General features: G+C 39.0%; 1 protein-coding gene, 1 long non-coding RNA gene and 1 pseudogene across 2 annotated transcripts; 1 reads left to right on the top strand and 2 right to left on the bottom strand.

The window, feature by feature from the left end:
• The first annotated feature begins 43,734 nt into the window (after positions 1-43,734).
• LOC111915073 (5S ribosomal RNA) lies at positions 43,735-43,852 on the top strand (annotated as a pseudogene).
• An 8,736-nt stretch (positions 43,853-52,588) lies between these two features.
• Positions 52,589-103,590, bottom strand: LOC128129059 (uncharacterized). Its single transcript, XM_052767762.1, has 2 exons — positions 103,236-103,590; positions 52,589-52,620 (listed from the first exon to the last, which is right to left on the bottom strand). Exons 1-2 carry the CDS (start codon positions 103,588-103,590, stop codon positions 52,589-52,591), a joined length of 387 nt encoding a protein of 128 aa, XP_052623722.1.
• A 25,736-nt stretch (positions 103,591-129,326) lies between these two features.
• On the bottom strand, positions 129,327-132,076 carry LOC111915070 (uncharacterized). The gene is made up of 2 exons (XR_002858025.3): positions 130,779-132,076; positions 129,327-130,690 (listed from the first exon to the last, which is right to left on the bottom strand). It is a non-coding gene; the product is annotated as an uncharacterized LOC111915070 (long non-coding RNA).
• Positions 132,077-144,179: the final 12,103 nt, after the last annotated feature.

Raw genomic sequence — 144,179 nt, 5'->3', positions numbered from 1 at the left:
ATGTTTGAATCTTTTGCTGCTCCGATGTCCTGGTTGTCAAAAGCAGGTTCCACGGCATCATACAACAAGGAGACTGGATGTGTTGAATTCACAATGGTCACAGATACAAGAATTAGGGTCTCAAAGAGGTTGTTTTGCAAGATTTTGGGAATTCCAAATTCTTCCTCGTATGATGAACTTACTTCTTCGCAAGTGGTGTATATGTTCAATGAGATGGGTCACCAACCTCCATTGACACGTATTAGTGACTTCAAGAAGTCGGGGTTACCAACGATTTGGAATTTTTTGTTTGGCATCTTTCTTAGATGTCTCACTGGAAGAACTGTGGGGTTGGGTAAAGGAAGAATGGAGGTCTATGCAATGGTAGCTGGGCTGTACTACGATTTGAAGGTTGATTATTCTGAGCAGTTATGGACAGAGTTCATCACAAGTATTTCGAAGACCAGTGCTAAGCAGGGAATTTCTTGTGCAGGATATTGGAGTCTGATAGTCCAATATGTCTATCAGAAGGAGAAGATCGAAGTTCCGGATTACGAAGAGAAAGCCGTTTTTCATATGTATGGGAGTCCGAAGGAAGTCCATGATGATCCGGCTATTTTTACCACAGTTGCTCGCATTCCGGATGCTATGCTCAAGAAGGTGGATCCCACGAATAATGTGTTGGTGTCATACTTACAATCCATTGACACAACCGTTGTTACTGGGATGTTACAACAAGAAGGGAAGAAGAAGTCGAAGAAGTCAAAGAAGACAGAGGGTGACTCTTCGAAAAAAGGGGTGAAAGAAGAACAAAAGAATCAGCAGCTAATCGTTCCTTCTCAAACTATCGAGGAGGTGTCTCCGGTTTTAACCTCAGTGGCTGATACACCGGTTATCGAAGCCTCTCCATCTAAAGAAACAATTCCTTCGAAGACGGGGGTTTTTCGAAGAATCAAACTCAAGCGAAAATCTCAGTTGGTGAAGAAAATTCAGGTTACTCATCAAGGGGTTACCGTTCGAGAAATTCCAGCTCCGGTGTCTCCATCTTCTAAGAAGCGAAGGGCTGAAGATATGGCGAAATTTTTGAAGAACACCCAACGTATCAAAGAAGTGGAACATGTGCCTGAGACTCCCGAAGATGACATTCCAAAAGAAGTAGAAATCCTTCAGTCTACTGAGATTTCGAAGCCTGCTGATATAAAGATCCTTGAACCAACGTCTTTACCACAGGTTACTTCAACAACTGATTCTCCTACATTCCAATCTATTATGGATCAACCGATCCACCAAATCCATATTCAACGTCTTCACCACTATATTCTCTACACAATCAACCGATCCACCAAATCCATCATCACCTGTTGCTGAAACAATGGCGATTGATGAGGAAACTGACAACGAAGGGTTTGGAGGAACATTCGAAGCTCTTTCCTTTGATAAAGCTGAAGAAGATTTTCCTGACCATATGCTGATGACGATGAAGCAGTTCAAGATATTGAATTCAAAATTGAATTCTATATTGCAATCTCAAGCGGATGTAGGAAGTGTTGGAATCAATATCTTGGATGTTGATTCTCTTATGAAGGAAATGGAAAGCAGGGTGATTTCGAAGGCTTCAGGGTTAATACGTGATTATGAAAGCCGTATTCTTGAGAAGACTGATCAGACTGATAGTTCTACAGAGAATAGAATCAATTCTCTGAGATCTGATTTCCTGAAGGAAGTGAAGGATTTAAAGACGGTTACGAAGGAGCGACATGTGCTCTTCGTACAGGAAGTGAAGAAGGTTCGAGAAGATGTTAATATGCAGATTCGTGAACTTCGTGAAGAAATGACAAAGGAAGTTCAGCATATTCAACAGGGGTATGAATCAACACATCAGAAGATCGATATCATTTGTGATGCGGTTGTTCAGTGTGTTAAGATGTTCGAACAAGTAAATCCTCAGATGATCTCTCTTTAAACCACAGAAGTACAACATTTTGGAGAGTTGGTGAAGCTGCTGAAAGAACTCAAAGAAATATCTTCGAAATCATCTTCTCTGATTATCTCTCGAGAATTTCTTTCTCAGAAATTTCTTCATTTCGAAGCCATTCTTCAAAAACATCTTACTCCATTACTTCGAATCTCAAGCCTTTTGCCGAATGTATCAGATGCCCCACCTGCTGTCACAGGGGTGCAAGGCGGAGAAAAGGTTGGTCAAGCAAAGGCTGGGGAACATGAGAAGATATCTGAAGATTCGAAGGTGGTAGGAAAAGCTTATCCTTCGAAAGCTGTGGTTAAACCAACAATAGTTTCAGCTGCTCCAGTCATTTCGAACAACTATTCCAATTTCAAGACCTATTACAAAAGGTATTGTAATTGAGAATGTAGTTCCTTCGAATGTATCCTCGTCAAAGAATGCAACTCCTTCGAATGTTAAAGACAAAGGAAAAGGAGTCATGATTGAGAAGACTAACAAAGAGAGGAAAGCTGAGGTGGCAGCTGAAGTTGAAAGAATGAGGCATGTGGAAAGTATTATGCGACAAAGAGCTCTTGAAGGTTCGAATGTTGATAAGGAAGATCCTTCGAAATTGTTCAACTACGAAACTATTGAATCAAGGGTGATGTTCAATCATATGTATTCGTTTGAGAAGATTCCGAAGAAGAGTTTTGTGGTGACCAACACTGATTATGGTCAACTTGACTTTCCGATCAACGAGATGATGTTCGTCATGCCACAGTTTAAAGCAGAGACAAAGTCTATGGATGCTGAAGAGGGAAAGAAGATGAAGATAAGATTTCATGCTGTGTTAGCAAAGGCTCAAGAAGAAGTTTGGTACTTGGAGAAGATTAAGAAGGTGATATCCATAAAAAGGGATGTTATTTTCGAAGGAAAGTTTCAGAATTTGAAGTATGTTGTGATAAGAGCAAGTGGAAAGATACAAGAGTTCACTGTGGTGGACTTTCCATTGATGAACACTTACGATCTCATCAATGTTGCTCTGATTCTTAAAGACAAGTCCTTCTCTTTCCTCCAAGAAACAGAACCAGATGTCTTCAGTCTTGGGTGTAGGCACATAAAAATTTTCTTGGAGAATTATTTCGAATGCCTAGCTCAAACTGATATCGAGCTTGCTACTGTTAAAGGCACCGACATTACAGCACCAATGGATCCTACGAAGAAGCAGGTTGAGTTGAAAAAGTATGAAGACGGAGAAATATGTTTGAAGCCATTGGGGATAGTCTTCGCAGGAAAAGATAAAGCTGGAAGAGCCAAGATATTCTTGTTTCAAACCTCTGAAATGGAAAGATATACAAATTCGCAATATACGAACTTAATTGTTCATATGAATCGTTGCAAGAAGAATTCAGAAGGAGACAAGAAGGAGATAAAGAAAGTTATCTCTTGGTACATGGAAATCCGAAGAGTGCTGATGTCTGCCGTTCAACTACTAACTTCATGAAGACTTCGACCTTTATTCCAAAGGGGGAGATTGTTAGGGTTTATATGTTGTAATAAGTCAAAGTGTTAGTTGTATGGTTACGAAGGATCTCTAGTCTTCGTAAGTAGAGTCTTCGGATGTAATGTTATATTTACTAAGGCATTTTATTGAATAGTCTAAATGTCTAGTCCTTAGTATTTTGTTATGCTTTTGTACGCCTATAAATAGGAGACGGTCGTGAGTGAGAACTTAACTTTTCACATACTCTTTAGAATCGAAAGCATAATATTAGCTGAACAAATATTATATTTACTCTCGTGTTCATCATGTTTCTTCTTTCTTAATTGTTACGTGAATTGATCTTTAAACTCGTTTACAAATCTCATCATTATCCGATGAGTGTGAAATGTGGCCTCCTCTAACTGGGAGGATCACACCCACATTAACTAACTTTCTGGTGACATCAGTTTTGGGCGTCACCTAAGCTTCTTTTCACATCCTGATTGGTCGTGAATGAATGAGAAGATCACGGGGGATATTCATCCCTCATGGAGGGAGTCGAACTGTCACCCCGGTGTTAGACTGCCTTGGCCAAGACCAAGCCTTGGCCAAGGTCCTGACGAGATAACGTCTCGTTTATGCTTTTTGTTACATTTAGTGTGGCCATTCATGGTAACGTTAACAAGTCCCTTAGACCAATAGACCTCCACGTTCGTGACACAGTAGAGTTGTTCTGGGCTACTCACAGACACGTGGCAGTTTGCTATTGATAGCTTATGCAATTGGTAGGGCAAAATCGCCATTGTTCGGCGGTTTCATCATGAAGATGCTTCGATGCCGCTTGTGTGGCATTTAAACCTCTGTTCCTCCTGGTGTTTCCTCCTTACCTTCTAATTTTCTCTCTTCAACTTCTTGTTTCTAAGAAAACCCTTTCCACCCTTTCTTCATATTTTTGCATGGCTACCGCTCGCACATTCGGGAGAGATCTTGCCAACGAAGAATGGGAATATTTAGAGTTATGATTCCGTTTCGTTCCCAAACACGGGGTGCAAATACCCCTACCCGTGCATCGCTTTACAGCCCTCATGAAGGGAAAGTCGGCCTCCCAATCGCCTTGTTCAAGGTAGGTCTACGCTTGGCTACCACATATTTCTTCAACCTAATCATCCGGGAATACGGGTTTTCCGTGAGAGTGCTGACCCGTATCGTTATTAACAAGATAGTGGGTTTTGAACTCCTCTGTCGTGCCCTAGGCCGCCTGTCGACTGTTCCAACTTTCAAGCACTTCTTCAATGCCTTTACTCAGTCGGGGAATCGAACACTTTCTTCGGCAGGGAGTACCTACTCTTATCCATAATAAGAAGTCCAACAAGGACTGGCAGGAGAAGTTCTTTTGGGTGAACAACGATCTCATGGTGCTCAGTTACCCGAGGGCTAAGGTGTACGTCGACCATGCTCCGAAACTTTTTGGTGCGGACAAGGAACTTGCCGATGTCCAAGAGAAGATCAACAACAACGGTGAAGATTGGCTTGACTGCTTCTAGGCCAGCGACGGAATGAGCGTTGCTTGGAGGTCTCGTAGGAAGATGCCCGAGTTTTTCGTTGAGAAAGAGGGTATTTCTCTTGCTACTCTTCCCCCCTTATTTAAGAGAATCGGAAAATCATGTTTATATCGACATGTTGTTTAACCGTCGTTATCCTTTGCTTTGTTGCCAGGTGTGGAGGAGGTTGTTTCTTTAGAGAAAGCTCTCTAGGGTCTATTCGACGGTGAGCTTCAGTGCCATGACGTCCATTTTATGGAGGCTCTTCCACCCATTGTTTCTGGCCGAGGAATCGAGGCTACTGTCGGTTTTGACAGTCTTACCGATGCTGGCGATGATCCATATCTGCAGGAAATTGTTGTCACTGGTGTTTCTCAGAAGGATCCTACACCTTCCGGGTCCCCGAGGAGTCCTTTTCGTGTCAAGAGGCGTTTTGCTTTCTTGGAAGCCTCTTCTGGTGGTCAATCTGAGACGGCCAGCACCGAGCCCCCTATTCGTATGAAACGTAATATGAGTTTCTTGCTAGGGGGTATCAAGGATTTCAACCGTGCCCCCAATGAAATTCCTCCGAAACTGCTGGAGGGGGGAAAAATTAGGGCGAGTGAACTGCCCTATCATACAGGAGAAGAAAACACCGATAAGAACAACCCTATTCCCACGATTGAAGGGGCCGAGGTGAAGACTAGATCTTTACCTTCCCAAGGTCTCGTGTCAACCTCTTCTGGTAAAACTACAGCCACTCCCCTTCTTGTGGGTTCTCATTTTGATGCCTACAAGCCATCTTGGAGGATAACTTCCAAGACCTTGTCTCCGATCACGACACCGCTCTTGAGTGGTGTCGGCACGCTTTTCCTCCAACTGCTGCCATTGAGACCTTAACTATCCTGTCAGATGAGCACATGGCCGACGACTTGCACTACACCGCCGCCCAAGTCTCGTCTTACTTAGTTGCAACCGCTGAACGTATCTTCGATATGGAGACCCTCCACTCTGACTCTGACAGAAAGAGCATTGAATGTAAAGAACTGAAGGCCCAGGTGGCAAAGATAGAAGCCGATAAGAGCTGCTTGGTGGCCAAGCAGGATGAGGTACTGCTCGAGAAGGAAAGCTTGGCGGATCAAGTGGAAAAGCTGGAAGAAGAGGTGATGTGCATGAATGATCGCATGCGAGCCCTGAGTTTGGAGAACGCCGGTCTGAGCGAGCGGATGGCAGAACTGGAGGTTGATATGGTAAAAGACCCTAGGTTTAGCCAAGATCGATATCTTGAGGCTCACCCGATTATGCATTTCTCATTGGTGGAAGGTTATGACCCTTCTACACTCATGTCACATGTTCTTTTGTATGTTTGTTATGATGTGATTGATGAACATGTTTTGGGAGAAAGGTTATGAGCCTTTTTTATACAAACTCCCTGGCTACCTCCTTGTAACGATTTTGCTCGTGTGACATTGGATGATCAGTCCTTGTTTTCACATGGTAAATGTACACAGCCTCTTTGTTTTATTTTTCAAGCTTGAAAATAAGGAGCATATGAATAGCCCTTTTCTGTTTACTCTAGTTTTGTTTAGATTGTAATAAGACTGAAAGTAGTAAAGTAATTTTTGCTGATTGCATTTACATGTTAAAAATAATACAAAATTCCTTTTCTAGCATTGATTCTACCTTTTGCACTCGTTTTAAGAGTAAAAGTGACGCAGGATCTGCGCATTCCATGTTCTTGGAATGGCACCCCCGTCTTGAGCTTCTAGGACATAAGCACCATTCTTATCGGCTTCCACAATTTTGTGTGGTACTTCTCACATGACACTGAGTTTCCCCAATGGTTCAGCATGGCTAGACTCATTCTTTCTTAGCACCCAGTCTCCAACTTTGACGTTTTTTACCCAGACATGGCAGTTGTAATAGTTCATAGTTCGTGATTTGTATAGTGCCTGTGTAATAGTTCATATTCCTTGAGAACCTTGTCCCATGGATCATTAGCCCACTATACAATAATAGACGATTTACACAATCAACCCCATATATTTAATTAGTCTCTTTTTGATGACTTAATTAATTCCTAATTAATTCTTTGATCAATACTAATTAAATAATATTATTAATATATTAGAGCATATAATATATTAATAATCCTTAAGTGTCCTTTCTCTCATTTAGTCTATCCAAGTGTTGCAATGCCATGCAAACCAAATGGACCATGCTAATCGGGTCAAGTACATTCCAGAAATAGTTATGAACTTAGACACCTAATCCAATAGGAGTCTGCCACTATATCCCGGGGGAGGGCTGCTTTTGTCCCATAAGTAAGGCTAAATGGGGTTTCTTCTGTACTTGACCTTGTTGTGGTACGATATGACCACATCATGGTCGGGAGTTCATCCACCTAGGAGGAATTTGATCTAAGTAAACTTTATTCAAGCCATTGACTATGGTTTTGTTTGATATCTCAGTCTATCAGTTGGCCTGAGGATGTGCTACTGATGTTAACCGACGATGGATTCTCATGTCTATGCACCACTCCTTGAAGGGACTTCCTTCAAATTGCATGTCATTGTCACTTATGAGGTTCCTAGGAGTTCCAAAACAGGACAAGATGTTCTTGGTCATAAATTTTATCATCTGCTTGCCAGTGACGGTGGCCAATGGTTCCGCCTCTATCCATTTGGTAAAATAATCCACGTCTACCAGCAAGAACTTCACGCCCCCCAGTGTCGGTGGGAAAGTTCCCACTATGTCTATTCCCCATTGATGGAAGGGCCAGGGGCTTGTGATGCTAGTTAATGGCATGGCCGGTTGATTTTGGAAAGGAGCGAATGTTTGGCACTATTTGCATTTCTTGGTTAGGGTTGTGGTATCGTTGTACACGTTCGGCTAATATACCCCAAGGCAGAGTATTTTACCTTTGAGTGCGCTGGCGCCTTCGTGTGTTGTTGCGTCCCCGGAATAGCTTTCTTCGAGGAATGTCTGCCCCTCTATTTTAGAGATGCACTTGAGCCATAGGCTTAAATACCCTCTTCGGTACTGTTGGTTGTCCCTGATTACAAAATGCGGTGCTCGGATTTTTACTTTTCTCGCCTCCTCTGGGTCGTCCGGGAACACGCCATGGCGCAAGTAATCGACATAGGGTTTGGTTCATTCTGGAGGAGTCGATATTGTATTAACCTTTTGATTATCGATACTTCTCTCCGGGAGTACTTTAACTAACACTTTCTTTGTTTGGTGACCGTATGAAGTAGAGGCTAGTTTGCTGAGAGCGTCTGCCCTTGCATTTTTTCCCCGGGAGATTTGTTTTATTAAAAAACTTTTGAATGTGTTGGCTAGGCTACGAACTACATCTAGGTATTTCTGCATCATGGGGTCCTTTGACTCATATGTACCGTTTATTTGGTTTGTGACAAGTAACAAATCACTGAGGGCCGCTGGTTGTTTTGTATCAACTTCCTTTGGTAGTCTCAGACATGCTAAGAGTGCTTCATACTCTATCTAGTTGTTTGATACTTGGAAGTCGAATCACAGCACGTAAGTGATCTCTTCACCTTTGGGGCTTTCTAGGATCAGGCATGCGCATGTGCTTTCCTTGCTTATTGCATCATCGGTATATAGCTTCTAGAGTTCTTTGCCAGCTTCAGGCTCAAGTAGGTCGATGGAGATCGTCATCAACACTCCCTTAATGGTATCTGGAATTTCAACCAGCAAGTCTACCAGGGTCTGTGCCTTGACGCTAGTCCCGAGGTGGTAATGGATATCATGTTTACCTAATTCTATGGCTCACTTGGCTAGGCGTCCAGACTTTTCCGGCCTTAGCAACACTTTCTTTATTGGATAACTATTCAGAACATCCACCTTGCGGGCTTGAAAATACATCAGTAGCCATCTGACAGCATATTCTAGGGCGAGAACTAGCTTTTCTAAGACTGGGTAATTGACCTCTGGTCCTTGTAGGGCCCTACTAACAAAATGGATGTGAACCTGCTTGCCTTCTTCTCTACCGCTAACACAGAGTAGATAACTTCTTCGGAAGATGCTAGATACATCTATAGTGTTTCCCCTGGTAGCACGCAGGCAAGAACTGATAGTTGGTGTAGAGGGACTTTCAGATGTTGCAATGTCGCATCCGCTTTTTCTGTCCACTTGAACTGCTTTTTGTCTATGCACCCTTTAAGTGTTTGGTACAGGGGGAGCGCTTTTTCTATGGATTTGGCGATGAATATTCCCAATGTCGTCAACCTACCTTTGATCTCCTATACACCCTTGAGGTTGTTAGGAGTTTTTGACTCTAGGAACTCCTTTTTCGTGGGATTAGGCAGAATACCTTCCTTGGATATCTGATACCAAAGGAATTGCCCTTCCTCTAATCCGAAAGTGCACTTAGTTGGGTCTAACTTCATCTTCACTTTGAAAATCGTCTGGAAATTTTCTTTCAAATCGTGGAGTAATGCTTTTTCATTACGGTTCTTAATTACCATGTCATCGACATAGACTTCGATATTCCTACGAATTTGATCGGCGAATACTTTGTCCATGAGCCTTTGATAAGTACCACCCGCGTTTTTGAGTCCAAACGACATTTTCTGGTAGCAGAAGGTGCCCTTTTCAGTGTTGAAGGCAGTTTTAGCTTTGTCCTCTCATTTCATATGTACTTGATGGTAGCCCTTGTATGGGTCAAGGAAACATTTGAGCTGAAAGCCTTCGAGCGATTGAACCTTCTGATCAATCTTCGAGAGAGGATAACAATCCTTTGGCCAAGCGTTGTTAAGGTCCAAGTAATCAATGCACATTTTCCATGACCTATTGGCTTTCTTTACCATGATGGGATTTGTGATCCATGTTGGGAACATTACCTCCTTGAGGATGTCGGCGTTCACTAGATCAGCCACCTCTGCATTTATGGTCTTGCTCCGTTTTTCCGCCTGACCCCTCTTTTTTTGTTAAATCGGATTGCTTCCAGGCGTGATATTAAAGTTTTGTTCTATAACCTATCAATGAACGTCTGTCAGATATGTTGGTTTCCAGGTGAAATCGGTGGAGTACTGCTTCAGGAGTGCTACTAGTTGTGCCCTGGTCTCATCTGATTGCTGAGTGCCGATTCGTACAAGTTATTCTAGATATTCAATGTTTATATGCTGTTGTTTGATGGAACATCCATCCTTTGCCTTCTTTGGTGCGCGCACAAGCTTTGGGGCGGCTATGATCTGGTGGCAATGTTGTGCCTTGGTGTTTGTGGTGAGGACCGTCGCCGATCCCTGGCGTGTGCTAAATTTCACAATGATGTGGATCGTTGATGGTACGAGGTGCAGTAAGGAGATTGCCGATCGCCCGAGCAGAATACTGTGTTCTGTTGGGTATCAGATCACAGAGAATTCGATTATAATTGTGATTCGGTCTCTCTCGTCATGGCTGACCAACATTATGTTGGGTTTTGAGCATTCTAACACTCCTATGGTGTACATGCAACCCTAGAAACCTTGGATCTATGTTTTCTCTAAAATACATGCAAATTTGATTTCCAAGATTTAGAACCTAACTAGCATGCTATGGGGGTACTTGTAATATAAAACTTTAAGTATAATAACATACTTTTCTTTTGTGGTTGATTGCTTGGAGTTTTACAGCCTAGCACCAATAGTGTGGATGCCTCAAGTGGTGTCACAAATCACCCAAAACAGCTTGGAAATACTTGAGAGAATATGATGCTTGCTAAAATCGGCCCACCCTTGTTTCTCACACACACTAGTGCCAATTCTAGAACCAAGGACATCTTTATATAGTATGGAGGATTAGGGTTAAACCATAATACTCATGACTCTTCATTTACCTAGGATCCATGGGTTAAAAGCTCCATGGACTATCCATGGACTTCCATATACTCTTAGCCCATCCTAAATAAATCTTAGCCCAATCCATATATATTTAAGAGTCCATATTTAATTAGCCTCTTTTGATCACTAAATTAATTCCAAAATTAATTCTTGATCAACACTAATTAAATATTATGATTTCATATTAATATATTATAACTTATAATATATTAATAGATCATAAACATCTTATTCTCAAAAGTATATCCATACAAATTGTTAGGTAAAGTGCAACCTAAATGGACCATGACGGGTCGGGTCAAGTTCATACCAAATATAGTTACGGACTTAGACACCTTATCCAGCATGTTAAGGGCAGCCTAATAGTGCCCAATGGCCACAAGCTATGCCCGGTGAATCCTACCAATGGTCCAGTGGTTGGGGGCTGTAGCCCCTCCTTCCACGCATCTGGTAGTTGTCGGAAATAGTGCTCATAGAGTATATCAGAGCAACTACCATTGTCAATGTATATTCTATGGACTTTTATGTTACTAAAGAATCCAGAGATAAGGAGTGGGTCTCGTGGATCCCAATTTGATGGTCTAGGATGGCTGCTCGAGAAACTAATGTTGAGTATGTTTCTCGAGAGTGGCTCAATCTCGTCTTCTGCGTTTTGAGGTGTGCTGCTCTTAAGAGAGTTAGAGATGGTGAGTACCTTCTGCCGTTATATGGGTTTGTCTGCAACAGATCGAGATGTGATATCGCCGTTTGAGGCAGCGAAACATTCGACGACAGTTGTCGGAAACTGCTCTGGAGTATTGGCTCTACTATTTCTGCCGTAATCAACAAGACCTGTTCCATTAGCACATGGATTGGGGCCTGTGTTCTACATTCGCGATGATGGTTAGGTGAAGTGCAACCCAAATAGACCATGACGGGTCGGGTCAAGTTCATACCAAATATAGTTACGGACTTAGACACCTTATCCAACAGTCTCCCACTTGGATAAGTATGATAACTATATTTGCAAGTATAACTCCAGGAACCAACCAGCAATCATATCTCTTTAAAACTCTGTTGATCTATGAAGCGCCATTTTAGATAAGTGATCATATAATCCTCTGTTCTCAAGATATCATCCGGACAAATACATGGAACAATGTTGTACTTATTGTCCAACAGTTGTTTCTCGATCTCTGATTTGTTTGACATAGAACTAAATTAAACACATCAATCAGGTTCTGGCCGGGCCCGGGACACAAGTAAAAACCAAATCATTGAGGGGACCATATATCGCTTCTATTGTTAGAAGGAAAAGATAAACTTCGACTCATATGCTTGTACTAACTACTAGTTGAATTATGGACAAAAGCACGTTTTATGACATCAAGTTACTGATGCGCTTTCGTACAATCAATAGATAACCAACTCATAGTTAACAACTCACATCTCTAGGTTTGAAGATATATATGATATTACTGTCTCACGATCACTCGAGATAAATTCCATGAAGTGATACAAGTGAGCGTGGGTTTAATCCGATACTCAGAACTTATGAGCTCTCATGAATGTTGTAGCAACCATTGCAATGTCTAATGTACCTTTGACAAATCTTATAAGCTAAATTCATGACAGTCTTAATTCAATACTTACTTCCAACGTATGACCGACTGTGGAGAGTTTTGAATAAAATAATTGTTCTGGAAGTCAAAACATGAAAAGTTGAAACAATAGTAAATGATTAACATAAGATAGTAACACTTCACTTATAAATAAACATAACTTTTATTTAGTCATCAAATGTTAACTACATTTTACAAGTTTGAGTAATAGCTATCTAATTATAAAAACTAATAACATCTGTCAGCCCGATGCTCCTCGCATGCTGAAAATGCCTAACCCTAGTCAGTCCCTTCGTGAGGGGATCTGCTGGGTTTTCTTCTGACGATACCCTCTTTGCCATGAGGAGTCCTTCTTCCATTTTGTGTCTTATGAAGTGATATTTTCTGTCAATGTGTCTGGATCTACCATGATCTCTTGGCTCCTTAGCTAAGGCAACCGCACTATTGCTGTCACAAAAAATCTCCATAGGCTCCTGTATAGCTGGTACAACTCCAAGGTCTCCAATGAATTTCTTCAGCCATATCGCCTCCTTTGCCGCTTCACTTGCTGCTATGTACTCTGCTTCACAAGTAGAATCAGCTATTGTCTCCTGCTTGGAACTTTTCCAAGTAATTGCTCCTCCATTCAGGGTAAACACCCAGCCTGACTGAGAGCGGAAATTATCCCTATCAGTCTGAAAGCTAACATCGCTATACCCAACTACTCTCAAGTCATCACTCCCACCGAGGGTAAGAACCCAGTCCTTAGTCCTCCGCAGGTACTTGAGAATATTCTTTACCGCAGTCCAATGAGCCTTGCCATGGTTTATCTTATATCTTCTAACCATGCTCAAAGCAAAGGCCACATCAGGGCAAGTACAAGTCGTAGCATACATGATCGAGCCAACAGTGGAAGCATATGGTAATCAACTGTGACAACCGTCAATTTTCGGTCAAGTCAAAGTCAACTAAAGTCAACAAGTCAAACCGGTCAACTCAATTTGCCGTGAGTATTAGAGTTTACGTTATGTAATTTCTAAACAACTCTCTATTCTAATGAGAAATCATAAATTGAAAAGTGCGTACATCTAGATCTCCTTAACCTAAAACTGTGGTACGTGGCGAGCCAAACCGATAAAACAATGTTGCATACTCATCAGGAGTATGCAAGATCCTTAAACAAGGCTTAACGGGGCTTACGGACCCTGTATTGCGAAGCCGAACACTCAAAAAGGGTCACCAATGAAACCTCTCTCAATCGTGTTCACTCCATCTCTTCTTATCAGAAATCTCTCCCAAATCTCTCTAAGTATGTGAAATCTCTCCCAAATCTCTCTTTGTATGAGAAATCTCTACAAGAATGTCAAATCTCTCCCAAATCTCTCTAAGTATGTGAAATCTCTCCCAAATCTCTCTCTGAATGAGAAATCTCTCCAAGAATGTCAAATCTCTCCCGAATCTCTCTAAGTATATGAAATCTCTCCTAAATATCTCTTTGTATGTGAAATCTCTCCAAGAATGTCAAATCTCTCCCAAATCTCTCTAAGTATGTGAAATCTCTCCCAAATATCTCTCTGTATGTGAAATCTCTCCAAGTATGTCAAATCTCTCCCAAATCTCTCTAAGAATATGAAATCTCTCCCAAATATCTCTCTGTATGTGAAATCTCTCCAAGTATGTCAAATCTCTCCCACATATCTCTCTGTATGTGAAATCTCTCCAAGTATGTCCAATCTCTCCCAAATCTCTCTAAGAATATGAAATCTCTCCCAAATATCTCTTTGTATGTGAAATCTCTCCAAGAATGTCAAATCTCTCCCAAATCTCTATAAGAATATGAAATCTCTCCCAAATATCTCTTTGTATGTGAAATCTCTCCAAGTATGTCAAATCTCTCCCGAATCTCTCTAACTATGTGGAATCTCTCTCAAAATCTCTCTCAACTTTCTATAATCACTCGGGGCATCCCAACCCTCGAATTTGGCGAAAACAGCCCAAAAACGGAAGTCTAAGCGAAAAACGGACTTAAGGAACCGAAACCTCTCTTAGGAACCGAAAGTCCTCTTAGGAACCGAACCCTCCTGATGAAGAAGGCTGCCGAACCGAACCCTCCTGATGAAGAAGAACCGAACCGAACCCTCCTGATGAAGAAGGCTGCCGAACCGAACCCTCCTGATGAAGAAGAACCGAACCGAACCCTCCTGATGAAGAAGAACCGAACCGAACCCTCCTGATGAAGAAGGCTGCCGAACCGAACCCTCCTGATGAAGAAGAACCGAACCGAACCCTCCTGATGAAGAAGAACCGAACCGAACCTTCCCTTCTGACCACTCTCGCTTCTGACTTCGGACCGAGCTCCTCGCGCCTTCGTTTCCCTCTGTTCGTTTCCGGCTACAATCCTCAGCATGGACCGAACCTCGGCCTAGGACCGAGAGGTCTCGCTGGGAACTCATTTTCTCCCGGTTTTCGCGTAGTTTTGCGTTTAAGGCCTGTTTTTAATTATTTTAACGCGGGATTTTCACCCAAATCATATTTTAACATAATAAACCCTAAATATTCACAATTTAATCATATTTTCATAAAAATCTTTATTTAAATAATAAAAGCAAGTGGGTAAAATACAAAGAGGTGGAGTGTTGACTTTGCTTTACCTTATGACACGAGCAACCACTCCCACACCCACTCTATGACCAGCCACACCTCCCCACCTTACCTAGGTCACATCAATGTCCTTTCCACTCAATCATCACTCTTTCCCACGTTTTTGAGAGCTGAATATTCATCCTCTCTCCTCACTTCTCTCATTTGCTCTCAATTCACAAGAAGATCAAACTCTTTCCTCTCTCACTTTCTCTCTCTAGAAATTCGAGATTTCCAGGGCTAATCTTGAGTTTTTCCTCCACATTTGGTAAGCATAATCCATTCTCTTTATGATTATCTCAATTATTTCCACTCAAATCATGGGTATCTTACACAAACTCCATTATAATTGTGTTAGAGCTTCGAATCTTCAAGGGATTCTTCAAGTGTTCTTGGGTTAAACACTTCTCTTCTTCAACACTTATCTACTGAAATCACTCAAGGTGAGTTCATAACCCTACATTTTTATGTTTTCTTAAGTTTTTAGGGGGGGGGGGGGGGGGGGGGAATACAAGTTAAATCACCAAGAACATAACTAAATTTTTCTAACAGCTTTCATCAGAAAAGTTGGACTCCATTCACGGACTGTTTTGGACAACTTAAACATTTTTGTTTGAAAAACTGTTTTAGGTGTAAGTAGTTCCGGTTATTAGCTTTAAAATGACTACTTGCACATCTCCATACGATTTTTCTACAATTTATGGTGATTTTTACAAAACTGCCTATCATTTCAAACACCAATCCGGACCAGTCTGTGATTATGGACTTTTTCACCCAAGTTGGAGGTTATTAAAAATCATGATAAAAATTATCAGTAAAGTAGACACATTTTGGGAACTCTCAGAATTTACGGATTTAGTTTTCAACTTCGTATGATTTTTCTATGAATTTTCAAAAACAGTGTAGAAAGGTTGAAAATTTGTTAACAGCTTATAACTTTCATAACACTTTGTATTATGTTGAGCAAAGTGTATAACGATAAGTTCCAAATATTGAATGTGTTTCCTTGTTAGTTTATCATCATAAACTGAAATATAGTCATTCATGATAAGATTATTCATTCATTTAGAACACGTTATTAAGCTATAATGAGCATAGTTTATGGATTCATAGCATTAAAGCATTCATAAAAGAATTCTTATACATTACAAACATTTTGGATAAACTATAATAGGTATAGTTTATGTATCATTTACTTCTCAAACTTATTTACCAAAGGTTTTCCGTTTAGTTCACGTAAATCTGTTAATGAATAAATTTGTGAGTCATTCCCTTCGGGTTACTTCCAAAGTAACAAAGTCAAAAAGTCCTGTAAATTGTAAGCAGAGTCTCTTGTAGGGAGAACGTGATAGTTGTGTATAGATCTATATTGGGTTTGACAAACCCACACCAGAGCTGCTTGCAACAGCTAGACCGGCAGGTCTGTGGTGACAAGTGTCATTTAACGGCGACGCCTAAAGAACGTCGTATTACGAGGCCGTCTATGTCAAGTATGGTTATGATAGCTCACATGTGGTATTAACAATCCTAAGATTTACGGGTTCTAACTTTAAATTAGCGAGTTATGTCTATTTAGCTCACTGAAATTACTTTAAGTATGGAAAAATACTTATACGCCTTCATATCAAAAAGGGTTTTATGTCGATTTAAAATCACTTTTTACATCAACAATTACATACTTTATTATATACTTTCGGTCTTGGTAATTAAGACTACACATCATTCATTACGGGATTTTTCTCACATCAGAAAGGGTTTTATGCCGATTTAAAACCACTTTTATATCTTTAAGTATGACAAATAGTTGTTCATTTTCGGTCCTGGTATTTAGGACTACATAACTTTTGTAAGGAAAATATTGGATTTTTCTTGGTATCATACATCTCTTTACAAAGATCGATTTTCAAACTCTTACTGTCAAAAGCTTATGAACTCACCAACCTTTGTGTTGACACTTTTCAAAACTGCTTGTATTCTCAGGAATTCAGTGAAACAGGAAATCAACCACGTTTTGAGGATGGGACGATAAATCGTCGAACAGTTCACTTTGTATCATAATGTAATTGATTTGAATCATGTAAACATATACTTTGGTGTAACTTTTTCAATTATATTTATGATGGTTGTATTTACTTTGAGCACTACTATACTCTTTGTTGTGATACTCTACATGAAGTCCTCCACCCCCGGACGTTTCCGCCATCCTTGGTTTGGGGGTGTGACATCAACTCATCTCAACTATCTCAGCCTCTGTACTCGGACTCTAAGTTTTACTCAGTCTGGCATTGTGGTGGATCGGTAACTCCCCTTTCTTGGAATTCTCCATGTTGAACCTCTTTAACACTTTATCCAAGTAGGTACTCTGACTAAGTCCAATTAGTCTTTTACTCATGTCTCTCAGTATCCTTATCCCTAGGATATAGGCGGCTTCTCCAAGGTCCTTCATAACGAAACACTTCCTAAGCCAGGACTTAACCTCCTACAAAGTTAGGATGTGATTTGCTATGAGTAGTATGTCATCAACATACAGTACCAAAAAGCTAACTATACTCCCACTAGCCCTAAAGCATACACAGGACTCATCCTCGCTCCTCGAAAAGCCAAACTCTTTGACTTTCTCATCGAAGCAAAGATTCCATCTGCGAGATGCTTGTTTCAATCCATAAATGGATTTCTCAAGCTTACACACTCTATTAGGGTACTTTGCATCGACAAAAACCTCTGTCCGATTCATGTAAACATCCTCAGCCAACTTTCCATTAAGGAAAGCGATTTTGACATCCATTTGCCATATTTCATAATCATGAAATGCAGCTATGGCTAGCAAAACTCTAATAGACTTCATCTTCGCTATTGGTGAGAAGATCTCATCATAGGAAACTCCTGGAGTTTGAGTAAAGCTCTTCGCCACTAGTTGCGCTTTGTAAGTGTGCACCTTCGCATCCATGTTGTCCTTCTTCTTGAAGATCCATTTGCACCCAACTGTCTTACGACCTGGTACATTGTCAACCAAGTTCCAAAATTGATTGTCGTACATGGACTGAATCTCGTTGTCCATTTGTCTCCTTCCATTTAGCAGACTTGGGGCCTGCCATGGCTTCCTTGCAATTATTAGGTTGATCCAAATCTATCAGTGTACTATCACTGATAAATGTATCACCTTTAGTACTGATGTGATAACCATAATAAAAATTAGGTGTGTTCCTAACTCTAGTGGAACACCTCGGAGGTACAGACTCATTTATCGGCTCAACAAGAGTTTCCTCCTCAGGTTGGTCGCTAGTGTTTGAGGTTCCTTCACCACTTAACTCCTGAAGATCTTCAAGGCAATTTGCCTCCCACTGTCTCCTTGGCTTATAAATTCTCTCTCACGAAAGACTCCTCTCCTTGCCACAAAGACCACATTCTCACTAGGTCTATAGAAGAGGAAACCAAAGGATTTATGTGGGTAGCTGATGAAAATACACCTCTTGCTTCGAGGTTCAAGCTTGTCGTGAGACTCGCGCCTCACGAAAGCCTCGCAACCCAAAATCTTGATGTAATCCAGATTTGGAACTTTCCCAGTCCACATCTCGTGAGGTGTTTTGGCAACCTTTATGGTAGGGACTAGATTAAGGATATGGGCGACAGTCTCTAAGGCATACCCCCAGAATGAAATTGGTAACGAAGCTCGACTTATCATGGAACGAACCATGTCCAACAAGGTTCTATTGCGCCTCTCAGCAACACCATTCAGTTGTGGTGTCCTACGAGGTGTCCATTGTGAGACAATCCCACATTCCTTAAGATAGTCAAGAGTCTCAATACTAAGATACTCTCCTCCCCGATCGGATCGAAGCATCTTGATGTTCCTGCCCAGTTGATTCTCCACTTCCTGCTTAAACTCTTTGAATTTTTCAAAGGTTTCTAACTTATGCTTAATTAAGTAGATATATCCATATCTAATCAGTAAAAGTCACATAATAGCGATTATCATCCCTTGTGGCGTTTTTGAAGGGTCCACACACATCTGTGTGTATGGGGTCTAACAAACCTTCACCCCTCTCACAAGAACCAGTGAAGGGTGACTTTGTCATTTTTCCAAGCAAAGAAGACTCGCAACTATCATCTGATTTTAGGTCAAATGATTCAAAAACTCCAGCCTTTTGGAGTTGGCCTATGTGCTTCTTGTTGACAAGTCTAAGAAGACAATGCCACAAGGATGCTTTATCCAACGTAATCTAAGAATCAGTATGAAATACATTATTTCCTAAGTTTTCTACAATCGACACAGTTTCATATACACCATCACAAGGTAATGCTTTAAAATAAAAATGTCATTATAAAAAACATCAATAGCACCAATTTTATTATCAAATGAAAATGTGAATCCTTGCTTGTACAAACTATGAAAGGAAATAATATTTCTCACCATTTCTGACGAGTAACAACATTTATTCAAATCTAAAGTTAACCCATTATTAAGCAATAAAGAATAAACTCCAAACTTGGTCATATGTGATACTTTCGTATTGCCCATGATTAAGTTTATCTTCCCATGCTCCACTTCTTCACTACTTCTTAGGCCCTACAAATCAGTACAAATGTGAATACCACAACATGTATCAAGCACCCAAGACTTAGCATGCAATGAGTTTTTAGACAATATGGTATAAATACCTGCATGGGTGGGTTTAACTTTCCCATCCTTTACATCCTGCAAGTACTTAGGGCAGCTTCGCTTCCAGTGCCCCTTTTCGTGGCAGTAGAAGCATTGTGCTTCCTTTGGGTTTGAAGAAGGAGGAATGGGACCTTTATTGCTCCCACTTGAAGAGGATCCATCAAGATACTTTCCCTTGGTATCCTTCGTAGGGGTCTTCCTCTTCTTCCCCTTTCCCTGCCCAATCGCCTGAGCAGGGGCTGTTGTAGGAGTAGGAGTAGAAGTAACAACCGATTTACCTTTAAGGCCACTTTCAGCGGTTCTTAAAAGTGCTTGAAGTTTGCTAAGTGTGACTTCCTCGTTCATATGATAAGTCATACGAAACTGATCATAACTTAGAGGTAAGGAATGGAGAATGATATCAATCGCCATGTCCTCAGGTAAGTCCACATTAAGCTTCAGTAACCGGTCCACGAACCTTTGCATTTTCTACAAGTGACTAGTGATGGGTTCACCATCCTTCATCCTGGCTGTTATCATGGAGGAGATGATTTTATACCTCTCTTTACGCGTGCTTTGATGGTACATTTCTATCAGATCCAGATGCATCTCATAGGGGTAGAAATCTTCATACGATTTCTGGAGTTCGGGAGTGATAGTAGCCAACATAATGCAGGACACTTTAGTATCATCCCTCTCATGTGCAGCATACTCTGCAATCTCCTCAGGAGTAGCGGTGGACTCATTGATAACCATAAGCTCCCTGTCAAGTACATATTCCTTGTCCTCATAACGAGTAATCATTATGATGTTCCTAATCTATTCATTGAAATTAGAACCATCGAAAGTGACCTTCCAACACAAGTTCATGAGGGAAAAGGAGCCTGTAGGGTTTGAGCCAGCAACAATGTTGGAAGACATCTGAAAGAAAAGAAAGACATGTTTTAATTAAATAAGAAGTCCTTAATAAGTCACCCAAATGAAATATTAAGGATAGGATCCAACATACTATTTCATAACTTGGAAGAGGGATGCCGTAATCCAAGCTATAAAATATTTGAAGGTAGGTAAATGATGATTTACCAATTTCCACCATTATAAACAAAATAAATTATTAAGTTTTAATTGGATTTGAAACGCCTAGATATTTTGAGATACATTGAACTTTTAATGGCATGTTTAAATCTCGATTGTGCCCTCTCAAGTTTGTGACTGGGATGCCGAGGATTACAAACAAGGTGTGAATAACCATGCAAATTGACTCGGTACCCTTAATTTTATCACCCAATCGATGTGTCGTTTAACCACACGCGCTCCACCGATCTATGATAAAACATAAGTCACGCTTTACCACTCTTACTAGTCCTTGTTAGTGTGCCGGTTAACCATTACACCATCTAAAACAAGTTTTAAAACACCAAATCAGTTTAGGGTAATGTTTCTAGTCCATTTCCAGCAACAGTACTCGAAAATCTACATTTTGGGGCTCCTACTCGTCGAGTGCAAGAACCTACTCGACGAGTAAGATGAATTATCACATGGACTCGTCAAGTCCCCCCATGGACTCGGCGAGTTCATGCAGAAGATAGCAAATTTTTGAGCTTTTTCAACAAGTTTGCATCAAGTATCATGAAAACAAGCCAAGGCTCTGATACCACTGTTAGGTTTTGAGCATTCTAACACTCCTATGGTGTACATGCAACCCTAGAAACCTTGGATATATGTTTTCTCTAAAATACATGAAAATTTAATTTCCAAGGTTTAGAACCTAACTAGCATGCTATGGGGTACTTGTAATATAAAACTTTAAGTAGAATAACATACCTTTCTTTTGTGGTTGATTGCTTGGAGTTTTAAAGCCTAGCACCAATAGTGTGGATGCCTCAAGTGGTGTCACAAATCACCCAAAACAACTTGGAAATACTTGAGAGAATATGATGCTTGCTAAAATCGGCCCACCCTTGTTTCTCACACACACTAGTGCCAATTCTAGAACCAAGGACATCTTTATATAGTATGGAGGATTAGGGTTAAACCATAATACCCATGACTCTTCATTTACCTAGGATCCATGGGTTAAAAGCTCCATGGACTATCCATGGACTTCCAAATACTCTTAGCCCATCCTAAATAAATCTTAGCCCAATCCATATATATTTAAGAGTCCATATTTAATTAGCCTCTTTTGATCACTAAATTAATTCCAAAATTAATTCTTGATCAACACTAATTAAATAATATGATATCATATTAATATATTATAACTTATAATATATTAATAGATCATAAACATCTTATTCTCAAAAGTATATCCATACAAATTGTTAGGTGAAGTGCAACCTAAATGGACCATGTTGGGTCGGGTCAAGTTCGTACCAAATATAGTTATGGACTTAGACACCTTATCCAACACATTAAGGGCAGCCTAATAGTGCCCAGTGGCCACAAGCTATGCCCGGTGAATCCTACCAATGGTCCGGTGGTTGGGGGTTGTAGCCCCTCCTTCCACGCATCTGGTAGTTGCTGGAAATAGTGCTCATAGATTATATCAGAGCAACTACCATTGTCAATGTATATTCGATGGACTTTCAAGTTACAAACGAATCCAGATATAAGGAGTGGGTCTTGTGGATCCTAGTTTGATGGTCTAGGATGGCTGCTCGAGAAACTAATGTTGAGTAGGTTTCTCGAGAGTGGCTCAATCTCGTCTTCGGCGTATTGAGGGGTGCTGCTCTTAAGAGAGTTAGAGATGGTGAGTACCTTTTGCCATTATATGGATTTGTATGCAACAGATCGAGATGTGATATCGCCGTCTGAGGCAGTGAAACATTCGACGACAGTTGTCGGAAACTGCTCTGGAGTACTGGCTTTGTTATTTCTGTCGTAATCGACATGACCTGTGCCATTAGCACATGGATTGGGGCCTGTGTTCTACATTCGTGATGATGGTCGTTGTTTAACGTCACTAATATTTTTGAACAGATCTTCTACTGCCATCCCAGATGCTGTTGGGTTTAGATCCTCCTTTTGCAGAGAACCAGCTTCTTTTATTTGCTGTATCACTGTGAGGACACGTTCGGATGGCGCCAAATGTTGTGACATGCTCTACTGGGTTTTGGATGCAGAATGATGGATCTGATTTGGAAGCTTTCCTAAGAACACTTCACATAATAGTCGTTAAAGGACGTCCAGGTTTTCTCCCGGGACGTAACTCCGACGATCAACTTAGTTTTCTGAGAGAGGTAACTTTAGGGTAATATTCGTGAGAGAGAATATGGATCCCTTCCTTGAGGCGGAAGAGATCCTTTTATACCTGTTTCTAAAGGATCGTGGGCACCTCGTCCGATGAGTGTGAAACTTGGCCTCCTTTGACTGGGAGGTTCTGTAACACCCCAAGTTCAGAAGCAAGAGTTCAGGGGTGTAAAGTGTTATTTGAAGGATGAACTCGGCGAGTTGGAGCTAAGACTCGTCGAGTCGGAGCGTGTGAAGAGCACGTGATAAGTGGCCTGACTCACCGAATCGGCGGCTGGACTCGACGGTCAGTGTTGGAAGAGGAAAACCCTAATCTTAGGGTTTGCACCCTATTTAAAGGACTTAATGTCCTCACCTCATCCCCCTTACTACCCTTTGAGATCCAGAAACCCTAAAATTGTGAGTGAGAGTCCTTGGATGCAATTTGGAGCTTAGATAAGTGATTTTGTGAAGAGATCTTGAAGATCAAGGCGCTTGGATCAAGGGGTTTTGTGGAGATTCAGCTTATTCTTTAGTGGGAGGTCGTTTTAGAGGTAATGAAACGTTATCCTTGGCCTTCTCCTTTCTAGATCCATATTTCATGGAGTTATAGGGCTTGTTTGGAGATAATATGATGAGATCTTGGTGCATGAGTTACATCTGGAGCTGAAACTCTAGATTTGAGTTCTATTTGGATCAAATATGTAGAAAGCCCTTCTAATTGCTATGAAAAAGCCATTCCCCATGAGTTAAGCTCGTTTCTAGCTTGATTTTTGGAATTATGGGACATGAAGCACGTAAAGGTAGCAACTTTATGTTGCTAATGCACTCTAGGGACCCAGATTTATTGTTTGGAGCAAAGGAGTAGCTATGTATCTTTCGATTATGGGAATACGCGTATCAACTCGGCGAGTCTGGGAGATGACTCGGTGAGTTGGGCTAGGGCTTCAGGCATTGATTTGCGTAGTGACTCGGCGAGTCGCATGGGTGAACTCGGCGAGTCATATGATGATGAGCTTGGACTCGACGATTGGAAGAAAAACTTGGAGAGTCTAATGAAGATTGTCGTGGACTCGACGAGTCGGTTCTTGGACTCGGTGAGTAATGACGCAAAACCCCCAACCTCTTCTGGTTAGACTCAGAGCAGTGATTTGAGTGGTGATTCAGTGAGTTGGTTAAGATAGGACTCAGAGATTGTCGAACTCGACGAGTCATGGGGTGACTCGGCGAGTTGAGTCGTGATGTGAGAGTTTCTGAGTTTTAGAACTCAGCGAGTTAGTGGATTGACTTGTCAAGTAGAGTCAACCAGGAAGGTTGACTTTGTCTGAGGACTTTGACTTTGACCGATTTGACCTTCAGGCGTATTATGGTAATTTTGGATATTTATGTCATTGGAACATTGATGATTATAGGTGTTGGAGTTGGAGGTTGTGCTTCGGGTTTGTGCTTTCGTGATTCAGTTCGGTAGTTGCAAGGTGAGTTATCCTCACTATATCAACAGGGTCTATGGCACCAAGGCCAGCCCTTTATCGGATGGGAATCTAGGTATTTGTTTGATATGTTATTGAATTGGTATATCTATGTCCTGGTATATAAGGTAATATTATGTTAGTGACCTGGTTAAGGGCGGTATCCTAGTATATAGGGTAATGTTATGTTAGTGACCGATTAGGTCGGTATCCTGGTTAGGATGTTGTTATGTTGCATGATTTGATAGATTCGTTTGTTTGGCTGCGGATTGTTATGTGATTAATTGTTTTATGTGCAGATGGTTGTTTGACTGGGGTTGGGTTGAGGCGGGTCCTGCTTTGTGTTGTAGGCCAACATACCCAGGGCGGACCGGATAGATCGAAGGCCCATTGAGCGGTCCGGATAGGCTGAAGGCCCCAAGAGGGAGGTCCAGACGTGCCGAGGCTCGGAGAGTGGACCAGGCCAACTGAAGGCCCGGTGCGGGCGGACCAGTCATACTGTAGACTCAGAGAGTGGACTAGGTGGATTCAAGGCCCGGTGCGGGCGAACCAATCACACTGTAGACTCCATATACATGGCTAGACTCGGAGATTGGACCAGGTGGACTGAAGGCCCGGTACGGGTGGACTAGTCACACTGTAGACTCGATATGCATGGTTGTTCTGTATTGTGATATGATATGAGTATGGTTATATGTGGTTGGTATTTTTGGGGGTAACTCACTAAGCTTTCGGGCTTACAGTTTCAGTGTCTTGTTTCAGGTACTTCAGGAGATCGTGGCAAGGCGAAGGCGTGATCGTACCGCTCCTCATACTTCATGATTTTTGTGATTTGGTTCTTGGGATACTCTGATGTTTAAACTCTTTTGAAAACAAGTTGTAATAACTTAATGTCTTTTGAATGAATTAAAATGTTTTAAATTGGTGCAATTTTTATGAGTGTTACAAGATCACGCCCACGTTAACTAACTGCCTGGTGACGTCAGTTATGGACGTCACTAAGGTTGTTGTCATGTCCTGATTGGTCGCGAGTGAATGAGAAGATCACGAGGGATATTCGTCCCTCGTGGAGGGAAACAAACTACCACCCTGGTGCTGGACTACCTTGCCCAAGGTCCTGACGAGATAAGATCTCGTTTATGCTTTCCGTTACATTTAATTTGGCCGTTCATGGTAACGTTAACAAGTTCCCTTTGAGTATTATTGACTCTAGACCTTGTGGAGTGTATTTCCAGAGGTATTAAAAATTAAGTCATAAAAATGGTATCTTGGCCATTTCCAACCATTCATGCATGAGTTGAGATCCTTAGAATTTTTTATGAGATTAGGAATTGTTCTTGATCCTTGATTAGCCATGCAAGTGCATAAAGTTTGGAACTTTATCACTTAGGACACTTATTTGGACCAGATCTGAGATTTGGACATAATGTCTTTCTGTATTAAGCACTTAATAGGATTATTGGCTTTAACATGAGTACGCATGACGTACATATGGGTACGCAGTGAGTACCCCTTTATTGCCCCGTAAAAGACAAGCCACACTCTATATAGGGTGTTGAGTTGGATTACACAGGGCGTACTCGGTATGCATGATGACCTTTGAATTTTGACTATTGACCTTTGACTTTGACCAAGTTTAACCTTAGGTCATTTGAGGTGATTTGATTAGTAGATTGAGATTGGGTCTCCGTTTATTGTATAGGTGACCTATAGAGAGAGTATTTGGAGTAGTGATCAGTTCAACTACCTTTCAGTTTGTAAGGTGAGTTTTCCTCATTGTATTCGTGGGTGGAATGCACCAATGTCAGTCCATTAGGTTATGTATCTTGGTACATGTGACATCCCCATTTTCACGGCCAGAAAAGACCGATTTTGTTTATGCTTTGTTTTGAAAATCAGAGTAACATTTTAAATAAAAGTGTTGCGGAATTTGTCCCAAAACAAAATATGATAAAGATGTATTAAAAGCATTTCCAAGGAAATGTATTTTATTAAAAGACTTGGGATGTCATGTTTGACACAGATCAAAAGCATAAACAATACAATATAAGTCTTACTACATTATTTCGTATCTACAGGCCTATATCCGTAATCCCTCATCCAAAACATCACATCTATGCTCATGCGCCACTACCTGTAATACAAGAAACTGAGTGGGTTAGGTTGGGGAGCCTGGTGAGCATATAGGGTTTTCAACCCACAATAAATAAGTTTCTTAATTTCATCAATCAACAATAACCCGATTACCCGTTCCCGTTATCCTCACTTTACGTCCCTAAACACCTATCATAAGGGACCTAGCCTAAGGATCATCATCGGGATGGACACTACTGCTAAGGGGATTCCTTAGCAATAAATGTCCTAAAGGCAACCATGTGGGGGATGGAGTACATCGGTGAACACATCGTTCACAACACCTGCAGGTTGCGAGCCTGCTTGTGTTCCACTCGACTGTCTAGAAGAGTTTGTGGTCGCCATCCATACTCTGCTACATGACAGAATCAACAACATCAACATCGAGGCCTCTCATCATTTTATCACACATCACCTATTACATCTACCCATGTTTTACCCCAACATTTTCGTAGATATAAAATACATATACAATTTAAATCATTGAAAACATGTATAAAAACTTTCATCCAACACAGATAGCAAGTATTCAGATAATATGCACACATAGCATGTAATTTATATAAAATACTTCATATCTATGTGTAAGCTGAAAGTAACTATGCACTCACTTGAAAAAGGTGGTGATTCTGCCTTCGAGCAGCGCTTCGTTATCTCAAAACAATTATCCCTCGATAAAACCTACTATCAATACCACTAGGGTTTAGTCTAACGTTAACCGAGACTAATTAATAGTCTAGCTATTATTATTATTATTATTATATAAGCGTGAAACAACACTCTATATAACTCATAATATTAGCCCAAATAATTATTTTAAAGTCCTAATAATGTTACTATATTAAAACATAAGCTATACTAAAGATAGGTTAGGTACAACTCACTTACAGCGGGTTTCCTTGGAAACCGGGCTCCGCCGGAGCAGCGTTCCCGAGCCGAAAGGCTCTTTTCTTGGGACTTCGGGAGCCTCGGGGCTTCCTTCGGGTGCTAGGGGGTTTACCTAGGCTTTCAGGGGGGTTAGGGAGCTTAGAGAGAGAGAGTGTAGAGAGAGAAAGAAGGTTTGAGAGATGTGAAGAAGAGGCTAGACCCGACACCTCTATTTATAGTGAAAATATCTGATGGAATCACCAAGTAGGGGGACCTACTCGCCGAGTTTGTGCATGTGGTGGCCTTCTGGTGGTGCCACGTGTCCAATTCTGGTGGTGCCACGTCACCCCTATCGCGTATCGGCCTTCAAACTTAGAAAAATCATAACTCTCGCATACGAGCTCCGTTTTCGACGTTCGTTTTTTTAACGTGTAGGTAAAATCAAGATCTACAACTTTCATTTGGACTTCATCGGCTAATTCTCGACCGATCTCAAATTTAACAGTAGGAGGCGTTTAGACTGTTAAATGACCGCGAAGAATTCGTAACTCCTTCATACGGACTCCGTTTTCGTCTATCTTTTTACCGTTGAGTTCCTATTAATAAGATCTTAAACTCTCATTTAGGTCGCCTAAGCCAAAAAACGCTCGAACTAAAATTCGAGTTTCGGGTCGTGCATTGCTAAGCCGAATCTTAGAAAAATCATAACTTCTTCATACGAAGTCAGATTTGGGCGTTCTTTTTATGGATTTTCTCGGTTTAACATATTCTACGACTTTCGCTTAGATCACTAAGGCTAAAAAGTCATCCATTGTAAATTCACTATTTACGTCTCCCGGTGTCGTGCCGGTTTTGCCGTAAAACTTCGGCAGACCATAACTTCTTTGTTATAACTCGGATTTCGGCGCTCTTTATATCCCCAAAATCCTTGTTTCAACCACTACATCTTTATGTAAAGATATCAGACTTATCTTACACTTTAATTTTGATGCTTATTTTTATTCTTTATTAAATATATATTTATAAGAAAGTAATAAGCACACAAATACACATAATTCACATATAATTAAAATATTTCATCTTTATTACAACAAAAAGAGTTACAATAGTTGACCTAGACTATTACATCGTCTAAAAATGCTTAGCCCCGAAACCCGGGCGTTACAATTCTCTCCCCCTTAGGATGATTCCATCCCGGAATCATGCATCAGCAAACAGATGTGGATAGCGACTCATCATGTCACTCTCTGTTTCCCAAGTGAGATTTGGCCCATTCGAATGTTTCCATCGGAGTAGCACTAAGTCAACCATCTTGCGTCATAACTTCTTCGTCTTACGGTCAACAATTGCCTCGGGCTCTTCGATTAGCCTCTTATTCTCATCCATTCTTAACTCCGAGATTGGAATTATGTTGGGAACTTCTCCCGTGAAATTCCTTAAATAACACACATGGAAGGTGTTATGAATACCATCGAGTTCTTCAGGTAATTCTAGTTTGTAAGCTTGGTTCCCAACCTTCTGAAGAACTTTGAATGGTCCAATGAACCATGGACTCAGCTTTCTTCGTTTCCCAAATCGTATAAGTCCCTTCCACGGTGAGACTTTTAGCAAAACTGAATCCCCAACTTCGAAGGTCATCAGTCGTCTTTTCTTGTCAGCATAGCTCTTCTGACGATCCTGGGCTGCTAACATTCTTTCCCTAATCACCTTCAACTTTTCAGCATTCTCATGGACTATCTCGGGGGCTATAAACTGCCTCTCTCCGGCTTCAAGCCAACAAGACGGCGTACAACACTTCTGTCCATACAAGACTTGATAAGGTGTCATCTTGATGCTCGAGTAAAAATTGTTGTTGTAGGAGAATTCTACCAGAGGTAAGTGCTCGTCCCAGTTCCCTCGGAACTCGAGGGTACATGCTCTCAGCATATCTTCCAGTGTCTGAATCGTTCTTTCGCTCTGACCATCCGTTTGCGGATGGTAAGCAGTACTCAAACACAACTTTGTACCCAACTCCTCTTGTAGACTCCTCCAAAACCTCGACGTGAAATGACTATCACGATCTGATACAATCATAAGAGGAACACCGTGAAGTCTTACAATTTCCTTCACATAAGCATTTACGAACTTATCCGTAGACCACTTCTCGTTGGCTGCTATGAAGTGTGCACTCTTGGTGAAACGATCCACGACTACCCAATTCATGTCGTGTCCGTTCTTCGTCCTGGGCAGTTTAGTCACAAAATCCACGGTGATGTCTTCCCATTTACCAATGGGTACAGGTAAAGGTTCTAAACTCCCATACGGTTTCTGATGTTGTGCCTTAACCCTTGCACAAGTTACACACTCGGCCACATATTTCGCAACATCGAGCTTTATCGTCGGCCACCAGTAGTAGGGTTTTAGGTCCCTATACATTTTAGTGCTACCGGGATGAATCGAGTACATGGTCTTGTGTGCTTCTTCCATCAGAAGGTCTCTTATTCCTCCTGTTTTAGGTACCCAAATTCGATCTTGGAATACCTTTAGTCCCTGACTGTTTGTACCAAATGCTAATGTTTTGCCCAAACGTTCTTCCTTTCGGTCATTCTTCTCTAAAGCTTCTTCTTGAGCTTTCCTAATGCGTTCCACAATCGTCGAGACAACTTTAATTCTCAACACTCTTGGCCTTTTCCTTTCAAGGTTGACTTTCCGACTGAGAGCATCATCGACAACATTTGCTTTACTGGGGTGGTAAAGTATCTCATAGTCGTAGTCCTTGAGTAACTCTAGCCAGCGTTGTTGCCTCATGTTTAATTATTTCTGATTAAAGAGATACTGGAGACTCTTATGATCAGTGAAAAGCTTGCACTTCGTGCCGTAGAGGTAATGCCTCCATATCTTTAGAGCGAAAACTACTGCTGCCAACTCCAAATCGTGAGTGGGGTAGTTCTTTTCGTACTCTTTCAATTATCGAGATGCGTATGCTATCACCTTTTCTCTTTGGGTCAGAACACAACCCAACCCGACTCCAGATGCATCACTGTAAACCGCGATATCTTAAACTCCATCGGGCAGAGAAAGTATCGGTGCTTCACATAACTTCTTCTTTAGCTTCTTGAATGCCTCATCGTGTTTCTCACTCCTCGTATATGTAGCTCCTTTATGGGTCAAAGCTGTTAATGGAGCGGCTATTGAAGAAAATCCTTGGATAAATCGTCGGTAATATCCAGCTAATCCTAGAAAGCTCCGAATCTTCGTGGGACTTTTCGGACGTTCCCACTTCATCACAGCCTCGATCTTTGCGGGGTCAACCATTATCCCTTCTTGGTTAACCACGTAACCCAAAAACTGGACTTCTCGTATCCAAAAGTCGCATTTGGAGAACTTAGCGTAAAGCTTCTCCTTCTTCAATACTTCCAACACTTCTCGTAGATGCTTGCCATGCTCCTCCCGGCTTTTCGAGTAGATGAGAATGTTGTCGATGAACACTATCACGGATTTATCAAGGAATGGTTTACAAACCCTGTTCATCAAATCCATGAATGCTTTAGGAGCATTGGTTAGTCCAAATGACATAACCAAGAACTCGTAGTGTCCATATCGAGTTCTAAATGCAGTCTTCTCAATATCCTGCTCTCTCACCTTCAGCTGATGATATCCTTGTTGGGTTTTGAGCATTACAACACTTCCTAAGTGTACATGCAACCTTAATAACCTTGGATCTATGTTTGTCTAATTATCATGTAAAGTTGATTTCCAAGGCTATGATCCTATCTATCATGCATGGGGAACAATTTTAACTTGAATAATAGATAGAACTACATACCTTGTTGTTGTAAGTGTTCCTTGAAACCTTGTGAGCCTAGCACCTCAAGTGTGATGCCTCAAATGCTTCACACAACACCAAATGCAAAGAATAAACTTGAGAGAATACTCTAACACATGCAAAATCGGCCAAGCCCTCTTGTTTCTTTGTGTAGCCGATTTTGGGGAGAGTTACATTGCTTATATAGTGTGTTACATTAGGTAAACCCTAATGTTCCATGACTCTTCATTTCTTGATCCATGGGTTAACTCCATGGAGCATCCTATGGGTGGAACCCAACTTGACAATCCATGGAGCCTCCTAGCCCACTATATAAGATATGGAAGATTTATATAATCTACCCAAATATCTAATTAGATATCTTTTGATCACTTAATTAATTCTAAATTAATTCTTGATCAAAACTAATTAAATAATATTATTAATATATTAGAACTTATAATATATTAATAAACCATATGTGTTATTTCTCACATTTAGTTTATTCAATTGCATGGTGCCATGCAACCCAAATGGACCATGTCGGGTCGGGTCAAGTATTTACCAGAAATAGTTATGGACTTAGACACCTTATCCAACAGTCTCCCACTTGGATAAGTCTAATAACTATAACTGCAATACTTCAGGAACCGATCGGCAATTGTAGCACTTTCAAGGTCTCTCGGAACTGAGAAGATGTTGATACGCCATTTAAGATAAGTGATCATATAATCTTCTGTTCTAGATATCAGCCGGACAATTACATGGAACAAAGTCTTACTTATTGTCTAGCAGTTTGTTTCCCGATTTCCGATTTGTTTGACAAAGAACTTAATTGAACACATCAACTTAGTTCTGACCGGGCCCGGTACATAAGTCAAAAAAAAATCATCGAGGGGCCCAAATATCAGCTTCTAATCCAAGAAGGAACAGATAAACTTCGACTCATATGTTTGTTCTACTACTAGTTGAATTATACACAAAAGCACGTTTTATAACATCGAGTTACCAATGTGTTTTCGTACAATCAATGCATAATCAATTCATATGCAACAAATCATATCTCTAGGTTTGAAGACTTATATGATATTACCGTCTCACGATCACTCGAGATAAAATTCCATGAAGTGATTCCAGTGAGTGTGGGTTGATTCCAATACTCAGAACTTATGAGCACTCATGAAGTGTTGTCTTATATCCTGACACCTACAACCAACTTCATGACAATCTTACTTTATATCTACTTCTAACATATGACTGACTGTGGAAAGTTTGAATAATATGTGAAACCACAACATACTATTCTGGAAGTCAAAACATGCAAAAGAAATTATAGTAAACGATTGACAAAAGATAGTAACAGTTTACTCATAAATAAACACAACTTTTATTCATTATCAAATGTCAATTACACTTTACAAATTTCATAATTTATATAACTACTAAAACTTATATCATCCTTCAGCCCTATGCTCCGAGCATGCTGGAGATGCTTAACCCTACTCAGTCCCTTCGTGAGGGGATCTGCTGGGTTCTCATCCGATGATACCCTCTTTGCCATGAGGATTCCTTCTTCTATGCGATGTCTGATAAAATGATATTTTCTATCGATGTGTCTGATCTCCCGTGATACCTTGGTTCCTTGGCTAAGGCAACAGCACTTTCACTATCACCGAAAATTTCCATCGGCTCCTTTATAGCTGGTACAACTCCAAGGTCTCCAATGAAGTTCTTTAGCCATATTGCCTCCTTTGCTGCCTCGCTCGCTGCTATATACTCTGATTCACAAGTGGAATCAGCCACTATCTCCTGCTTGGAACTCTTCCAAGTGATTGCTCCTCCGTTTAAGGTAAAGACCCAGCCCGAATGAGAGCGGAAATTATCCCTATCAGTCTGGAAGCTAGCATCACTATACCCTACAACTCTCAAGTCATCACTCCTGCCGAGGGTAAGGACCCAGTCCTTAATCCTCTGTAGGTACTTGAGGATATTCTTTACCGCAGCCTAGTGTGCCTTGCCAGGATTCCCCTGATACCTGCTAACCATGCTCAAGGCAAAGGCTACATCAGGTCGAGTACACGTCATTGCATACATGATCGAGCCTATTGCTGAAGCATAAGGTACTTGACTCATTTCTGCTACCTCAGCCTCGGTACTTGGGCTTTGTGTCTTACTCAATCTGGCGTTACTCTGGATGGGTAACTCTCCTTTCGTGGAGTTCTGCATGCTGAATCTCTTCAACACCTTGTCCAAGTAGGTACTTTGACTAATTCCAATTAGTCTTTTACTCCGGTTTCTCAAAATCCTTATCCCTAGAATATAGGCAGCTTCTCCTAGGTCCTTCATAGAGAAACACTTCCCAAGCCAGGACTTAACTTCCTGCAGAGTTGGGATGTCATTTCCTATGAGTAGTATGTCATCCACATACAATACCAAAAAGCTAACAATACTCCCACTAGCCTTGACATACACACAAGATTCATCTTCACTTCTAGAAAAGCCAAATTCCTTGACTTTCTCATTAAAGCAAAGATTCCATCTGCGAGGTACTTGCTTTAATCCATAAATGGATTTCTCAAACTTACACACTCTATTAGGGTACTCGTTGCTGACAAAACCTTCTGGCTGACTCATGTAAACATCTTCAGTCAACTTTCCATTAAGGAAAGCGGTTTTGACATCCATTTGCCATATTTCATAGTCATGAAATGCAGTTATGGCTAACATAATCCTAATAGACTTAATCTTGGCTATTGGAGAAAAAGTCTCATCATAATCCACTCCAGGAGTTTGAGAGAAGCCCTTTGCAACCAGTCGAGCCTTATAAGTGTGTACATTACCATCCATGTCGGTCTTCTTCTTGAAGATCCATTTGCACCCTACAGTCTTACGACCTGGTACATTCTCAACCAAGTTCCAAACTTGATTGTCATACATGGATTGTATGTTGCTATCCATAGCCTCTTTCTATTTAGCAGACTCAGGGCCTGCCATGGCTTCCGTGTAGTTGTTAGGTTCATCCATACCTACTAGTTTCTCATCACTAATAAGTGTCTCACCTTCCGCAGTAATATGGAAACCATAGTAATGCTCAGGTGTATTCCTAACTCTCGTGGAACGCCTCAGAGGTACAGATTCATCAATTGGATCAACAGGAGTTTCCTCCTCAAGTTGAGGGCTAGGTTTTGAAGTTCCTTTACCACTTGACTCGTGAAGTTCTTCAAGGTCAATTTGCCTCCCACTGTCTCCTTGGCTTATAAATTCTCTCTCTCGAAAGACTCCTCTTCTTGCTACAAAGACCACATTATCACTAGGTCTGTAGAAGAGGTAACCAAAGGATCTTTGTGGGTAGCCGATGAAAATACACCTCTCGCTTCGGGGTTCTAGCTTATCATGAGACTCGCGCCTCACAAAAGCCTCGCAACCCCAAATCTCGATGTGGTCTAGTTTAGATACTTTACCAGTCCACATCTCGTGAGGAGTTTTGGCAACTTTCTTTGTAGGGACTAGATTAAGAATATGGACGACAGTCTCTAAGGCATACCCCCAGAATGAGATTGGTAGCGAAGCTCGACTCATCATGGAATGAACCATATCCAACAAGGTTCGATTACGCCTCTCAGACACACCATTCAACTGCAGTGTCCTGGGAGGTGTCAATTGTGAGCCAATCCCACATTCCCTAAGATAGTCGAGGAACTCTGAACTAAGATACTCACCACCTCGATCGGATCGAAGCATCTTAATGTTCCTGCCCAATTGATTCTCGAGTTCCTGTGTAAATTCCTTAAACCTTTCGAAAGTCTCTGACTTATGCTTTATTAAGTAGAAATATCCATACCTACTATAATCATCAGTAAAAGTCAAATAATAACGATTAGCATCCCTTGTGGCATGTTTGAATGGTCCACACACATCCGTGTGCACAAGATCTAACAAACCTTCACCCCTCTCACAAGAACCTGTGAAGGGTGACTTTGTCATTTTTCCAAGTAAGCATGATTCGCAACTATCATCAGACTTTAGGTCAAATGACTCCAAGACTCCATCCTTTTGGAATTGGCCTATGCGTTTCTTGCTTATATGTCCAAGACGACAATGCCATAGTGATGCTTTATCCAAGTTATTATTATTAACAGAATCAACACACAATACATTATTTCCTAAGTTATCAACCACAGAAACAGTTTCATATACGCCATCACTAGGTAGTGCTTTAAAATAAAGAACATTATTAAAGAAAGCATTAATTGAACCAACTTCATTATCAAATGAAAAGGTGAAACCTTGTTTATACAATGCATGAAAGGAAATAATATTTCTTGCCATTTATGGCAAATAACAACATTTATTCAAATCTAAACTAAACCCACTACTTAGCGATAAAGTATAAACTCCAATCTTGGTGACATGTGAAGCTTTCCTGTTTCCCATGATCAAGTTTATTCTTTCTTGCTCCACATTCTCACTTCTTCTTAGTCCCTACAAATCAGAACATATATGAATACCACAACCGGTATCAAGGACCCATGAGTTAGAATGGGGTGAGTTATTAGATAAGATAGTGTAAATACCTGCATGGTTGGGTTTAACTTTCCCATCCTTCATATCTTGCTGGTACTTTGGACAGTTACGCTTCCAATGTGCCTTTTCATGGCAATAGAAGCATTCAGCCTCTTTTGGGTCAGAAGAAGGAGTGATGAAACCTTTCTTGGTTCCATTTGAAGAAGAGCCATCAAGGTTCCTAACCTTGGTACCCTTCGAAGAACTCTTTCTCTTCTTCCCTCGTCCTTTCCCGATTGCCAAGACAGGGGCGGAGTTGGTCGAAGTAGGAGTAGTAACAACCGCCTTACTCTTAAGACCACTTTCCGCGGTCTTTAAGAGTCCTTGAAGTTTGCTGAGAGTGACCTCTTCCTTGTTCATGTGGTATGTCATGCGGAATTGATCATAACATGAAGGTAAGGAGTGCAAAATAATATCTATTACTAGCTCCTCGGGGAAGTTCACATTAATCTTCAGCAAGCGGTCCACAAATCTTTGCATTTTCTGCATGTGGCCCGTGATGGGTTCTACATCCTTCACTCGGGTTGTTATCATGGAGGAGATGATTTCATACCTCTCTTGTCGTGCACTTTGATGGTATCTTTCCATCAAATCTTGGTGCATTTCAAACGGGTAGTAGTCCTCGTAGGACTTTTGGAGGTCGGCTGTCATAGTGGCCGTCATGATGCATGCCACCTTGGTGGCATCCCTTTCATGTGCCCTAAAGTCAGTGATCTCTTGAGGAGTAGCAACTGTCTCATCAATCTCCTTAAGCTCCTTATCGAGGACATATTCTTTGTCCTCGTAGCGGGTAATCATTCGAATGTTTCTGATCCATTCATTAAAGTTGGATCCATCAAAAGTGACTTTCCCACACAAGTTCATTAGAGAAAAGGAGCCATTAGGATTAGAGCCAGAAGCAGCAGTGTTTGCAGACATCTGAAAAGAAGAAAAGTTTAGTTTAGAAATAGAGATAGTCCTTAATAAAACACCCAAATGTAGTATTAAGGCTAGGACCCAATCACAATATATTATACTTAGAAGAGGTATTCTGTAACCTAAGTAATAACATATTTGAAAGGTAGGTGAATGACGATTCACCAATTTCCACCAAAGTCGAAATATTAAAAATATTTAATTTGGTTCTTAGAAACTCCTAGATTCTTTTGAGATTCAATGAATTTTTTTTCAAAGGCATGTTTCAATCTCGAGTGTGCCCTCTAAGTTTGGTGACTGGGATGCCGAGGATCACAAAATGAGGTGTGAAGTAACCATGCAAATTACTTGGTACCCTTAATGTATTACCCCTCAATCGATGTGCCGATTAACCACACACGCTCCATCGATACTATGATAAATATTAAGTCACCCTTTACCTACCTTGTTAAGTCCAAGTTAATGTGTCGGTTAACCACACACGCTCCACTAACGACTTAGACAAAGTGTAAAGTGTAATTTCATGGATTAGCACCTTATTCACATTTTTCTTAAAGTAACTAATATTGGGAATTTAATAAAACATTTAGTTACTTTATAATATTCATCATACTTTTAATGAGAATTTATAAGTCCTTGTCTTACCCGTTCGGCTAACGACCCTCCACCAGTCAAACAAGCGGTGGGTGAGAGTGGACACCCATTAAGTTGCCATTTTATAGGCAACAAACTTATACCCACCTTATAGACCGGCTTCGTGAATGAGGCGTACTAGCAGTAAGACGACTTTGATCTTATACATATATATATATATATATATATATATATATATATATATATATATATATATATATATATTATTAACTTATAATATTATAAGTATAAGGGTTGAATTTTACCTTTTAAAATTCTAAGGGTTGGAACTAAAGTTTTAATCAAGGCTTTACTTGTTCCAAAACTTGAGGGCAACTTTTGTAAACTTTCAAAACTTTTCATTTCTTGTAACTTATGAGTTTATTAGGGTATTAAAAATGAAGACTCTTCATTTTTATAACCGATGTGTTCTTTTAATGGTTTTAAAGCAAAGTGACTTTTGGTTTTCCATAACTTGAGGACAAGTTATGGACTCCATTAAAACACATAATGATCAAGAATTAATCTACCACATAGGTTACAAACAATTCCTATGATCATCTAAACATCATAAGATCAAGAACATGAATATGAACACTATCATGAATCAAAACTTACACTTAAAACTTTGTAATTTTAATAAGTTGTTGTTGTAAATGGATTAGCAAAGACATTACACCATCTAAAACAAGTTTTCAAGTACCAAAACAGTTTAGGGTAATGTTTCTAGTCCATTTCCAGCAACTAAAGTCGAAAATCTGCATTCTGAGGCTCCTACTCGCCGAGTGCATGAACCTACTCGGCAAGTAGGTTAAAGATTCACATGAACTCGGCGAGTCCCCCCATGGACTCGGCGAGTTCATCAGGCAGATTGCACAAAATCGACTTTTTCAACTATTTAGCACAAATAACAAACAAACAAGCCTAGGCTCTGATACCACTATTAGGTTTTGAGCATTCTAACACTTCCTAAGTGTACATGCAACCCTAATAACCTTGGATCTATGTTTGTCTAATTATCATGCAAAGTTGATTTCCAAGGCTATGATCCTATCTAGCATACATGGGGAACAATTTTAACTTGAATAATAGATAGAACTACATACCTTTTTGTTGTAAGTGTTCCTTGAAACCTTGTGAGCCTAGCACCTCAAGTGTGATGCCTCAAATGCTTCACACAACACCAAATGCAAAGAATAAACTTGAGAGAATACTCTAACACATGCAAAATCGGCCAAGCCCTCTTGTTTCTTTATGTAGCCGATTTTGGGGAGAGTTACATTGCTTATATAGTGTGTTACATTAGGTAAACCCTAAAGTTCCATGACTCTTCATTTCTTGATCCATGGGTTAACTCCATGGAGCATCCTATGGGTGGAACCCAACTTGACAATCCATGGAGCCTCCTAGCCCACTATATAAGATATGGAAGATTTACATAATCTACCCATATATCTAATTAGTTATCTTTTGATCACTTAATTAATTCTAAATTAATTCTAGATCAAAACTAATTAAATAATATTATTAATATATTAGAACTTATAATATATTAATAAACCATATGTGTTATTTCTCTCATTTAGTTTATTCAATTGCATGGTGCCATGCAACCCAAATAGACCATGCCGGGTCGGGTCAAGTATTTACCAGAAATAGTTATGGACTTAGACACCTTATCCAATAATCCTGACCTAAGATCGATCTTTGAGAAGTAGCTCGAACCTTGCAGCTGATCGAATAGGTCATCGATCCTCGGCAATGGATACTTGTTCTTCACAGTTGCCTTATTCAGCTCTCGGTAGTCTATACACATTCTCATACTTCTATCCTTCTTCTTTACGAATAACACCGGTGCTCCCTAGGGTGATGAATTAGGTCGAATGAAACCGTTGTCCAACAGCTCCTGAAGTTGCGTCATAAGCTCCTTCATCTCCGTTGGTGCTAATCGGTATGGTGCTTTCGCTATCGGTGTTGTTCCTGGTAACAAGTCTACACGAAACTCCACTTGTCTATCAGGTGCTAATCCGGGAAGATCTTTGGGAAAGACTTCCAGATAATCACACACAACCGGTATATTTTGCACCTCTTTCTTCTCCTTCTTAGCATCGATTACGAATGCCAAGTATGATGCACATCCTTTGGACAAACATTTCATGGGTTTCATCAGGGAGATGATTCTAGAATTCACTCTGTGTTTGTCCCCGTACACCATAAATGGTTCTTTTTGCGGGTGGGTTTACCCTTACTATCTTCTTTCGGCATTGGATCTCAGCATCGTTGGCGCTAAGCCAATCCATACCCAAAACGATGTCGAAACCGTTTAGCTCTATGGGTAATAGCTCCTCGTGGAATTCGTTTCCGTTTAGGTCGATGACGATGTTCCTAATACGATTACTAATAGGTACGAATTTGCCACTGGCAACTTCTACAATCAGGGCATTATCAAGTTTTTCTACAGGCAATGCTAATTTCCCACCAAATTTATGCGACACAAAGGAGTAGTTGGCTCCGGAATCAAATAGTATATTTGCAGGCAAACCATTTACAAGAAAGGTACCTGAAGCGACGTCTGCTGCCTCCTTTGCAGCCTCGAGCGTCATCTGGAAGGCTCTTGCCTTCAGCTTCGGTGGTATGTTGGGTCGTCCTACCTCCTTCTTCTTCGAGCAAACCTTTGAAATGTGCCCCTCATCATTGCACTCATAACAAAACTTCTAGGTGAACGTGCATTCGTTGGCATAGTTCCCAGGCTTTCGCATTTGAAACAAGTGACTCCTCCATCACATTTCCCCTGGTGCTTCTTCTCGCATTTTTCGCACCATTTTGCTTCGGTTCCTCCTCCTTTTGAACCAGATTTTGAGAATTTACCCTTCTTACTAGACCTAGAGGATCCAATAAATTTCCTTTTCTCTCCCACCTCCGCATTCTCCAAACCCTTCTCTTGTATCTGGGTCTCCACATTCTTAGCAACCCAGATGGCGGCTTTCAGAGTGGTAGTTTGCTTGACCATATTGGACCGAAGTCCGCTGGTAATCTAAGTGCAAACTTGTTAACCTTGGAGAGTTCAGTTGGGACGAGGTGAGGAACAAGCTTCATTTTCTCAGTAAAGCTTGCAGCGTATTCAGTAACGCTCATTCTTCCCTTCTTCAGATTCTGGAATTCGTTGTTGATCTCCAGAAGATCCTGCTCAGAGCCGTTCAACTGTACCAGAAAATCCTCCCACGACATCTTGCTTGCTTCACTTTTGGGCATTGAATCAGCGAGTAGCTTCCCCCAGATTTCAATAGAAGAACCGCAAGAGCGGTCTTCTGCCTGTTGCTACACTCGCAACTCTCAAACATCGTCTCGATTTTAGAGATCCGGTTCATGACTTCCACCGGTGTCAGGCTTCCAGATAGACTCGGTGGCTTGGATTCCATGAGATCCTTGTATTTGCATCCACGTCCGTCATTTCCTCCATCCTGGTGGTTTTGCCTAACTATTGGTGGGTTGGCTTGACCAATAGTCCCACTATAGTTTCCTTCCTCAGTCTGCCCTTCGTTCAACTCGGGCTGTTCGATCTGAATAGTCGCTTCCTCTCGATTTTGTTGGAGCAAACGTCTGGTTTCCTCCATTTGACGATCCAACATCGCCTGGATCAACGCTTGTACCCCGGCCATCGTTATTGGCTCAACAGCGGCTTCCACAACCGGTATTTGCTCAATCACTAGGGGTTGGTTTCTGTTCCCATTTGCATTCACGTTTCCACTACGGGTCCTTGCCATCTTGATCTATACACCGAATAAGGTGAATTTAGATCTTTATTTAGGATAGACGTTTAAATCGTCCTTATCACTCCGAAACGTTTACATGCTAGTTCTAATATCGTAGTCGTACGTTTAGAATCCTAAACACATAAGGTTTCAGGATCCGGTCGACAACAGACCATAGATCCGAACAAATAATAGCATGTCAGGCACAAAGCATTTAGCACATAAAAGCATTTTAGGCATAATTCCTAAAATAATCTAGTGCTCACACCTCACAATCATCGCTTAGCATTCTAAGTTTAAGTCTAGAAATCCTACAACTTCCTAGTTCGCTTAAACTAATGCTCTGATACCAACTGTGACATCCTCATTTTCATGGCCAGAAAAGACCGATTTTGTTTATGCTTTCTTTTGAAGATCAGAGTAACATTTTAAATAAAAGTGTTGCGGAATTTGTCCCAAAACAAAATATGATAAAGATTTATCAAAAGCATTTCCAAGGAAATGTATTTCATTAAAAGACTTGGGATGTCATGTTTGATACAGATCAAAAGCATAAACAGTACTATATAAGCCTTACTACATTATTTGGTATCTACAGGCCTATATCCGTAATCCCTCATCCAAAACATCACATCTATGCTCATGCACCACTACCTGGTAATACAAGAAACTGAGTGGGTCAGGCTAGGGAGCCTGGTGAGCGCATAGGGTTTTCAACCCACAATAAATAAGTTTATTAATTTCATCAATCAACAATAACCCGATTACCCGTTCCCGTTATCCTCACTTTACGTCCCTAAAAACCTATCATAAGGGACCTAGCCTAAGGATCATCATCGGGATGGACACTACTGCTAAGGGGATTCCTTAGAAATAAATGTCCTAAAGGCAACCATGTGGGGGATGGAGTACACCGGTGAACACATCGTTCACAACACCTACAGGTTGCGAGCCTGCTAGTGTTCCACTGGACTGTCTAGAAGAGTCCGTGGTCGTCATCCATACTCTGCTAGATGACAGAATCAACAGCATCAACATCGAGGCCTCTCATCATTTTATCACACATCACCTATTACATCTACCCATGTTTTACCCTAACGTTTTCGTAGATATAAAATACATATACAGTTTAAATCATTGAAAACATGTATAAAAACTTTCATCCAGCATAGATAGCAAATATTCAGATAATATGCACACATAGCATGTAATTTATATAAAATACTTCATATCTATGTGTAAGCTGACAGTAACTATGCACTCACCTGAAAAAGGTGGTGATTCTGCCTTCGAGCAGCGCTTCGTTATCTCAAAACAATTATCCCTCGATAAAACCTAGTATCAATACCACTAGGGTTTAGTCTAACGTTAACCATGACTAATTAATAGTCTAGCTATTATTATTATTATATAAGCGTTAAACAACACTCTATATAACTCATAATAATAGCCAAAATAATTATTTTAAGGTCCTAATAATGTTACTATACTAAAACATAAGCTATACTAAAGATAGGTTAGGTACAACTCACTTACAGCGGGTTTCCTTGGAAACCGGGCTCGACCGGAGCAGCGTTCCCGGGCTGAAAGGATCTTTTCTCGGGACTCCAGGAGCCTCGGGGCTTCCTTCAAGTGCTAGGGGGTTTACCTAGGCTTTTAGGGGGGTTAGGGAGCTTAGAGAGAGTGTAGAGAGAGAAAGAAGGTTCGAGAGGTGTGAAGAAGAGGCTAGACCCGGAACCTCTATTTATAGTGAAAATATCTAATGGACTCGCCGAGTAGGGGGACCTACTCACCGATTTGGTGCATGTGGTGGCCTTCTGGTGGTGCCACGTGTCCAATTATGGTGGTGCCACGTCACCCCCTATCGTGTATCAGCCTTCAAACTTAGAGAAATCATAACTCTCACATACGAGCTCCGTTTTCGACGTTATTTTTTTTCAACGCGTAGGTAAAATCAGGATCTACAACTTTCATTTAGACTCCGTCGGCTAATTCTTGACCGATCTCAAATTTAACAGTAGGAGGCGTTTAGACTTTTAAATGACCACGAAGAATTCGTAACTCCTTCATACGGACTCCGTTTTCATCTATCTTTTTACCATTGAGTTCCTATTAATAAGATCTTCAACTCTCATTTATGTCGCGTAAGCCAATAACCGCTCAAACTAAAATTCGAGTTTCGGGTCGTGCATTGCTAAGCCGAATCTTAGAAAAATCATAACTTCTTCATACGAAGTCAGATTTGGGCGTTCTTTTTATGGATTTTCTCGGTTTAACATATTCTACGACTTTTTCTTAGATCACTAAGGCTAAAAAGTCCTCCATCGTAAATTCACTATTTACGTCTCCCGGTGTCGTGCCGGTTTTGCCATAAAACTTCGGCGGGCCATAACTTCTTCGTTATAACTTGGATTTCGGCGCTCTTTATATCCCCGGAATCCTTGTTTCGAACACTACAATTTTATGTAAAGATATCGGACTTATCTTACACTTTAATTTTGATGCTTATTTTTATTCTTTATTAAATATATATTTATAATAAAGTAATAAGCACACAAATACACATAATTCACATAGAATTAAAATATTTCATCTTTATTACATCAAAAAGAGTTACAATAGTTGACTTAGACTATTAGATCGTCTAAAAATGCTTAGCCCCGAAACCCGGACGTTACAATTATGTGGGTTAGATCTGATCCCACATCGGCTGGGAAGGAGAACTAAGCATTTCTTATAAGGGGTGTGGATACAATTCCTATCACAACGCGTTTTAAAGTCGTGAGGGCACCAGATCCCATAAGAACTCTGCAGTTAAGCATGCTCGGGCGGGAGTAGTACCAGGATGGGTGACCCCCTGAGAAGTCCTCGTGCCGAGTGGCCCAAAGCGGACAATATTGTGATACGTGTCAGAGGGAGATGTTACATTACATAGGATGATGTTATTTTGGTTATATGTTAGATTGGTAGATCTATATGACTACCTATACTTGCTGGTCATTGATTGTTATTGTATATGTCGACATGTTATTTTTTTGTTGGGTTGAGGTAGTCATGCTTTGTGCTTAAGGCCAAAATACTGGCGGCGGTCTGGATAGGCTATAGTCCTTGAGAGGCGGTCTAGTTAGGTCGAGGTCACGGAGAGTGGTACATATAGGTTGTAGGACTTGCGAGGCGGTCCAGTCAGGCTGAAGGATCATGTATGCATGTTGTTATCATTATGGTTATGTGGGGGTACTTTGGGGAAACTCACTAAGCTTTGGCTTACAATTTGATTTTATGGTTTCAGGTACTTCAGAGGATAGGGGCAGGGCTAAGCCTTGATTGTGCATATTATCCTGGATTTTTGTGTGACTTATGAGTTGGGATACTCTGATTCATGATTATGGTTTTTGGAAACTATTTTTTGTGTAATTTATGGATTTTGGAATGGTTTAAAAAATCAAAATTTTGCCTTGATTTTTGTGATGTTACAAAAACTTTAAAACATAAAAGACCATAAAATTCTTTTCCTCAATGTAACTTTCAGTTCACCTAAGGCTAAAATAATAATGTTGAATCAATATACGTTCAGATACACTCACATTATCACATACATACGTAAATGAATCTAACATTCTTGAATTTGCAAAACTCTCATGTTAATACATAATTTGTAGATAACCAATTTAAAATAGGACTCATTTATTCTCATTTGCATGTACCAAACTACCATTACAGGACAAAAGATTATCATAGGGATAAAATCGTCCACATAACATATGACCCAACAAAAAATGTTATTACAACGAGCCAACTTTATCCTGACATTATCCAAATGATTACAATTCCATATCATAACAAGACCATAATGATACATCTTATTAACAAGTTACCAGAGTAAGTACGATGCATACAATCAAAGCTTCTAAGTTTAATGTATAAAGTAAAAGATTTAAAAAAGAAAATGGTATTTTAATGTAAATGAAGTAACTCTTATCAACTTGATTATACAATCAAATTTTAGATAATATATGTTGAATTCGATTCTTATTTTATATTTCATATGCAAAATCATTTAACGTTAGAGAACTTTTGTTACATATTTATTATTATAATTATGCATTTAACTGATGCATAGTTTTTATGGATTAAATTTTCATTTCAATTATGCTCCTAATGATCTAATGCAAATTATACAACTATCATCAACTTGATTTACTTCAGCTTCATATTACATATGCCGAATTCCAAATGTAACATCTTCCGATTTCTATATAAACCAACAAGACACAGAACGATTGTAGTCCATATTCAAAGATTTTTCATCAAATTTAGTCAATTTGCACTAAATGTGAAACAAATAGAAAAAAGAGCAATGCATCAATCATATGCATAAGTTTTTTTTTTTAAGTTTACTTGAAATTAATACGGTTTCAATCTATATAATCAAAAAATGATTTCATAATGTTTGTTGATTTTTTCCTTTACTTGCAAGTAATCAGAACCTGAAACAACTTCTTAGTCTAACCTCAATTATTGATTTGGTCGATTTGCTGGTTCGCTCATTCAATGGAGTTCGTCATTGATCCCGCCTCTCTCTCTCTCTCTCTCTCTCTCTCTCTCTCTCTCTCTCCTTGTGTGTGTGTGTGTATATATATATATATATATATATATATATATATATATATATATATATATATATATATATATATATATATATATATATATATATATATATATATATTATGGTTTCTTTTTATTTTATCATAGATAAAAATTCTAAACTGACGTCACGAGAAGTAGAACTATAGAATATCCACCACAGTGAACACACCATGAAATTCGAATCAACTTGATTTTGTTTTCTTAGTTGTCCCTACTCTATCACTTTTATACAAAGCTACAAAGCCGTCATAATAAATATAAGTTTCCTCTATATTAATTATTGAATTATTATTTAATTTACACCAACTTTCATAATGGAATCCACTTTAAACTTCATTATTAGGATAAGAATGTTTTGTAGTTTTCTGTTCTGATTTCCATAGCTATCCATAAGTTCATGTAGAATTTAGCTTACAAAGCAATTAGGTAAAGTCTAAAAACATTATCCTTTTGCCTTTACGAATATAACCAAACACAATGGATATGATAATGACCGTAGGTGATTGAAGTTTGAATCTTTTAGGCGTATTTATATAATATTTTAAAGTTAAAATTTTGGAAAGCAATTGTTGAAAACATTTTATGGAGGCTAGCCGTCGGACAAGGATATAAGACATGTAAATTGGGTTATACAAAAGTACAATATAAATCAAATGTTATGGAAAAACACATCCTTATTTAAGTGGTTGTAGATTTGTTGTAATTTTAGATTTATATAACTGTATGTTGTGCGAAAATACAACTATATGATGATATTGAAATATGTAATATGTTGAAAATAATTAACTCATTAATTTATAAAATAATTTTTTTGAGATTTTATTAATCATGCATTCATGGAGGGTTTAGAGAGGGCAAAGTGGACAGCTGCATATGACCCAATTTTTTTTATTATATATTTTTATTTAAAAATACAAAATTATAATAAATATAAGGATCCTTTTTTTTCTTGTTCGTCCTGAGCCTTTAAGAATATTTCATTTTTCCAGACCGGCCCTGCATGTATTTTTATACTTAAAACATATTTTCTAATATAACTTGTAAAAGATAATCAAGTCAAATCATTTTTAAAAGACCAATTAAATTTTGAATTGAGTTGAGTTCTTTAAAGTATAAAGCTTGATTGCGAGTTTTATAAAAACATATGATATTTTGGAACAGCATCTCTAATTGTAATTTAAAGTTTTAAATTACCAATAGCTATGACTCTATTTACTTTATTTTTTTTATTTTTGAGTAAATAATTAAAGTGACTGGAAAAAGACTTATTGTTTTCCTTTTTTCTAAGTCTTGTTACATCATTCGTTTCTAGAGATATCTAGAAATAATGGAAAAATCTAACTCTAAAAGAAACTTCTTCCCACACTACAAGATTAAAAAAAAAAAAAAAAAAAATCAATAGCTCTTTTTTATAAATTCAAAGAAACCTTCTGAACATATTAAAAAAACAATTTATTAGGTTTGTATTTAACTAAATATTAGTTTAAATCTAGAGTAAATTACACCAATGGTCTTTTTATGGTTTGTTGTAATTTGTATATTTGATCCCTAATTTATTTATTTTTTAACTCGGAAGGTCCCTACTATTTATTTTTGTTACGCGCTTGGTACTTACTGTTTTTTTTTGTTACGCATTTGGTCCATGTCTTACCTAAAAATACTATTATTTAAATTGACAAAAATGGTTGGATAGGTAAGGTAAGGTAAGGTGAGGGGTAGGGTTGGGGGTGTGTTTATTTAAATAAATTAAAAAATGAAGGGCAAAATAGTCTTTTTAGGTAAGACAGAGACCAAACGCGTAACAAAAACAAATAGTAGGGACCTTCCGAGTAAAAAAAAACAAGTTAGAGACCAAATGTCCAAATTATCCTAAACTATAAGGATCATTCGTGTAATTTACTCTAAAATCTAATTAATAAGTACTCTATAAACACTTCTAAAATCCAAAAAATTAGGATCAACATTCTAATAACCGTTTGTTTTGATTTTGAGACTGATTTTATGAATTTTGATTATATATCCGTTGGAACACACTCTTTATTAGTACAATTTATTCAAATTAATAAAGTAAAAGATAAATAATTATCCAAAACCATATTAGTTTAACCATTTACATTATAATTGATACTAGATGAATGGATGTATATTGTGAAGAATAAAAACTAGCACTTAAATATCGACAAATATATGCATATTCGGAGTTGACCGACTATATTTAAGTCTGTTCTCGGTAGTTTGGGAAGTTGTTTTATGTTAATATTTCCAGTTCTAATGACAATTTTAGAAGTCTGGAGTCATTACGGTCTCGTTTTTTCTAGGGTGGAAATCTCGAGGATAGGAAGATGCATTGTATTAGGTGGGATAAGGTGTTAGTGAATGGGGGTGTAGGTTTTTTTTGTTTTTTTTTCTATAAATGGCAAACGAATTAAGTGGAAGCCTACTCGCAATATTTCAACGAACATCCTGGGTTCGAGCTCCTTTAAAGGGCAAACCCAACCCCCATAAGGATTTTTTAGGGAAAAATTATCCACATATGACACCACAAGAGGTATTTAAGGGAATCGAACGCGCCACATGAGTATAAAACTTGGTGTGGGGGTATAGGTGACCCTGTTGGTACCCCTTTTCATGTTAATGCAATTATGCTTTTTAAATGGAGGTGGATATTTTTTTCATAGTTCGAATACATTGTGAGTTAGGATTTTGAAGGATATTGGGTTCCTATAAAGGTCCTTGGAATGGTGTTATTCTTCCTTTGGGTCCATACGAGGTAGAGGTTTAAATTTACACTTTTGCCCCATTCGAGGTTGGCAATTGGGTGTTTATAGATTTTTCACAGGATGCCTGGGTTGGAGGTTGACCACTCTCTTCAACCTTTCATGGGGTTTTGTTGTTTCACCTATAAAAGAAGGTCTCGGTTAAAGACTAATACCCTTAGGCGTTACCATAAGCAAGGTTCTAAATGGCGTGAGGCGTGGCGTGGCGGCAAGGCCAAGCCTCAAGCTTAACGAGCCACGACGTTTTTCAAGGCGTGATGTAAGGCGGCGATTTTGTATTAATTTAAAATTATATTACCACATAAATATAAATTTATATTAAATATAACTACTTATTAGAAGTGTTAGATCAATAACTAATAACAAAAAGTTAACAAAAACCACAATACTTGTATCTCCGATTTGAAAAGACATAATGAAGAGAAAAGAACTGTGTCTCAAACGAAAAAACACGCGCCATAACACGCCATAATGCACCATGGCGCGCCATATCATGCCTTGCCACTCGTTACGCCTAACAGTAACGTTATGAAGCTTTTTGTAACGATGAAGTCACGCCTCACGCCATGGCGCGCCTTGGCGCGCGCCATGGCGCGCCTTTTAGAACACTGACCATAAGGGATAGAGCAGGAGTAGTGGTTTGGGGATTCCGGTGTTGTATAATCAAGTTCTTTCCTACTGTCATTTTCTATCTCTTAAGCCTTTCACTCATCTCCACTAACATGGTCTTTCGCAAACTCCCTCAATTAACCTCCTAATTTTGGTTGTATCTTAACATGAAAAGTTATTGAACTTTAAGTTTGTTTTAGACTTATTTCTACGTGTACTTGATCAAATAAATGGCTTGTCAAATCAATTTCAAATCAGTGTTTATTTATCTTGTATAATGACATTACTTCATTTAGGGAAAACGACTCTTGAGGGTAATTAACTTTTGCGTTTGTACTCATTTGGTCCCTTTCCTTTTTTGTATTCAATATACCATTGAGCTTGTTGTTTGTGTTCACCATAACCCTTTTGACCGGCTTTTGACTGGTGATAGACGGTCAAAGGGTTACGGTGAACATAAACAACAAGTTCGATTGTATATTGAGTACAAAAAAAGGAAATTGACCAAATGAGAACAAACTCAACAGTTGGTTACCCTCCTGAGTCATTTTCCTCGGAAAGTTAAATGAAATTAAAGTTGAAAAATTATCAAAGACTGCAACCTTCTTTGGCTATAACGTATATGAAGAGCGTTTCAGAGGCGTAACTTCGTTAAAACATGGTCTATACTATGCTTACTCTGGTTAGCTTTCAACACTTCTCTTCAAAAGGATATGATTGTGTATGACAGTATGAGATGTATATTTATCAGCAAAAACGTTTACCTCAAGGTATATTATAGTGATGTGTCTGCAAAAGCAGTATGATATTGTACATATTGATTTTGTATCTCATCCCATGAATTCGATCTTTAAGCTAAGTAAACTCAAAAATCACAATACTTGTGATTCCACTCGTTTGTAGACTTCTCTAGAATCCATGATACGATAAAGCATTCGATTGGAAATGTAAATATAGTCATGAAATGCGCCTGCTTAGTCAAGATTACCCTAATAAATATTCAAGTGCATTACAAAGTTGTACATGTATGAATAGTGTTCTTTCGTGGGTTATGTTTTGAAGAGAAGCAAGAATGAATCTCATAAAGTCATTAATATCAATAGGAGTTAATGTGGGATTTGCTATAAATGAGTAAAGGGAAAATGACTCGGGAGGGTAACCAACTATTGAGTTTGTTCTCATTTGGTCCCTTTCCTTTTTTGTACTCAGTATACCATCAAATTTTTTGTTTGTGTTCACCATAACCCTTTGACCAACTATCACAGGTCAAAAGCCGGTCAAAAGGGTTATGGTGAACACAAACAACAAGTTTGATGGTATATTGAATACAAAAAAAGGAAAGGGACCAAATGAGTACAAACGCAAAAGTTAATTACCCTCAAAAGTCATTTTCCCCTTCATTTACAAGTATTTCAAATTAAAAATGTTGGAGTCTGGATTTTTGTTTGAACATTGTCATCCTGTGATGCTTGTTTTTGGGCTTTTTATTTTCCAGCTTGATTAGTTATTTTGTTTCTACCTTGAGAAACAACAACCCCGCTTATTTGTTTTTTTTTCTCGGCAAAAACTAATGTTTTTTTAAGTCATTTGTACAAATAGGGTCTTTTAATATAATTTGCAAAAATGTGGCTTTTGGCCATCAAATCTCATAGGACTATTTTTGTTTAAAAATGGTATTTACGATGATATGATGTTACAAATTTAATCCCTTATCTTATATAATAATTTGTAGATTTATCTTTGGCATTTTTTGTTTCTATTTTGAGTCATTACCTCTTAGACGTTCCACTAGAATTAGAATACAACTAGGGTTGTATGGTTTCCATAGTACTACAGAAGGTGATACGTTTATGAATGATAGTACACTGGTAAATTTGGATAACTATTAACTACAAGGAAGCCACGGCGGGAGCCAAGTGGAAAGAGGCAATGGATAGCGAGATCAAGTCCATGTATGACATCCAAGTTTGGAATTCGGTTGATAATGTACCAGGTCGCAAAATAGTTGGGTGCAAATGGATCTTCAAGAAGAAGGCTGACATGGATGGAAAGGTACACACTTTCACGGCTCGATTGTTTGCAAAAGATTTTAATCAAACCCCAAGGGTTGACTATGACGATACTTTCTCACTAGTAGCCAAGATAAAATCCATTAGGTTAATGCTAGCCATAGCTGTATTTCCTGATTATGAAATTTGGCAGATGGATGTCAAAACTGATGTCCTTAATGGGAACTTGGCCGATGATGTTTACATGAGTCACCCGGAGGGTTGTGTGGATGCAAAGTATCCGAATAGAGTGTGTAAGCTTGAGAAATAAATCTATGGATTGAAACAAGCTTTTCGCATATGAAATTTTTGCTTTGATGAGAAGGTCAAATAGTTTGGTTTCTCTAGAAGTGAAGTAGCATGTTGTTATATAGACAATCATTTTTTTGAAGTCAGTATACTTTGTTGTTGTCCTTCTTCTTCCACGAGGTGGTTATTCCAAGCGCGAGGAATTCATTCCAAGACGGTCCCAAAGATGTCATCGACCCCCATCATAAATTGGTAAGCACACTCCTTTTTGCTAGATTCATTGAGTCGCTTTCCTATATCACACATGCATTTTCCACAAGTGCATCTCGAAATTGGTGAGACGAAATGAATCTCATACTAGACTGATCATAATTTTGTGAAATAAATTGATACAATCTAATTATCTTTCCTTAGTATCATTAATGCTTGTTTCAACTTGTAAACACGTGGTGCGATTTCTTTCCAAAAGAGTTCTGCAATATCGTTCAAAAGCTCCTTGGATGTGTTGGAATATTTTACACTGCTTTATATGTCCTTTTCCATGGTAGTCATCACCAACCCTTTATAAGAGCATAACTTTCCTACCAAGCCTTTAGTTCTACACCATCCATCGCTAGTTTAGCTATAGTTCCATCTATGAAGCCAATTTTTTTTGTTTTTTTTTCTAAAAGGAAGTCTCTCATCCGCCTTGAACAATTGACATAATTGTTGTCATTGAGGATTTCGTTGACATGGACTTGTTCGGGATAATAAGTAGGATGGATGTAGAATTGTGAGTTTGGGACTGATGAGGGGTTAAAGTCTATGCCAAACTACGGGCTGGAGCAGGGGCGAAGCCAAAAAAGCTTTTAGGGTGTTCCTTATAAAATATTTAATATATATATATATATATATATATATATATATATATATATATATATATATATATATATATATATAATATCGGTTTGTTGATTTTGAAGGCCCTATGCGAAAAATGAGAATGAAACTGTGAATACAATTTTTTTATATAGAATAAATTTAAAAAAGACAAACTAAAAACTAAATTAAATTAGATAAAAATGGAATTATGCAAATTTACAAAATTCATGGTGTGAAATATGTAAATTTTGAAAACTAACTTACTAAAATAATTTAACTTCTAAATATGAAGGGCCAAAGTGTAACTTTAAAAATGAATTATTAAAAAAAAAACAAACACTCGATGTGTTAATGTCGTTAACGGTATCGAACTCGTAAAGTATGGGAAAGTGGTATAACTCCTTGCCTAGTGAATTACAAATAGTTTTTAAATAACTGGCACCAAAATGTCTCTTATTTCTAAATGTAAAAAAAAAAAAAAAAAAAAAAAAAAAAAAAAAAAAAAAAAAAAAAAAAAAGAAAGGTTTGAGGGTAGGCCTGGGCCTACCCTAGTCCTAAGACATTTTCTAACCCATTTCTATTTTTTCCCTTATAGAGTAACAAATAGAGTAAATAGTGTTTTATCTTCAACCCTACTTTTCTATCCAATTTTTTACCCTAAAAAAGTATATTTCTAGAATATTCTATTTTTATAACTTATATATATATATATATATATATATATATATATATATATATATATATATATATATATATATATATATATATATATATTGTCAAATACACCCCTCTACTAATTAAGCTCTATATTTATGATTAATTAATATAAATTAGTGTATACCATGATATTATAAATATTAAATATTACATTTAAATTATAATTAGTAGATAAAATAAACTAGAAATGTATAAAATAAAAATGAGAGAGACTAAAATTGGTAACCAAACTTCACTTCTATTTTTGGAGATATGAACACTAAAATTGGTCAAAGGGTTATGGTGAACACAAACAACAAGTTCGATGGTATATTGAGTACAAAAAAGGAAAGAGACCAAATAAGAACAAACTCAACAGTTGATTACCCTCTTGAGTCATTTTCCCTTTACTCATTCTGTAACGACCCAATTTTCACGATCAAAAATTTCATTTTTAAATCAACACTTTGGAAAAAATTTGTGAATAAACATCCTTTGATCCCATCATTTCATAAACATATTTCGTGTCTAAAAACCAAAACATAAAAACAACCATAATGTCAGAGTACAAATCCCATAATAACTCACGGTGCGGAAAACAATGTATGTGTATGATGTGTCGTTACCGCGCTAGCTCCTTCCCCTTCGAAGAAGAGGTACATGAAAACAAAATTGTAATCTGTAAGCATGAAGCTTAGCGATTTCCCCCATAATACCACATACCATACAATCATATAATGAACAGCTAGGAGATATGGGCCTCGCCCTTCGCTCCGCTAGCTTGGAGATACGGGCCTCGCCCATGCTCCGCTATCTGGGAGATACGGGCCTCGCCCACCCTCCGCTATCTGCGAGATACGGGCCTCGCCCACACTCCGCTATCCGAGAGATACGGGCCTCGCCCACACTTAGCTACTAAACCATAACATACAAGCATCACACAGACAACGAGTATAAACAATTCTACCACACTAGCATATATCATCATCAAACTCAACTATGAGATACGGGCTCGGCCACACTCCGATAATATCCTATCATCTATACGGGCCGACCTTGGTGCCTTAGACCCGTTCCTACTGGAAGGAAACTCACCTCGAAAAGTAGTTGCTGAAAGTCTGCTTGCTAGACGTCTGACTGCTGCACTGGTAATCCTCCGGCTATAAATCCATAACATAGATTAGTCACTCAGAAATACCCTTAGGTCAAATGACTGACCTACCCCTGGTCCAAGGTCAACTCCTTGGTCAAAGTCAACTTCCAGTTGACTGGACTCGCCGAGTCATGACACAGACTCGCCGAGTCCCTCTCCTATTAACCCAGTACTAACTCATCAAGTCCCTCTTCCACTCACTGAGTTACCCATAACTCACTACTTGGGATGATTGGACTGACTCACGATCCGACTCGCCGAGTCTGAGAACAACTTGCTGAGTCCCACGAGCAGATCTCCTACTCGATTCCAAATCCTCACCAGAGCATCCATCTTAAGGATTTGGGTTTCTAGGACAATTGCTACTCGTTAAATTGCTAATTCCGCGTGCAGCTACGAAGGGTTGGACCTTCTACACTTAAACCCGTCTTAACTCAGTAACAGTTCATATGACTCGCCGAGTTTGAAGAACAACTCATCGAGTACCAGACAATCTTCAAAGGACTCGCCAAGTTGTTCATCCAACTCGTCGAGTCTAAGACCATCTTCATAGAACTCGCCGAGTCCACTTTGGAACTCGCCGATTCCCTTCCACTCTCCTCCCATACAGACCAAATCTAATACATGCAACGGTTCCAAACCATAGATCTAAGCTCCTAGGGCATGCTTATCACGTAAAGTTGCAAACTTTACGTGCATGCATGGCCCTATGAGCTCCAAAAGGCAATCCCAAGCTCTTTATGAGGTAATGCACTCAATAAGGACCTCAATCACTTCAACCACAGAGACTTTACACTTCTAAGATGTTCATAAGGTCCAGATCTGAAGTCCTTTCATAACATAGACCATAAACACATGGAGTTTGAAGTCTTAGGGCTTGAAAACCACCAATTTGGGACAAAAAGGGGATCTAATGAACTAGTGATCAAGGTATGAACTTTTCTACCTGAATGGAAGCTTCTCACAGTGTAGATTTCGGATCTACCTCCCCTCCTTGCACTCTTCAACCTCCTCCTTCTTCTTCTATGATCCAAACTTCCTTCACAAGGCCAAAATCACTCACAAGAACAATATGGGGGCTAGGGTTTCGCTCTACAGCTCTCTGGAAGTGTTAGGAACAAAGGAGGCCAAGTTAGAGTGTTTAAATAGGGTGCAAACACCCAGATTAGGGTTTTTGCCCAGACAGGGTCTACTCGTCGAGTCCACGGCTTAGACCCCGCGTCTTATCCCGCTTTTACTCGGCGAGTTGGTCCTTCAACTCGCCGAGTCCAAGACCAAAAATGCAATATTTAACGAGTTAATTACAAAGAATACATACCAAGAACCAGGTGCTAAAAGTCTCCCCCACTTATTTTAGACTTTGTCCTCGAAGTCTGTTGCTTGTCCCTGAAACAGCTCGAGGTAGTGCTCCATCATCTCTTCCACCGGCTCCCAAGTCCACTCTGATCCCTTCTGGTTCTAACATTGCACCTTCACGAGTTCCACCCTCTTGTTCCTCAAATCCTTCGACTTCCGGTCGAGGATCGCTATAGGCCGCTCGATGTAATTCAGGTTGCCATCAACCTGAATGTCCTTCAAGAGTACTACTGCTGAGTCGTCCACCAGACACTTCTGCAACTGAGAGACATGGAAATTGATGTGTATCTGACTGAGTTCGGCTGGCAAATCCAGCCTATATGCCACCTTGCCCACCCGGGCTATAACCCTGAACGGTCCAATATACCTTGGGCCCAACTTGCCTCGCTTCCTGAATCGAATGACGCCTTTCCAAGGCGACACTTTCAGGAGGTCCATATCTCCGACCTAGAACTCCAGGTTTGATCGACGCTTATCAGCATAACTTTTCTGCCGACTCTGAGCAGTCTGAAGCCTGCTCCAGACCTGCTGAATCTTCTTTGTCATCTTGAGCACCACTTCGGTGCTTCCCATGACCCTCTGGCCAACCTCTCCCCAACATATCGGGGTCCTGCACCTCCTCCCATACAACATCTCGAAGGGAGGACGGTGAATGCTCGCATGATAACTATTATTATATGAGAACTCCGCCAACGGAAGGTAGGTATCCCAACTACTCCGAAATCCATAATACATGCCCGCAACATATCCTCTAACGTTTGGCCGACTTTTGACCTGTGATAGCCGGTCAAAGGGTTATGGTGAACACAAACAACAATTTCGATGGTATATTGAGTACAAAAAAGGAAAGAGACCAAATGAGAACAAACTCAACAGTTGATTACCCTCTTGAGTCATTTTCCCTTTACTCATTCTGTAACGACCCAATTTTCACGATCAAAAATTTCATTTTTAAATCAACACTTTGGAAAAAATTTGTGAATAAACATCCTTTGATCCCATCATTTCATAAACATATTTCGTGTCTAAAAACCAAAACATAAAAACAACCATAATGTCAGAGTACAAATCCCAGAATAACTCACGGTGCGGAAAACAATGTATGTGTATGATGTGTCGTTACCGCGCCAACTCCTTCCCCTTCGAAGAAGAGGTACATGAAAACAAAATTGTAATCTGTAAGCATGAAGCTTAGCGATTTCCCCCATAATACCACATACCATACAATCATATAATGAACAACTAGGAGATACGGGCCTCGCCCATGCTCCGCTATCTGGGAGATACTGACCTCGCCCATGCTCCGCTATCTGGGAGATACGGGCCTCGCCCACCCTCCGCTATCTGCGAGATACGGGCCTCGCCCACACTCCGCTATCCGAGAGATACGGGCCTCGCCCACACTTAGCTACTAAACCATAACATACAAGCATCACACAGACAACGAGTATAAACAATTCTACCACACTAGCATATATCATCATCAAACTCAACTATGAGATACGGGCTCGGCCACACTCCGATAATATCCTATCATCTATACGGGCCGACCTTGGTGCCTTAGACCCGTTCCTACTGGAAGGAAACTCACCTCGAAAAGTAGTTGCTGAAAGTCTGCTTGCTAGACGTCTGACTGCTGCACTGGTAATCCTCCGGCTATAAATCCATAACATAGATTAGTCACTCAGAAATACCCTTAGGTCAAATGACTGACCTACCCCTGGTCCAAGGTCAACTCCTTGGTCAAAGTCAACTTCCAGTTGACTGGACTCGCCGAGTCATGACACAGACTCGCCGAGTCCCTCTCCTATTAACCCAGTACTAACTCATCAAGTCCCTCTTCCACTCACTGAGTTACCCATAACTCACTACTTGGGATGATTGGACTGACTCACGATCCGACTCGCCGAGTCTGAGAACAACTTGCTGAGTCCCACGAGCAGATCTCCTACTCGATTCCAAATCCTCACCAGAGCATCCATCTTAAGGATTTGGGTTTCTAGGACAATTGCTACTCGTTAAATTGCTAATTCCGCGTGCAGCTACGAAGGGTTGGACCTTCTACACTTAAACCCGTCTTAACTCAGTAACAGTTCATATGACTCGCCGAGTTTGAAGAACAACTCATCGAGTACCAGGAAATCTTCAAAGGACTCGCCGAGTTGTTCATCCAACTTGTCGAGTCTAAGACCATCTTCATTGAACTCGCCGAGTCCACTTTGGAACTCGCCGAGTCCCTTCCACTCTCCTCCCATACAGACCAAATCTAAGACAACGGTTCCAAACCATAGATCTAAGCTCCTAGGGCATGCTTATCACGTAAAGTTGTAAAACTTTACGTGCATGCATGGCCCTATGAGCTCCAAAAGGCAATTCCAAGCTTTTTATGAGGTCATGCACTCAATAGGGACCTCAATCACTTTAACCACATAGACTTTACACTTCTAAGATGTTTATAAGGTCCAGATCTGAAGTCCTTTCAGAACATAGAGCATAAACACATGGAGTTTGAGGTCTTAGGGCTTGAAAACCACCAATTTGGGACAAAAAGGGGATCTAATGAATTGGTGATCAAGGTAGGAACTTTTCTACCTGAATGGAAGCTTCTCACAGTGTAGATTCCGGATCTACCTCCCCTCCTTGCACTCTTCAACCTCCTCATTCTTCTTCTAAGCTCCAAACTTCCTTCACAAGGCCAAAATCACTTACAAGAACAATATGGGGGCTAGGGTTTCGCTCTACAGCTCTCTGGAAGTGTTAGGGACAAAGGAGGCCAAGTTAGAGCGTTTAAATAGGGTGAAAATACCCAGGTTAGGGTTTTTGCCCAGACAGGGTCTACTCGTCGAGTCCACGGCTTAGACCCCGCGTCTTATCCCGCTTCTACTCGGCGAGTTGGTCCTTCAACTCGCTGAGTCCAAGACCAAAAATGCAATATTTAAAGAGTTAAATAATTTTTGCAAATTTTATTAAAAGACCCTATTTGTACAAATGACTTAAAAAAACATTAGTTTTTGCCGAGAAAAAAAAACAAATAAGCAGGGTTGTTGTCTCTCAAGGTAGAAACAAAATAACTAATCAAGCTGGAAAATAAAAAGCCCAAAAACAAGCATCACGGGATGACAATGTTCAAACAAAAATCCAGACTCCAACATTTTTAATTTGAAATACTTGTAAATGAAGGGGAAAATGACTTTTGAGGGTAATTAACTTTTGCGTTTGTACTCATTTGGTCTCTTTCCTTTTTTTTTTGTATTCAATATACCATCAAACTTGTTGTTTGTGTTCACCATAACCCTTTTGACTGACTTTTGACCTGTGATAGTTGGTCAAAGGGTTATGGTGAACACAAACAACAAGTTCGATAGTATATTGAGTACAAAAAAAAGGAAATGGACCAAATGAGAACAAACTCAACAATTGGTTACCCTCCTGAGTCATTTTCCCTTTACTCATTTATAGCAAATCCCACGTTAACTCCTACTGATATTAATGACTTTATGAGATTCATTCTTGCTTCTCTTCAAAACGTAACCCACGAAAGAACACTATTCATACATGTACAACTTTGTAATGCACTTGAATATTTATTAGGGGAATCTTGACTAAGCATACAGATTTCATGACTACATTTACATTTCCAATCGAATGCTTTATCGTATCATGGATTTTAGACAAGTCTACAAACGAGTGGAATCACAAGTGCTATGATTTTTGAGTTACTTAGCTTTAAGATCGAATTCATGGGATGAGATACAACATTAATATGTACAATATCATGCTGCTTTTGCAGACACATCACCATAATATACCTTGAGGTAAACGTTTATGTTGATAAATATAGCTCTCATACACAATCATATCCTTTTGAAGAGAGGTGTTGACAGCTAACCAGAGTAAGCATAACATAGACCATGTTTTAACGAAGTTACGCCTCTGAAACGCTCTTCATATACGTTATAGCCAAAGAAGGTTGTAGTCTTTGATAATTTGTCAACTTTAATTTCATTTAACTTTTCGGGGAAAATGACTCAGGAGGGTAACCAACTGTTGAGTTTGTTCTCATTTGGTCCCTTTCTTTGTTTTTTTTTTATTTATTTAATATACCATCGAATTTGTTGTTTATGTTCACCATAACCCTTTAACCGGCTATCACACGTCAAAAGCTGGTCAAAAGGGTTATGGTGAACACAAACAACAAGTTCAATGGTATATTGAATACAAAAAAAAGAGAAAGGGACCAAATGAGTACAAACGCAAAAGTTAATTACCTTCAAGAGTCATTTTCCCCACATAAAAAATCCCTTCCATTGACCTCTAAAACAACTACAAGCAAAGTCAAAATACAAGTTACACCATACACTTCTTAGAAACGAGAGATCCAATCTACATATTTTTGTTTCTTGGACACCCGAGAAATTGACACAAGTCTTTTACCCAACTATTTTTTCAACATTTCCAATCCCTTGTATATTAGTGGACAAACAATTCAATGTTCGACTTCATTTCCCCCATTCCTTTTAATAATGGCTTCCATAGCTCTTTGATAACCCGATGTTCTCCCAAAAAGAACTGTGGCATTAAGCTCTTCTAAAACAGAAAACCATCGGCTTTTCGCTTGGAAGTAGAAGATATTTTCAAACTTGATTGTTGTCGATCATTGGGGGAAAGAAAATTGATTAGTTGTAGAAAAACTCCACATCGAATGTTGCATATTTTGTATACCTGAACAAGGCCAATCCGTAACAAACATTTTGCCTTTCGGCCTGCAACAGGCCTATTAGAATGTGGACCAAATTGGACTTAAAGAGGTTTATTTGTGTCATAACAATATCTATAAATCCATTATTATTTTTTTGCTTGGTTATATGACACAACATCTATAATTCAAATTGTATGGTTAAAGTTTCATTCAAATCGCATTGTTTGTTTAGATATAAAAATTAAAATCTATTAAGAAGAACATAAAACATAAATCTATCACATATATAATATTTTAATAGTAAAATGATTGGGATATAATAATTTATGTTTTATTTAGTTGTACAATACAATATTTTAAACCACAAATCGTTATGTATGGATAAAATTTATTTAATAACAATGATCGCTATATCAAATATTTGGTGAAAAGAATCTTCAAATAACTCACCTAATGAACAGGGGCGGACCTAGAGATGGTCCACGGTGGCACCGACAACCCCTAACTTTTCTGGCCGCCCTGCTAATGAAATTTAATACATATTTCTCATACTTAACTATTTATATTGGACCGATAAACATCAAATCTTCATTTCTAATTGGATCAAATGAGACCCAAATTTTCAATTTTCAAATTGAATTGATGGCTACAAAACAAACTAAATTGATCCAACCAAATTAGTTACGTAATTTTTGGTTATCATCCGGTTATCATATGCATCCAATTACCAACCAACATTGCAATTAGGGTAAAATATTAAAATTACTAATATTTGAAAATAAAATAAGATTGCATTTGTTTGTCATAGGATAAATCTTGTCGAGTATTTTGAACTACCATCACTAAATATTTAAGGAGAGTCCAATCCAATCCAATATTCAGTGGATTAGAGGCACTGGATAGGTTGAGAATTTAATTAGTAATTAGATTTGATTGATTTTATCTAAAAATATTGGATGTGAACCGATAAACACTCTATTCGTTTTAATTTTGATAAATGGGTTAATATTTATCGATTGCTTAAAACGGAAAAATTAATTATTTTTTATTAAAAGTTTGGTTTATGGTAACTAGGTTACAAACCATAGAATCCACAGAAAAAAATTTATAAAATTTTATATAACAAAATATAAATTTGAATAATGTGTAAAAATACACAATCACTCATGGAAATGACATTGATATACAAAAAAAATAAATAGAACAAAAAGTCTCGCACATAATAATACAGTTTCAAACATTTATTTATTTGAAAACTTAGATGGGTTGACCATAATTATACAAATGTTAATTTTAATTGTCATTCATATTACTTTAGACAGATTACTGCATTTTACTTGCACTTGTACTTTATTTATTTATTTATTTTTTTACCTTTTTTCTTACTAAACGATTGTACTTTATCTTAATTTTTATCATTTATTTTTAAAAAATATAAGCTAAAAAAATTAATCCATGTTGTAAATAAAAGAATTTCAATATAAATAACCAAACATATCTATAGTGCATGTTTGAAAGTTCATATTTAAAGTAAATTTTTTTTAATATATTTTGGTTTCTTTTATAATCTATTTCCTCCACAGATGTTAAAAAGTCTAGAATAATTGACTAATGACAGTATATCATAACTGTAAACGAATAATAAACATTGACTTATACAAAATCATTGAATTATATAAACATACAGTATATCATAATTGTAGACCATTTTTGTAGTTCAATTGATTCATGTCATAAGAATGTAATTAGTAATTAGAAAATGTATACAAGGGTACAAAAGCCAGGTCCTCCTACTATAACATTAAACTCTAAATTAACATAGCCTCAACGATATTTTTGTATAATATTTTAAATATCACATGTAGAAATCAATTGGGGGTACCTCCGACCACACAACTCTACCTGTGTCCACCATTACATTTACCTTAGAAATCACAAACCATTAAACTGAGAAATTGGATAAAGAAATACGAGAGAGAATGAGCGGAAATCTCCATCTGTAGTATGGATCACCACATTTTACCATACTGAATTAAAATATCTAAAGTGTCATCCATATTATTTTAAATAACATGACACATGGGAGTAATAATAATATGGAGAGAAAACTTATAAGTGAAAGAACCATTTTAGCCTTGAGATCATAAAGTTTAACCCCAAACTACCCTCAAGCTAAGAGGGCCTTATATGCTTAGATCACATAAAAGGGATCATTAGTTAACTTGGTCAACATTTGGCCCATATTATTTTCTAGACCCGTCGAAGTATATGCAATAAATGTCATCCATTTTAGCAATATATATATATATATATATATATATATATATATATATATATATATATATATATATATATATATGCGTCCCACTGTCTTATAAAATTAACGTGGTCTCAAATGAACCTAAACCTATATATATATATATATATATATATATATATATATATATATATATATATATATATATATATATATATATATATATATATATATATATATATATATATATATATATATATATATATATATATATATATATATATATATGTTTAGGTTCATTTGACACCATGTTAATTTTGTGAAACCATGGGACGCAAACTAAAGATAATTTTAAAATGCAAAATAAAAGAAAAAATCCAAAATTTATTTTTTTTAATTATTATCTTCGTCATTTTTTTTACCTAAAAAATAAAAATAAAAAATTTCAGTTTTTTTTTTTGAAAAACATGTTACATATTTTAATAGAATATTACACTGTAAATATTCCAATGTGATTTTTAGACTGTTAGAATATTCTAGTATTCTAGTAGATTTGTCAGATATGTAAAATATTATGAGATGATAATCTTTTTTGAAGTGACACAGTTTGTTACAATTCACTCAAACCAACTTAGCCTTCTTGTTGGAAGACTTGTCATCCTTTCCTTTAAACTTCCTTTTTCCATTCTACTTCTTAGGATTCTTTGAACTTTCTCCTTCCACCATGTTCACAGAAGAGGAACCAACATGGTTCTTTCCTTTAGGATTGTTATCAAGTTCTTGAGTCCTTAAGGACTCTTAAATCAGTAAATGGATTCCAAGTTTAGTCAAAGTTAATTCCTCTTTGTTATGTTTCAGATTATGTTTTAAATCTTTCCAGGAGGGGGACAGTTTGTTAATGATCACAGCCATAAAAATGGCTTCATCCATTTTCAGATTATTTTGAGCAAACTGTCCCAGGATCCTTAACATCTCATGGAAATTTTCCATAACAAGCCTGGAGTCAGTCATCTTGTAACCCATAAAGTTACTGACAAGAAACTTCTTGCTAGAAGCATCTTCAGCCATGTATTTGGATTCAAGAGAATCCTACAGTTCTTTTGCGGATTCGAAATTTTGATCTATATCAAAAAGTGAGTCAGACAAACCATTAAGAATATGACCACGACATATGTAATCATCATTTTCCCACTTTTATATCCTTCTTGTTGCCTTCAAAGGTTCATCTTCAACAGATTCTGGTAAGACTGGCATGGGTGTACCCAGAACATACACCACTTTTAAAGTAGTGAGAAGATGGTGCATCTTCTTCTGGCATCTATGAAAATCTTTCCCTTCAAACATGTTAGATTTTCGAACTTGCTTATCATATCCTTCACAAAATCACCACTTGCCATGATCACAAAATACTTTAATCTTTGTTAGAAAATTTGGGGTAATAAAAGGCTTGGAAATTCTGAGAATCGTTTGTACACTTTAAGATTAAAGTATTTGGGTGGTACTCCCAACCTTTAATTGTATAAGACTCATAAGAGTTTCAAGAACAGATAATATGAAGTTATGATTTTCGTGATTGTTGTTGTACCAAGAAAAATGATGACCAAAATGATTAAGTGCATCATTTGTCTGAAAACTGTCAAGGCAGTTTTCTTTGTCCGAAAACTACTCCAACCGTCAAAACCAGTTTATAACAGTCATAAACTATCACTAAAACCGGATCATTAATAAGGGTGAAAATGAAGTCAAAAAATCGAGTTCATTTATAGAAAATTCATATTTCCAAGGCATTTTTTATATAGCAATATAACTCATATAAAAAATTTCTGCCAGGGGCTCTGCCTCTTGGACCCTGCTCCCAAGGGCGCTACCCATGGACCCCCGTTCGTTTAAGGGCTTTGCCCCTAAATGACAGTCTACTTTGAATCTTGAATGAACTAAAACAAGTTTGCACTCCGCACCTTCCTTACTTGTTTAATATTCATCAAGATTGATTTTTGGTCAACAAGTTAATCCATTGCACTTAAATAAACATTGATGATAAGAAATCACCAACAAATAATGGGTCTTTTGACGCTTTTAACCCCAGTTGCTCTGCTTAACTGATGTGTTTACATTCATTTAATTGCGTATTTCAGACTTGTTTTCCTATGCTGCATTGGTAGTGTTGTTAATAATATATGTTCGATGATTTTTGTGCCAATTGTTTTTGTCATTTTGTTGCCGTAACAGTAAAATGAAAACAAATATATATATATATATATATATATATATATATATATATATATATATATATATATAGATATATATACTAAAGGTGTTGCAAATACAATTTATATATATACCAAGCACACAATTAAGATGAAATGTGCTGGTGCTTGATATCAAACACACTGCATAACGAACCAAACAAGTGAAGCTTGACCAGGTAGCAAAATCATACGTATGGTGCTTGATATCAAGCTCTACAACATCATATGCAGAATTTTAGGTATTTTCAAGCCCAAAAGAACAAAAAAATGAATTATAGAAGAAGCAAACTCACAAATATAGATTAAATATTCATTATCTTCAGTTTCCCTATACAAAACACTTAATATTGCTGAAGTTTAGCCATAGACACTAACATTAAGAGACCAATCCATAAATTCTAAAATAACATTAGACGTACCCAAAATCAAACGAACAAAAAGTAGAATCTTGATTAGGCGTTACCACCAGACACAAGTGGATGCATAATAAAGCTCACCCAAATAATCAATTTATAGTTATACCCTTAACCCTTATCTAAACACTTATATTTGGGAAATATAAATTTACAGTTATTGGTTTAGATTTCCTTAATCTACAATGAATAGGGTGTATGATCAGATAAAATCATAGAGTATTACCTTCATGCCGGTAAAATCACAAACACTTGGTGTGCAGGAAATTGAAGCAATTCATCGAAGAAATAATTGAACCAAAACAGGTGCTGGGAAGTTGATATTTTCACATGAATATTCCTTTCGAGAACAAAAAGAATGGATTTAGTTCACACATGCATTTCCGCTTTGAATTTCTAGGCGAATCCACAAACACACACTGAAAGGGAGAGAAAGAGAATATGAACAATCGAGTTTAAAAAGATTAAGAACCCTAGCTTCCTCCATAATCGTAGTATTTTTAAATTTGTTGCGAGATTAGGGTCTTTCCAAAACCAAGTTTGCAAAATTGGAGGAAAAGATCTGTGATTTTCGAATAAACGCCTTAAATGCATAAAGGGGAATTGAAGGGTATAATGGTAAAATCATTTTTGGCTGAAAACCATTATGGAAGAGACATGTGTTGAAGAAAGAGTCTTTTATTAACAAGGTAAATTCAAGAAACCTAATTTAATGCAAGAACTCATAAGTTTGGACCCAAGTGGCATTATGTCAACTTAAGCTAATAAGCTAATAACCGACTTTGTTCTTCTCAATCTATGACAAAAGACATCATAATTGAAACTAAAAAAATATGGCAACACGGGGATTGTATTTGGACTCCATGGCCGATTTGGTGAAATCCGATGATATTTGGTTTATATATGTTCATTATTTTATTGCAAAATTTGAAGAAATATAGTCTCTCTTTATAAGTATATCAATTTATGCATCAAAAAGATTATTATGAATGATTAAAGATAAATAGTTATAAACATAAATATATTTGAAAAAATTAAAAAAAAATTAAAAATCTTAGTCTTAGCACATCATAAAAATCTAGACTCTTCGTTACAACCACCATATTAGACACATATAAATGTTGTAGTCTTTATTGTATTTTTTATTTTTTATAAGGGGTGTACTTGTAATATTTTTCTCTATATAATTCATTACTACTGTGAACATTGGCATGGAGATGATTTATATCATGGTATCAAGAGCCTAACTCCTTCATCTTTCCCCTCCTTTCTATTCCTTTCCCCCTCAACATATTTATTTTTCTTCTCCTTTCTTCATCTTCTACAATGTCAAGTTCTTCTTCTTCTTCCCACGACTCCACCCTCCCCATGAACACCATACTTCATCTCATCACTATCCGCCTCTCTTCCTCAAATTATTTATTATGGAAGAATCAAATGTCTCATGTACTCAATCATCAATAGCTTCGTGATGATGTCGATGGCTCCGCTTCAGCCCCCCTCCTAAATTTTGGTGGATAACAAGCTGATTGTGAATCCTGCTCTTGGGAAGTGGCTTGTTGTCGATCAATGTTTTGTTATCCTTCTCCAAGTATCACTCACAAACGCAGGCATTCTCGAAGGTCATGGGTCTTGCCACCGTCCACGATATTTAACTTGCTCTTGAAGCCTCTTATGGAAATTCTTCCTTGGAGGTTGTATAAAATTTATGCGGTCAACTTCGTCATCTCACCAAAGGCTCTTCCACTGATGGAGTTTTTGGTCGATAGTTTAAGACCATTTGTGAATAACAAGCGGCCATCGATCATACGGTTGATGAGTCCGACAAGACTCATTGGTTTCTAAGTGGCCTTGGTTCTTCATTTTAGATATTCAGCACGATTATTTGTGTCTCGTGTGCTGCCTTTAATTTTCGTGACTAGCTTGCCCAAGCTGAGGTACATAAAATCTTCCTTAAATCCATTCACGGACCAGCCCCACCCCTATGGCTTTCTTGGATCGTGCAACTCCCTCCACGGATCGTGGGAGAGGGGGTCGTGGATTTTGTGGTGGTCGTGGTCATGGCAACCGCCCTCCTCACTACCAATTATGCCAACGCTTGTCCTCAACTAGCTTCGTTTGCAAACCCATCACCTACCACCGAAGTCAATATTACTAAAGCTTTTCTTGCAAAGTGTCACATGAATAATTCCAGTCCGGATTGGTATGTTGATTCTGATGCCTCCGATTATATGGTGTCCTCATCGGGTTCAGTCTCTTAACAACAACCTTTTGGTGGTGAATCATCGGTGCAATTTGGAAATGGAAATACACTTTCCATCTCGTACATTAGGAATTCCTCACTTGAAAATGGTATTTGCTTTCAGGATGTTTTTGTGATCCCTCCACGCAGTGTTCTAAAAGGCGCGCCATGGCGCGCGCCAAGGCGCGCCATGGCGTGAGGCGTGGCTTCGCCGTTACGAAAAGCTTCATAACATTGCTGTTAGGCGTAACGCATGGCAAGGCGTGATATGGCGCGCCATGGCGCATTATGGTGTGTTATGGCGCGTGTTTTTTCGTTTGAGACACAATTTTTTCGCTTCGTTATGTCTTTTCAAATCGGAGATACAAGTATTGTGGTTTTTGTTAACTTTTTGTTATTAGTTATTGATCTAACACTTCTAATAAGTAGTTATATTTAATATAAATTTATATTTATGTGGTAATATAATTTTAAATTAATACAATATCGCCGCCTTACATCACGCCTTGAAAAACGCCGTGGCTCGCCATGGCTCGTTAAGCTTGAGGCTTGGCCTTGCCGCCACGCCACGCCTCACGCCATTTAGAACCTTGCCTCCACGTACTAAAAACTGGATATTTATTGGTAAACATACTCACGACAGTGATATGGATGTGATTTTTCTAAATCTTGTTTCTCTATTCAAGATCGACTAACGAAACAAGTTCTAGCACAAGGAAGATATGATCGTGGGTTATATGTTCTCTCTTCATCACCATAAGCTCATTGGTTTTTTGCTAGGCCCAAGGCCAAGGCTTCTTATAGACTTTGGCATTCTTGGTTGGGGCATATGTCATTTGACACGATATGTTTTAAATAAGCATGGTCATTTTTGGTGTAACGTCCCAAAATTTAAAGCCAAAACTTTCTTTTTCATAATAATAAAACCATCAACGGAAAAGTGTTCATAAAAACATTAAGGAAAATCAGAGTATGTCAATCAATTATCTCAATACATCAGAGTCAAATAAATCAGAAATCATGGTGTGCGATGTGATCATCCCGATCTCTTCCCCTTCGATCCGGAAGTACCTGAAACATAAACTAAAAACCATATGCATGAAGCTTATCGAGTTCCCCAAAATACAACATACCATACATATCTGCCAGCTCATGGCTGTGCCAAGTCTATTGCAACCCTGAGTCTATTTCAACTCATGTGTTGGACCAACGCCGTACCGGGTCTATTTCACCCTGAGTCTCTTTCAATTCATATATCAGCACAAGGCTGTACCGAGTGTATTTCACCCTACATACATATAGCAAACAGACATACATGCATATAACACATATTACAGGAGTCACAAAGAATGCAAGCACATAACATATGCTAGTGTCCTACAATATAGTGAGCAAACTTACCTCTCGATCGATAATCAACTATTTTTGATCTCACGGTCAACTACACCATACCTAGATAATCATACAAGGAAAACCCTTAGTCTACCATTCAAAACCAAGAGTTAACCAAAATTCAACTCTTATCAAATGTCAATGCCTAAGGTCAACGGTCAACATTCCCATCAGTTCACCCTCACATTGTGATCTGCTCTCTAGTTACATCTTGAGAATGGACTCGACCCGGCCCCACTTAGCGAGTCGAATCAGTCACAACTCATCCAACCAGATTTATCAGATCGACACAACCTCATTTCTCACGTCGTGAGACCTGTTCTGACCAACTTTGAGCATTAAGCATTTAATCCTTTAAGATATTCGTAGGGACCTTCCAGAGGACCTTCATTGACCCTAAGGACAATAAAATTCAAAGCTTTTCAGTCATGCATGTCCAATGCATGACTTCGATACTAAATACGTCAAAATAAATGTATGAAGATCAAGACTCATGCTTGGAGTCAAAAATCAACACCAAAACTCAGATCCAAAGCCTCATATACAGAGGATGTCTTAATGATCCATAAAGTTGCCAAATTTATGGATCACGTGTATGCTACACAACCCAACCACGCAAAGAAAAGCTCTAAAACCTAGATCTAGCATGCAAGAGAAAAGAAAGGTAAGAGCATTATGACTTATAGTGGTCCAATAGCTCAGCAAGGCTAAGAGGTAGAAGCTAGATTGCTAAAATGAAGTACCACAAGAGTTCGCTTCAACTTTAATGGACCAAAAACCACCAAATAAGTTCTTCAAGGTCACCAATAATGGCCAAAGGTCTCAAGGAGGTCGACTAGGCTTTTCAGGAGGCTAGAGAATGAGTGAGGCAGAAGATGGGCAACCCTATCTCTCTTATTCCATTAAATACTTAAAAATTAGGGTTTTGGGTCATCAAGCCTTGCTCACGTCGTGAGTCCTCATGTCTTACATCATGAGTATTTAAGAATGTGAGTCAAATGGTCAATGGTCACTCACGTCGTGACCACTATGGCTCTTGTTGTGACCCTCATCCCAAAATGTAAGAAATCAATAAATTAAGTACCTCAAGGATTAAGATGCTACAATTCTCTTCCACTTCAATTAGACTTCGTCCTCGAAGTCCAAGCTACAAATAACTATGGGTGTGATCATCTCGAGCTCTTCCCCTTCGATCCGGAAGTACCTGAAACATAAACTGAAAACCATAAGCACGAAGCTTAGTGAGTTCCCCAAAATACCGCATCCCATACATATCTGCCAACTCAAGGTTGTATCGGGTCTATTTCACCCCAGGTTTATTTCACCCCCAAGTCTTTTTCAACTCATGTGTCAGGCCAAAGCCGTACTGGGTGTATTTCATCGTGAGTATATTTCAACTCATATGTCAACATAAGTCTGTACCGGGTCTCTTTCACCCCAGGGTCTATTTCACCACACATACATACAACAAACATGCACACAGACATATAATACATACAACATGAGTCACAAAGACTACAAGCACATAAGATATCTTAGTGGCCTACAATATAGTGAGCAAAGTCACCTCTTGATCGATGATCAATAATTGTTTCTCTCACATTTAGCTACATCGGTGCTACACCACACCTGGATAATCATACAAGGCAAACCCTTACTCTACCATTAAAAACGAAGAGTTGAACAAAAGTTATGTAACATCCCCATCTGGCACGTATCACAATATTGTCCGCTTTGGGCTCCCGGTGCAAAAACTTCCCAGGGGGTCACCCATCTCTGGATTGCTCTCGCTCGAGCACACTTTACTGTAGAATCCTTATAGGATCTGTTGCCCTTACGACTTTAAAACGCCTTGTGACAAGGAAGGTATCCACACTCCTTTATAAGAAAGTGCTTCGTTCTCCTTCCAAGCCGATACGTGCTAAAGGGGGATGTTACAAATGGTATCAGTTTGGACATGAGTCGATGTGTTCGATGGGGAAGTCGAACCCTATAATGGGTGGGGGGGGGGGGGTGAAGGTGAGTTGCACCTAATCCCACATCGGATTGGAAGGAGAACGAAGCATTTCCTTATAAGGGGTGTGAATACCTTCCTTGACACAACGCATTTTAAAGCCGTGAGGGTAGCAGATCCCGTTAGAACTCTGCAGTTAAGCGTGCTCAAAACATGCAATACCTACTTCCAACGTTGAGAATATTTTTCACTGCAGTCCAATGAGCCTTGCCAGGATTCCCTTGATATCTGTTGACCATGCTCAAAGCAAAGGCCACATTAGGGCGAGTACAAGTCATTACATACATGATCGAGCCAACAACGGAAGCATATCGTAATCGACTCATCTCAGCTATGTCAGCCTCTGTACTCGGACTCTGAGCCTTGTTCAGTCTGGCATTGTGCTGGATCGGTAAGTCACCTTTCTTGTAATTATGCATGTTGAACCTCTTCAACACTTTGTACAAGTAGGTACTTTGACTAAGTCCAATTAGTCTCTCAGTCCTGTTTCTCAATATCCTTATCCCTTGGATATAGGCAGCTTCTCCAAGGTCCTTCATAGCGAAACACTTCCCAAGCCAGGATTTCACCTCCTGCAAGGTTGGGATGTCATTTCCTATGAGTAGTATGTCATCCACATACAGTACCAAAAAGCTAAATATACTCCTACTAGCTCTGACATATAAACAGGACTCATCCTCGTTTCTCGAAAAGCCAAACTCTTTGACTTTCTCATCGAAACAAAGATTCCATGTGCGAGATGCTTGTTTCAACCCATAAATGGATTTCTCAAGCTTACACACTCTATTAGGATACTTTACATCGATAAAACCCTCTGGTTGATTCATGTAAACATCCTCAGCCAACTTTCCATTAAGAAAAGCGGTTTTGACATCCATTTGCCATATTTCATAATCATGAAATGCAACTATGGCTAGCATAACCATAATAGAATTAATCTTCTCTACTGGTGAGAAGATCTCATCATAGTCAACTCCTGGAGTTTGAGAAAAGCCCTTCATAACCAGTCGCACCTTATAAGTGTGTACCTTCCCATCCATGTCAGTCTTCTTCTTGAAGACCCATTTGCACCCGACTGTCTTACGACCTAGTACATTTTCAACCAAGTTCCAAACTTGATTGTCATACATGGAATGAATGTTGTTGTCCATAGCCTCTTTCCATTTAGCAGAATCTGGGCCTGCCATGGCTTCCTTGTGGTTGTTAGGTTCATCCAAATTTACCAGTGTGCTATCAGTGATAAATTTATCACCTTCTGCAGTAATGTGGAAACCTTAAAACTCAGGTACAATTCTAACTCTACCGGAACGCGTTAGAGGTACAGACTCGTCAACCGAATAAATAGGAGTTTCCTCCTCAGGTTGATTGCTAGTGTTTAAGGTTCCTTCACCACTTGACTCTTAAAGTTCTTCAAGGTCAATTTGCCTCCCACTGTCCCTTTGGAATACGAGCTCTCTCTCATGAAAGACTGCTCTCATCACAACGAAGACAACATTGTTACTCGGTCTATAGAAGAGATATCTAAAGGAATTTTGTGAGTAGCCGATGATAATACATTGCTCACTCCGAGGTTCGAGCTTGTTGTGAGTCTCGCGCCTTACGAAAGCCTCACAACCCCAAACCTTGATGTGTGCTAACGAGGGAGCCTTCCGTGTCCACATCTCGTGAGGTGTTTTGGCAACCTTTTTAGTTGGGACTCGATTTAGGATATGAGCGGAAGTCTCCAAGGCATACCCCTAGAATGAGATTGGTAATGAAGCTCGAATCATCATGGAACGAACCATGTATAACAAGGTTCGGTCGGATCGGGGCATCTTTATCTTCCTGCCCAACTGATTCTCCACTTCTTGTTTAAACTCTTTAAATTTCTCAAAGGTTTCCGACTTATGCTTGATTAATTAGATATAGCCATATCTGCTGTAATCATCAGTAAAGGTCACATAAAAGCGGTTAGCATCCCTTGTGGTGGTTCTGTAGGGCCCACACACATCAGTGTGTATGAGATCCAACAAACTCTCATCCCTTTCACAACTACCAGTGAAGGGTGACTTACACATTTTTCCAATCAAACAAGACTCGCAAGTGTCATCCGACCTTAGTTCGAATGACTCCAAAACTCCAGCCTTCTGGAGTTGGCCTAAGCGCTTCTTGTTGACATGTCCAAGACGACAGTGCCACAAGGATGCCTTATCCAAATCATTAGAAGAATCGATATGCAACACATTATTTCCTAAGTTGTATACAACCATCACAGTTTCATATACACCATTACAAGGTAATGCTCTAAAATAAAAACACCATTACAATAAACATTTATTGCACCAATTTCACTATCAAACGAAAATGTGAAACCTTGTTTGTACAAACCATGAAAGGAAATAATATTTCTTGCCATATAATATGAGTAGCAACAATTATTCAAATCTATTTCTAACCACTACTAAGTAATAAAGAGTAAACTCCAATCTTGGTGTCAGGTGAAACCTTCCTATTCCCCATGATCAAGTTTATCATCCCGTGCTCCACATTCTTACTTCTTTAAAGGCCCTGCACATCAGAACAAATGTGAAATCCACAACCTGTGTCAAGCACCCAAGAGTTAGTATGTGATGATTTTTTAGATTGAATAGTATAAATACCAACATGGGTGGGTTTAACCCTCCCATCCTTGACATCTTGCAAGTATTTGGGGCAGCTTCGCTTCCCGTGCCCTTTTTCATGGCAATAGAAACACTTTGCTTCTTTTGGGATGGTTGAAGGAGTAGCAAAACCTCCTTTGGTTCCACTTGAAGAGGATCCATCAAAAGACTTTCCCTTATGACTCTTGGAAGGAGCCTTCCTCTTCTTCCCCTTACCCTGCCCAATTGCCAGAATAGTTGCATTAGCAGTAGGAGTGGTTACAACAGATTTACCTTTGAGACCACTTTCGGCGGTCCTCAAAAGGCCCTAAAGCTTGCTCAGAGTGACTTCCTCCTTGTTCATAAGATAAGTCATGTGGAACTGATCATAACATGGAGGTAAGGAGTGTAGAATAATATCTATAGCCAACACCTCATCAAAGTTCACATTCAATTTAAGCAGATGGTCCACAAACGTTTTCATTTTCTACAAGTGGCCCGTGATGGGTTCACCATCCTTCATCTTTGTTGTAATCATGGAGCAGATGATTTCATATCGCTCTTGACGAGCACTCTGATGGTATCTTTCCATCAGGTCCTGGTGAATCTCAAAAGGGTAGATGTCCTCATAGGACTTTTGGAATTTAGGATACATGGTGGCAAGCATGATACAAGCTCGTGACGAGCACTCTGATGGTACCTTTAGGTTTGTGACTGGGATACCGAGGATCACAAACAAGGTGTGAATAACCATGTAAATTTACTTGGTACTCTTAATGTCAATTACCACCTTAATAAATGTGCCGGTTAACCACACACAGTCCATTGGCCTTATGATAGACATTAAGCTACCCTTTGCCACCCTTACTAGTCTAAGTTAATGTGTCGGTTAACCACACACGCTCCATCAACGAATTGGTAAAGTGCAAAGTGTAATTTCATGGATTAGCATCAATTTCACATTTTCCTAAAGTAACTAAGATTGGGAATTTGTAAAAGGTTTAGTTACTTTATATTTATCATTATACTTTTAAAGAGAATTATAGTCTTTGTCCTACCCGTTCGGCTAACGACCCTCCACCAGTCAAGGAAGCGGTGGGTGAGAGTGGACATGCATTAAACCACCATTTTATAGGCAGTAACCTTATACCCCCTTATAGACAGGCTTCGTGAATGAGGCCTCCTAACAGTAAGACTGACTTGTCTTATACACATATATATATATATATATATATATATATATATATATATATATATATATATATATATAACCTATAATATTTTAATAGTATAAGGGTTGAATTTTAACTTATAAAAATCTAAGGTTTGGAATTAAAGTTTCATTTAGTGAGACTTTACAAATTCCAAAACTTGAGGGAAAGTTTTGAAACTTGTCAAAACTCTTCAAATCCATAACATATGAGTTTAATGACATCTTTAATAGAAAAACCTTTCATGTTTCATAACATCCATAACTTGAGGACAAGTTATGGAGTCCACTAAAATCATTTAAAACATTATTTAACTAATAAAATAATCAAATAATTCATAGAAGATACAATTCAACTCATATGAACAAGACAATTCAATCCAACAAATTTCATGTAATTAACCTAACCATATAAACTAATACAAAACATGAAACTTTGACAATTATCTTTTAAATTGGATTAGCATGATCATTACCACATCAAAAACAAGTTTATAAGTTCAAAAACAGTTTAGGGTAATGATCCTAGTCCAATTCCAGCCTTAAAACTCGAAAATATGCACTCTAGAGCACCAACTCGTCGAGTGCATGAACTGACTCGGCGAGTCCACTGTCCAGACAACAAAAAGTCAATTTTTTCAACATTTGAAAGCAAGTAGCATCATGTATATTGGAAAACATTCCTAGGCTCTAATACCACTGATGGATTTTGAGCATTCTAACACTCCTATGGTGTAGATGCTACCCTAAATGCTTTGGATCTATGTTTTCTCTAATATACATGCAAACTTTCAAAATTCCAAAGCATCATCCTAACTAGCATACAATGGAGTATCTATACTACAAAATTCTAGTTAGATGACATACGTTTTAGTGTAGTTGAAAACCTTGAAGCTTTAAGAGCCTAGCACCAATAATGTGAATGCCTCAAATGGAACCACAAATCACCACCAACAATTGGAATACTTGAGAGAATATTTCTTGCTTCACAAAATCGGATATGCTCTTCTAAAGACTCTCTAGAGCTGATTTCATGAGCTAGGGGATCTCTTATATAGTGTGTCATGATTAGGGTTACACCATGCAAACCCTAATGTGCATGACTTTCCACATTCCTCATGCTCCATGTGTTTTAACCTCCATGGAGTATCCATGGGTTACCACATGAGTTTAGCTCAACATAAGGAATCGTGGATTATTAGCCCACTTTATAAGAATGATTGATTTACACAATCAATCCCCATATATTTAATTAGTCTCTTTTTATCACAAAATTAATTCCAAATTAATTCTTGATCAATACTAATTAAATAATATGATTTCATATTAATATATTAGAATTTATAATATATTAATAAATCATAAATAGCCTCTTCTCAAAATCCATCCTTACAAATTGTTCTGGTGAAGTGCAACCCAAATGGAACATGCTACTCTCGGGTCAAGTACATACCAAATATAGTTATGGACTTAGACATCTTATCCAACAAAATGTGTTATGGATCTGATTGAGCTCATCGGGTAGATCCAAGTGATATTAACCCTGCCCACCGGGGCCAAGACCCTGAAAGGACCGGTATACACTTGTGATGGGTTTTAGTTTAATACAACATCCTATGGTGCACATACAACCCCAAATGCTTTGGATCTATATTTTCTCTAGTTATACATGTAATATTGTTTCCAAAGCATTAAGCCTACAACTAGCATGGAAATGACATAATCAACATAAAAGTGAGTTATAGAATTACCTCTTTGTTTTAGCTTGTAGAACTTCTTGAGTTTGGCGTTTAAGAACTTAGTGCCCCAAGTGTTGCACCTCAAATGGAATCAGACAACACCACCAACAATGGAGGACTTGAGAGAGAATACTAGTACTCTAAAATCAGCTATAGTTATTCCAAGAAGACTAGGGTGCCACTTTTAGGAGCTAATGAGTTTCTTATATAGTGTGGCAAAAATATGTTTACACCATGTAAACCCTAATGTGCATGACCTTCCATATTCCTTAGGCTCCATGGGTTTAAACCTCCATGGATCATCCATGGGTTGTCACATGGGTTTAGCCCAAGCTAAGAAATCATGGATCATTGGACCACACCATAAGAATGAATGATTTTACCAAATCAACCCCTTATATTTAATTTATCTCTTTTGATCACAAAATTAATTCTAAATTAATTCTTGATCAATACTAATTAAATATTATGATTTCATATTAGTATATTAGAACTTATAATATATTAATAAATCGTGAATATCCTCTTCTCAAAAATCCATCCTTGCAAATTGTTCCGGTACCATGAAACCCAAATGAACCATGCTACTCTCGGGTCAAGTACATACCAATTGTAGTTATGGGATTAGACACCTAATCTAACAGTATCCCACTTGGATAAGTCTAGTAACTATTATTGCAAGTATGACTCCACAACCCGACTAGCAATCGTAGCTCTTAAAAGCCGTTGTAGAACTCTGACCTAGTCAATGACGCGTCCATTAGAGAAGGGATCATATATTCCTGTAATCTAGATATCATATGGACTGAGACATGGATTTTAGTCATTCTCGCTGTCCATTTGTTGTTTCCTGATTTCTGATTTATGACGACCGACTAATTGAAAAAATCAAAATTAGTCCAGGCTTGGCCAAGCACTTAGGGGTGTCATCACTAAATCATCGAGGATCCCACATATATCGCTTTTATCCACATGGGGTAAAGGAACGGATGAACATTGACCCAAATGCTTGCTTATACTTACTCATCAAATTACACACAACAATATGTTTTATAACATCCAAGTTACTGGTGCGTTTACATATATCAATGTGCAACCGACTCACAACTACAACTCACATGTCTCCGTTTCAAGAATATAAGATATTATCCTCTTACAATCACTCGTGATAAAATACATGAGGTAATTCAGATGAGCGTGGGTTGGATCCAATACTCAAATCTTATTCCAGGAGTACTCAAGAACACCGCAGCTATGTCTAAAACACTTAGACAAACTACAGATCCATTCATGACAGTCTTGCCTCAATACCTACTTCCAAAGTATGTTCGACTATGGATGGTTTGAATAACCTAGTTACTCAGGAACTCAAAATATGCAAAGTGAAATACAAGAATAATACTAATCCTATATGGCCCCAAAACTTTTGAGTGCCATATTGATTACTCATTATTCGTTATATAATGTTTCGATTTATCAACTTAATACTTGAATTAAAACAATATCTATTCCATGCTCCAAGCATGCATACTGTGTTTGTCTATGGTCTTGACTTTGTGAAATAGATCAATTGAAAAAATACATTTCAATGATGCTCATTTCACAATTCCAAATCTTTATTGCAAGTGTAAGAATTCCAAATTCTTGTCACCGCTAAACTTTCACGTAATGCAGCCTTTGTAATGTCATGGTACCAAAAGTCACAGAGACTTCGTCAACGATATTACAAAACTTTCCACTGGAGATTGATAAAAAAGCAATTCCAAGGAAGTGAAGACTTAAATTCAAAGTACATTCCTTTGAACATCCTTCTTGTATTAGGTTTCCTAATCTTACACAAATTTAAAGAATAACTTTCACTTATGGAAACATTTCCATATTCCCATTTTGACTATCACTTCTGAACAGAAGTTGCCTCTTTTTAGAATATGTCAATATGGTCCATCCATTTTATACTTCCAACTATAAGCGACCAATCCTCGGCGAACCTTAGATTGTCCTTAATAATTGTTAACCACTTTAGTCATATCTAGTTCTAGTCCTTTTTCCCTCTTAATGCCCTAGGCATTTGGAAAATTTAGAACGCGAGAATATTATAGCATATGTAATCGATCCTATACTCGAAGCATATGGGATGCGATTCATAATGTCTAACATAAAGACATGATACTTGACCAGTCTTTTGCTACAATATTTCTATTTGCCATGTTCTCATAATTCGAATTATGAAAAGGGATGCTGTAATCATAATTGAATTTTGAGAATGCAATTAACATTTCCATATAGAATTTACTTATGTCGAATTTTTTCAACATAACATTCATATATGTGCTTGACTAAATTTGATTAAAACTCAATCTAAGTTTTTTAGAATTTGACATGAAGTATAATTTCCTCTCCCATAATTATAACAAAACAACTTTTCAAACCCTACAACTCTGCGATTTGAAACCTTTTGTTTTTTTTATAATTAACATTGCTAACTTGCAACACTCACCATAATAATTATGCTATAATAATTATGCTCCCACTAGCATAATAATTATTATCTTACTAGAATAACACTTATGGTCCCACTAGCTATGACATGTAGTCAGAAATCAGCTGGACTTCTAGAAATCAATACTTATCGACTTTCATTACCAAAGCTTAAATTTCTGATACGAGATGCTTCGATAAGACTTTATCTAGGCTTCTCTAACTCATACACCTTTCCTTAGACAACTTGCATGTGTGTCTAAACAAATTTAGAACTTAGAACCATAAGTCTGAAATGTTTAGACCTTCGTTATTTTTCACAATTCGAACTATGAAGAGGGATGCCATAATCATAATCGAATTTGAGAATGAAAATATCACAATTGCTATCTCCTTAAAATCTACTTAGTGAAAGCATTTCCTCACAATTATTTATATGAATTGGAGAGAAACCTTATGACACTTAGATTTTATGGTGTATATGTTCCTATCCATATGAATTTGTCATAACCATAATCACAAGACCAGGTTAGTGACAAATCCAAACCCATATGGACTGAACTTGTTCAATCTTAATTTCTTGCCACTTGGCAGCTCAAGGGCCTACCATTTCTTCCATGTTATTATGCAAACAACTGAGAACTCGTAGAACTCACATGCATAGTCAACTTAACTGGAATAGGCACAGAAACAAGAACATCTCAACACGATACGTTATAAACCTCAAGTCGTGTGCTAGTGATTAACAATAGGTTTATTCTTGATTAGTTCTTGAAACTTGTCAAGATCTTTAAGACTCCCATTGACCTCTTGACATATAATATTCTCTTGTCATGAACCATTCCTTGACAAACAAAGATTCAAGAGTTAGTGCGGATTCTAATCAAGACTAACACTTCACACCATTGGCATTAGTTGGTCTTTGTCCTTACCAAGACACCGCAACTTACTAATTTCAAATGTACAAGAGTAAGAAACATTTTACTCTAAATTTGATAAGTGTTATAAACCTTTCTTAAGATTATGTCACTCAAGGCTCAATCTTGGAGTGTGACTCTAAGACTCAATTTGGAACGAAGTATGATTCACCTTTTTGATTTAACCATTCCAACAATTCACGATTCCTCTTCTTAGCCATAGAAATGCACTAAGATGACCTTAGAAGATCAATTGTCATATGGTTTTCATAATCATTAAGATGATCATAAAACATGATACTAAAGTACTCTCCCATCTTTTAAGATTAGAGAAACCTTTATCTTTCTGCCTAATTTCATTCTTCTCATTTGTTCTGCCATACATTGAAACTTTTCCAATGTTCAGAATTATACTTAAACCTGTAAGCATAACCATATTTACTAAACTTTAGTAAATCATGAACAATTGTTTTATCGTTCTTTGTGGTGGACCTGACCAGCACACACCCAGTGTACCCGATCCCCTAGTCCTTGACTTGACTCACATATTCATGTGAACAAGGAATTAGTCTTAATTTCCCAAAGATAAAGGTTCTCATTCATCACACAATATAAGTTGCATGATTCCAAGTTTCTATCCAACGGAAACTTGGGTGATGAGAATATTTCCTTATCTAGTAAATTATGACACTACCACAAACAAAAGAATCAAATCCATATTGAACATTGCTATAATATACATAAACATAAATTTTCACAAAATCCATTGTAAGGAGATATAAAATAAAACAAAATCAAAATTTTATTTATTTATAAAACGCGGAAAACTTTTCCTTACAATGCAATTACAAATGAAAACTATGTTTCTAAATATTTATAAGCAATCTAGCAGCTCAAGAATCTGATCATCGAACCATGCGATCGAAATCCATTTTTTTGCGATTAGACTCAACTTACTCTTCTTTTAAGCTTCCTTTGATTCTACAAAACATCAAAATGTAATTTCATTACATCATGTATTAAGAATCTCCAAATAGGAACTTAATAGAGTTAGATAATGGATTTTACCTTAAGTAGAGTCAATTTTTTTTACATTACCATCTTTGCAATCTTTCAGGTAAATATGGCAGCTTCGCAACCAATGCCCCTTTTCTTGGCAATAGAAACATATGGACTCTTTGGGAATGGTACACTGGACTATCTCATAGTTAGCCATTCTCTTTACCATTTGGTTAAATGACTTGACTATGGCTGATCCCTTTAGATTGGGAAGAGAAAGTTTTTCTGGACTTCCAATGTTCCCTTTGTCAATTTCCATGAAAATTTGGGGAGTAGATCTTCCAATAAAATTTGCTTTACCAGTGCGCCAAATCATTGTCAATGTCCATGAAAATTTGGGGAGTAGATCTTCCAATCGAATTTGTTTTACCAGTGCACCAAATCATTGCTGATTCGGCAGCAACAAGCAAATATGTTAGATCAATAAAGGGTCTTGTCATGATCTCCCATATAGTAGTCCTTAAAGAACCCGCTATATGACTTAGGAAGTGATTGAAGAACCCACTCAACAACCAACTTCCTCGAGACTTTGACATTCAACTCTCCCAGCTTGTCAGTATGTAACTTCATCTCCAACATGTGAACACATACATACTTTCCATCCTGCCAATAGGGCTTTGAGTGACGTTGAACTTGTGGGTTAGGGAGAATTACCGTAGGAGGTGGAGGAAGTGAAGTTCCACTATCGCACAAAGAAGGGGTTAGCCATTCACCTTAATCTCCTTGTGGAAAATCATCTTTATAAAGAAAGCTTTTTCCAAAAGATTGGGGAAGACCATAGTTGTCTGAACTAGACATCTATAATGGGAGAAATTCAAGTTTAGTTGATTTAAGTCCTTAATATATCAACCAAAATGAAATATTGAGGCTAGGACCCAACATAATATTTTACAATTTGGAAGAGGAATGTCGTAGTCCGAATGCAAAATATTTGAAGGTAGCTAAATGACGACTTACCAATTTCCACCATAAAAAACAAAATTTATAATTAAGTTTTAAATGGAATGAAATTCCTAGATCCTTTGAGATTCATTGAACTTTTCAATGGCATGTTTAAATCTCGATTGTGCCCTTCAAGTTTGTGACTGGGATGTCGAGGATCACAAAAAAGGTGTGAATAACCATGCAAATTAGCTTGGTACACCCAATGTTACAACCACTTAATCAATGTGCCGGTTAACCACACACACTCCATTGATTTATGATTAACCTCAAGCTACCCTTTTCCATGCACTGTGAGTCCCAGATTAGTGTGCCGATTAACCACACACGCTCCACTAACGACTTAATGTCACACCCTCAAACCGGAACGGCGGAAAGGTTCGGGGGCGGAGGACGTCATGTATAGTATCACAACACATGTATCATAGCAATCATAATAACAAACAACCATTGTATTAATATTAAAGTGTTTACAAGTAGTGATTCACAAAATATTGAATCCAAAAGTAAATAACAAAATAAGACATGAAGCTACTATACTTCATCTTCTGAATCCCAGTGCGTGTACCTATCTGCTACTTTCCTGAGAATACAAGTTATTTTGAAAGAGTAGATCAACATTTAAGCTAATGAGTTCATAAGATTTTAGTGATGTAAAGTAAGTTGAAAGTTCTTTTAGAAAAGTTTGCATGTTCCTCCAAAAGATCCTATATCTTCTGATATGATGAAAGTTAAGTAAAAATGGCTCTACAATGCTTTCTATGAGTGCTAAATGGATACAGTTATATAAAATCCAGAGTAAAAAAATAATTTGTTGTGTGAATCTGCCCTAAGCCCACAACCAAACAAGGAACAGGAAATGAAGCAGAAGTCACACATCCTATTGTTTGTTATATCTTCGTTGTATATAACCCTGGCGTATTCATTTGGTACTCACAGATTTAACTATAATATTTCCTTTATATTTGAAGAAAACATTCTTTAAGAATAACCCTTATTTCCTTTAGTAAAAATGGTAACCACAATAGTTCCTTCTATAATCACTTAGTTTACACTAGCTATATATAATTTAATATCGAACGGATAGTTAATTGTGTGAATCTATCCTAAGACCACAACCAAGCAAGGAACAGGAAGTAAGGTGAAAATCACACATCCAAATACCTATCAGATATTAATGATATATAACCCTCATGTATAAACTATAGTATTTTAGAACTAACCACTTGAGGTCCTTTAAGTTATACTGATTTAATAAAATAGATTAAACCCTTTACTGAATAGTTTCTAGTTTAGTTTACTCAATGTTCTAATGTTTGGACGCTACTAGAAGTAATGAAATCCTGTACTCTTGACGCCTCAGTCGATACTGTTGTGAGTTTTTGTATATATTTGCATTTTTTATTTATTATTGTCCGATACTTTGCAGATGTACCCTTCATAAATAATTCCGGTTTGATATATTGTTATCTTGTGTTTGCTAACCCTGGTACGTTGTATTTGTACCTTTGTTAATGCAAACCCGGTATGATGTGTTATCACCTCTTGTTTGCTAACCCTGGCACGTTGTATTTGTGCCTTTGTTAGTGCAAACCCGGTAAGATATGTTATTACCTTGTGTTTGCTAACCTTGGTATGTGGTATTCGTACCTTAGTTAGTGCAAACCTGGTATGATATGTTATTACTTCGTGTTTGCTAACCATGGTACGTTGTATTTGTACCTTTGTTAGTGCAAACCCGATATGATGAGTTATTACCTCGTGTTTGCTAACCCTGGTACGACGTATTTGTAACTTTGTTAGTGCAAACCCGGTATGATGTGTTATTACCTTAATTTGTTATAAACAATGAGTTAAGGATACGATGTCTCCCTAGGATACTAGGAATATATATAGTATAAGTGTGTAATTCATGATTTGTTCTTTTGTTATTGTTATAGTATGTTCCTCCTTGAACTAGTTATAGTATACTCCTCCCTGTACTAGTTATAGTATGCTCCTCTATGACAACCCGAAATTTCCGTTTGTTTTAACGCCGTAATTAAGCACGTCAAAAATTAGCCAAATTTATCCCAAAACAATTTTGGCCGGATTTAAGCCCGTTGGAATATTTTAAATAATATTCGTCAACAGAACCAAAAATAAGGAAGTAAAATTTAGAATTTCCGTGTTTAGCGTAAGTCGCGGAACTCCAAAAATTTGGAATTTACGGACAAAAACTCGGAGTTTTTGACCGCGAACCCCTGAGAGTATAAATATGACACTTAGTCATTTTCTCTCATTTTTCCAACTCCCACCTCAAGAACATCCAAGGATTCTCTCTCCACTATCATAAATTCATCCCGTCTAATCCGCCAAAATCGATCATTCAAGCTTCCTATACATAAGTATACTTCTCCTAGCTAGTTGTTTGATTTCAATACATGTCCAAAACCTTGAAGAACACCAAGAACAAGGTGTTTACGGTCCAAGGTGTTCTTGGACCGTAAACTCCAAATCGGGTGGCAAAGTGTGCCTTGGTTCATTCTAAGCCTTGACAACTAGCATAGATCCATTCTTGATGAGTTTAACACTCGAAAATAATCCATTTCCCAAGCGAACATGGGTTTACGGTTTGGGGAGATCATCCCAAAAACCGTAAACACCTCCAAGAGGTGTTTAGATGCCCCTAATGCCTTCTAATGGTTGTGTAATGGAGTAGAACCTCACTTGCATGAAATATGAACCCCAAGAACATGAAATGAAGGGAAAAACATGAGTTTACGGTTTTAGAACACCTCCCAAAACCATAAACACCTTTTCCAAGGTGTTTAAGTGCCCTTAACACCTACCTATGCTCATATAAGTGACTAGAACCTTGCATGCATGAGTTAGAACCACCAAACAACAAGAGAAATAGAATAACATGAGTTTACGACCATAAACTCATGTGTTTACGGCCGTAAACTCCCAAGGGAGTGGTCCAAGGACCGTAAACTCCATAAAGTGTCCATTTTGAGCCCCAATCACTTCCATAGCCCTTGATTCGAGTCCATCATAATTCCTTGAGTGATATAAGACCTTCAAACACTCAATGACACCACTTCCATGAGTTTACGGCCGTAAACTCATGGGGTAAGTGGTATGAAAACCGTAAACTCCCCTAGGTATTACCATTTGAGGAGTAAACTCCAATGTGAGTCCATACTCTCCTTATATGCAACCCTTAGTACTCCTAGCACTTGTAGCAAGTGTTTTCATGTACTTAGACATCCTTACTTGCTTGATTAGTTATTAAATGACTAATTAGATACTTAAAGATATCATTATATGTTAAATAGGATCCGAGTGTGTGTTCAAGTCCTCGCTTGACACCTAGCATCCTATACCGTCCATTCATCCGAATCGCCCACGACAGGTGAGTTCATACCCCTGAATTAACCTTTTAAATGATTTTAACTGCTTTTATAGGGGGGATACAAGTTGAACTATACAGTTATTAGATAAATCACATGTGATTAATAACTGTATAGCAAATGGATTTTTACATGATAAACTGCTTCATCTAACAAAAGGTTTTCCAATCTCGCTTTCAACTCTTGTTAAAGTATGAATTTCTCTTTTAGATTATCCAAAGTATTCGAAAGATTTTCCAAAGGTTTTTCAAAGGTTTTTCAAAGGTTTTTCAAAGGTTTCCCAAAGGTTTTCAAAGCTTGTTTATAAAATGACATCAAGTCGTAAATTTCTTATTTGTAAAGATTTTCCAAAGATTTTACCGAAGTTTTCTTCTATGCTTTTATTTCGTTAAATGCATGCCTATATTGTATAGTTACATAGATAATGTTTAAAGGACTTAGAACGGCTAGTTCGCCCTATTTCCTTTTCCTCGTTGGGATGTGGTTTGGTGGGTATCAGGTATCCGTCCGAAGGTCGTTTAAATATTAGTTATATATCATGTATACATGTATAGACATAAAGGTTTCCATCGACCAGTTCATTTCCCTTGGGTAGCAAGGGCATCCTTCCATTCATCATTCATAGACCTGAAACATTAGGAACTATTATTGGAATAGTTAGGAGATTCTATTTACTCTTTGCAGCACGGAGAATTCCAAAGGTGTCAGTTCATTCGTGAGTCTATATCAATAATCCAATACTTATAATAGAATTCGAAATACGAGATGCATCTCCAGGACACGGATTTCACCATTGTCAAGTTGGTAACCAGAGTCTCTTGGAGGGAGAGCGGACATTGTGTGTATAGATCTATACGGGATAGACACTCCCACGTCCTGACTGCCAACTACAGTATCCGGCCGACCAAGCCAAGGGGTGATAAATGTCACAATCATACCGACGCTTGCAGGGCGTCAAGTATTCAATTGTCACTTAGTATGGTTACGAGTATCTCTAGGTTTACCTTATAATTCATGGCCTTAAGGTAACAATAATTAACACGGTATTTTGAAACAACCTACTTAGGATTACCGGATGTTTTAAACTTTGCTAGCTATATCATTCATTTGATACTGTCTGGGGTCTGTGTTTACTCACACACTAGTGCCATTTCATGTGCCAACATTGGAAATCTTGAGAGGATAGTAAGCACACTAGAAATTGGCCCACTCGTGTTTACTCACACACTAGTGCCATTTCATGTGCCAGGGACCACTTTATACAGTGTGGTGGATTAGGGTTACATTCATGTAAACCCTAATACCCATGACCTTTCATTTCCATAGGATCCATGGGTTAAAACTCCATGGACTATCCATGCAAGCTTAGCCCAACCTCAATTGTCACACCCCCAAACCAGAACGGCGGAATCGTTCGAGGGCGGATGACTTCATGTAGTATCGAAACAGTTGAATACATAGTAAAGAAAGTTACACAACCATAATATATATAATTTGGAAGTTTACATTGTAGAAAAGTACTTGTTTCAAAAGAAATTACAATATGATGCCAAAATGAAATTTAACTAACTCCGCAGCGTCCCTTCTTCAAAAGCAGAAGTTTACCTGTATTACTGAATCCCTGAGAAATACAAGTAGTTTTGAAAGAGTAGGTCAGCATTTAAGCTGGTGAGTTCATAAGTATTTAGTGACAATGTTTGTATGAAATAGAATGAAAATGGTTTGTACATGTTTAAATGTTCCTAGAAAATCCCATATTTTCTACTATAGTAGATGGTAGTTTAATTGTTCCAAAAGTGTAATGCAATAGTGCTTTTTCATGCCTAAGATAGTAGGTTTATGTATAAATCGCTAAGGCATTTGAAAAACCCCATAAATCAATTTGTTTTTAATACTCCAAGTGAGTCTTAAAACCATACTATTTGACCATTATGCCTATAAAAACGTTCTTCAGGCGTTGGAAAGTTATGACGTTTGTCACCCCAGGCCAGCTGGCCTAGCTGTAGCTAACAGCTTAGGTGCGGGATTGTCAATCCCGTATAGATCTATACACAAGTATCACGCTCCCCCTACAAGGGATTATGGTATATAATACAGGACTTAAAATGCATAATCGAAAGTACGTGAAATGTCTCACAAAACTTAGTATAAAACGAATTTACGTATGAAAAGGTCCATTTGTTCTTGTGTATGAAAATATCTCTTTGATATAGTGTTTCTAGTATGTAAATGTTCATGATTTTCTCGTAAACTATACCTATTATAGTTTTCAAATTGTGTGTTTCGTTCGTATAGTAAATCCTAGTGTAATGCTCACTTGTTATGTAAAGTATAACATTTAAAGTGACATAAATGATCACATATACTTAAAGTATAAATAAAGTGTTTGATTCGTATGTATATATATATATATATATATATATATATATATATATATATATATATATATACATGTTTTATTTCCAAAAGACATGATGTTATCATGAATATATATTGCATACAAAAGTTCTCAAGTAGTAGTTATGAATCACATATGATTCACTTGATAAAAAGAGTATATAGTGAAACTCTATGTTACACACGATAATAACCGCATGTTTACTTGTATTCCCCCTCTTAAAAGTGTATAAAAAGCATTGATAAAACATTTGAAAATGTAGTTTATAGGGGTATGACTCACCTGATTGATTGGAGAAAGCGAGATGAAAATCGAACAGAACTTTGACTTGGAAAAGTTGATTTTTCTCGGGATTCTCGGGAATCTTGGGAGTCTCGGGAGTATAGAACCTTCCTTCGGAACTTGAGTGTGAAAATTGGGGCTTCAGGAGCTTAACCGCAGAGTTTCGGCACGAGAGATAGAAGAATGGAGCACCTAAACCCGACACCCCAAGAGTTCTATTTATAGGGCACATTTTTGGGTGCCACATCGTGGAAAAGGGTTGGCCACGTTGTGGTGGTGAAATTTTATCTCCTTTCGTTGATTGGACGCCCTCAGTCGCTTGCTGGGTCGCGACAAACTATGCCACGTCGTGGCAGACCTGATAGCCTCGAATTTTGGCCTCGAACTTGTAAAATATGTAACGTTCGCATACAAGCTTCATTTTCGACGTTCTTTATATGCACGCATAGGTGAGAATATACTCTACATATGATGTTCGTTTTTGTCAGACTTTTCACCGTTGCGCTACTATTGTTGAGACCTTCGATTCTCATTAAGGTTGTTTCGGCCAAAAGTCTCTCGATCTCTATTTCGAGTTTTTAGCTGTCTACTACTATATATCCGGATCTTGGAAAAATCATAACTTCCTCAGACGAAGTCAGATTTGGACGTTCTTTTTATGTATGCTCACGGTTTAATGATATCTACAACTTTCATTTAAATACTTAAGGCTAAAAACTATTGTATTGAAACTTCGCGTTTTTAGTTTAATCGGTGTTGCTGGTTTTGTCGGAAATCTTAGAATGGTCATAACTTCTTCGTTATAATTCGGATTTTAGTGTTCTTAGTATTTCTGTAAACTTTGACACATTATCTAGCATAATAGATATCACTATAGAGACTTTTGCACATTTTATTTTTCGAAGTTAATTTCATTCTATCAAAAGTGGTTACAATACTTGACTTTTTAGGTCATTACATAGAGTCGAAATATTGGGTTGTCACATCATCCCCCCGTTGGAGGGAATTTTGTCCCAAAATTTAATGTAAGGTAATTATTTGTGGACTAGGGAAATAGATGCGGATATTTTTGTTTCATCTGATCTTCGCGCTCCCAAGTATATTCAGGTCCCCGCTTTGCATTCCAGCGGACCTTCACAATGGGTATGGGACTTTGTTTTGTTCTTTTAATTTCCCTATCCATGATTTCAATTGGTTCTTCTATAAATTGGAGACTCTCGTTGATTTCAATTTCGTCTAGAGGGACGACGAGGGTCTCATCGGACAAACATTTCTTCAAGTTTGACACATGAAAGGTAGGGTGTACGTTATTGAGTTCCTGTGGTAGACGAAGTTTATAGGCTACCAGGTCGATCCTTGCAAGGATCTCGAATGGTCTGATATACCTTGGGTTTAGTTTCCCTCACTTTCCAAAACGTATCAAACCTTTCCACGGTGAGACTTTTAGTAGGAAACGGTCTCCAACCTGGAATTCCAAGGGTTTCCGTCTTTTGTCCGCATAACTCTTTTGTCTGTCTCTTGAAGCCTTTAGTCGTTCCCTAATCTGAAAAATCTTCTTAGTTGTTTCTCTTATGATTTCTGGGCTTGTGAGAGTGCTATCGGGTACTTGTCCCTTGGCTAGTTGCATGTCACCCACTTCAGCCTAGCACATTCGGCCATAGAGGGCTTCGAATGGAGCAACTTTAATGCTGGAGTGATAGCTATTGTTGTATGAGAATTCAACTAGTAGTAAATGGGTATCCCATGCTTTACTAAAATCGATTACACAAGCTCTTAGCATATCTTCCAAGGTTTGTATGGTCCTCTCACTTTGACCGTCGGTTTGTGGATGGTAAGCGGTAATCATGTCTAGCCTCGTTCCAAGAGATTTTTGTAGCGACTGCCAGAAACGTGAGGTGAACCTACTATCTCTGTCAGAGATAATGGATATTGGTACACCGTGCAGTCGTATAATCTCTCGGATGTAAGTTCGATTTAGCTTCTCCATCTTATCGGTTTCCTTTATGGTTAGGAAGTGTGCGGATTTTGTTAACCTATCGAAGATTACCTAGATGGTGTCTAGCCCACCTGCTGTCTTGGGTAATTTGGTTATGAAATCCATGGTTATCCGTTCCCACTTCCACTCGGGTATTTCGGGTTGTTGTAGTAATCCTGATGGCTTTTGGTACTCTACCTTAACTTTTGCGCAAGTCAGACATTTGCCCACATAAATAGCGATCTCCGTTTTCATGTTTGGCCACCAATACAGTTTCTTGAGGTCTAAATACATCTTGTCTAAACCTGGATGTACGGAGTATCGAGTCTTATGCACATCGTTCTTTACCACGTCTCTGAATCCACCAAACTTCGGTGTCCAGATCCGATCCATGAAGTAACGAACTCCGTCACCCTTGACTTCAAGATTCTTGTCCATTCCTCTTAGGGCTTCACCTGTCACGTTCTCTTTTTTCAAGGCTTCCGTTTAAGCTTCCTTGATTTGTGTGGACAAATGTGAATGGATCGTCATGGTTAAGGATTTCACTCGGCGACCTGAGTATTCTTTTCGACTAAGAGCATCAGGTACTACATTCGCTTTTCCTAGGTGATAGCGAATCTTGCATTCGTAGTCATTCAGTAGTTCAACCCATCGTCTCTGCCTCATGTTGAGTTCTTTTTGGTTGAGAATGTGTTGAAGGCTCTGATGATCGGTGAAGATCGTGCATTTTGTGCCATAAAGATAGTGTCTCCAGATCTTTAGTGCGAAAACGACTGCGCCTAGTTCTAGATCGTGCGTAGTGTAGTTGACTTCATGCGTCTTGAGTTGTCTTGAGGCGTAAGAGATGACCTTACCTCGTTGCATTAGTACGCATCCAAGACCTTGATTAGATGCATCACAGTAGACCACGAAGTCTTCTGTTCCTTCTGGCAAGGACAATATAGGTGCGCTGCATAGTGCTTGCTTCAGTGTTTGGAATGCAGTGTCACACCCCAAAACCAAGAACGGCGGAAACGTTCTGGGGTGGAGGACGTCATGTAAGGTAATCACAACACAGTAAATGTAAATAAGCAAACAACATCATCCATTGCATTAAATATATATTTTTAATACAAGCGTGTTATGTACAGTTTTAGACACCAAAAATATAACGTAAATCAAAATAATAGTATGATGACTCTTGAGTGCGCTCCATCATCTCAAAAGCTGGCATCGGTACCTGTCTACTGATGACCTGAGAATACAAGTTATTTTGAAAGAGTTTATCAGCATTAAGCTGGTGAGTTCATAAGTATTTTAATGTCGGTGTTTGTTATCAAAAACATTTGAACATGTCTCAAATATAAGTTCATGTATGTAAGTGTTTGTAAAAGTTTGAATCTCTCAGAAAAACCTATATTTTCTAAAATAGTAGCCTTCTACCAAGGCTTTAACCGTTTTGTATGTTCGCTTGTTGTAAAAGTGTGTAATTTCCCAAGTGCAACTATCTTTTAACAAAATATAGTTTGTACATTAAAATTTAAGTGTGGTTATCACTAAAAATGTGTAATGGGTAAATCATTGTAGTACTGTAGCTTAGTTTTATAGTGACTACTGCTGTACTAATTACCTTAACCGGTTTTATATTAAGGTATAATGTGATAATTGCACCATACTATCGACCGATAACAACGACATAAAGAACGGTCGTAATAACGGAATGACGTTTGGCACCCGCAGACCTGCAGGTCCGGCTGTAGCTAGCAGCAAGGTGTAGGATAGTCAATCCAGTATAGATCTATACGCAAACTCAACGCTCTCCCTCCAAGAGAATTCTGGCTACAACTCGGGCCATGACATTTAAGGCATGCTCCGATACAGTGGATCACATTTGTTATCGTATTCTTGCATATGTGATGAAATGTTTCTCGTTCTAGTATAGTTGTATATGTTCTCATAGTATAGTTGTATATGTTCTCTTCCTAGTATAGACTCATGAATGAACTGACTCATTTGTCTAGCAGTGGTAATATTATGATTCTGTGTTATCCCGATGGTAACTTACTAACGGTGCGTCTTGTGCGTATGAATATGGAAGTAATTTTATGTCTATATATGTATATTTGATATATAATTAATATGGAAATGACCTTCGGATGGTTACCCGAAATCCCACCAGACCACATCCAAATCGAGAAAAAGGAAATAGGGTGGATGGCCTTCCTAAGCCCTTTAAATATTATTTATACATCTATACATATATGGGCATGCAATTTATAATATAAAAGCATAAATAAGTATTTATAAGACATTTGAAACATAGGTATTATTTTTAAAGAAAGATCGACTTGATGTTAATCTATAAAACATTTTGAAGGCATAGATTTGATTAAAACAGTTTAAGTATAAGGAACATTTGTTTAAATCACAGTTGTAGTATAAATTTTGAAAAGTAAATGGGTTTGGAAAACATTTTGAAGTAAAACAGTTTGATAGACAGTTTGAACAGTGATAAAATCACTGGTTTCCCTAGTTATTAATCACATGTGATTAATGCAATCACATGTGATTGAAGCAAAACTATAAGTATTTAACTTGTATCCTCCCCTTGATAGCATAATAAAAGAGTTTATAAAGTATTTAAAAGGTAAATTAAGGGGTATGAACTCACTTGATTGATTGAAGAAAGCGAGATGGAAAACTGGGCAGAGTTTCGTCTCGGAAAACGGATTTTTCTCGGGATTCTCGGGAATCTCGGGAGTAAAATCGACCCTCGGGACTTGAGCAAAAAGACCAGAGCTTCGGGTTTTAACGGGCACGGAAATCGAGGCAAGATCGTGAGAGAAAAGAGAGAAGTGAGCAAAATTTCCGGAAAGCCTCGCATTCTATTTATAGGAAGGCTGAACCGCCTCGGTACGCGGGGCGTACATGACCGAAGCCTCGACTGCCTTGGCTTCGGATGGGACGGGTTGCTGGGGAGGCGGGTCGGACGGGACAGCGGGTCGGATGGGACGGCGGGTCGGACGGGTCGGGCGCTTCGGACGGGTCGGACGGGTCGGAAACCTCGGATAGGGCGACGTGGACGATCCGAGGCCCTTGATCTCAGTACGCGGGGCGTACGAAGGTATGCTGGGCGTACTTCGGTCCTATCCGATGACTCCCCTTCGGATAATACTGGGAGTTTATAATTAAATTTATATTTATTTTAAATAAACTTCAAAAATTCATATCTCCCTCATACGAACTCTGTTTTTGACGTTCTTTATATCCACGCGAAGGTGAGACCAAGATCTACAACTTTCGTTTAGATCCCGTTGGCAAATTCCAAAATTATTTTTATTATTTATTTATTATAATGACGTGATTAAGGAATTTCTTCAAAAATTCATAACTTCCTCATCCGAAGTCAGATTTGGACGTTCTTTTTATGTACGCAAACCTTGATATGATTCCTACTACTTTATTTAACCCAAATAAGATTTTAGGAAGGTTATATTTTGACCTAAATTTGATTGGTTTTACATTACATTGACTCGAAATATCGGGTTGCCACATTATCCCCCCGTTAGAAGGAATTTCGTCCCGAAATTAGAATTTAAGCAAGTTAGAAATTACAAATAACTAAGCAAAAAGGTGAGGGTATTTCAGTTTCATCTGGTCCTCACGTTCCCAAGTGAATTCCGGTCCTCGCTTGGCATTCCAGCGAACCCTCACGATAGGGATACGACTTTGCTTTGTCTGCTTGACCTCACGGTCCATGATCTCTACAGGTTCTTCCACGAAGTTGAGGCTCTCATTGATTTCGATCTCGTCGAGTGGGATTACAAGAGTCTCGTCAGATAAACACTTTTTCAAGTTAGATACATGGAATGTAGAATGTACGTTACGAAGTGCGTCTGGTAGTTCGAGTTTGTAAGCTACGGGGCCGACTCTTGCAAGAATCTCGAAAGGCCCTATGTACCTTGGATTAAGCTTTCCACGCTTGCCGAAGCGTATCAAGCCCTTCCAGGGTGAGACTTTGAGGAGGACTCGGTCTCCCACCTGAAATTCCAAAGGTTTCCTTCGTTTATCAGCGTAGCTCTTCTGTCGGTCTCTAGAGGCTTTCAATCGTTCACGGATCTGAACGATTTTCTCTGTCGTTTCCCGAATGATCTCCGGACCGGTGAGAGTACTGTCGGAAGTTTGCCCCCTGGCTAATTGGGTATCACCCACCTCAGCCCAGCACAGAGGGGATCTGCACTTTCGGCCGTAGAGAGCTTCAAATGGAGCAGCCTTGATGCTCGTGTGGTAACTGTTATTATAGGAAAACTCGACAAGGGGTAAATGAGTATCCCATGCCTTCCCAAAGTCAATCACGCAGGCTCGCAACATATCCTCCAGAGTTTGGATGGTCCTCTCACTCTGTCCGTCGGTCTGTGGATGGTAGGCTGTGCTCATGTCTAGCCTCGTTCCTAGGGAATGTTGTAGTGATTGCCAACATCTCGAGGTGAACCTACTATCTCTATCGGAGATAATGGAAATAGGTACACCATGTAGCCGTACAATTTCCCTAATGTATGTTCTCGTAAGATTTTCCATCTTGTCGGTTTCTTTGATAGGCAGGAAGTGTGCAGACTTGGTCAATCTATCAACGATGACCCATATGGTGTCAAGTCCACCCGTCGTCTTGCGCAACTTGGTTATGACATCCATAGTGATCCGCTCCCACTTCCATTCCGGGATCTCTGGTTGTTGCAGTAAACCAGAGGGCTTCTGGTACTCGACCTTAACCTTTGCGCAAGTGAGGCATTTACTTACGAAGGTAGCAATCTCTGCTTTCATATTAGGCCACCAGTATAGCTTCTTAAGATCCAGATACATCTTATCTGAACCTGGGTGGACGGAATACCGAGTGTTGTGCGCCTCGGTCATGACCAAGTCTCGGAAACCACCGTGTTTCGGTGTCCAGATTCGGTTCATGAAATATAAGGTTCCATCACCCTTGGCTTCTAAATTCTTGTCCATTCCTCTAAGGGATTCATTCGTCACATTTTCAGGTTTCATGGCTTCAAGTTGAGCCTCCTGAATTTGCTTAGACAAGTGTGAATGGATGGTTATTGACAACGACTTGACCTTGCGACCAAAATATTCCTTCCGACTTAGTGCGTCTGCTACTACGTTGGCTTTACCCGGATGATAACGAATATCGCATTCGTAATCATTGAGTAGCTCAACCCACCGTCGTTGTCTCATGTTGAGCTCCTTTTGATCGAAAATGTGTTGTAAACTCTTGTGGTCGGTAAAGATAGTGCTCTTCGTTCCATACAAGTAATGTCTCCAGATCTTCAGAGCAAACACCACTGCTCCTAGTTCAAGATCGTGGGTCGTGTAGTTAACCTCGTGTGTCTTCAATTGTCTCGAGGCGTAGGCGATGACCTTACCTCGCTGCATCAGAACACATTCGAGCCCTTGATTCGATGCATCGCAATAAACTACGAAGTCTTCTATTCCTTCGGGAAGGGATAGTATTGGTGCGGTGCACAAGGCTCGTTTGAGCGTTTGGAACGCTATTTCTTGTTTCTCTTCCCAGTCAAAGGCCGCGCCTTTCTGGGTTAGGGTTGTAAGAGGTTTCGCTATTCGAGAGAAGTTCTGAATGAATCTGCGGTAGTAGCCAGCGAGACCTAGAAATTGACGAATTTCTGTAGGCGTCTTCGGTGCTGACTAGTTCTCAATGGCTTTAATTTTGGATGGGTCCACGTGGATTCCCTCTTCGCTTACTACGTGTCCTAAGAATTCAACTCTCCGGATCCAAAATTTACATTTCGAGAACTTCGCATAAAGCTTCTCTTTTCGTAAAGTCTCTAGAATTTGTCGCAGATGATCGCCATGCTCTTTCTTACTTTGGGAGTAGATCAGGATGTCGTCAATGAGAATGATGACGAACTGATCCAAGTAGGGTCGGCATACTCTATTCATCAGATCCATGAAGACTGCGGGCGCATTGGTCAATCCGAATGGCATCACCACGAACTCGTAATGTCCGTAATGAGTTCGGAAGGCTGTCTTCGGCACATCCTCCTCTAGCACTCGTAACTGGTGATATCCGGATCTCAGATCAATCTTAGAAAAATAGTTCGCCCCTTGCAGTTGGTCAAACAGGTCATCTATGCGAGGCAGAGGGTAACGATTCTTGACCGTCAGTTTGTTGAGTTCTCTGTAGTCAATACACATACGGAAGGATCCGTCCTTCTTCTTAACGAACAAGACCGGTGCTCCCCAAGGTGAGAAACTCGGTCTTATAAAGCCCTTGCTGAGCAGTTCGTTAAGTTGACCAGAGAGTTCCTGCATCTCAGCTGGTGCTAAGCGGTAGGGCGACTTGGCTACTGGGGTAGCTCCTGGGACTAAGTCGATTCTGAACTCGACTTGTCGTTGCGGAGGTAACCCGGGTAGTTCTTCTGGGAAAATGTCGGGGAAGTCGCTCACTACAGGGATGTTCTTTAGTTCCTTCGTTTCGAGGCTCGTGTCGACGACGTGAGCAAGGAATGCATGGTATTCCTTACGTAGGTATTTCTGTGCTTGAATACTTGATATGATGCGAAGACTTGCACCGGGTTTGTCGCCATAGACTATAAGAGTTTCGTTAGATGGAAGGTTTAGACGGACTGCTTTCTCGAAGCACATGATGTCGGCACGATGAAAGCTTAACCAGTCCATGCCAATGATAACGTCGAAACTTTTTATTGAGACTGGCATGAGGTCGATTGGAAATGAATGGTTATCTAGAGTTAGGGTACAACCTAAGTATATGCTACTCGTATTTTCAGTTTTTCCATTAGCCATTTCTACTGTGAATAGTTCTTTGAGTGCGTGCGGTGGTTGATTAAGCATGCGAGCAAATTTATGGTTTACGAAACTTCGCTCCGCTCCACTATCGAACAGAATGCATGCATAGGTGTTATCGAGGAGGAACGTACCGGTCACCACTGTCGGGTCAGCAACTGCTTCCCCGTGGCCTATAGCTAGTACCCTCCCTGCTCCTCCAGCACTCCTCGTTTTGGGGCAGTCCCTCTTAAAGTGGCCTGCTTCACCACATCCATAGCAGGTTGGGTTCGCACCAGAGCCAGGGACTTGGTTGATAGGTTGTGCCGGGAACTTACAGAATCGGACGGTGTGTCCTTTCCTGTTGCAGTTAGAGCACTGCATTTCACGGCAGGGGCTGTTGTGGTGGTAGTTGCATTTGTTGCACTTGGGCGAACTTCCAGCATACCGACTCACCGGAGCAGTAGTAGCAGCAGTAGGGGTTATTGCGGCATGAATTGCCACCAATTGCTGCTTTTTGGTAGCCTGCTGCTTCTTCTTTTCATCCCAGAATTTCCGCTTAGTATCAGCGGGTTTGGAGGGTCCCGGGATGGCTAGGGTGGTTGTGGTTGCAGGGGTTTTGACTCCATGGTCAATGAGTCGCTGTGCCAATCGTTTGGCACTGTCGAAGGTAGCGGGGTTTCATGCTAGAACATTTCCCTGGTACGGAGGCACTAGCCCCCATATGTACCTCTCGATCTTCTTCCCCTCGGTGGGAACCATATTGGGGCAGAGGGCCACCAGCTCGCTAAATCGGGCAGTATAAGCGACCACATTAGTGCCCTTCATCGTCAGGTTCCAGAGTTCCTGCTCCAGTTTCTGGATCTCGCCCCTCGGACAGTATTCTTCAGTCATGAGGTCTTTCATTGTTTCCCAGCCTATGTCGTTGGCTACGACAAGAGTTAGTGCCTTAACATGGCCGTTCCACCATGTCAGGGCCTTTCCTTCAAAGGTGCATGCGGCGTACTTGACTTTACTCGCCGCAGGACATGAACAGATTTCGAAGACTGATTCAGTCTTCTCGAGCCATTGCGAGAGGGCAATGACTCCGCCGGTGCCGTAAAAAGGCTTCGGTTTGCAATTTGTGAAATCCTTGTATGAGCACTCTCTCGAGCGCACAGGGGTTTCAACTGGGGTTGACTCCACAGGGGTTCCAGCTCTGCTGGCATCAGAAGAGTGATACTGAGCCATGGCAGTTGCCACTGCTACAGCTACGGCAGCATTCATGGCTATAGTATTGATGACCGGAGGCGGAGGAGGTGGTGGTGCAGGATTATTCCTGGGAGATTTGCGAGGAGGCATCTTTCAGCTATAAGTTTATAAAGATAAGAAAACGGTAAGAATCAATTTGTAAGCAACATGAGAGTGACCCATGGACTAACTAAACATAGTCCAACAGTTGAAAGAGTGCTTGAAACCACAATAAGAAATATTAGTAGGAAAACACAAGTGTATAGATTTTTCCCCAGATAGATAGATCTCAAAAAAAATACTGGTATTACTGATGTAATAAGTTCAGGGAAAATCGACCTAACAGTAGGTCATACATCATACCATATAGAAAAGTTTGACAGTTCTTAGATTTCAAATTTGAGTATGGAAAGTTAGAAATATTATACACACAAGTGTTACTTGGAGCACAGATGTTAAAGGCTATTCTTTAATTAAAAGACGGAGATGTACTAGACATCAACCAACGGCGATGGGAAAATCCCGGGCGAGTACTGCGGTCGGACACTTGACGAAACACCTCTTGAATGTGTCGATCCTGAGTCCTCTGACGAGCTTGAAGTTCCAATATTTCAGCTCGTGAGGCAGCCAATTGCTACTGCAGGTTTTATTTGTTCTCCGGGTCAGTTCCATGTATCCTTCAAGACGGCGGATGCGGACTGTGTTGACACCTGAGATGGCATCAAACTCTATGACCCGGTCGATGGCTGCTCGACCTTGCTCGACTTCACAAGCTATTCAGTGGATAATGACAGGCAGAGTTCGGTCAGCAGAGCCACCATCGCTGACGTTGTGAAAGCTTCGGTCCCCAAAGTATGGTAAGGGTTGACCCTGTTCATCACTCCAACGATTCAAGTTGTTTGCCCACAAGGGAGTAGGACCTGGAAACACTGGTCGAGGGTTGTTGTTCGGGGCTTGACCTACTAGCGGTAGGTTGTTGACTTCAGGCTCGGAGTCGGATCCATCAGAAAAGCCTTCTGCGAGGTGATCATCCAAAGGGATTGGATGCTCATCATCGGGCTCTTCATCGATCCACCCGGCATTGCCTTCATTTGGAAAGTACGGGTCGCCGTGATGGAATCTAGCCATTAGATCTACGCGAGAAGAGAGGTATACGAATATAGTATACGTGTAACTAGTAGTACAAAATACACCTATAGTATTTTAAGTTTAAGTTTTACTGATCTTCTTGTGGTATTGTTGGTAAGTTTTTAGACTTGTTAACCTATCACAAGCATTCTAGGGCATGTGCTAATCACTCCTAGGACCAGCATAGTTGATCAGGCTATGCCATTCCCAGGACTGACCATACATCCCCGAGCTTACTTGTGATATTTAACAATCGTAATACTTTTGTTCTTGTCATTGTGACACAGGTTTTAGTATGAATGCAGACTAGTATACTTAATTAAATATTTTAATGTTTAAAGTATAGACTCTTGGTCAGAGTTTAATCCCTAATGGGTTTATAGTTTAGTATATCTTTTATGGGTTGATATACTCAATTCACTATAAACAATGCTCTGATACCAATCTGTCACACCCCAAAACCAAGAACGGCGAAAACGTTCTGGGGTGGAGGACGTCATGTAAGGTAATCACAACACAGTAAATGTAAATAAGCAAACAACATCATCCATTGCATTAAATATATATTTTTAATACAAGCGTGTTATGTACAGTTTTAGACACCAAAAATATAACGTAAATCAAAATAATAGTATGATGAGTCTTGAGTGCGCTCCATCATCTCAAAAGCTGGCATCGGTACCTGTCTACTGATGACCTGAGAATACAAGTTATTTTGAAAGAGTTTATCAGCATTAAGCTGGTGAGTTCATAAGTATTTTAATGTCGGTGTTTGTTATCAAAAACATTTGAACATGTCTCAAATATAAGTTCATGTATGTAAGTGTTTGTAAAAGTTTGAATCTCTCAGAAAAACCTATATTTTCTAAAATAGTAGCCTTCTACCAAGGCTTTAACCGTTTTGTATGTTCGCTTGTTGTAAAAGTGTGTAATTTCCCAAGTGCAACTATCTTTTAACAAAATATAGTTTGTACATTAAAATTTAAGTGTGGTTATCACTAAAAATGTGTAATGGGTAAATCATTGTAGTACTGTAGCTTAGTTTTATAGTGACTACTGCTGTACTAATTACCTTAACCGGTTTTATATTAAGGTATAATGTGATAATTGCACCATACTATCGACCGATAACAACGACATAAAGAACGGTCGTAATAACGGAATGACGTTTGGCACCCGCAGACCTGCAGGTCCGGCTGTAGCTAGCAGCAAGGTGTAGGATAGTCAATCCAGTATAGATCTATACGCAAACTCAACGCTCTCCCTCCAAGAGAATTCTGGCTACAACTCGGGCCATGACATTTAAGGCATGCTCCGATACAGTGGATCACATTTGTCATCGTATTCTTGCATATGTGATGAAATGTTTCTCGTTCTAGTATAGTTGTATATGTTCTCATAGTATAGTTGTATATGTTCTATTCCTAGTATAGACTCATGAATGAACTGACTCATTTGTGTAGCAGTGGTAATAGTATGATTCTGTGTTACCCCGATGGTAACTTACTAACGGTGCGTCTTGTGCGTATGAATATGGAAGTACTTTTATGTCTATATATGTATATTTGATATATAATTAATATGGAAATGACCTTCGGATAGTCACCCGAAATCCCACCAGACCACATCCAAATCGAGAAAAAGGAAATAGGGTGGATGGCCTTCCTAAGCCCTTTAAATATTATTTATACATCTATACATATATGGGCATGCAATTTATAATATAAAAGCATAAATAAGTATTTATAAGACATTTGAAACATAGGTATTATTTTTAAAGAAAGATCGACTTGATGTTAATCTATAAAACATTTTGAAGGCATAGATTTGATTAAAACAGTTTAAGTATAAGGAACATTTGTTTAAATCACAGTTGTAGTATAAATTTTGAAAAGTAAATGGGTTTGGAAAACATTTTGAAGTAAAACAGTTTGATAGACAGTTTGAACAGTGATAAAATCACTGGTTTCCCTAGTTATTAATCACATGTGATTAATGCAATCACATGTGATTGAAGCAAAACTATAAGTATTTAACTTGTATCCTCCCCTTGATAGCATAATAAAAGAGTTTATAAAGTATTTAAAAGGTAAATTAAGGGGTATGAACTCACTTGATTGATTGAAGAAAGCGAGATGGAAAACTGGGCAGAGTTTCGTCTCGGAAAACGGATTTTTCTCAGGATTCTCGGGAATCTCGGGAGTAAAATCGACCCTCGGGACTTGAGCAAAAAGACCAGAGCTTCGGGTTTTAACGGGCACGGAAATCGAGGCAAGATCGTGAGAGAAAAGAGAGAAGTGAGCAAAATTTCCGGAAAGCCTCGCATTCTATTTATAGGAAGGCTGAACCGCCTCGGTACGCGGGGCGTACGCCCGTACGCAGCGCGTACGCGTACGTCATGCATGACTGAAGCCTCGACTGCCTCGGCTTCGGATGGGACGGGTTGCTGGGGAGGCGGGTCGGACGGGACAGCGGGTCGGATGGGACGGCGGGTCGGACGGGTCGGGCGCTTCGGACGGGTCGGACGGGTCGGAAACCTCGGATAGGGCGACGTGGACGATCCGAGGCCCTTGATCTCAGTACGCGGGGCATACGAAGGTACGCTGGGCGTACGAAGGTATGCTGGGCGTACTTCGGTCCTATCCGATGACTCCCCTTCGGATAATACCGGGAGTTTATAATTAAATTTATATTTATTTTAAATAAACTTCAAAAATTCATATCTCCCTCATACGAACTCCGTTTTTGACGTTCTTTATATCCACGTGAAGGTGAGACCAAGATCTACAACTTTCGTTTAGATCCCGTTGGCAAATTCCAAAATTATTTTTATTATTTATTTATTATAATGACGTGATTAAGGAATTTCTTCAAAAATTCATAACTTCCTCATCCGAAGTCAGATTTGGACGTTCTTTTTATGTACGCAAACCTTGATATGATTCCTACTACTTTATTTAACCCAAATAAGATTTTAGGAAGGTTATATTTTGACCTAAATTTGATTGGTTTTACATTACATTAACTCGAAATATCGGGTTGTCACATGCAGCGTCTTGTTTTCCTTCCTAATTGAAAGTTACACCCTTCTGTGTCAGGGTGGTGAGTGGTTTAGCAATTTTCGAGAAGTTTTGTATAAATCTATGGTAATAGCCAACAAGGCCCAAGAATTGTCGAATTTCCATTGGGGTTCTTGGAGCTGACCAGTTCTCGATTGCTTTGATTTTGGAAGGGTCCACGTGCATTCCGTCTTTGCTAACCACGTGACCTAGGAAATCTACCTTTCGAATCCAAAATTCGCACTTGGAGAATTTTGCGTATAGCTTCTCTTTTCTTAGCGTTTCCAAGCCTTGTCGGAGGTGCTGACTGTGATCCTCTTTAGTCTTCGAATAGAGGAGTATGTCATCTATGAATATGATCACAAACTTGTCTAGAAACGAACGACACACCTGGTTCATTAAGTCCATGAACACTACTGGTGTGTTTGATAATCCAAAGGGATCACTACAAACTTGTAGTGACCATAACGAGTTCGAAAAGTTGTGTTGGGAACATCTCCTTCCAAGACTCGTAGTTGGTGATACCCGGATCTTAAGTCGATCTTTGAGAAATAACTCACTCCCTGGAGTTGGTCGAATAAGCTGTCGATGCGTGGTAGTGGGTATCGGTTCCTGATAGTAAGCTTGTTAAGTTCCCGGTAATCAATGCACATGCGGAAAGATCCATCCTTCTTCTTTACGAACAAGACTGGTGCTCCCCAAGGTTAGAAGCTTGGCCTGATGAATCCTTTGTTGAGTAGTTCGTTCAATTGGCTGGATAACTCCTGCATCTCTGCCGGTGCTAGACGGTATGGTGACTTAGCTACTGGTGTAGCTCCGGGAATTAAGTCGATTCTGAACTCGACTTGACGTTCCGGTGGAACTCCGGGAAGATCTTCAGGAAAAACATCGGCAAAGTTGCAGACTTACGGAATGTCCTTGATGTCTTTCGTTTCTTTTTCCTTGTCTACTACATGGGCTAAGAAGGCATGGTACTCCCTACGTAGATATTTCTGGGCTTTGACACAAGAGATGATTTGTAAATGTGTATTGGGCTTGTCACCATAAATGACAAGAGTTTCGCCATTTGGCAGATTCAGGCGAATGGCCCTTTCGTGACAATGTATATCGGCATGGTGTAGGCTTAACCAATCCATATCGATGATGATATCAAAGCTCTTTATAGTTATCGACATTAGATCAATTTGAAATGAATGTTCGTTTAGAGTTAGTGTGCAGCCAATGTACATACCGTTCGTGCTTTCTGTTCTACCATTTGCCATTTCTACTGTAAATATCTTATTAAGTGATTTAGGGTTCTATTTTAGTACGTGCTTGAATTTATGACTCACGAAGCTCCTCTCTGCACCACAATCAAAGAGTATGCATGCATAAATGTTATTGAGGAGAAACGTACCCGTAACCACCATGGGATCAGCTATCGCTTTGTTCTGACCTATTGCCAACACTCGTCCCGTGCCGCCAGCATTCCTTGCCTTAGGGCAGTCTCTTTTGTAATGCCCAGCTTCACCACACCCATAACATGCTCGACCCACACCGACTCCTTGGACTTGGGTGATCGGTTGTGCTGGTGCTCTACAAAAACGGGCTATATGCCCTTTCTTGTTGCAATTGTTATAGTGCATCTCCCGGCAATTTCCATTGTGGTGGAAATTGCATTCGGCGCACTGCGGCAGGTTTCCAGCATATTGCTTTGCTGGTGTAGTGGTAATTGGAGCAGCAGTGGGGGCAGTAGCGGCATGGGCTGCCATAATCTGTTGTTTCTTGGAAGATTCTTGTGAAGGCTGACTCTTCCTTTTGTTCCAGAACTTCTTCTTCTTGTTGTTGTTGGTATTGTTTTTTTTTTGTTGGTATTCTTTTTGTTGTTGTTGCTTCCTCTGGGTTGCTCCGGAGTGGTAGTTGCGAAGCCTTGACAGATTCCATGGTCAACGAGGGCTTGTGCCAGCTATTTGGCGCTATTGAAAGCGATTGGTTTGGAAGCTAGTACACTTCCTTGAATCTAGGGGGACAGTCCTCAAATGTACCTCTCTATTTTCTTGCTCTCTAGAGCAACCATCCCTGGGCAAAGGATTGCCAAGTCACTGAACCTGTTGGTATAGGTCGTGATGTCTGAGCCTACCATGTTAAGGCCCCAAAGTTCCTGTTCAAGCTTTTGTAATTCGCCCCGTGGATAGTACTCTTGCAGTAATATTTGTTTTAAATTCTCCCAGCCCATAGAGTTAGCCACTACTAGTGTTACTGACTTGACATGGCCATTCCACCATGCCAGAGCTCTTTCAGAGAAAGTACAGGCAGCGAACTTCACTTTGTTCCCTGCCGGACAAGAACAAATCTCGAAGACTGCTTCAGTTTTCTCTATCCACTGTGATAGAGCCATTATTCCTCCGACCCATTAAAAGTAATGGGTTTTCTATTCATGAAATCCTTGTATGTACAATCTTCTGAACGACCTGGACGTTGGCCATTCGTAGAACTATTTACTCCCCCACCAGAACCATTGTTACTCATTTGGGCCATTGCCGCTGTTACTGTAGCTGTTACAACAGCTATCAATGCAGCATTTTCCGTCGATGGAGGCGGTGGTGGTGGAGGTATCGTGCCCGGCCTGGGTCTTAGGTTTAGACGAGGAGGCATCGCGCTCCCAAGAAATAAAAATAAAAGATTATAAGTTTTGGTGGTTGAGAGTTGAATGATAATGATTTAACTATCTTTAATAGTTCGAGAATTTGGTTTGACCAACACAGGGCTTTGAGTTTGATTCACCAATGGAGTTTGAATAACAATAAACAAACTCATGAACTCGAATGAAATGCACATAATTAACACACAAAAGAGGTATGCCCTATATATATTAAACATATGGTTGCGTTACATCCGAAGTTAGAAAATTTTGACCTTTCTAAAGGTCTTTGATTATAGGAAGTTTAAAGAAGGTAAGACTTTTAGCCGAGTTCTTATTCTATAACAAAATTTTGGGATTTGGCAAGCACTACTTGCGACATAGGTTGCACTTGGAACTTGACTCCGCATCCGATTGCTTTGCTTCCATAAGACGCCTATCGAAGGCGGTTTGCTGTTCCCTTATTTCAGAGAGGGCTACAATCAGTTGTGATTGGAACATGTTGGTTCGGAGTTGGGCATTATCATGTGCCCTGTCCAGTTGACGGATGTCGGAAGTGTGAACTTGTATTTCCACATTGACTTCACGAATCCGGTTAACTTGAACCCCAGAGTGATAGGACTGGTTGGCTAGCTTGCCCACCATGACTGGGAGTCCTCGATCGGCTGAACCTCCACCGCTGACATCATAGAAGTCTCGACATATGTCATAGGGAGGGCGTAACCCTTGTTGCTGGCTCCAGTGGTGAAGGTGGCTTCCCCAAACGGGTGTTGGTCCTTGAAAATTTCTCCTATAAGCGGATGGCTGAGCAACTGGTGGATTGATTATTTCTGGCTCTGAGTCTGTCCCAGAGTCTTCCCCTTCTCCCAACTCTATAGGTTCCTCATCTTCTTCGGGATCTTCTTCAACCCATCCCCCGTTACCTTGGTTGAGATAGTAGGGGTCTCCGTGTGGGTTGAATCCAGCCATTTGACTATACGAGAATAGGGTTATAGGAATTGGACAAAATTTGAAACATGTAAAACTAAACATGTCGTTTAAACTATTGCATGTAACAAATACTCCTATAGTATTTAAATTTGTATGTTTGATACTAGTATTCATTTTTTTAAGTTTTGACTTGTTGCTCACTACGACCATTCCTCGGCATACGTTAGTCCAATCTCAGATAAATATAGTTGATCAGGCTATATTCGTCCCAAATCCGATTACATATTTCGAGGCCTAATCGTAGTGTCCAACTTGTCTTAATACTTCTTGTATAGCTCTAACCATGAAAATATATTGTTATATGCATGTATTTGTACTTTTATGACTCAAAATAATCTAAATTAAATGAAACGAGGTTTTAGGTGTAAAAACGTTTTGTCAGAGAGTTTTAGTCCCTTATGCATTTATAGTTTGTATATCTTATGCGGTTCGATATACTTAGTTCACTCTAAACGATGCTCTGATACCAATCTGTCACACTCCCAAACCAGAACGGCGGAATCGTTCGAGGGCGGATGACTTCATGTAGTATCGAAATAGTTGAATACATAGTAAAGAAAGTAACACAACCATCATATATATAATTTGGAAGTTTACATTGTAGAAAAGTACTTGTTTCAAAAGAAATTACAATATGATGTCAGAATGAAATTTAACTAACGCCGCAACGTCCCTTCTTCAAAAGCAGAAGTTTACCTGTATTACTGAATCCCTGAGAAATACAAGTAGTTTTGAAAGAGTAGGTCAGCATTTAAGCTGGTGAGTTCATAAGTATTTAGTGACAATGTTTGTATGAAATAGAATGAAAATGGTTTGTACATGTTTAAATGTTCCTAGACAATCCCATATTTTCTACTATAGTAGATGGTAGTTTAATTGTTCCAAAACTGTAATGCAATAGTGCTTTTCATGCCTAAAATGGTAGGTTTATGTATAAATCGCTAAGGCAAATGAAAAACCCCGTAAATCAATGTGTTTTTAATACTCCATGTGAGTCTTATAACCATACTATTTGACCAGGATGCCTATAACAACGTTCATCAGGCGTTGGAAAGTTATGACGTTTGTCACCCCAGGCCTGCCGGCCTAGCTGTAGCTAACAACTTAGGTGCGGGATTGTCAATCCCGTATAAATCTATACATAAGAATCACGCTCCCCCTACAAGGGATTATGGTATATAATATAGGATTTAAAATGCATACTCGAAAGTACGTGAAATGTCTCACAAAACATAGTATAAAACAAATTTACGTATGAAAAGGTCCATTTGTTCTTGTGTATGAAAATATCTCTTTGATATAGTGTATCTAGTATGTAAATGTTCATGATTTTCTCGTAAACTATACCTATTATAGTTTTTCAAAGTGTGTGTTACGTTCATATAGTAAATCATAGTGTAATGGTCACTTTTTATGTAAAGTATAACATTTAAAGTGACATAAATGATCACATATACTTAAAGTATAAATAAAGTGTTTGATTCGTATATATATATATATATATATATATATATATATATATATATATATATATATATATATATATATATATATATATATATATATATATATAAATATGTTTTATTTCCAAAAGACAAGATGTTATCGTGAATATATATTGCATACAAAAGTTCTCATGTAGTAGTTATGAATCACATATGATTCACTTGATAAGAAGAGTATATAGTGAAACTCTGTGTTACACACGATAATAACTGCATGTTTACTTGTATTCCCCCCTTAAAAGTGTATAAAAAGCATTGATAAAATATTTGAAACTGTAGTTTATAGGGGTATGAACTCACCTGATTGATTGGAGATCAAAGCGAGATGAAAATGGAACAAAATTTTGACTTGGAAAAGTTGATTTTTCTCGGGATTCTCGGGAATCTCGGGAGTATAGAACCTTCCTTCGGAACTTGAGTGTGAAAATCGGGGCTTCGGGAGGGCTTCGGGAGCTTAACCGCAGAGTTTTGGCACGAGAGATAGAAGAATGGAGCACCTAAACCCGACGCCGCAAGAGTTCTATTTATAGGGCACATTTTTGGGTGCCACGTCGTGGCAAAGGGTTGGCCACGTCGTGGTGGTCAAATCTTATCTCCTTTCGTTGATTGGACGCCCTCAGTCACTTGCCGGGCCGCGGCAAACTGTGCCACGTCGTCGCAGACCTGACAGCCTCGACGTTCTTTATATGCACGCATATGTGAGAATATACTCTATAACTCTCGTTTAGACTTCATCGGCAAAATTTGACTTTATTCTTAATTATTTATTTTTAACGGGCCGGGACATGAAAAGTCCGTTAAAAATCCATAACTTATTCATCCGATGTCCGTTTTTGTCAGACTTTTCACCGTTGCGCTACTAGTGTTGAGACCTTTGATTCTCATGAAGGTTGTTTCAGCCAAAGTCTCTCGATCTCTATTTCGAGTTTTTAGCTGTCTACTGGTATATTCGGATCTTGTAAAAATCATAACTTCCTCAGACAAAGTCAGATTTGGATGTTCTTTTTATGTACGCTCACGGTTTAATGATATCTACAACTTTCATTTAGATACTTAAGGCTAAAAACTATTGTATTGAAACTTCGTCTTTTTCGTTTAATCGGTGTTGCCGGTTTTGTCAGAACTCTTAGAATGGTCATAACTTCTTCGTTATAACTCGGATTTTAGTGTTCTTAGTATTTCTGTAAACCTTGACACATTATCTAGCATAATAGATATCCATATAGAGACTTTTGCACATTCTATTTTTCGAAGTTAATTTCATTATATCAAAAGTGGTTACAATACTTGACTTTTTAGGTCATTACATAGAGTCGAAATATCGGGTTGTCACATAAATGAACTTGGCCCATGCTATATATATAAGAGTCGATATTTAATTAGTTCCTTTTGATCACTAAATTAATTCTTGATCAATGCTAATTAAATAATATGATTCCATATTAATATATTAGAACTTATAATATATTAATATAAATCATAAACACACTATTCTCAAAAGATTATCCATGTAAATTGTTCCGGTGAAGTGCAACCCAAATGGACCATGGAAAATTGGTTCAAGTACATACCAATTATAGTTATGGACTTAGACACTAATCCAACAATGACCCATATCGAATCCACTCCGCTCACTGTCCGTGGCAACCGCGTTATAAAATCCATAGTAATCTCTTCCCATTTCCAAATGGGACTGTCTAACTGCTGCAGCTTGTCGTGAGGTCATTGATGCTCGGCCTTGACTTTCCGGAAAGTGTAGCACCTCTCGACATACTAGGCCATATCTTACTTCATGCAAGGCCACCAATAGTCAAGCTGGAGATCTCTGTACATCTTTGTTTCTCCAGGATGAATCAAGAACCTCAACTTGTGCGCCTCCTCCATCAAAACCTGTCGTGCACCACCCGAAAATGGAACCCATACCCTCCGATGAAGGGTCAATAACCCTCTGCTATCATAATCGAAGGAAGCCACCAGAATCACTATGCGCTGAGTTTTCTGGTGCTCTTCCTTCATAGCTTCAACTCAAGCCTCTCGGATCTACTCAAAAAATTGAATAATCACCATCATCCTCAAACATATATCCCTGATCGGAGCCGAGATTGCCTTACGACTGAGAGCATCGACCATCATGTTGGGCTTCCTCGGGTGATAAAGGATCTATGTTAGGTTGAAGTTTCGTTTAAGGATTGCGTCATTGGGCTCGGCTATTAGTCCAATTGTTTTGTACTCCGGTTTGGGCCTGTCCAACCGTGAGCCTGTTAGGTTTACTATATAAGTATATGCTTGCATGCATATTAGGTTAACGATAGAGAAGTAACGATCAAGAATACAATAGAATTACGATAGCTTTTCTTCATCGTTCCTGTAAACCTTCCAACCCTCTACAGTTGATGTTCTTGATCGAGCTCTTCTGAGGGTTATTTTATAATCATTCGACACGTTTGATTCATTCTTGAGTTGTTCATTATTTTTGTGTTCTTGCTGTTTAATCTTTATTTACCTGTTTAAGATCTAATCGATCTTCTAGATTAAGTTTTAATCTCATCAATTGGTATCAAAGCAGGAGGCTGTGTAATCGATACACTTCTTTTCTGTGAAAAGGTTTCAATTAGGGTTTTCCGCAATTACTGATATTTATTGAGCCGTCATCTCATTATTGATGTATCTTGATATTTATTGTTTTGCCCTAATCTGATTTATTACAAGTCTGATCTTTGAACAGGTTATTCGATCATTATGGACGAGTCGCAATCGAATCCCATCAATATTTCCAACAGCATTGGATCAACCACGAAGATTCCCATCCTATACACCCATGATTATGAATTCTAGGCGCATCACTTTGAAGACTATGTTATAGGATCTGAGGATAATGGATACCTCATCTGGGAAGCAATTATCAATGGACCGTTTTCTCACTCTGCAACCTCAAGGATTATTAAAACTCAAAAGGAGTATAATGATCTGCTGAAGGATGTCAAAGATATTGCGCAAGATGAAAAAGATAAATTCCAGTGCAATATCAAGGCGTTAAGATTGATAAGATTCTCCCTTCAGTCCGACACTTTCAGGTTGGTAAGTTCATGCACGACGGCAAAGGAAGTTTGGGATAGGCTTCGTGAATTGTACTCTATAGACGAGGATCTTGAACACTCTATCCAAACCTTACTCTTGTCTGAGTTTGGAGAATTCAGGCAAGGAGCCGAAGAAACTGTGACCCAAACGTTCGATCGCTTCAATCATCTTCTCAGCAAGATGATCAAACATGACATCGAAAGGAAGCTTATCGAGCAGAAGGTTATGTTTTTAAATGGTCTAAGATCAGTGTGGAGAGCAGTGGTGTCTACAGTTAAAGCCCATGAGCAGTTTAAATCATATTCTTTGGCGAAACTTGTGGGTATTCTCAAGTCTCAGGAGAAGATTGTGCTGCAGGAAAAGAATGTTGTCTCAAGCCTAGGTTCGCTGGCCCTCCTGTCAAAAAGTAAAGCTGTGATGGAGGACGAAGACCTCAACTTGGAGGAGTATGACCTCACGTCTGAGGATTATGCTATGATGGTGTCTAACCCCAAGAGGTTCATTAAGAAGAGATTCCCCAGCAACAAAAACCGAAACTGGCAGGGGAGTTATAGTTCAGAAAAGGTTAACAAGGAACCAAAGGTAGAAGGTGATTCTGGAGTAAGTTGTTACTACTGTGGAGGGAAAAACCACTATGCTAAGGATTGTGTCCTCAAAAAGATGGTTGAAAAGGATGAGGAAGCTTTGCTGCAGAAAAAGCTTGATGAGATGAGGAAGAAGAAATCTACCGCTAACCCTTCCATGAATGCTCTAATTGTGCAGGGTTCGGTTGCTGATGACGAGTTCGGTGGCGTGGAAGTTTGGTCAACCGACTCTGAAGATGATGAAGTGAGGAAGCCTTCACATGGAAAGGCTTGTGTGGCAAAAGAGGAGAGCAGTGGAGGAAGGTGCTTGATGGTGTCTGAAGTATCTCAGATGAGGGGATACAACACTGATGGTGGAAGCAATGAACCGAAGGAGCAGCAGGATATGTGCTTTACAGCCAAACCGCTCAGCGTGCAGTTCAACGAGCTCGATGAACTGATCAAGAAGGTACAATCGGTTTTTGTTTCATTTAAAGTACCACAAAGCTCATATGAAAAAGAACTAAAAAGTGTTAATTCTTGAATCTCTCATCTAGATAGTAGTTTAACTCAAACTCGAGTCACCAATTCTAACCTAACTGATCAATTAAGCAGGGTGTCTTCGAAGAATGAGGAACGGCGCATGTGGATCGAGTTGAAGGAGTCAGAATTAGTTAAAATAAAAGACGAAAACATTTATTTACAGAGAGACAATTTAAAGCTGTTAAAACAGCGAAATGTTTTTTGTTTGATTGCAAAACGTGTTTACACTAATATTACTCAGCTTCACTTGGACTGTGAAATAGGTCAAAAGATTCATCGCATGATTTTGCCCTTCCTTGAGTTTAAGGAGGATGAAATTGATGCTGAAGCTTATAATTGTGAGAGTATGATATCATCTGATGACGTCAATCCGACCTATATGTATGGACTGGACAAAATAGAATCTTTCATTAAATCCAAGGACCATAAGGACATGCTTAAAAACCTTTTGGATGAAAATGATAGACTTAAACTGAGAACCGAAACCATACAAAAATTTGACTCTTTAAACGCCAACTTGAGCTCAGAAAACAAAATTGATGTTGAAAATGCATCTGAGCTTAACGAGGATGACAATATGAGTGAAATTTCTGTAGAGGACACAATTGACTGCTTAGAATTTGTGAAAAGCGAACCTGAAAACCACAAGAATCTAATTTCAGAAAATTTAGTGGAGTTCGCTCGATTGTCCCAACAAAAGTCCCCGATCTTAGCAGAAAAAGCCGTTGTATATCAAAAGGTTAGGACCACGCCAAATCAAGTGTACAAGGTCACAGGAGTAACCGAACATCAGACTGCTGAACTCACAGCAATTGTTAACGAAGATAATGCTGATGGCTGCGATGAGTTCTTCTGGTCAGCTCCAATCGATAATGCAGATGAAACGGTAGGCTTTTCAGAAAGGACCTCATGGATAAGTAAAGGTAGATACATACCAGAACCTTTGAACAAGCCAGATAATTTCGATGTGCCAAGTACCAGTGGTACGAAAGACATTCCTCAAGATAATGGAAGCTCGGCAAAAGATGAAGTTCCCTCTAGTTCCTCAGTTCAAAGTGAAACTTCCACAGTTCAAAGTGAACCAGCCAAAGAGAAACTGAAAATGAAAGCCAATATCCATCATTAACCGAAGCAGATGAGGAATCAGAAACGTCAAAGGAACCAGAGATACAGGAAGAATCTCTCTGAAAGGAAACAATTCTGGCAATCCCAGAATGCATATTTCTCACATCAAGACAAGAATCTAAAGTTTGAGAATAATCCTGTTAAAAAGCACGAGAACCACAACAACCGAAAGCCAAGGTTCGGTTCGGAAAAGAATACCAACCGAAAGCAAAGGTTCGGTTCTGAAATCAAAAGAGATCAAAACTCTAAGTTCAGTCCCACCAATGATCAAAAGCAAAAGGGTCACCTAGAGTCTCCAGCCAAGAAGTCATCTCAATCTAAGCCTTCTCCTTCTCACTCATCTAATTCATCTAATTCTTCTAATTCTTCCAATTCATCTCCATCTCGCTCTAAAGTTCACTCAGTTCATTCTAAAAAATCTCATTCGTCAGCTGAACAAAAGGGCAAACAGAAGGTTTCTGCATCCAAACCAGAGTCTAAAACGAACGCACCTAATCCTAATAAAATCAAAGTATTTACCATCAAAAAAATATGAATCAACACTAATAAAACGAACATATCTTGTTGACATCTCTCTTACTATTCCTGTACCTGTGAAAGGCTCACGAGGACCCAAGAAACTTTGGGTTCCTAAATCTGCTTAATTTTTGCAGGTTATAAGTGACGAGCAGTTTGACGAAGAATGGTACATCGATAGTGGCTGCTCGCGTCACATGACAGGGAGGAAAGAAGAACTCAGAGAATACAGGTCTCTTTCAAATGGTGGCAACGTCAAGTTTGGAAACAACTCTTTCGGCACCATAAAGGGATACGGAATGATTACTAATGGTGATTTTACTATAAGGAAGATGGCATACGTGGAAGGACTGCAACACAACCTCATCAGTGTATCTCAGCTTGTTGGAGGTACAGGTCTCAAAGTCTCATTCGACGATGAAGGTTCTGAAATTATTGAGAAGAAAACGAAGAAAGTAATTCTCAAATCAGAGCATAAGGGTGAAATGTTTCCTCTAAACCTCAAACCCATCAAAGGAAACCCAGCTATATGCCTGTTATCAAAATCACAATCTGACGAAAGCTGGTTGTGGCACCGAAGACTCTCTCATCTCAACTTTAAAGATATCAACAAACTTGTCACTGGAGGTCATGTTCGAGGTCTTCCATTGCTCAAGTTCGATAGAGATCATTTGTGTGCTGCATGCGAAATGGGGAAACAGAGTCGTCAAAGTCATCCATCTATAATTAACACGAAAGTTGTTGAACCACTCGAATTACTTCATATTGATTTGTGTGGTCCATCATCTATCGAAAGCATCGGTGGTAGCAAGTATATTCTTGTTATTGTTGATGACTTTTCGCGATTTACATGGGTGTTCTTTCTAAAGCTCAAATTTGAAACGAATCATAAGCTGAAAGTGTTCATCAAGCAGATTGAAGTACAGCTCAAGAAGGTCGTTCGCAACATCAGGAGCGACAATGGTCTGGAATTCAAAAACAGAGAATTCGTAGAATTCCTAGCAGAAAAGGGAATAAGTCACAACTTCTCAGCTCCCTACACACCTCAACAGAACGAGATCGTCGAAAGACGAAACCGATCTTTGTGTGAAGCTGCCCGAACCATGCTAAGTTTCGCTTCCTTACCTCTTTATTTTTGGGCTGATGCTATTTCTGCTGCTTGTTTTACACAGAACATGTCATATCTCAACAAGCGATTCACGCTCACACCTTATGAGATTCTCAACAACAGAAAGCCAAATGTGAAATTTTTCCACGTGTTCGGCTCACGGTGCTTCATCTTTAACTCTAAAGAACACCGCAACAAGTTCGATGTCAAAGCCGACGAGGGAATCTTTCTGGGCTACTCTCTCACTTCCAAAGCATACAGAGTTCTAAACAAGCGTTTGAGAAAAATCGAAGAGACTTATTACGTGACTTTCGACGATAGCTATGTCAAAAAGCTACAGGCCAAAGAAGACACAACTGGGGAAATCTTTCCTCAAACTGGCCAAGTCACAGTCTCGATCGCTAATCTATTCGAGAAGTTTATAGAGCTATTTGACGAACCAGAGAAAGCTACTCTCTCAGAAGCAGGCGCAGAAGACAACAAGGTAGACCACATGAAGCAAATTGTCGAAGAAGCTGCCAGGAGAATGAATGAAGGGGGATCGAATTCTGACGAATCTCCATCCAACGATGCTTTAGTCGAGGGGGAGCCAAGCTCACATGTGGAGGGGGAACCAAGCTCTCCAACTGCTCCTGAAAGTACTTCTCCAACCGAAGGTACTCCTCAAACCGAAAGTGCTTCACCATCCGAAGGTGCATCAACGCATGAAAGCCCAGCACCACAAGAAACCTCTGAACCTCAAGTTTCTCAAAGCATTCCATAAAGCTCATCTATCGAGGGGGAGCAAGCTGATATGTCATTCGACTACGAAACCCAATCCGAACCAGAAGAAATGATCAATGCTGAACTGGACCCAACCTTTGATCCAAACTACCCTCCTCTTACCAAATGGACCAGAGATCATCCTGTCTCTCAAGTGGTTGGTGATGTCTCCGAAAAGGTTCTGACCCGATCACAACTGAAGGCAAAACAGACATCCTTATTTTCCAAAGTTGAGTTTTGTATGTTTAACTCATTCGTATCAAAAGTTGAACCGAAGACAGTTAACACTGCTCTCGATCACTCCGATTGGGTTCAAGCGATGCAAGACGAACTAAACGAATTTGAAAAGAACAAAGTCTGGCGCCTCATTCCAACTCCTCCAGATGCCTCGGTTGTTGGTCTCAAATGGGTCTTTAGGAATAAAATAGACAAGGAAGGGAACGTTATAAGGAACAAAGCTCGTCTGGTAGTAAAAGGATATTGTCAGGAGGAAGGGATTGATTATGAAGAGACTTTCGCTCCTGTAGCTAGGCTGGAATCTTTAAGAATATTTCTTGCTTATGCTGCCCACAAAAACTTTGAAGTTTTCCAAATGGACGTCAAGTGTGCCTTTCTTAATGGAGAACTCGAAGAAACAGTGTACGTGGAGCAACCTCCTGGTTTCGTGAACGAAAAGTATCCCAATCATTGCTATATTCTGGATAAAGCCGTGTATGGACTCAAACAAGCTCCGAGAGCCTGGTATGAAACGCTAACTAAATTCTTAAAGATGTCCAAATTCAAACAAGGTTCGGTTGACCCAACCTTCTTTCGCAAAAAGGAAGGTAACCACCTTATGATCGTTCAAATTTACGTCGATGATATCATCTTTGGCTCAACGAATCCCAGCCTAACAGCTGAGTTCAGAAAACTGATGGAGACTAAATTTAAAATGAGCTCAATGGGTCCTATTAACTTTTTCCTTGGTTTAAATATTAGACAGGGACCCGAAGGCATCTTTATTAATCAGGAAGCTTACACGAAGACTCTCCTAGCAAAGTTTGGTATGATGGGAGATTGCAAAGTCAAAGTCCCAATGGCTTTCGGCACCAAGCTAACTCCATCCCTAGACAAACCGGCTGTTGATATCACGCTCTATCGTCAAATGATAGGCTCACTAATGTATCTTACTTCTAGCAGGCCTGACATCATGTTTTCTGTGTGTTACTGTGCTAGATTTCAGGCAAACCCACGCGAACCTCACATGCTTGCAGTGAAGAACATTTTACGCTATCTCAAGCGAACCGCCTCCTTAGGTCTATGGTATCCTTCCAACTCCGGCTTCTTCATTCAAGCCTACTCAGATGCAGATCTTGGAGGATGTGGACTCGACAGAAAAAGCACCACTGGCGGCTGTCAATTCCTTGACGGGAAGTTGGTTAGCTGGCAATCAAAGAAACAAACGTGCATGTCGTTGTCTACTGCCGAAGCTGAATACATAGCCGCTGCATCCTGCACCTCCCAAGTGATTTGGATCCAGAGTCAACTTCGAGACTATGGACTCAATATGAAGAAGATCCCACTATATTGTAACTCTGAAAGTGCAATTAGGATATGTCATAACCCAGTGCAACACTCTAAAACCAAACACATAGCACTGAGGTATCACTCCATCAAAGATCATGTGGAAGATGGAAACGTTGAAGTACACTTTGTTGGAACCACTGATCAACTGGCTGACGTCTTTACCAAAGCTCTTCCTGAAGCATCATTCAACAGAATTTTACAAGGGCTAGGTATGATGGAATCAGAGTCAGTACCTCAAACTACCTCTCAACCTCAAACGTAAGAAGCGAAATTGACCGAACGTTCAGGTTCGGTTAAATCATCTGACTCGCTCATCACTACAAAGGTAGATTTCTTGGTTGTATATTTCTTGTACAAAGTTGTTTTTCTTATTGTCAAAAGTATTTTCTGATTGCATGTCTCAATTCATTGGTTTTCTAAAATTTTCCAAAACTGAAACCTACCGAAGGTTCGGGTTCGGTTTTCTAAAATTTTCCAAAATCGAAACCTACCGAAGGTTCGGGTTCGTTTTTTCAAAATTTTCTTAAACCAAAACCAACCGAACGCTCGGGTTCAGTTTTTCAAAATTTTCTTTAACCGAAACCAACCGAACGCTCGGGTTCGGTTTTTCAAAATTTTCTTTAACCGAAACCAATCGAACGCTCGGGTTCGGTTTTCCAAAATTTTCTTGAACCGAAACCAACCGAACGCTCGGGTTCGGTTTTTCAAAATTTTCTTAAACCGAAACCAACCGAACGCTCGGGTTCGGTTTTTCAAATTTTTCTCAACCGAAACCAACCGAACGTTCGGGTTCGGTTTTTCAAATTTTTCCAAAGTTTTTTTTACTCTATCCAAGTCTTATTTTTTTCCTTACTTATTTTGTTTATTTTATTTTATTTTCTTTTATTTTTTTTATATCAAAAACTCAAAAATATTTTCTTATTTAATTTATGTGTTCGTTCGTTTATGGGGATATAATTGTTGGATTACTTAAGTGTCCCTAGAAGCATGCTGCTGTATGTGTCCCAAGCCTCATAAGATTTTGAATAATAGCCTTAATGACTTGGTATAAACAAACCTTGTCTTCCCAATTAGGCTATCATATTTATTCTAATCATGAGCTACCTCACTCTCTTCTCATATGAGATAAGAGTTTTCTGCTTGGTCCTTATTTTCGTAGCAGAGGTACTTTACTTTCTTACACCATCTCCATTACATTTCTCCATTACATTCGTTTCATCAACGTAACCCTTGAGACTCTCAGAAATTACCACTGAGGTTTATGGTTACACAACAACTGTGTTTATGATCTCAATTTCGTGCCACTACGAGCTGAGTGAAACCCGAAATTCAACACCAAATCTGAATTGACGGTGAACAATAAATTTGCTCACGTTTTCACCAAAGAATTGACGGATATATCTTACTGAAATCTCAAATTTTTATTTTTGTGTGATTCCTATGAAATTGTTAAACACCATAACATTTCTTCCCTTGGGATCCAGTTTTTAATTTTTTTTGAGATTTTTATACTTTCCAAGCCAATTTAAAATTAATTCTTACATACTTGTTCAACAGACTACACCGGTCTCACAAGTACTTTGTTCACTTTCTTTCTTATTTCAAGATTAGAATTGTTGAATCAAAGCGAAAGCCACCCTTAAGTAGCCTAATTAAAAGAAGCCTTTCAACATTTATTAATAAATGTTTGATCGTCATTTAACGGGAAACCACATTAACACTTTAAGGTCTCTCTTGATCTTGAAGGAAGATGTTCGTGCCCGGGATCATTTGTTTCGTGTCATTATTGACATCACAGTCATTCCTAAAAAGAGTTGCTTTATTTCTTTTCTTTTTACACTCTTAGCACGAAAATCTTTGATTTTCCAAAATTCCAGTACTAATAATTACAGGCTGTATTATTGCTTTGGTGGTTAATTATCGAGTTGTGGTCTAAAATCATCCACGTGGGAATTTAATTCAAAAGATGCCATTTCAAAGTTAAGATGAAGGGTTGCTGACTCAGGCGGGAGATCAAAGGATAAAATTTCAAACGGCGGTTAAAAAGGGGACGCCTGCGAATTTCAAACGCCCATTCTTTTACTGACCTAATGGACGCGTGTGCGAATTTCAAGCGACTCCTCTCTGGCACTTAAAGGCGCGTGTGGATTTGAAACGGTTTTTTCTGAAGCGGCGCTTGTTGGGCGGCGTGTTCCTAGGAATCTGACACTCTCTCTCCTACGTGATCATCGCATGCCTTAACTGTCACGCATCTGTCATTCCGGAAAACCTTTTCGTATTTCCATAGAAGATTTGAACCGATTTTTCTCTCTCCTCTCACCCACTATAAAAGGCAGTCTACACTCCTATTTACCTCTTTACTGCATCCGAATTTCCAAGAGAGTAAAAATTCCCAAAAGCTTTCCTGTTCATCTTCTTCTTCCTACCTTCAACAATGGCAGAATCATCTTCAGTCCATGTCACATCACACATCCTTCCCATTCGCCCACAACAGTGTTTGGTGATTGACCTAACCCCTCTGTCGTACGATTCCTATATGACTCCTATCATCGAGTGCCTGAAGTACTCACAGATCGCTCCTGCACTTTCTAGGGTTGAGTCTGTGCCCATAGAGATCCTATCGTAGGTGTATGCGACTGCACATTACGATAAAGCAGTCGAGCGGGTGTTCTTCGAGGTTGCTGATCACAAGACCTCCATTTCTCGAAAACGATTTGGCACACTGCTAGGGTTGGCTGCTGACCCTTCAAGAATTAATCCGGAGACGATTCCGATTGGGCATCTTTACAACATGTTTTATAATATGGGGTACACGGAGGCGCTCACCTCCGTCGCGAAGTTTAAGAAATCCTGCTTGCCGCCACAGTGGAACGGCATGTTTACAGTCCTCTTCAAGGGCTTATCTGAACGGAGCTCAGGATCCGATGGTTCTAGTCGACTGTTCTTATCGATTATGTATGGCATCTACAACGGAGTCAATCTTGACTATGGGTTGGTTCTCTGGCAACAACTCATCCAGAGCCTTTCTTCTTCTTCACGACACTCTGAGGTGTCGTATGCCTGGTTCTGGGCACTCATCACAAAATGGGCGATGGATAAATTTGATGTTCCCACTGCTGCTGGTGCATCGATGTCTTCGATCGGTACTTTTCATACCACGAAGATCATCGTCTCTGATGCATCCAAATTTTCTTTCATTGGCTCCATTCCGGAGACAATGTACGGCGATGTTCCATCCGACAGCAGGATCATCCGGACCATTAAAGAGTTCAAGGCGTCTGGACCTAGGGTACTCACACAGGAAATGCTCAAGTCCATCCATGACGCTGACAAGCCTGTTAATAGGGGCAAAAAGGCGGATAAAGGGAAGCAAGTGACCAAAGCTCCTAAAGGTCCTTCTCCCAGGAAGAGGAAACCAACCAAACCTGCATCGCCCCCGCAGCCGAAGAGAAGGAAGACTCAACCGAAGCGAAAGCTTATCATCGCTTCCTCTTCGAGTGACTCAGAAGGCGAGAGTTCGGGTTCGGACGGCTCTCAAAGAGGCGAAACCCCTCCCAGAGGCAACACCCCACCCCGATCACCTACCCCAGACATGGAAATTCATGTCTCACCTATTCCTTCTCCTACTCAAACAATCCCTACTTCCATTCCCACCATAAACCCCACTACCACCATTCCTAAAACCTCTTTCTCTATACCACCACCCATTTTCACAGATACCACTACAACAACTGCAAAGGTTACAACCAACGTATCTGATACGGGGGTTCATACCGATGCAACCGACACACCACCTGTAACCGAACCACCTCAAACCGAAACCCAGCATACAACCGAACCTACCCACACTCAACCACCACCCGAAACTACCCCTACCAACACTCAACCTGAACTCACACATCCCACAACACCCCCACCTTCCCCACCCCCAACATCTCCAGATCATGCCTCTGATGGAGATAACCCTTTCCTTGGAGGGGAAAATATGACCTTTGATTCGGTCTACTTTAGTCCGTTTCAGGTTCAAAGCGACGATGAGGACGATGCTCCAGTAACAAAGAAGCATCTTAAGGAGCTAAACGAGAAGGTTGACTTGCTTCTTGCTTCATCCTCCAACACTCAGTCCTCTCTCTCTGAAGCCGCTCTTCAGAAGATTGTTGATGCCTTCTCCAGGGCTCAGCATGATTCTGTCGCTTCAGCCACAGCCGCCATAGACGCCTCCACAAAAGCTTGTGAAGCTGCGACCACAAAAGTCGATAAACTATTCTCTGAAGCCTCTTCCCTGTTGAAGTCTTTACATGAGAGCGCTGATTCTACAAAGACAACGTTGGAACCAATCGTTCAACAATTGGCCACGTTCGTCTCAACGGAGTTACAGTCGTTCGCTACCCTTCGCCAATCCATCAGCGACGACAACTCGGCCCTTCGTGCCTCCATTGACAAGCGCCTCGCTAAACTTCAAGAGGATCTCGCTGCCGAAAACTAGTTAATGGACGTTCTGGCAAGCAAAACCACCGCCCTTAAGGTCAAGAGCACTCAGCTTTCAAACTATCAGCAACAAATTGAAGCTCTTCGATCCGAACGGGAGGTTATCAAAACTTGTGTTTCGGATGTACACGCTGCCCTATCCAACATCCTGGAAGCACACGATCCGATTCTCAATCATTCGGTGAGGCGAACCCTTGCTGAAAAACTTACTCCTGCCATGGACCTTCTCAGCAAAATTGAAGGCCTACCTAGTTTCGTGTCCAATCCGAAACAAGGGGGATAAGGGAAGTCCGGATCGAAACCACCTCCTTCCTCAAAAGCTGCTCACACAACCGAACCACCTCCGACTGGTCAAACTTCGGGTTCGGGCGTGAAGGATAAAGGAAAGAACATAGCTGAGGAAGAAGATGAAGATGATAAAGAAACCATTGCTGACTTGCTTAAACGCAAAAACAGTCGCAATGTTGAAAATGACAATGTTCGTGTGGCGCGAGAAGCTGAAGAAGCCGAACGCAAGAAGAAAGAAGCCCACGATCTCCTCGAGAGCAGGAAGACTCTTTTCCCTGCTTGGACTCGGGAGAGAATGATTAAGGAGGCCATAGATACTCCTAGCATCCTATGGCTTGAACCGATGATCTCCTTCGACTACTACAATTCTGTCGATTCGCAGTTCGATATGCCGTTGACTCGAAAGGCGTTTATCTTCCACGCCTTCTCCAACATTTTTGAAGTCCCTCATCCGAATCCTGAGGTTGATAGGGAGCTTATCGAATTTTATCTGAAGGCCGCTCAACCACAGTACCAAACATGGAGCGCTCAGAAGATCGTTAATGTTCGGGTTTTGAAGCCGTATACCGAAGGGAGATTCATCAACGTTCGGTTCAGGGTGATCAGAGGGTCTGCAAGAACCGAACATCTTATATCCTTGGCAGATCTACTGAACCTCAACCCTCATGATTGGATCGTTTTGCATAACATCCTTTTGACGAATGAAGCTGAATATGGTCCAATTATTGACCATCTCAAAAGGATGATAGTCTGTTACATCATGGAGGTAGCCTTGATGGATCAGGAGATAGCCACAGTCTTCTAGAAGAAACCGAAGATAGCTCCTGTGGGATCGGCCAGTGATCTCAATCAAATGAAGATGGGCAAGATTGACCCGAAGCGTAATTCGGTCATGTTCACTAGAGCAGAAGGACAGAAATGCCTCTTTGCTTTAGCGGATAAACATCTTTACACCAATGCTTGTCTTGAGCATGTATTGTCGATCATCCGTCGGTGTAAAGAGAATGCAGCAGACGATGTCAAATACTTCAACGATATGATCCAATGGTACATCAGATTCAGACAGACGATACTTGCTCTTATCTCTCGTCTGTTTCAGACTGTGAAGAAGAAGGTACCTGCCGCTGCTGCTGGCCCAAGTAACAAGTGAAGATCTCGCTCCAATTGACGCGAAGGGGGGAGATTGTTAGTTTGAAGTTGCGTTTAAGGATTGCGTCATTGGGCTCGGCTATTAGTCCAATTGTTTTGTACTCCGGTTTGGGCCTGTCCAACCGTGAGCCTGTTAGGTTTACTATATAAGTGTATGCTTGCATGCATATTAGGTTAACGATAGAGAAGTAACGATCAAGAATACAATAGAATTACGATAGCTTTTCTTCATCGTTCCTGTAAACCTTCCAACCCTCTATAGTTGATGTTCTTGATCGAGCTCTTCTGAGGGTTATTTTATAATCATTCGACACGTTTGATTCATTCTTGAGTTGTTCATTATTTTTGTGTTCTTGCTGTTTAATCTTTATTTACCTGTTTAAGATCTAATCGATCTTCTAGATTAAGTTTTAATCTCATTAATCTAATAATCATAATCCTTCACCACATCTAACCATCTACGCTGCCTCATGTTCAAATTTGATTGATCCATCAAATGCCTCAGGCTTTTTTTGATCCACGTAGATAGTATAGCAGACCCCGTAGAGGTAATATCACCAAATCTTGAGGGGAAGACACCACACCCCCGACTCCAAATCATATGTGGGGTAATTCTCCTCATGAGGCTTCAACTGCCTCGAAGTGTAAGAAATAACACTTCCCCACTGCATCAACATTGCTCGCAAACCTGTGTTCGACGCATCACAATATACCACAAAATCCTCAACACCCTCCGGAAGGGTCAAAATCAGAGCCTCGCATAATCGCTGCCTTTGCGTCTCAAAAGTTGCATGCTGCTCAGGCCCCTAATGAAACATTACGAACTTCTTTGTCAACCGAGTTAAAGGAACCACTATCTTGGAGAAATCCTGAATGAATCCCCGATAGTATCCTGCCAATCCAAGGAAACTCCAAATCTCAGATGGAGACCTCGGGACCTCTTACCTCATCACTGCTTCGACCTTGGTTGGATCGACTAGGATACCCTTCTAGTTTACAAAGTGTCCTAGAAACTGCACCTTGTGCAACCAGAACTCTCACTTGGAGAACTTCGCAAACAATCTCTCCTTCCTCAGAGTCTCCAATATGTCCCTGAGATGCTACTCATGTTGCTCCTGAATCTTGGAATAGACTAGGTTGTCATCAATAAATACAATCGCAGACGATCCAACATAGGCCTACATACGCATTTGATGATATCCATAAAGGTGGCTAGAGCATTGGTGAGCCCGAAGGGTATCACCACGAACTCGTAATGACCATAACAAGTCTGGAAGGCCGTCTTCTGCATATCCTCCCCTCTCACCCTCATCTAATGATAACCCGAACACAGATCAATCTTGGAAAACTAAGATGTACCCTAAAGTTGGTCAAATAGATTGTCAATCCTCGGGAGCGGATAGCGGTTCTTCACCCTTACCTTATTCAGCTCCGGGTAATCGATACACGTCCGATGCGACCCATCATTCTTCTACACGAACAAAATCGGTACTCCCCATGGTGAGCTACTCGGCCGAATAACTCCATTGTCTAACAGCTCCTGCAGCTGTATAGACAACTTTTGCATCTTTGGAGGTGCTAACCGATAAGTTGCTTTGGATATCGGAGCCGCACCGGGAACCAAGTCAATTCGAAACTCTACTTGCCTCTCCGGAGGCACTCCACAAAAATCCTCTGGAAATACATCTGGGTACTAACAAACAACCGCTACATCATCCACACTCGTCTTACCTTTCTCATGAGTATCCATCACATAGGCAACAAACCTAGAACAACCCTGCTGAAGATGGTGTCTGACCTTAGCCGCTGAACATAAAATCAGCTCGCACTGAACACCCTTGCCCTAAATCACCAATTCTCCCCTACTTAGGGTCCGGATACGCACCAACTGCTTCTTGCAATCAATCATTGCTCCATTGGGGCTCAACCAATCCATCCCTACAATAAACTTGCTCCCATGCAAGGGAATAGGAACATCTGATTGTATAATCGGCCTTTTTATGGCCTGCTAGACTTGTACAATCGGCCTTTTTATGGCCCATCTGATTGCAATGGAACCAAATCAGAATCGATCCCTGGGTAGTGGTTGTGCAATCCCAAAGAAAGTGCCCAATCATGCCACACTTATTGCAGCCTGAACCACCACCCCTGTAAGCTCCATCGTGCCTCTTGCCACACTTTTCACAGCAGCCCCAACCCCGTTGGCCTCTCATTCTCGAATAAAAAACCCTGGTGTTTTTTCCTGAACCCTCTGAACTCTAAACTTAATCTGGCTTCCTCTTCTTCTCCATCTCCAAGTCAATATCCCTCTCTCCGGCTTGCGCTATCATATCATCAAGTGTCTTGCAACTGAATTGGCTCACAAACTGCCTGATATTGCTCCTCAACATCTTATGGTATCTCTCCTTCTTCATCTCCTCGTCGGCCACATATTGTGGAACTAATAATGCCCTCTCATAGAATAGCAGTGATCTCTGCCACCGTCTCAGTAGTGTGGCAAAGGTCCTGAAACTCCCTCGCCAAGTGCTAGACCTCAATCATAGGCGCAAAATCAACCCAAAACCTCGTCACAAAAACCTCCCAAGTCATATACTCAACCGCATTGCCTCCTAAGGTGTTTCGAACCTCCTCCTACTAGTCTCAAGTTGTGTCATTTAGAAGACAGTATGCAAGTCTGACCTTTGCCTCCTTCGGGCAAAGGCTAGATTGGAAAGCGTTCTCGATGTCTGCCAACCAACGTCTGCTCACAACCAGGCCTTCTTCCCTAAGAACTACAGAGCCCTACATGCCTGGAACTCACAAAAAGTCAAAGAGCAGTCTTCCACCATCTTAAAACGAAAAGTGGCCAAACGTTCATCCAGAATCTCCATAATACCCTCCTTGACCCTGCCAAAGATCACAAGACTTTGATCAAGAATACTACAAGTAATCTCTGTTGAAATGAACTCATGCATCTGATCGTCCATATGTCTGGCTCCAGAGCCCAAACTCGAACATCACGGTCACCAGAACCTCCTCGAAGGACCACCATATTGAAAATAAGCCATATAAACCATCAGAATATACTCGAAGAATCCTACATTCTGCAAGCTTCCTGTTATCATCGTGACTTTCCTTGGCTCGAATATCAAATAGGAATTGTCTTTATATGATTTCCAATGAGATCAAGTAAGTTGGAAGGAATCTTCTTTTAGTAGTACGAGCCCATACTACCTTCCACATCTATTCGTACTTTCCTCAAGGATCGTCTCAAATCCTCCAAGTCACTCCCTTGTCAATCCAAACAACCCTCAACAAGACAACGCTCTTGGCACCAAATTGCCTCCTGGGTTTCCTAGGGCAACCACCACACTACTCTCCACCATCAGCTGCAGAAAGAACTCTCCTAACACCCTCTAACTAGCTGACGAATACAATTACATATCATTGACACCCGATAACTCTTCAAATGAAAGGTCTCATGCTACAACAGTTGGACTCAAATAAGAGATGCACAATTGAGCTAAAAGCTAACCTTCTAAAATTATCTTGTCTTAATAATATGTAACTTCACATATTCACTTACTAGTTAGCTGATGTTTATGGGAAATCCTGAAAAACACAAAGCAAGTATCATTCGAGCATCGAGTAATCAGAATCAAGCATAACCTAAGCAGGCCATCCTATCACCGTTTGATCAGTACTAACATGCAAGTCTACAAGCTTATATAGCAGGCATTTAAAGGCATCTCTCCTAGCATTCTACCATGGAATCCTGAGTAGATCCTTAGCCTTAATTTAGCATGCAATTTACAACTTCACAATTTAAAGCAAAACATAAACATGTATGCGTATTTTGGTAAAACATACTTGAGCTTGGTCGATTTCATGTACCACACCCCTTTCTTTTATTAGAAAAACTATTTTTGTAAAACATTTCTTTTATACAAAATATACCAAATGCTCAGTTTGAGTTCAAACACACCCAAGAGTATGCCTGAATCCCTTAAACCATGGCTTTGATACCAACTTGTAACGTCCCAAAATTTAAAACCAAAAATTTTGTTTTCATAATAAAAAATCCATCAACCAAAACATGTTCATAAAACCATTAAGGAAAATCAGAGTATGTTAATCCATCATCTCAATACATCAGAGTAAAATAAAATGGAAATTATGGTGGGTGCGATGCGATCATCCTAAGTTCTTCCCTTTCGATCCGGAAGTACCTGAAACATAAACTGAAAACCATAAGCGTGAAGCTTAGTAGTTCCCCAAAATACCACATAACATACATATCTAGTAGCTCAAGGCTGTTTTGGGTCTATTTCACCCTTGGGTCTATTTCACCCCTAAGTCTATTTCAACACATGTGTTGGCCTAAAGCTGTACCGGGTCTATTTCACCCCCGATTCTATTTAACCCTTGAGTCTATTTCAACTCATATGTCAGCCGAAGGTTGTACCGGGTCTATTTCACCCCTGGGTCTATTTCACCCCACATACATATAGCAAATAGGAACACAAGCATATAACACATATAATAGGAGTCACAAAGACTGGAAGCGTATAACACATCCTAGTGCCCTACAGTATAATGAGCAAACTCACCTCTCGGTCGATAATCAACTATCACTGCTCTCACGGTCAGCTACACCAGTGCTAAACCACACCTAGATAATCATACAAGGAAAACCCTTAGTCTACCCTTTAAAACCAAGAGTTGACCAAAATTCAACTCTGATTAAAAGTCAACGCCTAAGGTCAATGGTCAACATTCCCATCAGTTCGGCCTCACGTTGTGACCTTGATAACATCTATTTTATGCATATATTTATGACATTTTCTTAGTATTTTATATTATGTTTTTATGTTAGTAAGAACTAAAAGATACTTATACACTTAGAAATGTTCAATACAGTTAAAATGGGAGCTAGAATGCAGAAGGAGGAGAAAAGAGTTAAAAAGATGCAAAAAGGATTTTGCCGGATAGCTTGACCACCAATTAGTTTTTTGGCCATATCTCATGAACCGTAACTCCGATTGACGAGATGCAAAATGAACTGAAAGATAGACACAATTTCGGACGATTTTCGTGTTCTAAGAAAATGATGATTCCTAATTACCATGGCGTGGTGACACCACCACGAATTGGTAAATTGAAACTTCGTGAGCATTAAGACTGAATTGGAGAATACGAGATATACACGTGGACCAAGATGTGGTGCCATTACCACGTCGTGGTTCAGATTTTCAAGAATCTAAATATTTCGAGCATGTGGACGATTTTTTGAGGGGATTTACGACTTTTATTGATCTTTGGTCGACAAGAAACCTCAGAGAAGCTGTTTTGAGGGTCTAAAAGGTAGACATAAGGCCATTAAGCTGACAGGAGCGAAGATCTAAGGGATTCAAGAGTAGATTCATGTCGGTAATCATGTGGTTGTTATCATGACCATGTTAGCATTCCATTGTGATGCCATTATGTTTTTACTTTATGATTTAGGTGTTAAAACCTTTCTACTTTATGTTTATGACTAAATGAATCTTCGAATTATTGGTTTAATTACTATTTGGATTATTTATTCTTATTTAATTTATTTTTTCAAGTTTGATTGAAGATCCATATGTGTTGAAGATTGTTGTGTTTGTTCCCTATTGCTTAACTAATAAAGTTTAGATGACTTTCTAGCTGTTTAAGTTTGGGGTGATTTGATAGCTTATTTTATTTCCTTCTTTTTATTAGTTTATTTTAGTATTTTTAGCTCTTTTTATTAGTATTGCATTGTATATTCTTTATTTTCTTTATCATGGATCGTGTTGAGTACTTTCTATTTTGCATGAGATTTTTTGCAGGGTTTTAGAGCTCGTTGTGGTTGCGGTTTGACTGCAGTTGGGCTTAGTGGGATTTTCGATGCATTATTGGGCTTTACGGATCCATCAAAGGAGATTTAGGCTTAAAAAGTTGAAGATTTGGATGAATTGGGCTTTTGAAGATGGGACATGGATTCTTATTTTGGGCATGGACTATCTATATTTAAAGCTTGAAGGTGATTGGCCAAATTCAAATCATGTGAGTTATGCAGGGGACCAAGAGAATCTTCGGTAGTGGAGAAGAACTGATCAATAGCATTCCAGCAACACTTGCAGGGCTGGAGTCTCAGTCGCACAACACTTGCGCGGGTACTTGCGCAACTACACACTTTTGGGCATTTTGGTCATTTTGTTTACCATTTACCTTGGGGGATTGGATATTTCAGATACACTTCGATTTTCCACCATTGGATACCATTAGAGGCGATTTTTAGAGCTTGATACCCATTCTTCTCATCTTTCTAAGTAATTGGTAGTTTCTTGATGCAATTCTACTTTTGTGATTGTTATTTTGTTTCCATGAGTGGCTAACTTCTCTATTTTTGTTAACTTTGGCTAAAACCCTTGTATATTTGTGGTTTTTTGAAGGATTCATGCTTAATTGTCATTTATGTTATGTTTATGATTCTAGTTCATATTTCTTATGCTTATTTAATACTTTGATCATGAGCTTGGTACTTGAATGAGCAATTGTTGGTTTATTTCTTTGGTTTAGCAATGAATCATTGAATTTACTTAGAACAAGGGCTTTATGATGGTAGAAATCATCTCTAGCTTATGAATCATGACTCCTTTTGTGGATGTGTTAGCATTGACATCCTCTAGGAATTGGGGATTCCTTGATTCTTAAGGCTAATCAACTTCTTGGGTTCAATTGCTTCAACTAAATCCTTGATTTTGATTAAGAAGGTGTGTTGTAGGCTTCCCCAACCTTCATACTACCTATGAGGAATCTTGGCATATCATGCTTCATGATTTCTATAACCAATTTGGGATGAATGATAAGCTTCATACTGAATCCTAATGATAAATAGACAAATGTTCATTGTGTTGAACTGCCTTGGTTAACCAATTCTCTCCAATATTTGAGCATCTCACCATCTTGCTTAATTGCAAGCTTTTTAGTTATTCAAGTATTTTAGTTTTCAAGCAATCACAACCCCCCCCCCCCCCCTTGTAGTTTAATTGTAGTTAGATAGTTTATTTACACTAGTTCTATTGGATTGCATTGGTGATTGAATACAACCATTTTCCTGAGGATCGATACCCCTTTTTACCATTATATTATGTTTTATTTGCAAAGAAATGGTGTAATTTGTTTGGTGGACTTGACATCTCATCAATAATTTACATTAAATTCCTTAAATTCCTTATATATATATATATATATATATATATATATATATATATATATATATATATATATATTGGAACGATAAAAATATAAATAAAAAAGAGAAACCCAAACCTAACAAGACACTAAACGGGACAAAGCATATTAGTAAAGTTCAAATTATATACAAAGGAATGGTGATGCACACCAATCTGCCCAATTGATCCCTATTTTCCCCTTGTAAGTGTACTATAAAAATACAAAAACTATAATAGTGTCAGCTACATTAGTGGTAGAGATAGTATAGTGGTTAAATATCCTCTCATTTCATGCCTTCAATATTTTCAGCAACCTTAGTGTGAGAGATGGTATAGTGGTTAAATATCCTCCCATTTCATGCCTTCTATATCAACCAAAATGTACCATAACATGTTACCGTTAGAAATTACTTTTTTTTTCAAACAGTGCCCCCAGGTAGCAACATAATTTATTATCTCCTCCACCTTTGTAATTTAGACAACACCAATATCATACCATTTGAAGATCTAGTCCACGGTGATGCTCGCAAAGTTACAACTTATGAGAATATGATCTGAGCCTTTGATCGCCAATGTGCAGTAACAATAAGTGTTAGAGTCAATATTGACTCTACGCTATCGAAGGGCATCTGCTAAGGGGGTCCTACCTATAATAGCCTTCCATATGAAATAAATAACATTGATTGACTTCTTTCAACCGGTAAACTTTTGCACCAATAGGAAAAAGAGGAGATATATCAAATTTGATCTAACAATATATACAAAGAACTTACCATCAGTTGCCAAATTACAACTTCAGGAATCATTCACCTTCGTTACAATGTTGCTCACTTGAAGACCAACTTTGAGTATATCACATTTTGCCCCAACTATATTATTCCATACCCAAGTCATACATTTTTAGATAGATAATCGAGTGGTTTATACCACTAATAACACAACACCACAGGGAATTCCTATCTGTATGTAGCCTCCACCACGTCATAAGAGAGATGTTTATGGGGTGTAAGGACCTGACACCTAAACCACCTTTATCTTTTGAAGTGATTACCTTTTCCCACGAGACCCAATTAATTTTGGCCTTATCCGTTAAGCTGCCCCATAGAAGCCTCTTATTGATCTTTTTTGGTGTCTCAATTACACCACATGGGGCCTTAAACAGAGAAAGATAGTATGTGGGAATATTACCCAAAATCGCCTTCACTAATATTAGTTGATTGCCGAATGAAAACGTTTTTGCCTTCCAAGTGGATAGTTTGGATCCAACTTTTTATTAAATTCATGTTTGTTCCAACCGGAACCCCAAGGTATTTGAATGGTAAGTTACCTGGTTCACAACCAAAAATGTTAGCCTACCTATTGGTTTTCCTTTCCAGAGCTCCAATACCAAAAACCTTGGACTTATAATAGTTTACCTTCAAACTTGATGATACGTGGAAACATCTAAGAATTTTGTCAAGGTTCTTGAGATTGGATCTTAACCACTCACCAATACGTCATCTGCATAAAATAAGTTAGATAAGATAGGACCATTATTCGGGATGCTCACATCATTGAATATGCCTTGATTACACGTTGATTTCATCACTACATGAAGCCCTTCCATGGCGATGATGAAAAGAAAATATGATAAACGGTCACCTTACCAGACACCCCTAGATACATCAAACTTATCCGAAGGAGAATCTTTAATGATAACTAAGGCTTTATATGAACTAAGGCACTCGCAAATCCAACAACACCATTTAGACCAAAAGCCCATTTGAGTAGGCACATATCCAAATATTCAAAATTTATCGAGTCAAAGACTTTATTAAAATTCACCTAGAATAACAAGACTTTCATTTTAAGCTTTTTAGCCCATCAACCTACCTCATTAATGATCATCGGACCATCGAGTATCCTCCGTCCTTCACAATACGTAGATTGAACTTCATATATAACATATCCAATAACAACTTCCTTATAGATATTATAAATATTAACATCTTAAAAATAAGTCAAATTTTGAAGTATTGATATAGAAGACACAAATTTTGTTACTATTAAACTAAATGAAATGAAAATGGAAAACTTCAATGGGCGCAAAGATATATAACATGCATATTTAATTGTCGTCAAAAACGAGAACAATAAAATTTACCAGCAGTATATTTTAGACCGGACATAACAATTTTTCTTGTTGCATTAAAATGTTGTACAAAATTCAAGATTGCAGTTCCGGTTTTCACACAAGAATAATTCAATTATGACGACAAATGCAGATGAAAATACTGAAAATTAATAAATACCCTTTATTGGCATTAGATGAACTGAGCATAAAAGAGAAGGCACAAGTACACAATAGAATGTACAAGATAAGAAATATGCTTGGCTCCTCATACGCCATCCACAAAGGCCATGGATACGTCGATGAGCTCTGCAAATGGCATACAGGGAGCCAGGCATATGTGCATATCACCATATCATAAACAAAAAAACAATGTATAATCTGCCTAGGATCACTTTTTCTTGGCTAAGCATGATTCGTTATATCAAATTGGTTGTCATATATATACCCATACTCACGCGTATTTAAGAAAAGATCAAAAGACGTGTCTTTAGAACGACATATAAGTTCCAAGAAATTTGGCAAAATGGGTGGCTTGTCTACAACAAGAGTGGTTTTCTCTGCTAAAACATAGGAAGGAAGAAAGAATATATGGGGTTTGAGATCCACGCTAACTTTGGCATATATATATATATATATATATATATATATATATATATATATATATATATATATATATATATATATATATATATATATATATATATATATATATATATATATATATATAGAGAGAGAGAGAGAGAGAGAGAGAGAGAGAGAGAGAGAATGTGTGTGAGTGTGTGTATTTTGAAGAGAGAGAAATAAAAGGAGAGGGGTTGGAATGAAATCTCATAATAGCTTATTCTTTCTAGGGTGGTAAAGTAGATATTGTTTTCTTTTTCTCTTTTCTAAAGCTCCTTTGTCTGTGAGTGCTTGGAAAAATATGGATTCCTCATAGACGGCCCCCTCTCTCTGGTTTAGTAAATTATGGATTTCTTTAAGACGGCCCCCTCTCCTTGTGCTTTCATATCGCCCTATTCAGCTCCCCGGGCCCCGACTTCCATATATATAAACAAGGGTCAGTTTACGGATCCCAAATGAACATGCATTGAAAATTTACATTTTATGTATTAAATATGTATTAAATGTGAAAATAAATTATCACGAAATACATGAAATATGTACATTCTAGATATTTAAAATAAGAATCTAGTTTTAGATTTGCCATAATATACAATTAATGTTTTTTTTTTTTTTCAAAAGTAAGTTTTGATAGTTTTGTCATTAATGAGTTATCTTTTTTGCCAATGTGTTAGTTAATACACCGTTAATGTGTTAAAGTATTTAAAATATATTGATTTCTTTATAGACAGTTTTAAATATTTTATACTAAACATCCACTTTTTGTATTTAAAACATAATGTTGGATTTCATCACCAAAATCCCCTTGGTTGGTTGTTGTACAATCCAAAAGGTACATTTCTTTACAACACCATAACATGTAAAAACATAAAATAAAATAATGCAACAAAATTTAAAAGTATTTTTTGTTATTCGTTCCTTGAGTGTAGCGCATTTTCCTGTTTATCATTCTTACTCCATCTATTTCTTTGACAAATTGTTAGGAATTTGCAAGATCTCGGTTTCTTTAAAAGAATATTTCATACGAGATTCAATTGAACTGACGCAAATACATGGAAAAAAGTTATTGTACCATAAATAATTAGATATTAGTATGTATATTTAGATACACACAAGCATATATATATATATATATATATATATATATATATATATATATATATATATATATATATATATATATATATATATATATATATAGGAATGAGTTCTATGGAAAACAAATAACTAGGACAACATCTACCGGAACCAATAATCAAATGATACGTGTCCATTTCTTTCTTCACAAGTAATGTATTGTGGAAGTTATTGTGGAAGTGATGTGTTGTCATTTTTCATTGGTTCAAATATGTGTTGCCCTAATCATTCATTTTGCATATAACTCTTCCCTATATATATATATATATATATATATATATATATATATATATATATATATATATATATATATATATATATATATATATATATATATATATATATATATATATATATATATATATATATATATATATATATATATATATATATATAAGTTTTAAAGGTTTCAATCAGATGATCACTTTATTCATGTGAACGATTGTTTAAATTCAAAAGGGACCCTTGGTCAACAAGAAAAGAGAATTCTAATCAATAAACAAAACAGTACCAACTTAGCTAATAAAATAAGGAATGGTAATATTTCCTTTACTCTCATTTAAGTTGGAGCGTATAAATTTCGAATGCCCAACTTTTTCATTAGAACCTAAGTCGCGGAGTGCCCAAAGTTTTGGTAAAAAGATAATCACTGGTATTGATACTAGTAGTTTTAATTTCTTTAGATTCTATACGTTCACGTACAAAATTAGAATCAATTTATACGTGCTTTGTTCTAATGTCCTATATATACCGAATAAAAAATTCATTTTAAATAAGTTATAGCCATTAATTCATTGTTTCAAAAGATGATCAGAGTCAAAGTATTTAAAAAAATCAAAGTAATCTATAAATATTCAGTTCAAAATAAAACTCTAGGGGATGCAGTGCGATCAATCCAGACCATTCCTTTGGAAAACGGAAGTACATAAAACCATAAACATAAACGGTAGGCACAAAGCTTAGTAAGTTCCCCAAAGTACGACATACCATAAAAATCAGTGGGCCCAACCCTAGGGTATGTTTCACCCCATTACCCACATTGGGCCCAGCTCTGGGGTATATTTCAACCCAATACAAATCATTGGGCCCCGCCCGGGGTATATTTCAACCCAAGATACAATAGTGGGCCTAGCCCTAGGTTCTATTTCCACCCAACATATAATAGTGAGCCAACCTTATGGGGCATTTCAACCCAACATATAATAGTGGGCCCATCCCTGGGGTGTATTTCAACCCAAAATACATGTAAATGTCACAAACATAATTAGCGCAATCCAATGGTGCCTTCGACCTACGAGTACAATGAGAAGACTCACCTCATAGTCTGAAAGAATAGCTGCACCGATCGCTGCTCCAAAAGCTTTCTCTATCGGTCACCTTTTGAAGTTGAGAAAAACAATGTATGCTCTAGATACACAAGCTTGACCTTCAACAATCAACAAGCTTGAACTTCTCTTTCATACAAAATGCACTCAAAACACATAGAAAGGCTCAAGATTTGATCTAGGGGCTAGGGTTTCAAGATGGAGGCTCAATAGGGTGGAGGTTGATTTTAGGAAGGACCTCAAGGGGTTAGAGTCCTTAATTAGGTGTAAACTCCCAAAAATTATAAGGTAAAATTTTTATTTTTACTTTAACCAGAAAAATCAATTATCCTTTTTCCAAACATTTAAAAGTATTTCAAAATAAAAGCAGTTATTAGAGTACGGTCCCAAAATCGTATAGTTGCGGAAACATGGGTGGATGTGTTGCCATCAAACCGGACCCTTCCGTTTTGAGCCTAGACCTTCCTAATCTATGTGCTCGACCCAACATACAAATGGGCCTAGCCCAACATACCATGCAAGAGTCACAAAGACAACTTAGCATAACAATCCTAGTGGGTCGGTATTGGTGCCTTCGACCCACAGGTACAGTGAGGAGACTCACCTCCATCCGAGATGACCAAGATACACGCGCTACTACTGCTGGAAATCTCACACTGAACATAACCAAATATCCTTAATTAATAATTAAGGTTATTTCCCAAAATCCAACATCCAAACCAAATCCTATCCTTCTAATGGGTAAAAGACCATTTTACCCCTCACATATCTGATCCACCAACCCATGGCCCAAACTCCAAAAGTCCCAAGGCCAAAAATAAGATTTTTGGCATACACCCTGCATACCAGGTCGGTACGCCTCACGTACCGCTTTTTGTTGTGTAAGTTACAACTCGTTTAAGCCTAAGAATTGGCACTCTATGCATTATGTTGAGCGTCCACATACGTACGCCCAACGTTCCCACCAGGGGTCCAAAACTTTAATTAAGCACTTAATCCTTAAGACTAAAATGTCTAAACTTAGGTCTAACCTCTAAATAAGGTCTTAATCCATACAATTGCCAACTTTACTCCTTTGCATGTCTTAATAGGACCCAAAACCCGTTTTTATCCAACTAAACCCATAATATGAACACCAACTTTAGCATGATCCATCAAAACCCATCAAGATGACATTTTTATGCACCAACAACCTCCTAAATGTTAACATCTAACATGCTAAGCTCCTGGAGTAGCTATTACTCACAAAAATGACTCTAGGGGCCATAATAACCCCAAAACAAGCCTTACACTAGATCTAACACATAGAGTCAGCAAGTTAGAAACTTTATACCTCCTGGAAGTTGATGAAGATGATTAAAGGTTGGATACACAAGCTCCAGGCCAAGCAATGCTTCTTACAAGATCTCCTTCTTCTCCAAAGCACACCAAAAATCACACTAAGGCTTGAAATTCACACAAGAGAGGCTAGGGTTTTGAATTTAGGGCTAAGGGTGATGGTGGATGAAGATAAGAGGGTTTGAGAATGAGTTAGGGGCTTTAAATGGGCTCCAGGACCCTAAATTATGGTTAAGAACCGATTCGTGTACGCCCAACATACACGAAGGAGCCTTCATGATTACTCCAATATGTACACCCATCGTACATTCCTTGTACGCCCAACGTACACGACATGCTGCTTACCGATCAATCTTCTGATGGCTAGAACTTTAGCATTCCAACTCCGATTCTGACGATCCTTATATCCACAAAAAAGTAATGGGGAGCTTTACAACCCTATCTAATAACTTTTAACTTAAAACAAATCAAAATAGAATCCTTAATCCGTGAAAGGCTCGAACCATCGCTTTTACCATTATACCATCGAGATCCGAAGTGCAAACCGAACTCTTGGTACCCACAACCTAACGTATCCATGTAACACCGAAAATTTTCAAACAAATTTTTCGTTTAAAATCACATAATTCTCATAACACATTTCTCAAAAATCTCATTTATTAAATTTACAACTCGCAACTGCATAATTGTTTGATTAAAATCCAAGATCCTCAAAATATAACTCTTTCATTGGTGTGTACAATGAAGCCGGTGCCTTCCTATGGTCCTGAGAAAAACCTGAAACACATAACACATAACACGGTAAGCACGAAGCTTAGTGATTTCTCCAAAATACCACACACAGCTCATTAGCTACTCGAGGCTATAACACAGTAAGACCCTCAGGTCAATGTGTCTTAGTGGGACCCTCCGGTTCCATAACTCGGGTGGACCCTCTGGTCTTATAACTCGAGTGGACCCTCCGGTCCTAACTCAGTAAACACAAAATAATACACAACATAAATCACATAGACATAATGCAGGATATCTCAGTACTCACTATAAACACATAAGACATCTCAGTCACACAAAGATACCACCCATGGTAAGTATAGTGAGAAGACTCACCTCGCAAGCAAGCAAGCAAATAACCTCGTACTCGAATCTCGAACTAACCTCTACGTAACACAAAGCATGAATATCTCTAATTAATACTATTTTCATGACTCTAATACCCGAAGGCTATTCTTTTTCTCTCTAACTCTTGAAGTGCATAAAAGATCATTTTATCCCTCCATGATCTCCATTACTCATGTTTGACTTTACCCTAAAGTCAATAAAAGTCAAACTCGAGTCAACAACCCATGTTTGACCCGACTCGCCGAGTGCACCTATGTAACTCGTTGATTCCACTCGTTTTCCTCTGAAGTCTCGTGAAGGTCCAGCTCAGCTCGCCGAGTTGACCCCCAACTCGTCGAGTTATCGCATGATCAAGCTCATTGGGACAAACCCTCATCGACTCGTCGAGTCTATTCAAACTCATTCATTATTCAGACGATTCAAAGTAGATCTACCACTCCAAACACTAGATCTAGCATCTCAAGACTCATTTTTCACGTAAATCTTCAATCTTTACATTTATGTATGGTAAATTTTGCTCCAATATACCAAAACATGCTCTCACAAGGTGTTAAGCACAATAACCCTCATGTGGATGAATAAAGTTGGGATCGTTGGACTCTAAGGACCTCACAAGGTCCAGATCTGAGGTTTAAACCCCATGATAACTCTATATGCTCAATGTCCCAACAAAAGGTGGAAAAAACCCTAATCTTCCAATATAATGAGATCTAGGCAAATAAATGTGAAAGGTGCAAGCTTTTACCTCCCACTGAAGCCCTAGCATGAAGAAACTCTAGATCCAACCGATTCTCTTGCTTCCTTGTTGGATAATCTCCTCTTCTCCTCAAAAGTTGCACTAGGTTACTCCAAGTTTAGTTGTTGGGTCTAAAATTTGGTTTATACTTTGCTTTTCTAAGTCTTAATAGTTTTCGGTTCATGTAGTGTGTGAGTTTAAGTGTGTTCACGACCCAATGGGTGTTTATGGCCGTGAACTGGTTCACTGCCGTGAACCTGTTCATGGGCCATGTTCCATATAATTAAATGTCTAGTCTTAGAGGAGTCATAAGAGTGTACTGGCTAGAAAGGAGCTTAAGTGTGTGTACTCCAAGGTGTTCTAGAGAGAGAAAGTAGAGAAGGTACAAGTGTGCGTGAATCTTTTGTTGGATCATAACTTCTATCATCAATACATTGAAGATTCATCTTATTCTTCTTCTCCGTCTTCTCTATATTTATCTTGCATCATCCAATTGATTGGGATTCCGCACCATCAATTGGAGCTGATTGATACGTCATGCAAATTTGGGACTTACAATTGGTATTAGAGCTTGGATTGTATCAATCAAATTGGCCAGATATGGAGCGTATTTGATCTTTTTCTTGAAGGGTTTTTTTTCGTTTTTGGATAGATCTTGGCAAAATAGTGGGGGTTTGTTATTTGTGTTTTTGATAAATACGAGTTTTTGATCGAGTTTTGGAGCAAAAAGAGATGAAAAATGTTGTTTTTCACGTTATCTGCGAAGTGTTCACGGCCGATCCGAAGAAGGGTTCATGGCCTCGGAAGAAGGGTTCACGGCCGAGTCCGAAGAAGCTTTCACAGTCCGAGGTCTCGCATAGATCACGGCCCAGCAACATTCATGGTCTTCACACGTTCACGGTCCTCGCCTAGGGTTCACAGTTAGCCTTGTTTACGGTTGGTCGTCGCGTTCTCGGCTCAACAGTCTCGTGTGCGGTCAGCTTCGTTCTCGGCCCTGCAACATTTCCTCGCATTCACAGCCAGCAAATATTCAAAACAAATTTGGGGTTGCTAGGATTCGAACCCAGGTCACCTGTCTCCACAACCCATGCGCCTTACCAGTTGATGTAGCTTGCCACACGGTTCTTTACTTCCCGATTTAATTCATAAAGCTTCATTGCTTCAATCCAATTTCGCAATATTGACACTTTTTGCGCAAAAATCAACTTTTCAAATTTTAAAATTTCATTTTCAACCAAAACTTTTGACTTTTAATATTTGGCTTTCTAAATTGATTTTTGACTTAAAAAATTTGACTTTGACTTTAAAGTTTGACCTTTGACTTTAAACTTTGACTTTCTCGTTTAACTTTAAAATTTTCAAATTTAGCTTTTCGGTTTGACTTTTAATTTTGACTTTTTAAGCTTGACTTTTAAGGTTGATTTTTGAGTTTTTAGTCAAAGGGCATTTTTAATAACAATGAGTTCTTCAAACATTCGAGTCAATGAAGTTTCATGTACTCCATCTTGTGAAGCTACGATTAAATTTCTTCGTGAACAAATTGATTTGCTAAAAAGGAAAAATGAGGACCTTAAATATGAAGGCTATACTCTTAGGAAAGGTCAGAAACCCCTGAAAGAACAATTAGAGGCCAAAACAAAGGACTTCCGAAAACTTCAACAAGATTACAACAACAAGTGTGAGAATTACAATTTCGTTAAGAAACAACTTGCTGTTGTAACTGAAAAACTCGACACATTGAAAAATCGTTTTGAAAATGCTGATTTCCATTTTAAGAAATATGATGTGTCAAGTGAGGTAGTTGCATCAATGATTAAAAAACAATTAATTTTTAAGGATAATCAAAATAAGGGTCGCGGGTATCACTGTGTATCACCTCCCTTTAATGACAACACTAACCCACCCTTTGAAACCAATGAGGTAGAGATACCTGCTCAGGATGGCCAATCCCCTGCACCAACTTCAGTTAAGACTGAACAATCAAGGCCAACTGAGGGTGTTGAGATGAAAGATACTACTGCTTCTACTTCATGTGCAGGTAAAGTAGTGGAAGATGAGAACAAGGAGAACACTATTGAACAAACCAATGACTCCTTGAACTCTGAATTTGTTGCTTCTAACACAATTGCTTCTAACAAACATGTTGTTGACAAATACTGGCCACCAAAACAAGCGAAGAAGACTACTTGCTGCAAGTGTGCTTGTATGAACAATTAGAGACAAGGTATGGGCACGCTACCATGGGCAGGAAGAAACAATTCCTACATGAAGAAAATGACATGTTTTCACTGTGGAACACCTGGACGCATTGCCAGAAATTGTCTAAATCGTGCATACATTCCCTACTATACACAAGGCTGGCATAATGCGCAAAGAGGGAGATCCTCCAAAAGAAACCCTTCCAGGTCACAATCGCGAAATGGTGACTGGAACGCGCAGAAGGCCAAGAATCAAAATCCCAAAGTCAAGAAGGGAATGTCGGCCAAGAAGTCCAATCCAAGAGATGCTCCGGTGAAACTAAAATCAGTTAGATCAAAGTCATCTCGACGATCGACTTCGAGTTCCAAAGCAAGTACTGAGCCACCCATTCGATCGAACAAGAAATGGGTTAAACCAAACTATAGATGGGTACCAAAGGTTCAATCTCCCAAATCTTCTAATGATTCTAATATTTCTACATCTTCTGTTTGTGATAAGCAGGATATGTCATGCGAGAGAGTACCTTCAAAGGATGAAAAAGGTCGACCCAGTTTCAAAATGGACTGGGTTACGAAGACCAACTGATCCCGCTCAGTGTCGGAGCAGCTATGGAGGCATATCATCAGACTTCGGTTTGTTGATAGTAGCTATTCCAGGCACTTGATATGAGGCATCTCTTAACTGTACAACATTCAAAAGTTTGTTTGAGAGTATGTGTCCTTTGCGGGAAGGGAAGAAAGGAATGGATCACACATGGGGTTTGTGCTTAATGATGTGAAGAATTTTCAGATCTGTTCTAAGATAGAAACATGTGTGCTGTTCTCAGACCTTCTGAATGCAAATTCAATCGGTGACTTACAGTTTTAATTTCTTCTCGATACTCCTGAGTTTTTCTTACAATGATTCGTTTTGAAGATAATCTTTTATTTTCTTATAGTCTTTCGTTAGTAGGTATTATTGGGAAGTGATATAAACTCTAGTGCTAAAGGGAAATTTATGATGCGTGTAATGCACTAAAGCCGAATTGTCTAGACTCTATGTTCAATGTGCTGGTAGGCATGAAGGATTCAAATAGACTAGACTAGGCATAGGTGGACTGTGAAAAGACTAGACAATATGGACTTAGATAGTTTTATTTGGACTGAACATACGACGCTCGGGTAGATTGAGCAGTGAGATAAACATGGGAACCTGCGAGATACACTAAAAGTTAATTATCTAGAACTATGGCTCAACATTTCCTCGATATATGGTCTCATGTCCTTAATTCCAGTATTGATAGGATGACTAGGGGGGTTCTGATAATGTAGGTCTGCAGGAAATTATTTTCTTGCTTTCTATCTTTCAGCTATATGTTGCTTCCTTTGCGTGATTGGAACATATCCGACCTGGAATGCAACATATGCAACTCTATCTCTATCTGTATCCTTTTATATGAAATTCTTTCTGTCTGTTAGTCATATGCTTTCCCCTTTGCATGATCGGAAGATCTGACCTGGGACACAACATATGCACCTAACTACCTCTCTAACCCTCTATCTATGTTAGTCATATGTTGTTCCCTTTTCGTGATTGGAAGACATCCGACCTGGGATACAACATATGCATTTCTATACCTGTCTTCTCTCTTAATGACTGAATACTCACCTAAAGAAAGGATTTCTTTGGAAGTTCTTGATTGCCAGGGTATGCCGAGAAGTGGGAAACACGTTCTAGTGTATCTAAAATTGAACCATTTAGTAGGTTGTCTGTAGATCTCGCTGCTTAATTTAAGTGGACAACAATATCCTTGGTCATCGTCAGCCAAATGGCCCATTTAGGAATATATATCACAATGACCTGTCATTTATAATCTGTCAGATCTGTCCATACCCTTCGTGCTTAAGTGGACCACAATACCGGTGATTGACAAGATCTAGACATGCAGGCGTGTGCTGATAAACGATATTAAATTGGTTGATAACTTCGATCCCAAATATTTTTGTTTTTTATTAAATTTTTTCATAGTTTTCCTCTATGCATAAATTTAGGGGCAGAATTAAAAATTTAAAAACAAATCCAAAAATAGTGTTGTTTCTGTTTTTTATTTATCTTTCAGAAAAATCAAAAAAATCCAAAAGTATTTTCATTTCTATTTTATTTTTTCAGAAAATATGAAAAATACAAAAATATTGTGTGCTGAATTTGTTTTTAGTTTTTGTTTTTATATCAAATTTTCTTTTTCTTGAAAAGTGAATTCAGATGTAGATGAGACTTATGGAGACTGTATCGAGATTTTCTGAGCCAAAACTTCATCCGTGATCTGTGACATCCCCAATTTCACGGCCAGAAAAGACCAATTTGTTTATGCTTTGTTTTATAAATCAGAGTGATCGTTTAAAGAAAACGGTTGCGGAATTTGTTCCCAAAATAAAATATGATAACCATTTATCAAAACATTTCTCGAAAAGAATGTATTTTCATTAAATAATAAAAACTCGGGATGTCATATTCGTTACAGACGAAAAGCATAAACAATATAAAATAGACCTTACAATAGTTATTCAAATACTGATCTATAATCCAAAATCTCTCGTCAAGTCCTCCAACTTATACCCTTGTTCCATTACCTGTAATGAAAAGAAAATTGAGTGGGTCAGGCTTGGGAGCCTGGTGAGCATATAGGGTTTTCAACCCACAATAATATAATTATTATATGTAATCAGCAAACAATCAACCCAATTACCCATCCCCATTATCTTCTTAAGGTTTTACCCTAAGAACCAACTATCCTTCATTCATTTATTCATAAGGAATTTGGCACGAATTCCATTGCTGTCAAAGCTTATTTATCAAGTAATAAATTCATAGTTATCTGGCGCTAACTCCATAGTCACCAAAGTTCACTTAACAAGCGCTAACTCCATAGTCGCCAAGGTCTACTCAACAAGCGCTAACTCCATAGTCGCCAAGGTTTACTCAACAAGCGCTAACTCCATAGTCGCCAAGGTTTACTCAACAAGCGCTAACTCCATAATAGCCAAGGTTCATCAAATAGGCACGAAGTCACATCGTCGCCAAGGTTTATACAATAGGTGCTAACTCCATAGCCACCAACTATTCCATCTACCTATGTCCTACCCAACAATTTTGTAGATATAAATACTTACACAGTTTAAATCATTTAACATTTGTATAAAACTCCAATTTCAATGCCCATCTCAAATAGACAAATAACATATAAATACATAGCACGTATTTCATAGCAAATACTTCATATTTATGTGTTAGAAGAAAGTAACTACACACTCACACATATAAACAACAATATACTTAATACACTCAAACCATACTTGTATTATTAATGTGTTCATGAAAGGTAGTATACACTCACTTGATCAGAAGATGATCGGAAAGCACTACGACTTGCAGAAGTAGTAATCCTCAGCAGATCTGGAAGATCTCCACAAAAATCGAACTTCTCGCGGGCAGAGCTTCGACTCGGGAACCGCACTTCTCGGGATCTTCGGGATCTCGGGACTTGCCTCGGGGCTCGAGAATAATACGGGGGCTTCGGGGTATTTCTGACACGCAAAACGATGCAAAACGGGAGAGAGAAGAGAGAAAATTGGCAAAAGAGCCGGCTGCCCTCGCATCCTATTTATAGGAGGCTGGAGCCTCGGAGTACGCAGGGCGTACAGGCGTACGTGGGGCGTACGCGTCCGAATTCGTCACTGCATGCGTCATCCGAAGAACTCGAGTGCGAAGGTCGTCATGCTTCGCTGTACGCGGCGCGTACTTCGGATGAGTCCGATGACTCGTCTTCGGATAAGGCCGGGATTTAATAATTAAATTTAATTATTAATTCATTAATAAACTTCGAAAATTCATATCTTCTTCATACGAACTCCGTTTTCGACGTTCTTTATATCCACGCGTAGGTGAGACTACGCTCTACGACTTTCGTTTAGACTCCGTCGGCTAATTTTGATTTTTATTTTTATTATTTATTTTTAATAGGCCGGGACAAAAAATTTCGTTATAAATTCATAACTTCTTCCTCCGACGTCCGTTCTTGCCTAACTTTTCGTCGTTTCGCTACTAACAACGAGATCTTCGATTCTCGTTTAGATCGCTAAGGCTAAATATCACTCTAACGTGAATTCACTTTTTACGTCATTCAGCGTTGTGCCGGTTCTGTCGCGAAACTTCAACAAGTCATAACTTCTTCGTTATAACTCGGATTTTG

This window comes from Lactuca sativa, chromosome 9, assembly GCF_002870075.4.
Source record: "Lactuca sativa cultivar Salinas chromosome 9, Lsat_Salinas_v11, whole genome shotgun sequence".
In the NCBI taxonomy this organism is placed as follows: domain Eukaryota; kingdom Viridiplantae; phylum Streptophyta; class Magnoliopsida; order Asterales; family Asteraceae; genus Lactuca; species Lactuca sativa.
The sequence above is the reverse complement of the archived record's forward strand: the minus strand, read 5'-3'. Positions and strand labels throughout refer to the sequence as shown.

Coding starts and splice junctions, on each gene's coding strand:
- LOC128129059 (XM_052767762.1), bottom strand. CDS start 103,590: ATGGCAGCCCATGCCGCTACTGCCCCCACTGCTGCTCCAATTACCACT. Junction 52,621..103,235: donor TGATCCCATGGTGGTTACGG/GTACGTTTCTCC, acceptor TTTTACATTTAG/AAATAAGAGACATTTTGGTG.